The sequence below is a fragment of the Sebastes fasciatus genome, chromosome 22, assembly GCF_043250625.1.
Source record: "Sebastes fasciatus isolate fSebFas1 chromosome 22, fSebFas1.pri, whole genome shotgun sequence".
NCBI classification, from domain to species: Eukaryota; Metazoa; Chordata; class Actinopteri; order Perciformes; family Sebastidae; genus Sebastes; species Sebastes fasciatus.
In genome coordinates this window covers 11,863,157-11,993,440 of record NC_133816.1, presented here as the reverse complement: position 1 = coordinate 11,993,440, position 130,284 = coordinate 11,863,157, and the positions used below count along the sequence as shown (strand labels likewise).

At 41.5% G+C, this 130,284-nt stretch overlaps 4 protein-coding genes across 11 annotated transcripts; 2 read left to right on the top strand and 2 right to left on the bottom strand.

Annotated features, from left to right (window-relative positions):
* Nucleotides 1–1,963: 1,963 nt before the first annotated feature.
* haus3 (HAUS augmin-like complex, subunit 3) lies at nt 1,964–7,842 on the bottom strand. 3 transcript variants are annotated; one of them, XM_074624302.1, is made up of 6 exons: nt 7,683–7,842; nt 5,303–6,330; nt 4,960–5,202; nt 4,332–4,564; nt 3,540–3,825; nt 1,964–2,622 (listed from the first exon to the last, which is right to left on the bottom strand). In XM_074624302.1, the coding sequence occupies exons 2-6, from the start codon at nt 6,314–6,316 to the stop codon at nt 2,395–2,397; spliced, it is 2,004 nt and encodes a 667-aa protein (XP_074480403.1). In that variant the 5' UTR covers nt 6,317–6,330; nt 7,683–7,842; the 3' UTR covers nt 1,964–2,394. The 3 variants fall into 3 exon arrangements, with proteins under 3 accessions (XP_074480403.1, XP_074480405.1, XP_074480404.1); XM_074624304.1 differs by having other exon boundaries at nt 3,591–3,825; XM_074624303.1 differs by having other exon boundaries at nt 4,960–5,169; nt 7,683–7,841.
* Nucleotides 7,843–8,730: 888 nt separating this feature from the next.
* Nucleotides 8,731–13,843, top strand: LOC141760831 (prostaglandin reductase 1-like). Its single transcript, XM_074623923.1, has 9 exons — nt 8,731–8,849; nt 9,662–9,774; nt 9,963–10,008; nt 10,156–10,215; nt 10,703–10,870; nt 12,231–12,504; nt 12,877–12,982; nt 13,270–13,388; nt 13,531–13,843. Exons 2-9 carry the CDS (start codon nt 9,669–9,671, stop codon nt 13,639–13,641), a joined length of 990 nt encoding a protein of 329 aa, XP_074480024.1. The 5' UTR covers nt 8,731–8,849; nt 9,662–9,668; the 3' UTR covers nt 13,642–13,843.
* Nucleotides 13,844–16,687: 2,844 nt separating this feature from the next.
* Nucleotides 16,688–21,687, top strand: txnb (thioredoxin b). Its single transcript, XM_074623922.1, has 5 exons — nt 16,688–16,843; nt 19,062–19,169; nt 19,616–19,681; nt 20,876–20,941; nt 21,262–21,687. Exons 1-5 carry the CDS (start codon nt 16,820–16,822, stop codon nt 21,325–21,327), a joined length of 330 nt encoding a protein of 109 aa, XP_074480023.1. The 5' UTR covers nt 16,688–16,819; the 3' UTR covers nt 21,328–21,687.
* A 78-nt stretch (nt 21,688–21,765) lies between these two features.
* Nucleotides 21,766–129,993, bottom strand: svep1 (sushi, von Willebrand factor type A, EGF and pentraxin domain containing 1). Of its 6 annotated transcripts, XM_074623916.1 has the most exons (52): nt 129,851–129,993; nt 128,222–128,323; nt 128,096–128,135; nt 123,498–124,032; nt 96,790–97,045; nt 95,183–95,359; nt 73,286–73,444; nt 71,249–71,428; nt 68,391–68,573; nt 65,467–65,661; nt 62,057–62,175; nt 61,463–61,592; nt 59,632–59,739; nt 55,655–55,786; nt 55,002–55,193; nt 53,952–54,073; nt 53,761–53,866; nt 53,455–53,664; nt 53,069–53,302; nt 52,791–52,952; nt 52,374–52,535; nt 51,806–51,967; nt 49,627–49,715; nt 49,386–49,482; nt 49,049–49,162; nt 48,785–48,898; nt 48,459–48,660; nt 47,601–47,758; nt 47,286–47,484; nt 46,975–47,150; nt 46,701–46,825; nt 46,452–46,581; nt 46,139–46,309; nt 44,906–45,079; nt 44,675–44,794; nt 44,401–44,577; nt 41,979–42,063; nt 41,655–41,846; nt 40,347–40,514; nt 38,816–39,488; nt 35,883–38,599; nt 35,016–35,250; nt 34,505–34,660; nt 33,300–33,363; nt 32,138–32,311; nt 31,836–32,012; nt 30,198–30,380; nt 27,840–28,010; nt 25,831–25,926; nt 24,517–24,612; nt 23,560–23,653; nt 21,766–22,066 (listed from the first exon to the last, which is right to left on the bottom strand). In XM_074623916.1, the coding sequence occupies exons 4-52, from the start codon at nt 123,906–123,908 to the stop codon at nt 22,036–22,038; spliced, it is 10,758 nt and encodes a 3,585-aa protein (XP_074480017.1). In that variant the 5' UTR covers nt 123,909–124,032; nt 128,096–128,135; nt 128,222–128,323; nt 129,851–129,993; the 3' UTR covers nt 21,766–22,035. The 6 variants fall into 6 exon arrangements, with proteins under 6 accessions (XP_074480017.1, XP_074480018.1, XP_074480016.1 ...); XM_074623917.1 differs by lacking the exons at nt 128,096–128,135; nt 128,222–128,323; nt 129,851–129,993 and adding an exon at nt 124,144–125,095; XM_074623915.1 differs by lacking the exons at nt 128,096–128,135; nt 128,222–128,323; nt 129,851–129,993 and having other exon boundaries at nt 123,498–125,096.
* Between the last annotated feature and the right edge of the window lie 291 nt (nt 129,994–130,284).

The window sequence follows — 130,284 nt, the reverse complement described above, 5'->3', positions numbered from 1 at the left end:
TTTTGGTGCTTCCGTGTAGTTTGTGTTGGAGTCTTGTCTGAACAGCATAGCCACACGCGAGTGCGCATGGGACACCGACCCGGGTAATTTATACATGTAAGAAGTTATAAACAGTCGGTTTAAATTAAAAAGAAAATACCACTAATTTGTGAGGGAAATGTCTTTATTCTTTGATTTTTGGGTTGCTGGAAAAAATGTAATAAATAATTCCTGACAATGACTGATACTCTGTTCCACATACATGCTGAAAATCAAACATTTTTACAGTACTAATTTAGAAATTTTCCAAAGTAAAAGTCCCTAGAAGTGTAAGATTCTACTTTTTTCCCATGGTCTAGTGTTAAAAAAGTGAACAAAAATCGCAATATAAACTGGTAAAAAAAAGTTTGGAAACTGTTTGTCTAATCCGGATAAGGCCCGCGCAATAGAGAAAGTTGAAGCTGGTGTTCCGCAAAAACAAATTGAATCCTGGTTGAGGAATGGAATGCCATCCCACAGCAACGTGTGACCAGGTTGGTGACCAGCATGAGACCAGCAACTTATATAAATATATAAGTTGTTATGAACACTGTTATGTTCACCTGTCAAAGTCCATAACATACAGCGGTAAGATTTAATAAAACAATGGACAGCTGTGCCACACGTCATATTCACGAGGAGAGGGAGCGAGGAAAGGAATCGAGGAGACACGTTGGCATAATGAGAAAAGGACCCTATGCACTTACAAAGCACTACATTCCATAGAAAAGTATTCTAGCACATTCTAGTGGTGATTTGTTGAACTACATATTAGTCAAAATTCATCAGTGGTGAAAAGGTGACATTCATTGTAAACTTGAGTTGTTTTTGTTTTGTTTTTACTATTTTCTGAAATATTCTACCATCTCAGCCCCCTCAATTAGTCTCTAGCAGAGTAGTATTACATTTCATAACAACCTGGAAACTATTAACGATGTTCTGGGAAAATGGAATATAAATACAGCAGATACAATTTCAAGATAATCACCTTATAGAAACTATAATTATATAAAACAGCATCACCAATCATGCACTTACCTGTAAGATGTACTCTCATTTTCGCATCAGTGGGTTTTCTGTGTAGAGTTCAAGAGTAGAAGTCCTTGCATTTCATTGGCTGATCCTTTCTCATTTGGCCGATGTCTCGTTACTGCATCCTGCATCATATCTTCTGAACCCACTGTTTGCTGAGCCCCTTTCTCTGACTGTGATATAGTATGCCTCCATCTCCTCCTCCACTAATGGCCTCTTCAGTGGGGTTGGATAGAGGTAGCTTCCACTTTGCTTGGCCACTGGTTCGGGGTGTCATGGTAAAAAGTGGAAAAGGCAGACATTGGCAAAGGGAATTCTCCCCCCAGAAAACCAGTCTGACCTGTCAATTCTACATCACTTGTTTACAGTACGTGCCCACAAAAAGAAGTGGTACATTTTCTAATGCAAAGGATTTAATGCCGTAGAAACCAGGCTTGAAGATTAAAGCAAAAGCCTTCTCTATCAAGCAATACTGTCAAATTTTGAGTAGAAAATATTAATTACAAAGAGGCAAAAACTGTGAAACTTGGAAAAACGTTCTGAAAATCAATTAAGCAAATTACAAGAAACCAGTTCTGACTTTGCCTGTGATTGTGGGAGTAGTTGTGGTTGCGTCTGGCTGCATGTAGACTCTGGGCCCGCAGAACAGCACGGATCTTCTGAGCCTCCAGGGACAGAGGTCCCGAGTACAACCTGCTGCTTGACCGCTCCATCTACTCTCTGTCATAATGCCTGCTACTCTCTCTCTACCTGACGATATCTGACTCTTCAACCGTCAATGGCCTAAACAGGACAAAGGGGAGAGTTAAGTCAGCTACACACAGACCTGGTTTAAACTGGCATCTCAAAAACACATCCAACCCTCCAGAAATAGACTTCAATAATCTTGAATTAAAAAAAACTTTCACTACTAAACCTTAAAGATAACATGTTACTTTATTTATCAAGAAAAAGGAAACAAAGACATTTTTAGAACATCACAAGACAAAAAATTTAATTATTTGATTAGTTTATGTAAAAATAGTCTGAAATAAACACACTCAAATGAATCCCAATCATCACTGCTCATATACAACCAAACTGTTTTCCCAAGTTGAGTGATGTCCCAAAGATGAAGACTCAAAGGATTGAGCTCCATTTCCTGCACAAACCAAGTGAAGGTGCAGATTTTGAGTCGGTTCATACTTGTACACACTGTACCAGAGCAGGGCTTACTTAGTAAGCCTCCTCCACTGAAAGCACAGTGTTCACATCAGATATCTTCAAGCTATATAACTCCCTTAGTACAGAAACTGCACATTGAGGTTGTGCTGGCTATAAGCGCTCCTCATTCATTCTCGCAGACTACTGCTGCCCTCTCTTCGCAGCCATTTTGCCCTCCAGATCTTCCACTACTTTCTGCAGCAGCCGGGCATCCAAGTGGAAGTAGATGTACAATTCCCTCTCCCGCCTGAGGAGGGCATTGCGCTCAAGCTGAAAACGCTTGGCTTTAACCACCCCCATTATTTCTTGCATTAAGTGCTGCAAACTCTGCAGCTGAGACTCTGCTTCCACAAGCTTCACCGTCAGCTCCTGTAGAGACAAAGGAAGAGAGATGAGAAATAAACAGCAACAGTCTAAGTGAGCATACATATGAATCAATCAAACATAACTAGTTGCAAATAAGGTAATTTAATTTATCAAGATAATTTTACCATCTCAAAATAACAGACATAATGTGTCAAAAGAAAGTACAATACAACACTGTTCCTGATAATACATTTTGTGTCATCATGCAGCAAAGCAGTTCCTCCTGAGAGCAATTGATCATGCAGTGCTTTTATACCCAATGTGTGTCTTTTCATTAAAGGTGCTAAATGCAAGATTGGGAGCATTTCTATTGCCTCCACGGCCCGAACAGCTCTCAACATGGTGACGGCTGAGCCGGCGGCCTGCAGCTAACGTTGCTAACAACGGCAACAATGCTGACAGAGCCAACAGTGTTAACCTGAGGGGGAACCGGTGGGTGGGTGCTACGCTTTCGCAACCGATGGCGTTATCAGCTGTAACTGCCGTACGAGCGCAGTGTAGAGCGGCCGTGAGCTAGCCAGTGGGGCACGCTCACATGCACGAACATGCACTAAAAGGCATGTGCAGTCGGCTCGGCGATGTCAACAAAGCACAGATGATCGGATTACAACACACACAGAGGAAGAGCGACTTCATTCTCTGCTCAGGTAGACATTACTCCACTATATCTTTACATAGCAAATGGCTGTTTGCTGCTTTATTAATGCTCTGAATCCCATATAGAGAACCTTTAAGTACTTGACATTGTGATTTATGAGAAAAATGTGCAAAAGAAAAAAGGTATTGTGCTACCAGCTTCCCTCACCATTAGTGACGAGTAATTTAAAATTCAACTGACTCACATTAAGCAGAGCTTCTGAAATGCACTCTGTATGGTTGACCAAGATGACTGTGCATAAAATAAAAGGAAACAAACCCACCTGTGCATTGGGACAGAGCAGCTCCTGGTCAGTGATGGCCGTTGGACGTACCTGCGGCCCTAACACCAGCTGCTGGAGCTCTGTGTACATTGCCCTGTGGAGCACCTCACAGTCTCCATAAAGACGAGCAGCTGTGTAGTACTGCTCACGGCCAGCACCAGCTAGAGCATCTCGGGTCACCTGGAGGTTGCCTGCGAGGTCACGAGCAGCGTGGTCCAATGCTTCATATGTCCGAAAAGGCTCCGATCGACCATGGGCTGAATCGTGGTCAAGGATCTGGAGCAGCCTGAGGAAAGAGTTGCATACGACACTGATTAACATTACGAAATGAGACAGCCTGCATTTAAAGAAGGACAAAGAGTGTCATGGGCACAAAGCAGCCAATATAGCACCACATCATTGCTAATGTTTACATTCTATATACATTATAGACTGGAATTTGAATTGCTGTTGAAGTCTTGACCAATTTGTTGCTGCATTAACGAGGTTTACACCACGACTTATTATTTTAATAATAAATTACAATTCAATAAATGTATATATGTATTTGTCACTTTGTTTTCTTTTTACAAAGTTAAGAAAGCGATATTTAAGTCAAGCCTGATGTTTCTTTACACATAAAAGAATGATCCCAGTCACTTCCACACAGTGAGGCATACAGTTTATTAATTACACACTGGTATCGGATCGGTACTCGGTATTGGCTGATACCCAAAGCCCAGGTATCGCTATCGGTATCGGGACTGAAAAAGTTGGATCGGTGCATCCCTAATATAGCTGGAGTCTTCTTACCTGCTGAAGGCTGCATCCTTGCAGCTGATGATAGGGTTAGGCCTGGGGTTGATAGCCAGGTCAGGGTGTGCCAGGGACTCAATTCTGAGGGCTGCCGCTTCACCTTCCTTTACCAGTCTGCCATCAACTTCGCCCAGCTGTTTAAGACACGTCCTCCACCTCCTCAACTCCATCTCCTGACCCAGGAGCACCAGGTCAAACGACACCTTCTGGCGGAGTAGGTAGTCTCGTACCTAGGAGGAAAAATGTACATTTCATTTTACTAGGGCTGTTGATTCTCATTTCTACATTGTCTTACAATGATAAGTATGTGGTGGGTCCATGTCTTAAGCATGATTCTGACAATACATATGGCTGATGATCGACACAGGGATCAAACAATGACCTTTATTTGCGAATAATTCTGAATTTGCTAGATCTATTCAGTAAAAAAGATCACTCTTAAACAAGAGGACAAAGTTATAACATTATTATGTTTGTAAGCACCTTGTATCTCATTAAAATATTTTAGAGCAAGAAATATGTATTCTCAGTATCTTAATCAGAACAGATTGATGATGGCTAACTCGGACCCACGCGAAATACATGTTTTTACAGAAAAGTGAAATGGGTGATATCACCAACTAACCTGATCCTGTCTGGAGGTGTAGTAGTCCTGCCTGGCTAGTTGCAGAGCCAGGTCTCCCCTCACTACTGGCACATTAAGCAACCTGGCTGACTCTCTAAGGGCAGCGGGTACTGGTCCATTGAGCAGAGCCTCCAGCTCAGCCTCCACTGCCTGCAGCTCCTTCCTGGACACAACCTCACGGACATGCAGTGAGGAGGACATGGAGATGCTCTGGTAGAGTGAAGAGATAGATATGAAAGAGCGCTAGAGACAGGAAGCAAGAATAGTAATAACTGAACACACTATGAGAACTGATGCTGTTTGCAGGAGATAATAAAACACAATATACATCTGCTTGTTTTACCTTGGTATGAGAGGAATTCTCAGAGAGCCAGTCCAGTCCAGCCTTGACACTCTTTTCCTCTGCCATGGCCTGCATCAGTTGGTGCTGGGCCACAATATGAGACCACTGAAGTCTGGCCATCTCTGTCCTCCTGCGCTCCACCACTCTCTCCTCCCTCTCATTCTCTTCGTCCTCTCTATCTTCACAAGAACTGAGGTCAAGGACTTGGAAGCGCTCAGAGCAAGAAGTCTCAACAATGTCAGAGATGCCCTGGAAGAAATGCTTCTGAGTGAAGGCAGCCAGTGTTTTAGTGTTGAGTTCCTCCTGGTGCAGGTAGGGGTCCAAAGGCAGCTGAGAGAGGAGGACAGCGGGGCTTTTGGAGATAGAAGGGTTTGATAGGGCCATAGGTTCTCCTTTTCCTTTTTGCTTAACCTCTGGCTGAACAGGGAGATATGAAGCAAGCTTTCTCACCTCATCTGTTAGGTTTTGTAATAGAGCATTGGTGTCGGCATTCTCAGCTCCAATGGAAGCACTGGCCTCCTTTAGCTTACATGCAGCGCTCTCCAGCTCTGAAGTTAGTCGTAGGTCAACATCCGCACGGGAGGTGGCCACAACCTGCAACCGGTTATACCGCCGTTGCTTCAGCTCTTTCTCTTTACGCAGTGCCTGGAGCTCTGCCTCCAAGTCCTCTATGGCCACATCCCCCTCAGCTGCAAACACTGAGGATGAAGATGAAGAAGAGGGCCCTAAGATGTTAGCACTGCTCCCATCCGAAGGTCCAGTGGTTTTAAGGACCTCGCCCAAGGCTGCTTCATCCAGAAATGGCTTGCCGGACTTCCGTAGCTCCTGAAAAGCATGCACCTCCTCCGTGGTGAGAACATTACTCTGGTTGAGGGTCCGACAGACAAAGCGCAAGAAGTGAAGGTTCTCAGGGGCACAGTCAAACAGCCAGTCGAAGTCGGAGGCCTTCAGTGATGATGCACCAGGATAACCTAGACGGCCCACGGCCTCCACAAACTGGCCACTGTTTAACATGTTGGTTCAGCACTCTGTGGGGGACACAATGGGGATTGTGGAGGATTAGGTGAAGACCAATACAAAGAGAGTGAGAGTAAATATATAGCATAGCATATTCATGATCTCTTAAAACTAGGGATGCCCCGGGATGATTTGCAGAATATTTTCCTAACATGCAACATTGTGAGAGAATGAATCACAAAGCGCACAAAATAAGTACTAGTGGTAGTATGTCAGAGCACATTGTCATTCATCCTTAATAAGGTTATCATAATGTTCAGTTTTTGTCTATAAAAACAACTCAACATTACAAACGTTTTAAAGATAAACCGTAATTGTGTATGTAGTAGTTGCTGTTGAATTGTATTGTGTTTCTAATATATTGTCAACACCATTCATAACAATGAGGATAGACTATATTAGAAAACACCTCCAGTGACCAAAGTTGAATCAACACCTCTCTAAAACAGCTTCAACAAAATCTGAACATTCATCAAGGAAAGATCTATTGCAGGGTTGTTTGAATTAGACTGGATTAGTTTTAGTCCTAGTTAGACTTTTAACTAATATGATAGATAGATAAGTAGATAGATAGATAGATAGATAGATAGATAGATAGATAGATTTGTAGATATGTAGATAGATAAATAAATAGATAGATATGTAGATATGTAGGTAGATGGGTAGATAGATAGATAGGTAGATAGTAACTTTATTGATCCAGAGGGAAATTCAAGTTTCCAGCTTCACAGTTCCATAGTGCAAAACATGTTAGTAAAAAGGCAGTAAAAAAGTTAGTAGTACAAAGTACAAAAAAATATACCAGATAAAAAAATACAAGGAGATGAAGAATACTGTTAAAACTGAATATAGTTCAGGGTAACAACTGTGATATAACTAAACCCCAGTAATATTAGATGTGCATAAGCAAGCCGAAAAGGGGGCAAATATTCGCTCTTCTGTCATCTGGTGAAGGCATCGTATTTAGCACGATGCACGAGGTCAACTCTTGTGTTTAGCACAGCTCAGTAAGTCTCTCTTAAGTTTATCATGCAAACAGATCTGTCTAAGGCCTATAGAAGGAGGCTAGGACACGGGTCTTGTTTATCGGGTACAGCGCATGCGTAGTGTAACTCAAGCCGCGTTACAATTGGCTCAATTTCGACGTGCAGGCCAGATTCTACTGCGCATGCGCAATACCTAAAATAGATATGATGCGTGTCCTATCCTCCTTTAATAGGCCTTGGCTAATAGCTATAAAGCAGTTAGCTATACCATGCTAACTACCATGGCTCTTGACAGCTGTGTCAAAAGCAAATGTGTTCGTAAACTATCTTAACAACAAAAGTCAAATTTGTAACACAACTATCACTCCATTACTTACAATTTTATTGTTGAAATAACGTCTTGTTAGCATCCCGTCCTAGCCATGGTGCTAGCCTGCTACCCTCGCGCCAAACATCCAAACCGACCGACGTCAACGTGTAGTGACGAGGTGACGTGACGTCCTCCGTCATTACGTTAGAGGCTGCGTAACCAATCAAATTGAAGGATTGAAGCATGCCTTCTCTCCTCCCAAGCTTTCAACTAGTGATGTGTTGGTAGCGAACGAGCCGGTTCTTTGAGCTGGCTCTTTTAAGTGAACGATAAGATCCGGCTCCTGTCCTAGAGCCGTTTTTTTTTTTTATTATTAATTCAAGGCACAATGATAGAATGATCTTCTCCGCACCACGGGCACTCCATGACTGACTGTGCCTGAATGTTGTGTTATTGACGTCCATGCGATCAATCAGGTGATGACAGACAAGGATCATAACATCAAGCAGGGAGGGGCGGGGTGCGCGGTAAATGGACTTGCATTTATATAGCGCCTTTCTAGTCTTCGACTACTCAAAGCGCTTTTACACTACATTTCAGCATTCACACGAACATTAATACACTGATGGCAGAGGCTGCTAAGGTGCCAACTTTACCCATCAGGATTTAATCTAAATACTCATTCACACACAGATCAAGGACACATCGACATGTGACCCGGAGCAGCCGGGGATCGAACCACCGACCTTCCGATTAGGTGGACAACCTGCTCTACCCACTGAGCCACAACGATGAGGGTCCACAGGTTTACAGGTACAGAGCACTATGAAGAGGAGGAGAGAAAGAGAGAGGGGAGTGTGATGCGCGAATAGCAGACAAGATGAGGGACAGTCAGAAACGAAGCAGCATGTAAAATTACGATATTCTGGAAATTATAAGGTTTAGAATAATTATATTGAATAATTTAAGTGATATATCTGCACACATACTAATCATAGGTCAAAACAAGTAAAGCTAAATTTGGCTGAATTATAAAAGGCAGAAGTGGTAAAAAATGAAGAGCCGTTTGGGAGCCGAAAGAGCCGGCTCTTCTTGGTGAGCTGAGCCAAATGATCTGGCTCACTAAAAAGAGACGGAATTCCCATCACTACTTTCAACAACCCTCTGCTGCCCGCTCCCTGTCCTCACTCTGAGTTCACGACGTCTGCCTGTTCTTTGTGTACAACGACAGCTGGTAAGTCATACGGATAACTCTGATAGGGATGTATTCTAGTACAACATGCTCATACAGAGCTAGATTAACCTGCTAATATAGGAGAGGGGGCATCAGTAAACATAAGGGAGACTGGCAGCCCACAGCAGGGAGTTCACTTCTCACTTCTGCTGTTAACTAGTGATATCCAGTAGTTATATTTATATCATCACATCCTACACATGTACTCACTGTCTCCTTCTTTAACCGTATTAATAATGTAACCATTGTTTTCCAGAAAGAAATATAGTATAGTATAATCAGAAAATGTTAGACTTGCTTCTTCCTGTTTTTTAAATGTTTTGTTTGTGTGTGTGTACAGGCATGAATACATTCCTTTTAAATTACTGCTTTGCATAGCAAATTTTGAATGTACCTTAACAATGCACATACTGTTGTCATACAGTACTGCATTTAAGGAGAACCTTAACATTTCAGCAATAACTTCACTTTGTTCTGCTTTAATAAGAAGGAATAAGATTTGAGTTTCAAGTTTATTTGTCAGATGCATTTCACCCTGGCTCTCTCTCAGCCCTTAAAATCTATAAATAGTTGATGTAGTTTGACCCACAGTATCTCCACAAGTTAGTTTCACATATTGAGTTGTCTTTCTGAATGTTTCACCTTCATAATTCAATTGAATGAATAAGTGATTATAGCTTTCACTTCAATTCCCACATTAGTAACTGTGTAGTACATCTAACTTGTTTTTTGTACAGCACCAGGAATTAAATCGTGCTGCACCAAATTGTCACCGTCAGTCTAATTTCAAACAACTGCTCTATCTCTCACAGCTGCATCATGGTCCAAGCCAAGAAGTGGATCCTGACCAAGCACTTTGACGGCTTCCCGAAGGACAGCGACTTTGAGCTCAAGGTGGAAGAGCTCCCTGCGCCCAAAGATGGGGGTTAGATGATCTCTTTTATTCTCTTTACTTAAGCTTGAAGAGGAGTGCACACTATGTGTCCTCATATTGCCTCAAACATTAAACACGAAGCTCTTCAAATGAGTCGGTATTTCCCTTGATTGAGTCACATACCAAAGAAGAAAAACGTCGGTTCAAGTGTACACATGTTTTGATGTCTCTTGTTTCAGAGGTGCTTTTGGAAGCGGTGTTTCTCAGTGTCGACCCATACATGAGGTGAGTGGAGAGCAGGGGGGGTGTGCATCTGAGAAAAACCTTCTGAATTATTATCGTGAACTCTCTTTAATAACAAATCATTCATTAATCTGAAAATGCATATATATAATGTACGTATGTATTGTAATACACAGTTTGTCTCTCCAGGCCGTTCAGCAGGTTTCGCATGAATGAAGGCGATGTGATGATTGGAACTCAAGTGGCCAAGTAAAGAACACACACACACACACACACACACACACACACAGAGGAATACCTTTACCTTGCATGCCCTGATGTTTAAACAGAACCAGTACTGCACCTGCTATTAATTACTGAAGCCTTTGATTCAAAGCAATTTGAATGTTGCAGACAATTTGAAATGTTCTTGGCTGATTGTTCAGACGCTCAATCTGTTTCAGTGGGAATGTTTTTGACGATAAACATGCAGAATAAATTACTCTGTGACCAAACAATCTCAAAATAATCTGTTTGAAACGCACGTTGTGTGTTTTTTTTACTCTGTTGTGAACCAAAGTGCGTAACAAAAACTCCTCTGCCACATGTTTTGACATCATACAGTTGTCTAGGATACCACAACACACTTTTGTGTGTGTCTGCCATCCATATGGCTTTAGAGGACTTTTACAAGGACTGAATTTGGACCAAGTGAGACTCAACTTGATTAACAGATTCTGTTTTGTTTTTTCTGTAGGGTGATTCAAAGTAATAACCCAGCATTTCCTGTGGGAAGCCATGTTGTTAGTCCATGTGGCTGGAGAACCCACATGGTCTGTGATGGGACCGACCTCGTTCTTGTCATGCCTGACTGGCCGCAGGACGTCTCGTTGTCCCTGGCTCTGGGTGGCATCGGCATGCCAGGGTAAGACGGATGTTGGGTTGCCTCTATGGGTAGAAATTGAATGCAGAGGAGTTATATCTGACACCTCAAAGACAATTTACTGTGACTTGTTCTTCCAGCTTTTACAACAGTTTGATGGACATGAAGCCGCATTTGAGCTGAAAACATTCTGGTTCAGTAAATATTAGTTCACTAACTAAGACCACGGCAATAATGATATGGGTTTAGAATAGTTTATTGAAGATTGGAGGGCTCTGATTTTTACAGAGCCCTCAATGGTTCCTGTGTTCCAACGATATATTCGGAGGATGTGAAAACTGAGTCAAGGAGAAGTGAATGGCTCAGGTGCGCTTAAATACTTTTGTGCAGGAATGGGATGTGTTCCAGGCACGGTCTTTGTTCCTGAACTTAGCCATAAAATTTCATTTATAGATGCAAGACCGGATATACAGGAAGTCAGCTATCAGTGTAAATAGCAGTTGGATAAGAAACGCTGCTTGGTAGCCAAAAGTAGAAGGAAGGCTTGGCTACTCCTACGTGTGAACTTTTATGCAGAAAGCAAATACCTCCCTGAGTAAATGTTCGATAAGACTTCTACTGTAATCTGGAAAAAGTATTTCCATTTCCCTGCTGTTGAAGCTGCAGTGGGCAGAAATGGTGCAAATATGATTAAAAAAAATATATTTTTATAAAACGGTCACTATATCCTGACAGTAGTGCATGAGACAAGTAATCTAAAAAAAATTATGTGTCCTCTGGTGCTCCTAATGACATCTGCAAGATTTCACAGACCGGAGGAAAACAACCAATCATAACCAAGCTGGTGTCTTGCCGTCTCTGAGCAGCTGTCAATCACTCGCGACTCCGATCAAATGTTCAAACTAGGCAGCGCTGATCAAATATGAATCAATATTCTGTTACTGTAATGCCTATTTCTCACCTCGTTTGATCGGAGTTTGTGAGCGATTGACAGCTGCCTCTGTTGAATGAACAGCCAATAGGAACGCTCTCTCTGAAATGACCTGTGATTGGTCAAAAAAAGATTTTTTAAATTCTGAAAACAGAGCCATGAGAAGGTGCAGAAGTCTAGTTATCTCTCAGACTTGAATTACAATATGCTGAAAGGTTATTTTGGATTTTTTTGCCCAATGATGCCAGAAACTTTCTACCTACTGCCGCTTTAAAGGGAGCAAGCTGTTTCTCTTAGTATAGCAGAACAGCTGAGTTTTGTCTCTCTTTGAGCAAATAAACATGTCCGGCTGGCGAGCTGAAGTCATTTTATAAACACTGCTAACCTTGGTATGGAAGCAGTTACAAAGAGTTTATATTACAAAGGTCGAAGAGGCTTGTTGGATTTGAATCTTTCTCTTCCTCCTTGCAGACTGACGGCTCTGTACGGGATAGAAGAAGTGTTGGGGCTCCAGAAGGGTGAGACCCTGCTGGTGAATGCTGCAGCGGGGGCGGTGGGCTCCATGGTGGGCCAGATTGCCAAGATCAAGGGCTGTAAGGTGGTGGGTTCAGCAGGGTCGGATGCCAAGGTGGCTTTTCTCAAAGAACTGGGCTTTGACGAGGCCTTCAACTACAAGACTATTGGCTCCCTGGAGGAGGCGCTGAAGAAGGCTTCTCCAAACGGATACGACTGCTTCTTTGAAAATGTAAGCCACACTGTAAAAAAAAAAACATTTTTTTACATTTCTTTTCAAGAAATCTTACATTTGTTGTCTGTATTTCAAAATGACAGAATTTTTTTTTAAAAATGACATGTTTCATTTGTGATTTATATGTAAATGGTCTTAGATTTACAGTATTTTTTGTAATCACAGGCGTCCCTGAGTCACACACAAAAAAAACATTAGAGGTGTAGCTCCAAGCCCGTAAAGTGTCCTTGAGCACTTCCCATTTAAACTCCCCTTCTTTCTCCGTTTGGCAAATCAAGCCTTCCTGCTTACTCTGAACAGTGTGGGCTGAATGTTTAAAACCTTCATTATTGCTATTGTGGTTTAACTGACCTTTCTTCTTCTTTTTAGGTGGGAGGCCCTTTTTCAAGTGTCGCCTTGCAACAGATGAAGAACTTTGGAAGAATAGCCGTGTGCGGAGCTATTTCCACCTACAATGACACCACGCCCCAAACAGGTGTGTGAACTTTAATTTTCTACATCAATAATCCTGCTTATTTTTCTGCTTTTAACTTGATACCTGCTTGTGATGGAAACTGTAAGTTATTCACCCTTTTACAACTTCACATGTTCAGATGATTTTATTTTATTTTTTCACTAGAGGGCGACATTGTGTTGCTGAAATGTTGGAAGAGATGAATAAACAGACAAACTTTGCCTTGACAGAATTGTTTCCTTTGGACCACCATTGATTTTTCTCAAACCATCTCTCTCTCTCTCTCTCTCTCTTTCTCTCTCTCTTAGGCCCGTACCCCCAAATGACCATGATCGTCAAGCAGCTTAAGATGGAGGGCTTTATGCAGAGCAGGTGGAAGCACAAGCAGCCTGAGTCCCTCAAGAGGCTGATGGGATGGTTGGAAGAGGTTAGTGACTGAAAACTATTCATTATGATGCTGGATATAATTCAGAATTTTTGTGTGTGCATCTACAGTAAAGATTTAATCTCGATTGGTAGGGTTGCCCATGTTTCTGCTTCAGTGTAATTTATTTATTCTGCATCTGCAGGGCAAACTGCAGTGTCGGGAACACATCACAAAAGGCTTTGAAAAGATGCCAGCTGCTTTCATGGGGATGCTGCAGGGAGAAAACGTCGGCAAGGCTACTGTCGCAGTCTAATGTGGATCTTTGTAGAAGAATCAGTATTGTTAATAACGGAGGCATTGTTACAGAATTCATACACGAAGACTTTTCATATTAACGTGATGTTCATGACAAAAAAATGTGATTTATAATTTGAAACTGGACTATTCTAGGTTTTCATTCATGGTAAGATACTTTTTTGTAATGCATTTAAAGAATAAAGACAAAATAAAACAAATGGACTTACTTAGTTACTTTAAAGAATCAGGATTGTAGACACAAATGTGAGCAAACCAGTAGCACTTACTGACAATTTTTAACAAATTTTCTAGGTTTTGACCACCGTCCAAACAATTCATATTTTATTCTCTGTAACGTAATTAACCATGGGCTTCGTATTTAGTGGGAGCCTTTTGTTTTTCCAAATTTTCTATCATATATTTGTCACTTATGCGTTGGGCTTTATATAGCAGACTGTGAGTATCTATACAGTGTAAATCTGTTATTCATTTATGCATATGCTGCATTTAGGGCCTGAGGAGAACAGGGGGGGGGCGAGCTATTGAAGATGTGTGCTTTCAATCCTAATAGGAGTGGAGTCTAGATAATAGAGCAGGCACTGTTCACCTCCTGCAGCTTTTTGTTTGATCAGGAAATAGACACTCATTTGAATTTCGAGCCCCAGCTCCATGGTTACATAGGATGCTGTTAGTCCAGTAGGATAGCACAAGGTTTACCAACTTTGGTGTAGAAGTGTGGAGTTTTTTATGCCTTATACTGACCCCATAGACCAATCACAAAATTGCCCTTGTGTCATTACTTGTTGAGGGATATACTTTGGGGGCCACACCCCACCTGGTACAAATACAGTAGAGGCACTATATCGTGATTTTATCAAAGTGGACAAGATTAACTGTTAAGAAGAAATCCTTAAAATCTAGTTTCTGGAAATGTAAAACTATCAAAAAGAGTGCAGTTTTATGAATTTAGTTGGTGTAAAGGCAACATAAGTCACTTCGTCATCAGATGGTTTCCTTAATACATGTCCAAGCCATCTCCATCTTCTTCTTATCAATATTGTTTCCATGTCCAAGCACCCTGTCGTTTTGTGTAGTTCATGGTTTGTAATCTTCCTAGGCCAGAATATCCTCATGATCTTTCTGTATTGTGAAAGCTGGAAAGCTATGTCTCTTTCAGTCATTCTCCAGCACTCAGCACCTTAATAATAATAATAATCTTTATTTGTATAGAACCTTTCTAAACATAGTTTCAAAGTGCTTGCACAGATACAAATAGACAAAAATAAAAACAACAATAAAAGAACAAAACATAAAGACCAAATAATGAGAAAACTAAAACCCGTAACCAGTGGTATCAAAACAATAACTTACTACACATAAGCCAAAAGCGGATATAGAAAGAAAGATAGAACACAGTTGTTGTATAACTTTATCTTGGTGTTTCTAGTTATATGTGTCGACTTCCAGATGTTTCCATGTCTTAGAAATGCTTAGAAATGTCTATTTATATCCTATAAATTATTATTATTATTAAGCTGTGACTTATGTTAACGTAAGTTATGTTAACATAAGTCACAGAGAGAGAATGGAAATTAAAAAAAATAAAAATAATAATTTATAGAATATATATTGAAATTAAGGGAAATACTTCAATACTAGTGTAGACATCATGTTTGGAAATAGCTACGCAATTGACGTAATGACGCACGTCACGTACACAGCGTCATTACTAGTCGTTTACGGTAAACCAAGAATCTGTCAAGTCATTGTGACTTGTAATTCATGTTTAACTCATACAAAGGAAATAGGATATGCATATATATTTTCTATTTCTGTTGTTTAACCTCTTCCCTTGCCATTATTAAAATAATAATAAGATATAGATAACAAGGTTTCTCCATCATCTGTTCATCAAAACCGTCACAATCCGTTAAAAACCATCGTGTCAAAACCGGAAACAAATATGACGTCACTAACAACCTTCAAAATAAACGTCCTTATTAGAAAATAAGTTTTTATTGTACTTTATTAGTTGTAACTCACAGAAGACATTCCACAAATGTGTACCATGATCTGCAAATATATCACTATCCACAAACATGTATTTTTGAATTTATGTTGTGTAAAGTCACATTCACAAAAATAAATAAAGGGCGATTTGCAAATACGCATATCTTGTGACTTTACACAACACAAATACAAAAATATGTTTGTGGACAGTGAAATATTTGCAGATCATGGTACATATTTGTGAATTGTCTTCTGTGGATTACAACTATTATCTACAGATCTGCTGCGGTACCAATCGTACACAATTCTGTAAACAAACAGGAGGAAAGTTACAAATAACATGTGGCCCATAAATCCACAGGAAGCGATCTGCAAATTCGCAAATATCATTCCACGTGTAGAAATAGATGCACAAATGTGTAGATATCACTGTACATGTAAACCATAAAATATGTATTTACAGAGTAAGCTATGCATATTTCTTTTTTGTATGTATTTCATTGTTTTTATTGGATTGTTTTCCACTGTTTGGTTATGTTTTTCTGCATATTTTGTATACTTCTTGTTGTTGTTTAACTTTTGTTGTATTTTTAAAATTATGTTAGTTTAGATCTTTCTTCCTTTTTTGTTATAGTTTTCTTTTTTCCTGGGGTTGGGGGGAGGTCCTTTGTATAAGCCTATGGCTTCTTGACCTCTCCTGACACATTTCTTGTTCTGGATTGTGTGCATATATATATGTGCAAATAAATAAATACAAAATAAATAAATACAATTTGCAAATCGCCCTGTATTTTTGATGATGAATGTGACTTTACACAACACAAATACAAAAATACATGTTTGTGGATAGTGAAATATTTGCAGATCATACATATTTGTGGAATGATTCTGTGGGTTACAACTAATAAAGTCCAATAAAAACTTCCGTAAATAAAAACTTCCATAACAAATAGGATATTAATTGTGAAATCTGTACAAAATTAAGTTAGAACAGCATCCCTACAGCCACAGCAACGCAACAGCTTTTATTTTGTAAAGCACACTGACTTCCGGTTGTGGGTGGACTAGTTGGTTGACGCAGCAGCCGCCATATACATAAATGCGCGGCGTGTCTTCTGGAAATAGTGATTCCCAAAGTTATCCGCTCGTTGTTCACCTCTAGACACGTCCACTCAACAGCAATCATGGTTCGCGAAGTGACAAGTTTGGTAAGTAGTGTTTATTTTACCGCGTTTTATTAAAAACCCGTCCTTAGTAACACCTTAGTAACGGTTTTCTAACGGTGGATGGTTTTCTAACGGTCGATGGTCGGCCGTTGTCTCTCCCGTGACTCCATACTAGTTTATTTTCTAGCGTTTTCTAGCTTGTTTTCTGAGAGTTGGATGAATAAATCCATCTGATCATGACTTAGTAGTCAGAGTAAATCTGTAGGGCTCCGTGTCCGCTTATAACCGCGGACGTGACCGCATGAATCAGTGTGAATAACCGCCACCATGCGGGTTAGCGGTTGGTAACGGTTGGTAACGGTTTGTGGACTCATCTTGTGTACACCACGTCTTTAAGTTGCCTTGGAAACGGCTGTTAGACTGGATACCCACGGGGCGCTGACTCATGGGAACAATGCTGCATCATCTCAGCTGTGATTGTAGACTGAATAGTCTGATAGTAGAGATGCTATATAACAACTTGTGTTGAATGGAGGGGCCATCACTACACAGCAGTAGTGATGTGTAGGTCGCGAACGAGCCAGCTCAAAGAGCCGGCTCTCTTTAGTGAACGATAGGAGCTCCGACTCCCGTCTGAGAGACGTTTCCTTTTTTTTTATTAAAGGGAGTGTTTGTAACTTTTTACACGTGTAAATCTACCGGGTCGGTTTCCCATGCACGCTCGCAAATGCGCGCTCGCGTGTGGCTACGGCTCCTCCAGACCAACAGAGGTTTTCCATGTCTTGTGAAGTGACGGGGCTCCGCAGCTTGTAACGTTATCGTCTCCGACCGGGTGCCGGTGTCTCCCTCCGGCTGCGGTCGGAGACGATAACTCTTCTCGGGGCTGAAGCAGGAAAAGCCAACACTAGGATCAGCAGTGATTCATGGAGAGACCTTCGTCTGGTCAGCTAACATTACCGCCAAGCAGGTGAACTATAGAGTGATATTGTGGTTTTAGCTGACGTGTGTCGCCTCACTGTTTTGAGCGATGCTCGTTCATGTCTGTTTAGAGCGAGCAAGCGCGAGCCCGACGCTGACTGTCGTTGACTTAACGGCCACAGGTGTCGCTGTTAACAAGCGTTTCTGAAAGTTACAAACAGTCCCTTTAATTAATTCAAGGCAGAATGATAGGATGATCTTCTCCGCGCCACGGGCACTCCATGCACTGACTGTGACTGAATGTTGTGTTATTGACGTCCGTGGGACCAATCAGGTGATTGGTGCGCTCGCTGACGGTCTACAGGTACAGAGCAGGAGGGAGAGGAGGAGAGAAAGAGAGAGAGGAGTGTGGTGCGCGGAAACGAAACAGCATGTAAAATGACGGTATTCTGGAAATTATAACGTTTAGTGTTATTATATTGAATAATAAGTGATATATGTGCACACATACTAATCATAGGTCAAAACAGTTAAAGCTGAATTATAAAAGGCAGAAGTGGTAAAAATGAAGAGCCGTTTGGGAGCCGAAAGAGCCGGCTCTTCTTGGTGAGCTGAGCCAAATGATCCGGCTCACTTAAAAGAGCCTTAACTCCCATCACTACCACACAGCAGGTCATACTGGGTGTTTCAGGATGCGGTTACAAAGCATATTATAACATACAACATGTATTACCTTGAGCGCATGGGTATTGGTGATAAACAACACGTCAGTTTACATAGTTTACAACCATTATAATAGTATAGTTTTAACACATAAGCTTAGTATTGGCACCTGTCCTGGTCACTCTTTAAATGCAGCTGACTGCTAGGAAGAACAACAGAGTACTTTATACACAGAAAGAAAAAGTAGCAGTGGTACAAATATGTAGAAATATAATAACCTACAATTTAGAATGCTATAAATGAGCTGCCTTTGTTTGAAGTGTGTAAGTGTGCGTCTGAAAGTCCATACTAACATGCTATTAAGTACACTAAAATAGTATGTGAGAGAACCTTAGTATGAAACCAATAGTTTTAGTAATTGCATACCATTTCCAGTGAAATATTACAGTAATGCTTCGTCCGAAACCACAAACTATATGCACTACATATCAAATATGTGTGTACTATCGTTCAACACACATTTGTGTGAATAATAAACAGTAGTATGTGTCTATTCGGACACACTGAGCAGTGATTTATGTCGTCACTTCCGGAGAGCCTCCTTGCCTTGTTGGAGATGTGTAACCATGGTAACCCGTGCCAACCTCAAACGTTATCATCTGTTTTCATTTTTCTGTAGGCGGAGTTCCAGTCCATCCTGAAGGAGGAAGCTGGAGACAGGCTGGTGGTGGTGGACTTCACAGCCACCTGGTGTGGCCCCTGTAAAATAATTGGCCCAATATTTGACGTGAGTGGATGATTTTGGCACTCGAGTCTCGTCAAAACGAGGCTCGAGGGCAGCATCTCTTGTTGCCCTGGCAACCTTTTGTCAAGCTGTTCCAACCTCAAGTAGGAAATGGCTGAGAATGTATATTATTAAGAAGTGAAAGTCAATTGTTCGTTTCATTGCAACGTCAGCGCCATTTCGGACTGTAAGCGACAGCGACTGGATTCAGCTATTAGTTCATTTTACAACTTTTAGGACATAAATGAGGGCTATTTAAGTGTTCGTACTGGGAAGTTGATTCATCTAGAAAATGCACCTATCTTCTGATTTACAGACGTATCTATACTCTTTGGCGTAACTTAAATAAATAACAGGACAAAGATTTCAAGCAATGCGTCAATATGTTCTTTTCTTAAGATCACACGGCAGCAGACGTTATTAATGCTCTTTAATCCACTCTCTTACAGCAACAGGCAACAAAGCCTGAGAACAAAAACGTGCTGTTCCTGAAGGTGGACGTGGATGAGGCTGACGTAAGTGTGTCTTGTTTTTATTTTAATTATTATGTTTAAAGCCTGAAGCGCCAGCAGAACACCAAAATATCAACATACCATCTGTTGGGAACTGTAAAAGGAAGGTCTGGTGTTGTGTAAGAGAAGGATTAGAGTAATTGTCCTTTTCCTGGTCTTGTAACCATGTCATTAATACGCAAAAAAATGTGGACTATTCGTGAAATCCATTTCATCAGACCATGTGGAACCACAGCTGACTCATGTGACCGAAGTGCAAAGTTCGGTCACATGAAAAAAATAGTGAAGTGAGAACAAACTTTTGCTTGATAATTGTTTCAATATTTAAATCTGAGACATAAAAAAATGCAAATAGATAACCATAAACATTAACAGCATTGTTTAAAGAGGCAGAACAGCTTTTGGCAGAACGACTGGCCGACATGTTGGCTTACATGTGGTAACTCTGACACACATTGTGACACAAAGGGCTGTGTTTATATATGGAGCTGTTGGGCAAACTCCAGGTAATATCTGATCTGTGACGCTGTTAACATGGACCTTTGATACCACTTGATATTCCTGCGCACAAAAACAAAAGATACAATTCCTATTATGTGAATGAACAAAGCATTATAACCAAGTTGCTCATAATCTTATTTTAAAGGTATTCTGAAGCAGTTTAGATACTTTGAAACTAAAACCCGGCTACTTGAGCTGTTCATAGAGTTACACGGCTAACTTTACAGGTGTTTTTATTGTGTTACAGTCCTTACGGGGTTCTGGGCTTTTCAAGTCGACCTAATTTTATTGACTCAAGGGGTTTTACACAGCAAGTATTTGTTTATGGTTAAACAAATAATAGAAAAAAATATAGAGGGACATGCTCGGGTGTCATGTTCATCTTATAACTCACAATAGTTTGCCGTTTCGTATCTGGATGACTGGACAAGTCCAGCCTGGCAGCATTTCACAACTTGTTAAAAAACAACGCTATAGACATTTCTGGCTTGAGTTTGTTTTGACATCTTAAATTCCTGTATTCGCAACATGTTTACGCCCATTAAAAAAAGACCTGTTGACCTCACAGTTCCTATCGGATGCTTCACAGTTCACACATGTATCGGTCCGTTTGTGCCGATTCATCTCAATCAGGGCGTAGCAGTGTCTTTGACTCAGTCCAATCCATCTTACCGTTGTTCCTTTTGCTCTTTCCAGGATGTGAGTTCACACTGCGGGATTAACTGCATGCCCACGTTCCACTTTTACAAGAATGGAGAAAAGGTAAGCATGAAAACATACAGCAAAGATGGAAACAGTAGCTCATTTACACATCCAGCAGATACAGAGCAACATTCACTTAGGGCTGCATTCACACCAAATCAGCCGTTGCCGCGGAAACGCCAGTCCTCCCATTCATTTTAACGTGGGTAGTGCGTTTAACCTGTGGCGGTTGGGGACTGCAGGAAAAACTCGTTAAGAATTATAATGCCTTAAACTGAATGAGTTTGAATTTATTTAAAAAGTCATTTTAATAGGTATCCTCATTGTGATTTTGTATTATTAAGGTGGTCTTTAACCCTCCTGTCTGTTCTGTCTTTCAGGTGTTCGAGTTCTCCGGTGCTAACAAAGATACACTGCTTGAAAAACTGGCAGCTTTGAGAACATAAAGTCCCACCGACCAATCCACAAACCCTCATTGTATAATAACCACAGTAGCCACTGTTGCCCCCTGCACATGCCTAAGAAACTCCAGTTACATGTCGTGTACAATAACCATCAGGTCTTCTATTCCACACAGGCAATTATAATTTATTCCACTCATTATGTATTGGTGACATACTCCTAGTCCTGTAAGTTCAGTGTATGTTTTTACCGTCTTAACTGGCTGAAATTTGATTAAAACCTGATGACCACTTTTAATTCTGTTTTATATAAGAGATTGGCTTTGCTCCTGACTAACTCCTGAACTTTCTTTGTATGTTTTGTTCACTAAGGTGGATTTAATAAATGAAGATGAGTTACAGGAACTTTGTATTCTTCTATTTCACATTTGAATGCATCAAACATGACTTTTAATAGCAAAGTATCTGATAAAAAAAAGAGCATTTAATGGTATTTTATGCTTTAATAAAAATGTGAATAGTTTACACATATACATTGGACAATCACATCAATAGTTTTTACACATCGTACAAGTATATAGCAGCATATGTTTAATACTGTTGAGTCTCTATATGAAAAAATACAGCTTTATTTTACAAAATGGTTCTTGCTTTGTCTTGCAGAGAGATGAGAATGAATGGTTTACAAGTGTGTCAGTCAACTATACAAGAATTCCCTTCATAAGACGATTCACATGGAGCTGAGTGGAAGCTTTAGAAGTGATAGTATCCTGATTTCCTTTTCCTGCAAAGAGAAGGAAGAAAGAGAAACTATTCAGTCGTGTATAAAATTCATGCCGTAAACAGTAAAGCTTATCACACTAAAAACATCTTGGCAGAGCAACCACACATCACTATTTAGATGTTAATGTATAATGCTACATAATGTAATTTACTTTAATGCCTGGAATAATTCTTAGCAAGCAGGCAAGAGCTTTTCCAGCTGATAGATTTATCACTTTGTAATAGAACCGCTGACAAAGATGCTCTTGGTGGATGACTCATATGAAACCATGGGACTTTCCATAAAGCTCATTTGTTTAGCTTCTATTCAACCCACAATTTGGAGCGTGTACAAAACAAGAGCAGGGAGCAGAGTGATCATTCTGCGTGTGTGACTGCATTATGCAGGATGGAAACCTACAACAAAAATGATAAATATCCGATAAATGTTTAAATGGAGCCAGTAGAATTTAGATTTGCCAATAAATGTGTTCAACTGGCTATTTCATTCGTAAGCGTATTAGGGCCATTGTAGGTAAAAATAAATTAAAGGGAAGGGGGGAATATTCCGAGAGAAAACTAAGAATTTCCAAGATTAAAGTTGCTAATTTACGAGAAAAGAAAATTTGGCTATTCTCTGAGATTAAAGTAGTAAATCTAGGAGAAAAATCTTGGATATTGTCTGAGATTTAAGTGGTAAATTTAAAAGAAAAATGTAATATCTTCTGAGACTACAAAAGTCATTAATTTGCGAGAAAAAAACTCAGAATTTCCAAGATTAAAGTTGCTAATTTACGAGAACAAAACTTGGATATTCTCTAAGATTAAAGTGGTAAATTTACAATAGAAATACACAAATTTAGGAGAAAAAAACTTGAATATTCTCTGAGATTATAAAGTCATAAAGTTGTGAGAAAAAACTCTGAATTTCCAAGATTAAAGTTGCAAATTTACAAGAAAAAAACTACTTGGCTATTCTTTGAGATTATTCCACTGATTTATCCCTTGGCTCTGTAATTTATTCTTTGTTACCTACAATGGCCCTAATACGGCGTCGTACATTTGCACATTTGCGATTATATTACAAACATATAAATCTAAAAGTATGAACTAAATGACTCTGATGTAGTTAGTTTGTTACTTAGTCTTGTTTCAACAGTGTATTTTAAATCAGTTTGTATGATATACAGTCACAATGTCACAGTGAGACAAAATAAGTCAGATTTTTCTTATAAAACTACACAATATTATACATTATACATACATATTATAATACAGTAACAGTTACCTTGTGCTCTTTAATAAATTACATTTCTTTATATACATATCTAGCTTTATATAGCAATCTATTTATCACTGATGTGATGTTATTCTAGTATTTATCATTGTAATTACTCACTAAAATTATTACATTTACATTTTTAGAATATCATCTATTAATTTAAATATTTGAAAAACAATCTCAGTTTTCACTTTTGGAGAACTTTTGTGTTTATTTTGTTGGTGTGTAATCACCTGGAGCAGTCGTGTCCGCTCCACCCTGGACTGCAGTGACATCTGTTCGGCCTGATGCATCTGCCTCCATTCAGACAAGGTGATGAACACACAGCTATGGAGATGGCAGACAGACATTCATAAAACACAGCACGGTCATCATCACTGGGATCATGTTTTTGCTCACGAGGAAGTCAGATCAATAAGTTCTAAGAAGAAGCAAATATGTTGCTCATCTGTTGATACCGGTGTTACCGCATTCTCTCGGCAATGAGGCGACGTAGACGCCTGAAATTTTTTTTTTTGGTGGAACTACCCTTTAAAGAATTGCTCATTCATCTCCTGCACAATGTGTTTGCTTTGAGCTCTCAGAGCTGCAACACACTGTCATGACAGACAGATGGTTAAGTGCTCACTCACTCTTTCTTCTCGGTGCCATCTGTTATCATTAACACTGTCATTGATAAAAAAAAATAATTGAAATGGCATAAATTGTTAATTAGACATACTGTATTTGTAGGTACAAAAAGTAAAACACAAGAAAATGTAAATGAATAAAAATGAAACACTAAATTATAATAACACGCATAAACGTCTACACACTTCTTTTGTCTGGGTTTCTCAGGGACGGCATGTTAAAGCACGTCTAGGAGATAATCATATTTGTCCAGATGATCATTAAAAGCTTTAATAATATTGAAATGATTGGTAAAAGGAGCATTTCGTCCAAAAAAAAAATATCAAAGTTTGTATCTCCATCTTCTTGCTGAGAATGGAACTTATAAAAAAAAACTATGGCGTCACACAACCCTCGTGAGGGTGACAATGACGTAAAAGGAATCCTGTTAAGTGAGGACTTCCTCTATTTATATGCACTCTCAGTCTACGCCACTGTGCTATTAATGCTCACAGTGGGTGTGCAGCTTTACTCGCATACCTACCAGCCTTAACATGTGCAACCATCACACATGAACTCACCACTGTGACAGCGTGTGCCGGTCCACCCGGTGGGACACTCGCACTGGTAGGGTGCCACGCAACGGCCTCCATTCAGGCACGGCAGGATGCAGATAGCTGTTATCAAAGGGGAGAGAGGAGTCGTGTAAAGAGGAAATCGTTTAAGGTCACCAGTCCCCTCTCTCTCTCTTTAAAGATTGCGAGGCCAGAGAGAAGCATATTTTTATAGTGATGAAGTGATCCATCTTAAAGGTCCCATATTATAAAGAAGTGAGATTTTCATGTTTTTCTATTATAAAGCAGGCTTAAGTCCTATATAAATACTGTGAAAGTATCGAAACGCTCAATCCACAGGGAAATACACACAGCCCGTATTCAGAAACTCTGCATTTGAAACAAGCCGTCAGGATTTCTGCCCATTCGTGATGTCACAATTTTAAACGTAAACATTCTAAATGTGTCCCAGTTTATTTCCTGGTTGCAGAGTATGTGAATGGCATCATCTGACAGGAAGTACACATGGACCCAAGCTGTTGCCTAGCAACGCAATTCTGTTGCAATTCCGTCAAAATGCGCTAAAACGGAGCGTTTCAGACAGAGGGTAAATACAGGCATATTCAGGCTGACAGCATGAGGAAAATAGTTTTTTTTTTTAACATTAAAGCATGTAAACATGTTCTAGTAGAAACACAAAATACAAGTATGAACCTGAAAATGAGCATGACATGGGACCTTTAAAGGGAAAATTTGCCACCTTTTATGTGGATATTCAATCAGTGTCAATGGTAAAGGTAGTCGATTAAAGCAATGATTTCCAGTGCATGCTAACATGCTCACAATGACAATGCTAGCATGCTGATGTTTAGCAGGTATAATGTTTACCATGTTCACCATCTTAGTGTAGCGTATTAGCATGCTAACATTTGCCAATTAGCACTAAACCCAATGTAGTGCTGAGGCTGATGGAAAAATGTCATTAGTTTTGCAGGTATTGGTCATAAACAACTCATTTAAATTGACTTGATGAAAAGTCAGAGGATCACAAAAGACTTCATCCTCTGGGAACCACGAATGTAGCAAGAGACAAAATGTCTATAAACTGTCTGATGGTGCTTTGTTGAAGTACAGAGAATGAATGACAATAACTCTCTCAATGTCTCAGCTGAAAACAACCTTTCACTCCATTATCTGGGACCCTCTTTGTGCACCATTGTCTGTTCAAACCCGCTTAGCAAGCTGGTTGGATTCCTGTGTGTTGGTTGGTGAGCGTTTGGGATCATGTCACGATCGTGTAAACAGAGTTCAGTGATCGATATTTGACGGTCGAATACTTACGCTCCTCACATAGTCGGCCCATCCAGCCCTCGGGGCAGGAGCAGATGTTGGGCCGCTGACACACACCTCCGTTCTGACAGTGCAACCAACACACCGCTGAGGGAGAGGACACACACAAAGGTGTGTCAAATTAACATAAGAGGTGACACACATAAAACGTATATTGTATATGTAGAAAGACACATTTTTAACATGTAGACAAGTGTCCAAAACAGAGGAGATATTTAATCCCCTTCCAGTGAGATAAGAGGAAACAACAACTTCATGCACGAGAACAAAGGGAGCATTCACAAAGTGCAGATTAAATTCCTCAGTGCAAACTTGTCAAAAACATCAGCAGAAACCCTCCCAGGCGTGTCTGTGTTTGTACGCGTAGACAGGAAAGGTGCACACACTCAGCAGCTGTGGAGGAAAGCGTAGCCTGGATCCAGCCCTTATTTTCATATGTAAAACATGCGAGTAGCCATTTGAATTTCATGTCACATGGGATCCGCTGCGGTTTCTCTTTCTTTGAAATTTTGCAGCGAGCGAAGAAGCTCATGAATATGGAACTCTGATTTGTTATCTCTACCCGTGTTTGTAAATTGTATCGTTAGAGTGTGATGTTCATTGTTTCTAGTTTTTCTATGATGAACCCAGTTCCCTTCTACCTGCCCCACATATTTCAGTGATTTTCAACAATGACTTTGGTCAGAAGGAGAGTCCACTTCATGTTTTAACCACGAACAGGTCAGTGTCAACGGGTCACATTTGTTTCCTGTTCAAATAATAGGGTTGTGTAGTGGCAAGAATCTGGCGATACGATACATATCATGATACAGGGGCTACGAATCAATATATTGCGATACTGTAAGCAAGACGATATATTGTAATTTTAAAAAAATCTAATTTTAAGAAAACTATCATACACATTGACTGAGCTAATCTTTGCACATAAATTATGAATTAAAAATGTATAGTGTTTTTGAGAATCGATACAGTATCACAAAACATAATATCGTGATACTCGATATTTTCTTATACCCCTATTAAATTACAGCTCTTTTCTTACATCTCGGTCATCATACAGTGTTGGGTTCATGGTTTCGTATGTGGTCTGGCTTGTGTTGTTTGTGGAGCAGAATTAGAAATAAGATATATTTATTACCTTTTGTCAGCTGCAAATTATGCAGTTTGTCAACATCTCATAAGATACGGTTTTCACTATGTACATACATCTCAGAGTTTTTATTCACATATCTTGAGGTGAGAGGTCAAGAGACAGCTTTGAAAATGGCCATGCTAGTTTTTCCTCACCAAAGCATAACTTTGGAGCCGTTTTTCTAGTTTCATATGATTCCAGGATCTTTAGGAGGTTAATAATTATCGATAAACTAGTGTTTTGTATAGCTGAGAAAAGTTAAAACTAAAAATAGAAATATCGAAATATCTTGACATGATGTCACATTGTATATTTGTACCCCCAGGAATGACAAAAATACACCTATAGGCAATACAACACCCCCTGAGATGCCAAGCCCTTAAAGAACTAACTGTTTTATGACAGTTTTTTTTTCTTCCTTTAATGGGCCTGGATCCAGGCTTTAGAAAGTATTCATATTATGAGAGTGCAGAGGAGGAGGCATCAGTCGTGGTACAGCTGGAGGGAAGTGGTTCTGTGGTGAAGCTACCTTTTTAGGCTGACTTCTTGAACCACATCCTTTCCAAACCTTAACTGGTAATGAGGGAAAGGCCAAAAAAGATTTCTCTGCTACTTCACCTACGTCCACGTACTGTACACATGCAACCCAGCAGAAGTAGGCATTACAGGACAGAGAGAGCAGGCAAAGACACGTTAATAACCTCCAGAGAACATTGGATCTGTTGGGGATGAGCAGTTTGGAGAAGTATAGCAATTATATAATTAAAAAGCGGAGAAGCAGCACGGCGTCATGTTGCAAAAAAAGGGACAGTCAGAGGAAGCAGGAAGTGTCCCCTTCTGTTAAAACACAGAGGCGTGTTCTCTCTACCTCTGCATGTGGGAGGCGGCGTCCAGGTGCCGTTCTCCAGACACCTGCTCCTCCCGACGCCCTCCATGGCGTAGCCGCCAAAACACGAGTACGCCGCCACGTCCCCGAACTGGAACACCGCCCCCCGCACCACCCCATTGGCCACGTGGAGGGGGGGGCCACAGGACACCCCTGTACAACAGCCCAGATGGAACGACCCACGAGTTACTCACTACACCTTTTCTGTCTCCTCCGTCTGAATTAAGGTCATGCTTCTACTTTACTGAATGGCCTAAAGAGTTGATGAGCATATCAATCTTCTGTTTGAGCAAAGAGGAAAGTTTCAAGTCTACAGGGAGTGGACACAATAATAGAAACACCTTACAGTACGGTACAATAGCAGCTTATACTGTATATGTCAGGGGCGTTAATAAGAACTGAGGCCTCCCATCGTTTCTCTTTTCTGAGAAAGCATTCATGCTCTTCCACTTGTCGCATTACATCATTTTAAAGGTCATGAACCAGCAATTCAGGAAGCGACTTTTTAGACAACACTTAACAGGAGATTTGCTTTGCAACAATACAAACAACAACCTTAAAAATGGCTTAAAACTTCTGTTGGTGTCAGCAAGAACTGAGCAGTATGAGCTTCCAGATACGGTATGTGTGTTTGTGGGGCTTCTCTGTTGTATTGTAAGGTGTTTCTGTTATTTCGTCTACCCCTTCTGTATATGAAATTGTGCACTGCAGAGTGAGACATCGGTGTCCATTGAATGAAATCAAGCGGTGTTTTTCTGTATCCCTCATTCATGCAACAGTGTCCAAATATCAGATACTTCAGTTGTGTGGCTTGACGATCAGTGGACAACCTCTCAAGGCCATAACCTCTCAAGGACTAAAAGGATTACAGTGAACATGCACATAAGAGTATAAACGCCATGCAAATACAAACAGCGAGCCATAGCAACGTAATCACCATCCTGTTGCATATTCAGGACGACTGCACGCAAGAAAGATCACAGGGTTATGTGACAAAGGTTGCCATAGAAGCTGCAGAGGCTCCCATAATTAGTTCAGCATACAGGACACCAACACGGTGTTTGATGCAGCCACGATTGTTGTGATAAAAGCTCAGTGAGAGAAAGACAGACAGACAACAGAGAGAAATGATACTTCAGCCAACAGGCAGATTTAAGCCATGCAAGTGTTTGGCACAAGACAAGGGGAGCATGCAGAGGGGGGAAATATCACAATTTCTACTTGATTATCTCATGAATTAGGACATGATTTGCCAGTTTGAGAACATATCGACATCCTAATAAATTACATTTGATTAGATTTCTCCCCGAACACAACTAGATCTTCATGATTTTTTTTTAAGGCCAAAAGTGATATTTGAGAATTAAAAAAAAACTAATTGAAAAATCTGGAAAGGCTATATTGAACAATATCAGTTTTCTTACATTAAACATGAGCAAACATTGTTGGCAAAATGATCTGTCAAAACTGGAAGAGTTGTGACAAACATGTACTGAGACATAATAATTTATAGTTGAATAAAGTTATTAAAGATGACAGTAAAGTTTGAACAGTAAACCTCACTGCAAATCAAGTAATCAAAATAACTATAAATTATATTTAAAAAAATAATATGAATATATTTTAGTATAAATAAACTATTAATAAAAACAAACTTAAATTTAGAAAAATCAAGGAAAAATGGAATGAATAAAACTACTGTATGTACTGGAAATTATATTTACCTGTCTACCAACATATGTACCAATACTGATATATATCTGTCAATATTAGTGACCTGCTGATGGACTGGCCAGACTTTATTGGTGCCTTCAAATGGGGTCGTGTTTACCGTGTTCACGAGAAGAGTTCATATGAACGCCCCCCTCTTGTGGTATTCAGTGAATATATTGTAATTTTAGTCGTATATTTACAATATGTCTGAGGAAAATGTTGATATTCCCAACGACCTCATCTTGTTCCTCTGTCATTATGCCTTTTCTATTTTCTGCATTATGTTACACACTTGCTAGTTTGCTAAATTGTTAGATTCTGTGGTTCCTAGACGCCGACAGTAACGTTAATATTGCAGTTGCTTAGCAGCGGTGTTCTCACGACTTAACCACTCGAACGCCAAGCATATTGCGTACACGACTTCCCATGTTGTAAACACAAGCTCACGAGTTTCATTTGAAGGCTCCGTATTATTGCTGGATTGTGTGGTCACATTTTTTTTTAGGTCTGTGGTTTTAAAATGTATTTAAAACAAAAGATATACTTTATATTTGCAGTTTTACATCAGCAGTGAAGCTTCCCCAAAGAGGATATGCAGTATTTTACACCTTCAAAGAAACTACCTACTTTCACACACGGCGCTGACGAGGCTCCAGGTCCGGTCCGGCCTGCAGGTGATGGTGCCGCTGCCTTTGACCTGCTGACCTTTGGGACAGGTGACACGGACCGACCGTCCGACATGAAACTCCTGCTGGGATCCGTTCCTGCTGCTGTCCTCCCTCCAGCCTGGAGGAGCCGGGCAAGACTTCGCTGTGAGGAACACAAGTGAAGGATTATTGACACACTGTATCTGTAAGCAATACAAAAGCATTATTTCGAGGTACTTCTACTTTACTTGAGTATTTCCATTTCATGCTACTTTATACTTCTACTCTACATTTCAGAGGCAAATATTGTACTTTTAACTCCACTACTTTTTATCTGACAACATTAGTGAACTGTTTATTAATACAAAATATAAATCAACTAACCTTTGGATTGAAGAGTTTTCATATATCATATGTCATATCTTTCATAAAATATGGGATTTATACCTTACGTTTTTTGGAATCAAGAAGTGATAACCCTTTTCTTTTTGGACAAAGAAACAGATATGTATGCATTTTTGCATGTGGGAAATTGTATAAATGTATACAAGTAATTTTATCTATTTTTGTTATTATTATCATTTTGTAAACGATCATTTTTGTTGTTATCTATACCGAGGGCTCCGAATGATTCATTCTGTATAATTTGTACTTTGATGTTAATACTTTTGTAGTTTTACTTGAATACAATTTTGAATGCAGTAGTATTTTTACACTGTGGTATTACTACTTCTACTTCAGTAAAAGACCTGAGTACTTCTTCCCCCTCTGTTCAAATGTAATGTCATCCAGTGAGACACCACCGCAGACATTGAAATATACCACAGAGGGAAATTACACCATACAAGTTTCATAGAGAGAAGATTGCATTATGTGCTACAGGAGTCTCTATTTCTATGGTTAACCAATATAAGTTTGGGGCCATCAGTTCATACAAAGAAATTTATTTTATGTGCCTAAGATGTATTTGAATGCAGCATCATTTCTACGTTTGTTTTGTTTTTTTGTATATATTAACAGCAGCTGGCACCACTGCCAACATATAAATAAATCAAGACAAAGGATGTACATAATCTCCCCAGTCACTGCCGGCAAGCCATACTGAAAGCTAACTGTCACGCCAAGGACTTGCGATGAAGGAGTTAATAGTGTGTGATGAACAGTATTCAAGCTGCACTTAATAATAAAGTATTAACAGGGATATTACGTTCATTTGAAACAAAATTTCTTTTGCTGCATGTAAATATTTCTCAGATGAGAGAACTGTAAGTTTCATTTTTACACATATCCTGACGTATGACTTAAAAATAGACTGGAAAACACAAAAAATGTGTCTATTCCAGTAAACTGCTCTGACTCAAACTGCGTAGAAACTCTCTGGTAATAAGAGCTCCGACTCATTAACCATTTTGTCAGAGGCTATGTTGTGAAACGGATGAAGAAACTCTGTGTGCAAGCGTTTGCCAAATGCTCAGGAATTCGTGAAAAAGAAACCATTGCAACAGTGACTCTGTTGACAAGCTGCTAACATAACAGGAAGCCTAACTAATTGTCATATCACATCGGTTAAACTTCCCTTCCCATGTATTTTGCGTGCATGTTTCTGTGTGTTTCTCACGTTGGCAGGTGGGGAAAGTGGAGCTCCAGGTGTTGCCGCCCATACACACCACCAGAGAGTCTCCCACCAGGTTGTAGCCTTTATCACACTGGAACTCCACGGCGCGTCCCGTGTTCAGGTTGTGCTCTTGCACTTTACCGTACAACATCTGTTTCGGGCTGTCGCAGCCTTTGGCCGCTGACATGAGAGGAAACGATGGGAGGTTAAAATCATGGTTCAGAAAGAGAAAGGGTGCTCTGGTACAAAGACGCAGGTAGAAATGTCAAGAAATAAACTTTTAATTCATTGGCGATCCTCCATACCTTCACATGTAGGTGCTGGCAGGCTCCACGTGCCGTTGGCCAGACAGGTGAGAGTCTTAACGCCGACCAGCTGCAGGCCGGCATTACATACATAACTGGCATTGTGTAGGTAAGTCTCTCCTGTAGTGTGGACCTGTGCATGTTGTACTGCAGGAGGAGACCCACAGGATTGTACTGAGGGGATAAGAGACAAGCATAAATGTGTCGAAGGTGTGGTGGGATTGATGCATGTGTGTGTACAGTATAATGTAACAGGTTGCACAACATTATGATGAACTTGAGGTTACACTCTCCATACGATCTAAATTATGTCCATTTCACTTTACTTTGAGATATTTTGAAAATGTCTAATATGTTCAACTGGAATCAGGAAAGTGAACATCAAATAGGAGACACATTTGTAATAAACCAGAAACAATGACGGTGCCTTGAGTGTTTTGCCTTTTTCAAACTGCAGCACAAATGATTAAGATGCAGGATGACCGTTTTTATTTTCTAACCGGAACGCACCAGAAATTGTGTACTTGTGGGATTTCAGGTGCTGCCTTCAGACGCAACTCTATTCATAATCCACCTGTCATGCAATGCATTGTCCCTCAGCCATGAAACTTTACTAAGCATTTAAGCATTTATTTGATTAATAACTAATTGTACTATAAAAATATGAATAAATACATCTGTTTACAAATTAATTCTAATTAAATCTATGAATGAATTGGCTGAATTCAAATAGAGTTTTAAATTCCATTATTTATGAATTCATTAATGTCTTTTTAAATGATTTACTCATTCACTGTTTTATGGTGTTTCTGTAATTTCCTTTTTTAATTTGAACTATTTATTGATGGAATAATATTTCATTTGTAAATTATTTTTATAATTCTTCTTTTTATCTGGGAGATTATTCCAGGTCTGTGTTGCATGATAACAAAACGCCAGTAGGCCAGTCCCAGATGTCCTATACGGGTCCTAGGAGGTTCATATGGCACAAGCATGTCAGAGTGCAAATAGCCAATATGTGTGGGGTTGTCTTGTCTTTGTAGGTTTTATACTCTTAAGGTGTGTTCCAGCTTTATTGACGAGACATTACAACAATGGGGTTAAATATTAGGCATTCTTAAGGACATTTCCTGGTCCGTCCCTCTTGTGTAAAGAAACCTACCAACACACACTGGCTGGGTGCCACTCCATGTTCTGTCTCCCTGGCAGGTCTGGATAGAGTCTCCCTGTGACAGGAAAAACAAAGTGTAAAGATAAAAGAACCATAGATGATTTAAACAGAGCAAAGTGTAGAAATATTGATCTGTAGAAATAGCAGGAATAAGATCCATGATAAAGATTTTTTTCACATCAGACTGAAACAATACACCTTTGTTTTGTTACTAAATTGCCCGCTATTACAGTCAGCAGATTGTCCTCTGTGTGTGTGTGTGTGTGTGTGTGTTATCAGTGTTATAAAAGGCACTCGTTGTTGGCGAGTATTCAAATTGCAGAGGCTGGCATATCAGTGTCAGTTTATCAGGAATAGAGTGACTCAGCTACCTCTGTTTGCTCTGTAACTACACTCTGCTATTGATTGCTGAGGAGAAATCATGTGACTTTCTGTAATCTGATTGTCAGCCATTAGCTCAGCCTGCTGTTTAAAAGCACAGTGCAGGCGAGGAGAGGAAGTCCTCTTTAACAGGAAATAAGTGACGGACTTTTTGAAGGCACTATCCTCCACAAATCACATTTTTTAGGAGTTAGGAAAACTTGGTAAAGATCCATTCTTAGAGGGATAGTTTGGGTGTTTTGAAGTGGGGTTGTATGAGGTACTTATCCATAGTCAGTGTATTACCTACAGTACATGACGGTGGGAAAGCCCCCAGTTTGGAGAAGCAACAGGAGTTACCGGATGGAAGCAAAGTGATGTACTGCTGTGGACGGGGCCGGCAGCAAAACTAATTTTAGCCTCCAAAAAGAAAGGCCCATCTAAAAAACGCTAAAATACGCTATATTCAGAATATTTTCACCGCTTTACCTTGCCATCAGATAGCCCTTTCTGACAGGGGACTGAAGCCGTTGTATAAATCTGTGCTCTCACCAAAGCTACCAGACTCAATTGAAAAAACCTGCAATTTTACCTCGCAGATCACGGGGGTTTGGTAACTCCTGTCTGTTTCTCCAAACTGGGGGCGTGCCGACTGTCATCTACTGTAGGTAATACACTGACTATGGATAAGTACCACTTCAAAACACCCAAACTATTCCCTTTAAGGTTAAACTCGGTTTATACAGCAAAGCAAGAATGTTTTCTATTATCTCCAACTTTGAACTAGAGTTGGTTTTCTAATACAGCTGTGTTTTTGCATGTCTGATAAGCAGTACCTTCATGTCAAAGCCCGGCAGGCATGAGTACATGACAAAGTCTCCATAGTTGTAGCTGTCCCCCTCGGCGACACCGTGAAGAAGAGGAGGGGGTTTCTCACAAACCACCAGCTCGCAGGAAACTGAGGAGATGCTTGGAGCCCAGCTTCCACCCAGCTTCTCACACAATACAACAGACAGGACAGGGAAGAACTACATTATTCATGCTTTCTAATTGACCTGTTCACTGGAAAAGAGGAAGAGATGTGTGCCAAGTGGTCATAAAAACTACTTCTTTGGAACACAGTGATGATGCACAATATTTCTGACACTATAGTCTGTAACCGTCTGTAACAGCAAACTGACTCTAAATGTCTCGCCCGGGGTTTCATTGTGAAAGAAAGCCGAGTCATTTAAGAAAGCAGGTCACAACAACTTCCTTGCATGCACATAAAGTGACCGAGAGCATCTTGTTAACCATTACTCAACCAGGTAGTCACATTACTCACATTACAGGACAAATAATTGCTACCTGACACTCGGCTAGAGCTGACCCCTGCAGGCGGAGGCCAGGAGGGCAGGAGAGGGTGATGGTGCCCCCGACTGGAGTGAGTTCCTTCCCAGTGATTAGCAGGTGGGGGATGGAGAAGTTGCTGGGTAGCAGGCAGGGGGTGGGTCTGCACCGAATGCTGTGTTTGGACCAGGTGCCGTCACTCTGGCAGGAGAGAGAGGCCGTCTGTGTGGCTAAATTGTACCCTTCCTCACACCTGGAGAGCGAGAGGGAAACACATGAAAATGAAGAAAGGTAAAAGACACATTAAAGCAGTCTCAGGCCGCAACTAACGATTATTTTCATTGTTGATTAATCTTTTGATTATTTTTTTATTCAGTTTACTGTCATAGAGGAGTAAAGAAACCAGAAAATACTCACATTTAAGAAGCTGGAATCAGAGAATTTTTACTTATTTTTACTTAAGTCAGTCAAACATGTTTACTCAAATTTTTTTAAATCAATTAACAACACAAAACAATGACAAATATTGTCCAGAAACCCTCACAGGTACTGCATTTAGCATAACAAATATGCTCAAATCATAACATGGCAAACTGCAGCCCAACAGGCAACAACAGCTGTCAGTGTGTCAGTGTGCTGACTTGACTATGACTTGACCCAAACTGCATGTGATTATCATAAATAGGGCATGTCTGTAAAGAGGAGACTCGTGGGTACCCATAGAACCCATTTTCATTCACATATCTTGAGGTCAGAGGTCAAGGGACCCCTTAGAAAATGGACATGCCAGTTTTTCCTCGCCAATTTTTTTTAGCACAAGTTAAATAATAAGTTAAATTTGACAGCCCTAGTTTTAACACAATGACTAATAATTACAGCATTTACCTGTATGTGATCTGGTTCGGGAAGGTGAAGGCGTCTCCCTCCACCTGAGTGTGGGTTACAGTTGGAGGTTTTCCACAGCTCACAGGCTCACAGCTGATTCTGGGTTCCCCCCATCTGCCGTCTCTTCCACAGGAGAGGTGTGGGTACCCCTTTGGCTGGTAGCCGGGCCGACACCTGTATATAACTGTGTCTGGGAAGGTGGCACTGCCGCCCTGCAGGACAGCGTTGGGGACTGTAGGCGGGGCGACACTGCACCTCCCCCGGCCACACACAGGCACGCCGGGGCTCCACACCCCTCCCTTCTCACACACCGCCTGAGAGGGACCCAGCAGCTTGTAGCCGTCGTCACACTGGAAGTGCACTCTGTCTCCGCAGGCGCGGTCGCGACCGAGGACCACGCCGAATTTCACCACAGGGAGGGCGCAGACGCAGGGCCGACACTGAGGCACCGCTCCCACCCAGAAGCCTTGAGCGGAGCAGCGCAGGATGGGATCCCCGACTACCTCGTAGCCGTCGAAGCACACGTACTCCACCACGTCGTCATAGTTGAAGCTGGAGCCGTTCAGGAAGCCGTGGCTGATGTCCTCGGGTGGATCACAGCTTATGATGTCACAGCGAGGTGCGGGTTTGTCCCAAAGTCCATCTGTCTGGCAAATACGTGTTGGATCTCCATTAAGTGTGTATCCCTCATCACATTCATAGTTCACCTTGCTGTTGAGGCCAAACTCTGACCCGAACCCACGCCCGTTGGGTATTGGCGAGGGTTTGCCACAGCGGGCGGGTACACAGGTGGGAGACTCGTGGCTCCAGGTGCCATCAGCCTGACAAACACTGATAGATTTCCCTTGTAAAAGGAAACCGGGCTGACAGCTCAGTTCTATCTCACTATTATAGCTGTACCCCTCTGCTTTAAAAGTAATATCTCTAGTGACTTTAGGGGGACCACAAAATACTGGCTCACACCAAGGCTTCTGTCCATTCCACTTCCCATCCGCCCGGCAGGCGATAGTGTCGCTACCCTTCAGGACAAATCCAGGACTACACTCATAGTGCAACACCTCAGGATACACAAAAGCACCGCCGTGCGTTGTGCCATTAGCGACAGCACCTGGGTCGCCACAGGAGACAGGCAGACAAACTGGGGCGTCGTTAGACCACAGTCGACCTGATACGCACTGCCTCACAGACTCCCCCTCCAGGTCATACCCGTCCTCACAAGTATACTTGACCATACTCCCGAGGGAGGTATCAGTCACATTCATCCAGCCGTGCTCTGGACTGGGTGGTGTTTCACACTCTGCGGGAACACAGGACGGGGCCGTGCCATTCCAGCCTCCATCCTCCAGACACACCAACCTGGTGGGGCTCGTGATGTCGTAACCTTTGTGGCAACGGTACTCGATAAACGTCCCGTAGAGGAAGCTCAAGTCCATAGGTGAGGCTAATGTTCCAGTGTCTTTAGAAGCAGCATCAAAGCCTCCTACTCTAACATATTCCCCAAAGTCAATGTGAGGAGGCAGGCCGCAGTCCGAGGGCACGCAGACGGGAACAGAACTAGACCAGCCGAACTCCTCGCAGGTCAAATGGTCGTGGCCTACTAGCTGGAAGCCGGGAAAGCAGCTGTAGAAAATAGTGACACCGAAACTGTGATCCTGGCCCTCTACGAATCCGTTTTCAATAGGTTGGGGTGAGGTGCAGGATATCTGCACACAAGCAGGTGGCTCGATGTCCCACTCCCCGCTGGCCAGGCACTTCAGAGTCTCTGGGCCTTGAAGGCGATAACCACGGCGGCAGGAGTAGGTGGCACTGTGACCAAACTGGAGTTTTGTATAAACTACTTTACCATTGGCTATCTGTTTAGGGATTGAGCATTCAATTGGGCGGCAGGAAGGCACCCCTCCAATCCAGAGTCCCTTCTCTCCACAGAGGACGGTGGAGTTGCCCACTAGATTATATCCAGTCTTACAGCTGTACAGCGCTTTGCTGAGGTACATCAGACCCTGGACGTCAACGATACCATTAGAAACCTCCACAGGCTGAGGGCATTCAACTGGGATACACTCTGGGTAAGGACTGCTCCACTGCCCGCTGGCTAGACAGGACACGGAGCTTTCTTTTCTTAAACTAAAGCCATCCATGCAGGTGTAGCTCACCAGGGAGCCGAAAGGGAACGGAGGAGAGGACGAGGAAGGGCCGCCGAAAGACACTTCAGGTAGCGGGCCGCAAAACACCTGCTTACACACTGGAAAGGTGTCGTTCCACTCCTGGGACGGGGTGCAGCGGAGGATCCGGGCCCCCTCGAGGACGTAGCCATCCTCGCAGGATAATTCCACCGTTCCAGACTCAGAGTCCAGGCCCTTCAGCACCAGGTGGTTCTCCTCCAGCGGCGGCTCTGGACACTGCACCGGCGAGCAGCGAGGACGCCTCGACTGATCCCACCTCCCGTACTTCAGACAGGTCCAGGTGGCTTCCCCGGCCAGCTCGTAACCCTCATCACAGACGTACTGCACTTTTCGGCCAACCTGGAAATCAGACCCCCTGTAGTGTCCATGGACGATGCTGGGAGGGGAGTCACAGGTCAAAAGGACGCAGGTGGGAGGGTCGTTGTTGGTCCACTGGCGGTTGGCTTGGCAAACCCGCTCTGGACGACCAACCAGTCTGTATCCTGCGTTACAGGCGTATGTCACCTTGCTGTTGAAGGTGAATCGACCTCTGCCCTGTAGGGCAATAAACAGAGGGAGATATTATTAAACATATTTGAAAAAGGTGTGTTTTTTACAGTAAGACTTATTGGAAACACTTTATATTTTACAGGTCTGAAACGTCCCAATTATTTCTAGAAAGTTTCCTGGAAACAAAATTGTAATTTGGTAAAAAATCATAGGAAAAATAGAGACAAAGATCTGAGAGTTTAAAAGCAGTATGTGGCTAACCTGGATGATTCCATTCCTGAGGGAAGGAGGGGGGGAGCAGGACACTGGTACGCAGGTAGGCAGCGCTCCACCCCACTCTCCATTGGCCTTGCAGGTCCTCCTCTTCTCCGCTCGGATCAGGAAGCCTTTATCGCAGCTGTACGCCACCACAGCTCCAAAACTATAGTTCGTTCCGCTCACGTAGCCACGCTCGATGCTCTCAGGCTTGGAGCACCTCACCGGCACACAGCCGATATCATACGGCGAAGGCTCCCACTCTCCTCCCATAAGACACCTCAGCGTGGCTGTGGTGTTGAGCATGAAGCCCTCCTCGCACTTATAGCTCACCTCAGTGTTGCTGGCGTATTTGGGTTTGTTGACTGAATCTAAAATAGCGTGGGGTAGTTCAGGTGGACGCAGGCAGAAGTTTGCGATGCAGCGAGGGGCCTCCGTGCCGTCGGGGGGCGCCCACACACCTTGAGCGTTGCACACCATCTTAGAATTGTTGCCAGCAGTGTATCCGTCGGTGCAGTAGTAGTTAGCGGTGTCTCCAAACAGCTGGTGGCTCTCATAGGGCTCGGCGTGGTCGATGGCGGGCGGGGGGCCACAGGAGCGGGGGACGCACTGGGCAGAGCTGTCACTCCATTGGCCGCTTGGCAGACATTCTCTGGTCTTTGTGCCAATCAGAGTGTAGCTGTGGAGGAGAAAAAGAAGTTACAGCTCAACATGACCCGATATCGAATGTTAACATTTTAGTTTAGTTAGTTAGTAGGGCTGTCAATTGATTAAAATAGTTAATCGCGATTAATCGCAAATTAATCATACATTTTTTGTCTGTTCAAAATGTACCTTAAAGGGAGATTTGTCAAGTATTTAATACTCTCATCAACATGGGAGTGGACAAATATGCTTGCTTTATGCAAATGTATATATATTTATTATTGGAAATCAATTAACAACACAAAACAATGACACATATTGTCCAGAAACCCTCACAGGTACTGCATTTAGCATAAAAAATATGCTCAAATCATAACATGGCAAACTGCAGCCCAACAGGCAACAACAGCTGTCAGTGTGTCAGTGTGTTGACTTGACTCTGACTTGCCCCAAACTGCATGTGATTATCATAAAGTGGGCATGTCTGTAAAGGGGAGACTCGTGGGTACCCATAGAACCCATTTTCATTCACATATATTAAGGTCAGAGGTCAAGGAACTTCTTTGAAAATGTCCAAGCCAGTTTTTCCTTGCCAAAATTTAGAGCAAGTTTGCAGCGTTATTTAACCTCCTTCCTGACAAGTATGACATGGTTGGTACCAATGGACTCCTTAGGTTTTCTAGTTTCATATGATGCCAGTATCTTCACTCGAGCTCCACAACTGAAAAATCGTATGCTGCGTTAATGCGTTGAAGAAATTAGTGGCGCTAAAATGAATTTGCGTTATTATTATTAACACGTTATTATCGCATTAACTTTGACAGCCCTAGTTTGAACCTGTTCCAGTTTCAATTTACAAAACCACATAATAACAGAGTAGAACCATATTTACCCTTCTTTGCAGACATAGTGCACCATGTTTCCCAGTTCAAAGTTCTCTCCTACGGTCACGGCGTCTCTCAGGGCCGGAGGCTCGCTGCACAGGACGTTCACACAGCGGGGCACAGGCCAGCTCCACTCCCCTGTCGCTTCACAAACCACCTCCATGGAGCCCTGTGGTCTTCACAGCAACACACCACGTAGTTTACACACTCACACTAGTGCAATCACAGTGTCACAGAGATTTATAGAGGTTGACTTGTGAAAGAAATAATTCACAACTGATGACATGTTACAAATTCATACAGAGCATCATACAGTTCATAACGACATTGGAGATCACACTTGTTGATTGCACAATGTAATGGTTGTAGATTAATGATACCATTGGCGTTTAGATTGGTTGCCTATAAGCAAGCCCCCAGGAAGCGTGCCGGGCTATGATGCAAAAATGGCGGTACTACAACTTCATGTGATGCCTATGGGCCAAAAAATACTTTTTCCCACAGACTTACATTGGGTACTTTATGCGGAAGATGATCCTAACTTCCTTTATTACTTTCCACTTCCATCTTTACTTTATCACTTCTCTTTATACAGTCATGCCTATAAGCCTCGCTTTCACTATGAAATTCTGTCTGCCACCGAGTTGCGATGTCCTGGGAAAACGAAGGCTCGATTTATGGCAAAAAGGAAGTGCGTCAACCATCACGCAACCAAAACAGGAAGAGGACAGCACTTTTGTTTTCTGTTCCCCAGTGACCAAAGAGTATCGATGTAAGTTCTTTGCAGTTACTATCCCCAGTAGTGGAAATGGCGGACGGTGGAACAACCAAAGTACCTGTGGAAAACAAAATGCAGCGTGTCCTGTGTTGTTGGTAGTTGCTAGGCTCTGAGGAAAACGGAAAACGGAAAGCGGAAGGCGATCAGGTTGTCTTTGCGACAGCAGCGCCAACAATAATACCACTTGGGGGGGAAAGTCGAAAAGTTGTCTACTGCTACTTTAACCATATACTGTATGTCTTGATTCAGATGAGATGAGGTGTTCGATGTCTGATTCTACAAAGATAGTTGAGACATCAGGGGCTTGGTGCAGTTACTATGAATGTTATAGTCCCAATAAGTTCCTGTGCATTTGTAAATTAATTTTGTGCTATTGTATTTTATGTCAACTTCCTTCTGTTAAGCAGCCATAAACACCTGCAATAAAACAAACCAATGCAAGTGAAATTATGGAATAAACTGGCACTTATTCAGTCAACTGATCAAACATGATTAGAGGGGATACTGAACAGTGCAGCTGACAGTAATATATCCATACCTGTATCCCTCAGCGCAGGTATATGTGACAGTGGACTGGTATGTGTTTGTGTTGAGGGTGTAGTGGGCGTTCCCGATAGTTGGAGGGCCCCCGCAGGTCACTGGGTGACAGGCAGGTGGCGTCCCGCTCCACCTCTGACTAACGAGACACTGGAACTCATAAGGGATCTGAGGCAGGAAGCCATTCATACAGCTGAGGAAGGAAAACAGACACACAGGTTAACAAGAAAAAAGTTTTTTTTCCCTTGACACGTCTATAACACCTTTTGTAACATTTCCTACTGTCATCATTACAACATGGTGTTGTAGGGGATGCAAATGATACCTGAAAGTCACCTTGCTTCCATAGGTGAAGTTGCTTCCCTTCATGATGGAGTTCTCTGGCACAGGTGGCGTCGAGCAGGAGAGGGCTACGGTGCAACATCACAGAGAGACGATTAGTAACTGCTGTTTTCTTTTCATCATTTTAACATTACACTAGAACACATAAAGAGACGAAAGAGTAAACAACCTCTATGCACATTTCTGAGGAGAGACAAGATTTCAGACGCCTGTCAGTGTTACTGATAAAATGTAGATTAGAATTCGACAAAGACTTCCTCTAGGATTAATGCCACATTACATTTTACACTGACACACAGCAAAGTGTATAAATGGATAGAAGCCAAAGAGGTGACTGAGAGGCATTAGTGAATGAAGGGCAGAACTAATTAAAGGGGTACTTCAGTGATTAAATATTGCACTTCCATAAAGTTGGGAGACTCACAAGAAACAGATATTAAAAAAGAGCAGCAGAGGCAGAGACACTTTGAAAGGCTCCAAAAAGTAAAAGTAGTTTTGATAGACTGATCTGATCTGAGAAGAATCGCCTCAACAATTTAAAATTGTAATTTTCACAGATTATTAAACTGATTTTATTATTAAGATATGAAGATTGAGAAGGCTGTACTCTCTCTGCATGTTAAACCTGACCGACCACATTCGATTCAGACTTGTGCCGTGCTGATAGATCACTGTTGTGACTTTTATGTAAAAGTGACCAGGGGCTTTAGGTCTCAAGTCCAGTTGAGAAAACCTTGATGACATCATCAGGGTTACATAATGAATGCATAAAGAAATGTATAAAGAAAAGAATAAATAAATAAATAAGTTTGGGGAAATAAATAGAGGGGGGGATGCAAAGGGAAAATCATGCATTAATAAATGAATTAAAAAATATATATAACAATTACATAAATTTAATAATTTATAAATAAATTTAACAATAAATAAAAAATCACTGCAACACGAAAATGTAAAAGTTAATAAAAAATAAATAAATAAATAGAGTAGATAGATAGTGGAATTAATACAAAGGTAAATAAACGAAGAGGCAAATTAAAAAGAAATATCAATATATGTCACATTTTATCAATTAATTGACCCTCATTTATTTTTTATATTATTTTTGGTACATTTAGTGGCATATTTCTTTATTTATCGAGTCATATATTCATTTATTTATTTATGACTTTGGCAGGTTCCATCCTCCGTTCACTTGCACTCCTTAATAACAACAACAGAAGATGGAAACTTTCAAACTCACAATTATGCAACTGAATTTGTGTGTACTTGCAGAAATGTTTGCAGAAATGTTGAACCATTAGTTTCCCCTCTAATGCAACAACATCAATAATTGAACCTACGGCCTGCAACACAGAGGAAAACAATTCAACTGTTTTGATTTTGGCAGACAACATCACGCAGCTGCTTTATATATTTCAGATGACATCCTGTGAAGGGATTCACTTTCAGAATGACGATCAACAGCCAATATGGGCTGAGTAAGTCAGTTCCTCTTTCTCTATGAGGAAAAATGTGGCGTAGAGCCAAGATGGAGGTGCTGCGGCTGTCAGGCCTTTCAGCCCGCTGCACAGTGGAAGACAAAAAGACAGCTGCATATATAATCACCCCTTCACAGCGCACTGCATAATGTGTGTTTGTGAAAAGTGTAAGCGTGTACAATATGTGTTTGTGTTTCCTGAAGTGTATCAGTACTTCTGCTATCTGCATAATAATGAAAGACTGTGATTACATCTGTGTAGATTAATTTGTGTGTTACTCAGATCCTATTGGCGCTAATAGCTGGATGCTTTGATTATGAAACTCCTTTATCATATAGAATAAAGAGCAGTTTAAATTGAGCTGCTGATGCAGCTACATGCAGCTACCGGGGTGCCCGTTTATGAAACAGTGAAATACCAACAAGCCCCACACATGATACTGGTAAAAATGTATATCAAGTAGTGTATCTCACTCCAGCACATGTTAAAGGATAAGGCAATATTCTATAGTTTCTTATTGTCATCAAATCTCATGAAATGACTGACATCCCTGCCCCTGTCTGTGGCACTCAGCCCCAAGCCCAATGTGTCCACTATAAGACAAATTTAGACATAAATCTTTAAATCAGGTCACAAATATATGTATCTATATTTTTAAAAAAGGCTCAGTATTTTCCCAAAACAGCTGGGCACTGTTGTCTTTTAACAAACATTACTCAAACAGAGTACATAGTGTAATTGTTTGGGTGCAATTTTTCAGCCGTAGATTCATATATGCCTGTCAGTATTTACATATATAGTGAAGAGACATTTTTAACGGAAAAAACAGAATATGAATAGCTTGAAATGCCTGAAGGACTTAATATACTGTATAGTACAGCTGCTGCACAGTGTTGACATGACATGACCACTCAGCCCCCTCACCTCTGCAGTATGGGACCTGGTCGTCCCAGCTTCCTGTCTCCAGGCAGTTGAGGCGAGGCGAGCCGATCAGCTCGTAGCCGTTCTCGCAGCCAAAAACGACCTCGCCGCCCATCAGGAAGTTGCTGCCTTCTCTGTGACCGAATTCTGGAGATCCGGGGTTCTCACACTTCACTGGCTCTGGTGGGAAGACAAACACACACACACACATAACACATTTATATATGGACTTATGGTTCTTTACTGTCTTTAGTAGCACTTTCCTGTATCTTATTACCTGTGCAGTTTTTGCCGTCTCCACTGTACGGGTGGATACAGGTGCAGGTGTGGGAGCCATCCGTGTTCTGACAACTAGCGTGTTCATCACAGTCGGATCCCAGAGCACACTCATCCACGTCTGAACACACACACACACAGGAAAACGCACACAATCTGTCAATCTCCCAAACAGGATTTTTCTTTCTTATATATCACTGATTTAAAAAAGCAATGTTATCTGATGAAGTACCGAGACAGGCTGGTGGATTTCCTCCCCACTTGCCACTGTTGCTGCAGTGCAACTTAGTGTCTCCCAGCAGGTAAAAGCCAGCGTTACACTGATACACCACAGAGCTGCTGGCCTGGAAGTCTGTCCCCTGAAACAAGCCGTTCTCCAGAGGACGAGGAGGCCCACAGGACACTCCTGCAACACACACACACAGAGGACAAAGGAATATTATCCAGGATCTCACTCTTACAGGCTCTCTAACTACAGCTGTATTACAAAAAAAATACAGTAGAATGTTTTAATTATTTTTCAGAGATTTCCATGCTTAGGATTTTTCAAATTACTTAATTTGGGTGATTTTTTTCATCACCACAGAAATTTACTCAGAGTACTGAGAAACATATACAACCAGTCAAGACAGGTGTAAAAAATACATGGTAGGATATGACTCATTTACAATTCAAATCAGAGAGCAGTTTGTGGCCCTGTTCAGACCTGGTATTAACATGCGTCCTGGGTGATCTGATCACAAGTGGACAGCTTTAAGTACAGGTGTGAACACATTCGAGATCTGATCACTCAGACCACATTCAGAGGTGGTCTGTGCCACATATGGCCACATTCTTTTAGCAATGTGTACGCGAATGTTTCCTGTTCCACATTAAGGCTGCCTACTGAACTGACGTCCCGCTGGGATCCGCGGGGTCTCGCTACGCTCCTCGTGTGAATAGACAGGCAGACGCGAGCGCTTGTCTGCCTCACAGCATGGAAATGGCTTCTGTGCTCTACTGTATTTTGTCGGTACGACTGTATTTTATTCAAATATATCTTATCTATAGGCTACATATCTACAGACTGTCAGATTAGGCACGCAAAGTGCATTATTATCATACTGTCGGAGATGTGTCAGTGTTTTTGTTCTGGTGATCTGCACTAAGCTGACACCCGCCCGCTCTCATCCCCGGCTCTCTGAATCACCATACGCCGCTGTTTCCTGGCAAAGGTGGCGATGTCGGCGGCATGACCGGTGACAATCTATATTTTGACGTTAATAAAATGTACCCGAATTCACTAATATGTAGGATATTACCACTGACATTCATGTAATATTACGTCAAAACGTCTGCTGTATTAGCCGTGTGTTTACTACGTGTTTATTTGCATATACAGCGGGGAAGTAAGATCGGAACACATGTGGTCACTGGAGACGCATTCTAATGCCAGGTCTGAACAGGGCCTGTGTCTCTGCCTTACGTTCACAGCTGGGCAGAGGTTGGCTCCACTCTCCTTTATTTTGGCACTGTAGCACCGGCTCCCCCAGCAGGTAAAAGCCGGGATCGCAGGACAGCTGGACCTGGGCCCCGGGGCTCACCTCCACGGTGGAGGCGTGCAGGTGAGGCACTGCGTTCTCCAGCTGGGGGCAATCTGGAGAGACCAGGAATGATTATCAGTGTTGGAGAGAGAGCCTCTGTGAGACTGAAAAATCTTAATCCAAAACATCCATTTCAAAAATGTGTTTGTAGTTCATCATTCAAGGTAATATATGGTTTTGTGAAGCGTCTCTTACCAGCACAGAAAACGCTGCTGAGGTTTACTTTGACTCGGCCCACCACCCCACTGAGGAAGTCTGGCCAGGCGAGGACGTTCCCTCTGTGGGTCACATGGGAGGCTGGACAGCTGCTGGCCAGGACCTTGATCTACAGTATAGAGGAGTGGAAAACCAGTTTATGACCGTGTTGCATGTTAATTACCTGGTTTCATAGATTCAAATTTGCCTAAAGAGTATTTTTTAACAGAAACACCAAACTACATTTACCTGTAGAGGTGTGAGAACACGGTCCCAGATGTTGAGTTGGCTCATGGAGCCGACAAAGGATTCGACAGGGTTGAAGCCTTCGCCCCTCTGATCCTGGTCCTGACCTAATACCAGCGCCCCGCCACCTATAGGACACAAGTTAAAGGTCAGAGGTTAACCACAACTCACTGAGAAATTATTCCTTTCCTCTACTTGGCATTTATATAAAATAATATGAGACTGTAGATTTTTTCAGAAACAAAGACAGGTGACGAGGTCGAGGATAGCACTACACCTGGGATAGTTGTGCCGACTGACAGGCCTTTGCCTCCGTCTGAGGGCTTCCCATTGATGTAGACTCTCCAGTCACCATCCCAGCTCCTCCAGGACACCCCGATGTGGTACCATTGACCCGTGTTCACCGCAGGACAGTCAGTGATCCGCTCCTTACCATTCACATACAGCACCCACCTGTAGGGAGGGAGGACAAATGGTCAGAGAGGATTTAATACAAAAGAAAGAGAGCATTAGGAGAGGATAATAATCAAGCAGAAAGAGGGTAGCAGGATTTATGTGCATTTATAATTCTCTTAGAACATCACTGACCCGTTGTAGTCAATGAGAAGGAAAGCGTTGTCACTGCCCTCCACAGCGTAGGACACAGGTGTGCCATAATTGGTGGTGTCCGATGACCTCATCCAGAAGGTGCAGGTGATCTCTGTCAGCGCCGGCATCACTCCATCCATCATTACGTAACCATGGATACCAGACACCTCAAAGTCCAGGTTGAAGGCAGGGGACATCTCTGAAAGGACATAAAATAAAAAATAAATACAAAAATATTTCACTGTATAAAAATATACAATCTCTATATTCCTCTTCTAGAGTTGCCATGGTGATGTGTCATCTGTCCTATAGTACCTGTCTCACACCTGGTTCCGTTGAACCCAGGGAGGCAGCGGCAGGAGTAGGACCCGAGGCCATCCAGGCAGCTAGCCCCGTTCACACAGGGGTTAGGATCACACTCGTCCACGTCCACCTCACACAGGCGACCACGGTAGCCCTCCACACACTGACACCTGAGAGAGAGAAAGAAGACGCGGTACAATACCACTTACAGGTACACATCATGACGCACATCGACATACAATGTTTTCAATGGAGCTTTCCTTTGAAACGGTCATAGTTAATATACCACACTCAATGTATTGGGATTTTAATCTGCAGATAGTGTTCCAACAATTGTGGAAATAAACTCTTTTTTGAAGAGATGACAGATATGTAAAGACTTATTCTGCTGAAATGCATGTAAGTGGGGTGCTCTGTGTTGCTATTTAAAGCAGTATTAATATAGCATAATAATACAAGTACACCCTTTCAAAAACGTTTATCTCTTAAGAATATTCAGACATTTGAATGGGAATGATAAAAACATTTAAATATTCTAAATAAATAAAACATAAATTAAATTAAATTAATGAAATTAATTAATTAATTAATTAAAATAAATTAAAATTCTAAATAAAGAGCATAAAAATAAAACCACACAACCAAAACAATAAATAAAATGGACTCTCGGGCTCTGTTAACATAAATGTGCAATGTCTGCGCAATGCCCAATTGTGTGACATTCTTATGTAAACAAACAATCATGTAAACCAAACAGGCAATATCGAGGTTAGCCAAAATGATGGAGGCCATGTCCATACATTGTACAATAAGTCAATAACGTAAAGAGGACTAATATAGAGTTACAAATGCAAAGAGTATCTTTATTACCTGAAATTGTTCACCTCATCCAGACACAAGCCTCCGTTCAGACAGGGGGTGCTGTAACATTCATCTACGTTGACCTCACAGCGATCCCCTGAGAAGCCAACGGGGCAATTACAAGTGTAGCCACCCGTCAGGTCAACACACACACCTCCGTTCAGACAGGGGTTGGAGAGGCACTCGTTTATTTCCAGCTCACAACGAGATCCTGCAGCAATATGAAAAGACAAGAAGGAAACCAGCTGCATCTTCAAAGCACCAACTTAAATATTTAGCCTTTTCTACACCATGGTCAGACCTCTTTTAATATGCACCCAGTCCTTTTATCTTACCTGTGAAGCCGCCGGCACAACTGCAGGTGAACTTGTTGACCTCGTCCACACACACACCTTCATTCAGACAGGGAGAGGAGATGCACTCGTTCACCTCCGCCTCACACAGAGAGCCTGAGTCAAACGGGGGCAAATGTTAAGTCACGAAGCAGAGATAGAGGATTAGCAGAGAAGGTGAGATACATTGACATGGTGAATAGGCGCTTTATATTCCAAAGTGTTGCAGAAAACTGATTTGCACAATTGTTATGAATGGTTCCTTACCTAAAAAGCCAGGCTTGCACTGACACTGGTAGTCTCCCATACCGTCCTTACACAGGCCTCCATTCTGGCACGGAGTAGAGTCACACTCATCGATGTCAATCTCACACTTGGCACCTGAGAGAGAAATATCAGACGCTGTATCAAACGCTCGCCACAACAAAATCACAACACAACTGTGGTTGAGATGAATGTCAACACTCCAGCGAGAGTTACATCTGGGTGTTGCCCACAGAGCAATGACAGGAAATACAACATTACAAAAACCATTAATGAGCATCTCATGAAAGTTGTTGATACATTAACACCACACCAGGTGAATCTCAGACTGGGGGTTTACCTGTGAACCCGGGCATGCAGGTGCAGACGTATCCCGCCCCGACTTCCTCGCAGGTCCCCTTATTCTGACAGGGATTCAGGAAGCACTCGTGGAAAACCTGCAGGAACAGCCAATCAGATCAATCCATCACACAGACTGTAAAACCCTCAATGAAAACAGGGCTTTAAACTCTGTTCAGTTCAGTTGATGTTCTGCTCATAAATTTCAATTTAATGTGAGTTTAGACATGATAAAGACTAACCTGACTGCTTGCTTGGTAGTCCTCACTGACCTCCACCTCTGGAGCCGCCGTTACACTCTCCTCTTTAGGAAGAAAACTGGAGCCGAAACCTGACAATGCCACCCAGAGAAAATACAGGCAATGTAAGCACAGACGAGTCGGAAAAACACAGCGAGGATCTTTCCCCTCACTACCAGACTCGCAGACGGTTGTGATCTGTCTGAACAAAAGCCTGCATTCTTATTGAAAACTGGCAGCACGTCCTAACCACTGTTCATTCCCACACTTCAGGCATGCAGTGTTATTCATTTCCATTCTGCAGCGGAGCAATAAAAGTCATATTATTTCCATTTCCCTGCTGATCCCGTGCAGTAATTCCTTTTCCAATTGGATTGAGCTGTCACAACACAGATCAGACACCACACAACTGGAGCGATGGCAGCGAGTTTTGAAGCTGTAGAAAAGCTGTCACACAGAGCGGCCGACACTGAACAGGTCCATATATTTTTGCTGACTTCACTTGGCACGTCTTGTATAAATTTAACATAAGTCATTTTACATGCCAACACAACACAATGGTGTTAAAATAGAAGTCTGCTGTGGGAAAATCTGCATACAGTACATCTGCTTTATTTAAACTGGAGCTAGGAGTGAAATGGTTATTGCGTAGTTTTAGTGTTAATTACTTTAGTTTGGTTTCGTGCCTATTTTCTGTCCAGATGTCAATCCAATCCAGAATTTGTGTCTGGACTTGAAAAAGGCTGAATTTACTTATGCCAACAAGTATTTCACATTGTATATTTGAAACTACATCACATTAAATCTACTTTGTTCCAATTTTGTAAAACAACAAACATGTAAATTCCCAAGGAGGTGAATACTTTTTATAGGTATGTATTCATCATGGAAAAATTAGGAGAAAGCCAGTAGAACTGGTGATCTGCAACTTTATTTTGACACTTTACTCAGAGTTATTACGTTTCTGTTTTTATACTTCTGAATGTTTGTTTTTTTCGTTTCAATAAAGCTGCACATTAATCATTCTGAACAAGGTAGACATTTTTCATAGCTTTCATTTCAATGAGTTAAAGACTTTCCACTGAAGCTTTTTTAGGCACTGAAGCTGCAGTCATTATATCCTGATATGATTTGTTTTTTTACTTCATCTGTCTTATGCACTACTGTCAGGATTACAAAAATAACTTTTTATTATATTTGCTCAAAGTTACAAACTGCAGCTTTAGAGAATGCTTCAATACTGTTTGCAGATCTCCCATAACCACCTTAATTCAGTGATTATCGGGACAATATTCAAAAACAATCTCGGTCCCAATCAAAGTTTATGTAAGCAGACACCTAGACAGAGCCATACCAGCTCTAAGAAGTGTGCAGTACATGTAATCTAAACATAAATGTCACTGAAAGATAACGGTTTATGAACACTGTTAAACAATTTTAATGTGACAAATGAAGCTCTAGCATAAGTTCAGTCAGGAAGACTATACTTTTACATGCTTAGTCCTGTAGTTTATTTCTCATACATCCTACCATTCACTCCTCTCACAGATGCTCCCTCGTAATTTACTTGCTGTCATTGTTTGGGGCTGTCAATTGTGATATCAGCTGTTCTTATCAGCTGGTCACATCCATCCAATAGCACAGTGACACACCTACATTGTTAGCCTATCATCTTGCTGTTGTTTCCTTTTAAATAAGATTCTTTCTCTGCCTTTAGGAAATTCATGCTGATGCTACACACGTCCCTCCATCTCCTCATCACCGCCCAGTCTTTGCAGATTCATCAGCCTCCCAAGCCTACCAGTCTCAGCAGAATCAACACCACCATCACCATCAGTGTCTGGACTCCACAGACGCTCCTCGATTACAAATCTTCCTGTAGAGCCTAAGACTGTCTGTCAAGACTTTATTATCACACATCATCTGTTATAATGAACTATCTTTTCTTCATTCACTTGTCTCTCCTGATTGCACTAGACAATGGCAACCATCAGTGTGACATTAATAGTGGTCTACGACCTCATCAGCATTTCATTGTTTTTTGTCAGAAGAAACTACATGATTTCATGCTGAAAACAATTTGAATATTAAAACACAGATCTTCTAAATTCCCCCAAACCAAAAATGGAGGATTAGTGAGTGTATTTGTGTGACTTGAAAAGGATTTTTCCTGGTTACTTACTGGAGCAGTGCTGTATGGTGTTTGCCCCGGTGATGGTGGTGGTTCCATAGAAGGGACAGGAGAGGCAGTAAGAGCGGCCATGTTCAGGCTGGTAGTAATCTCTGGGACAAGGGTAACAGGGAACCAGACCGGTACGGGAGAAATGGCCTGCCGAACAGGGGACTGCAGGAGTGGAGACCAGAGAAGATCGGAGGAGAGGAGCACCGGGAACAGAAAGAAAGAAATGGAGGAATATAATGAAGCAGAATCACCCAAAAACGTTCACAAGAAGTGGCATTCGCTGGTTGAAAAGTCCAACGTCTGGGAGCTCCAAGTCTAAACTCAGGAAGTAAACATTTTAATAGTTTCCAGATCTATTATCCAACTTTAAGGGGCAATCATATTTAATTTCCATGTCAGAATTTGAATTCTGATATAATTGCACATGATTGGACACATTCTTGCTTTCAGCTGTTGTTTTTGTTACCTAGCAGCGTTTTGAGTAATTTTAAAAAGGCTTTTCAAAGTTAAAACAGGCCCGTTGATAGGACATGAAGGGAGTGCACTCCACACTGTCAGACTGTATCACCTCCACACTCCATCTGGTCCACCGCTCCTCTGGTGACAGTCGAGGTCTCGTCGGGACAGACGAGACACTCCCTGGCGCCAAAACCGTTCTGGAAGTGACCCAGCGGACATGACTCGCAGATCTCCAGCCCATTCAGAGAGTTACTACCGGGCTTACACTGCCCTGCAAACACATGCAAACCACCACATCATGAGCAATATTCAGACACAGAAGGAACATCAAAACTACATCAGGACATGTATGATAATCAAGCACTATTTGTGACTCATTTGTAATTATTTTATTCTGCTCCTGTGGTGCCAAATGAGCAGGATAGTCACCCAACACAGTGAGATTAGATCAGTAAGAGGCATTTCTTTTGCGAATACAGTTTGTCCTTCAGTAAGGCTGAGGTCTGACTGTGTGAACACATCTTACCTTTGCACTCAGCGACGCTGCGGGAGTGCAGGTATGCCGTAGAGGTTTCTTCAGGGCAGGACTTACACTCCAGCTGACCCTCCTGGTCCTGGTAGGAGCCCAGCCAGCAGCTCTCACACTCGTTATATTCCAGAGAGAAGTATGTTCCCACCGGACATTGGACTGCAACAGAACATGCAATTTGTGATATGTGTTTTAATGGTAAACATAAAACTTTTGTAGCAGTATTAGAGTTTTGGTGGTTAGATGACCTTAGGTGGGTGTACCCTCCTACTCACCGCACATCCTGCCTTTGAGCACCGAGCCCGGCCTGCAGAACAGTGAGGGCTTCCTGCTCTCCAGAGATTTGGGATCGGCTACGATCATCTCCGAGGACACGTGGAAACTGGACAGCGGCTGCTTGGCCAGCGTTCGCTTCAGCCGATTGGTCAGTTGCTCCAGGGTCCGCAGGAGTCTCTTCTGATTGGCCACCTCAATTGAGTCGTTCCTCGACAGGGGCAGAGGGATGCTTGCTGGGAGAATGGACAAAGTTTAAAAGGACTGATAACTAACAATTGATGGTATTAAATATAAAAAATACAGATATAAAACACAGATCATAACATATAGATATATTCCCAGCACTGCAAAGGTCAATAAACACATATAATTACATCTAATATACCTGTGATGTTGAAAAAGATCTGGATCTTTTGGTCTCTGGTGGGTCCAGTGATTTTTCGGTGCCTCTTGGTGCGCTGTTGGGGTTGGGGTTGCATGCTGCTGTCTTGCTGCGGCCTGGCGAGCTGCCGGCTGCCTGTGGCGAAGCCTGACTCAAAGTAGGCGTAGTCCTGGGCGCCCTGAGGACCCCAGCTGTTGCTCCAACCCCCTGGTGCTGATAGATATTAGACAGGGAGAGGGAAGAATAATGAGATGCTTCCATTAAAATAAAGGTGGTATGTTTAGTGAGGGTGTATTTTGTGCATCCTACCAATAGAAAACCCATTCTCGTAGTCGTAGTTGTACTCTAGACAGTGACCCTGTGACATCATCTCCAACTTGCAGGTGACATCACCGCTGCTACAAATGTTGGGGAGCTGTGGAGAAGAAGAAGCAACATGTATTTTGGAGTTGATTTACAGTGGATCAGTGTGTATGTGTGTGTACTGTATATATCCTCACCACGCCTCCCAGTTTGGTGTTGAACTCCCCGGTAAATAACTTCATCAGGTCCACATCGTCACAGCGAGATACTTTAAACAGCATCTCAAAGGGTTTGAGCCCGTTGTTTGCTATTCGGTTCACTGGGAAAGACAAAAAGGAGTTTTTACACATGTATGTTTTAACGTTTAACTAGCCAAAACCAAAGCAATAACAGTCTTAAAAATATGTATGCATCAAAGAATTATGTGCACATACAGGTATTAATTTACACTGCAGTAATGAGACGTACCTAGGTGCACACATTAAGCCGTGGTGCAGTGGTTCCCAACCTTTTTCCTTAAGCGACCCCTTTTTCTATCATTGAATAACCTGACGAATCCCCACTAAGTGACATATTTTATGGATAACTTCATATCATATTCAATGTATAACAATAGCAGTACAGAACAACTGATAGACTGTAAAATAAACCCAAATAGTGAGCGCAATAACTGCAAGAAGTTTGTGTAAAACAAGCAATTTGGATACATTTTGAGCAGATTATTTCTTGTGAATATTACACAGATGAGTGTTCCTGTTATTTTTAGGAACTTTTAATACAATTATCTGTCTGTATTTTGTATATTTTTTTATTTTTAACAATCATACCTACTTAATAGGCTTCTTTTTTGACAAATTCAGTGTTTTCTCCTGCCTGACGCCTGACCATTGTTCTGTTAGCTCTTTGTTTGTATTAACTGTGTACTTTTCTGATGCAGGAAGAGGCTGCTTAGCAGAGAGGGAAGGCTTGTGTCACTGTGCCCTTATCCTGTTTATATCTTTAGTAATAACCCAAACTTTAAAAATAACAATTTAGCTTCCTTCACAGACATGAATGAAATGCTGAGATAAAGGCCAACTGTGTATTTTTATTTTTTCTTACACCCATTAAAACCAGGAAGGCCTGGCGACCCCCTGTGAAGCTTTGGTGACCCCTAGTGGAGGTCGGGACTCATAGGTTGGGAATCAGTGACAGTAGATGAGTGAATACTTAAAAGATAAGTAACAGTATACGTGTGCTGTGCTTACCTGAGCAGTCGGGTCTCTTTGGAGAGTAGGGCGGCTCCCACACGCCGTTGTAGGCGCAGGTGTAGCTGTGCACTGCATCCTGAGTGAAGCTGTAGCCGTCCTTACAATGAAGGGTACAGTTAACGCCCTCCTCTTCTTCAGAGCAGAAGAACTCTCCGTTCACTGGGACGTACGGCTGGTCACAGGACGTACCTGGGCACACAGATAGTACATAATACCTCCAGGGTTTGGTCATGTTGGAGCACAATATTTGATAACACCACCATAAACACCATAAGTCGATTCCACACTGGCCCTTTAAATACATTTTTAGAGATGTCATAATTGTACAATGCCTTTAAAAAAATAAGTATAATTATATTACATGCTACCTTCTAGTCTCAGGTTTTGATTATGTAATTTGTCTTATAATATATTTGTTTACAATAATTGTATCCTCAAGGAGATGCTTGAAATAGATCCTGACCAATGAAACAAAACTAAAAGCAAAAAAACGATATACCGCAGAGGAACATATACAGTTTAAACATAGTGAATAAACATATGAATAAGGTCAAAAAGGAAAATATTTACACTAATTACACAAAAACAGTGCATTTATACAACAATAAAACCTGTTTAAAAAGCCATGATGTTGTGTGTCAGTTTTGTACCTTGCACAGTGATGGTGAGGTTGCAGGTGCGGCTGTTTCCTGCCGCATCCGTAGCTGTGTACTGGACCAGAGTCTCTCCTACTGGGAACACAGAGCCTGGAGTATGGCTACTGGTCACTGTGAGGCGACCACCTGAGGGAGACAGAAAAGTGTTGGTTATAGAGTAGATTTAAAGGTTAGGTCGGTAATGCTGAGAAACTAGCAAGAGTACACTAGATTTTAAAAGTGATTCAACCGAAAAACCAGCCCAGTGTTCCCAACTGTTTTCCAATGAAAGTAGCCAGCAGCATTAGCTACAAAAGTCCCTAAATCTAGCAAGAAAGTCGCCAACAGTCTGTCGCTTCAGGCCTTGCTCCAATGCCACTCCCCAAAAATCATCATTACGAACATTAACATTTCATAATGAACGTAAACAACCGGTTTATTACAGTCCTGCTACAGCCACAGATACCAGATTTTTTTTTTTTGTCAGAGCATTTGCTGTCGGGATGTTAGGAGAATTTCAATAAATATAACAACAAATGTATTTGAACAACACTAACGCCAACCATACCTTTAACAAATATGTCTTATGACTGTAAAACAACATCATCATAATATTACACAAACATACTTTAAAACTTACAGTATATGATGACATTTTTTATACAAAATGTTATATTATTTATAATTGATCTTTATTGGCTAGTGACACATCAGCATTACTCTTGAAGTGTTACTTGCCAATATGATTACAGTGGTCAAACCTGTTTGACCTGTTATGTCCATCATGATGATAATGGTGATGCATAGTGAAGGGGAAAAGTCTGAAGAGGTCAAAACTCCAGCAACACTAGAACAACTATATTGTAAGACCAATGTGTTTCGGCTTGTGACCTTCATCAGGGCCATGAATCATCAGCGTCAACTGAGACTACTAACCTGTGCAGATCATATACAGTACAACAGTATGACACTTTTGTTACTAGAAATTGATGTTGTCCAGCAAAAGTGTAGGCGGGCAACTATCCAAAGTAAAAAGGTTCAAGGATAGCCCTAAAATAATCAGAAATATGCAAGACCTTGAAGAGTGCACAGCTTTTAGAAAAAAAATTTTTTTAGTCAAAACTTAAGTCATCCTGCAGAGGGCAGTCTTGACCTTACTTCATTTTCCAGGACTAAATGAGTCACTATAAGTGAAAAGTTATGTTAAACAATGATATGTTGACGGGGGAATGGTGTGTCTGGGCATCACGCGGCAGCAGAAAAACCCAGCTCTTGGGATTGGAGATGGAACATTGCTATAGTCTGGTTGGTTTAAAAAAAAAAAAAAAACTCAACGTGAGGAGAGTGATGCATGAGAGGAGTGTATGAGTGTGTGGGTGTTTGCATGTGTGAAACGCTGTGGGTCGACACACAGGCTGTGAACAAAAAAAAAAAAAAAGTGGAAAGAAAAAGAGAAGGTAGGAAAACGTGCGATTGACCTTTTGTTTCACTCCAACATCATTAAGGGTAGTGCAATAGTTCGAACAGGGCTGACACACGTCTGGCTTGCTGGAGTCTGGTGTCTCCCCTTATATATAGTCTGTATGTGTGTTATACGTGTGTTTATGTGTGTGTCTACCGAGTCACTACTATATATAGCGCTGGCATCAGGGTGTGGGCCTGGAAAAACAAAACACTGACGTCGAAGCAGCGCTGGGCTGACGTCGTGCGGCCCGAAGCAGCCGCAGCAGCCTGTTATTACAGTGTGTGTGTGTATGTGTGTGTGAGACAAGTGTGTGTTTGATGGGGGTGCACCTCTGCAGACAGGTAGGGAGTGAAGTTTGAGCCCTGTGTTTGTGTATGCATCTACACACACACAAACATATATGAGCTGTGTTAGTGTTATTCATGTGTGTGTGTGTGTGTGTATGGAGCCAGAGCCAGTGAGTTATATGGGCCTGGCTGTGGGCTCGATCCCTGGAGGAGTCTGGTTTGCTGTCTGTCACCACCACGACTGTTTTGGTACAGCTAGAGCGCCAGGAGAAAGTCAGCCAGAGCTACGACATATAGTCTATTTGGCAGAGTGGCCTTGATTCACTTCTTTATAGCGGGTTGGTCTGAACTGCTGAGGTAGTGAGTGCAGCAGGGTGACCTGGGCTGAAAAGAGAGACTAAAGGGTCACAACAGCCAGTATGGACCTTCTTGTGACCTCTTGAACTGCCCTTGAACAAGAAAACTAGATAACTATGTGCTTCCAGATTTTTTTTTTTGACATAGAGCTGCAATAAAAGAATTACTAAGAGGACATCATGTTAATTTACTAACACGTGAACTGGTTCAAACCTTAGATAGATTCAGTAGGCAAATATGTCAGCAGTCAAACACTGGATAACCGTGACAATTTTAATGACTGCTATTCTATAAAGATCTCCCTGCACATGTTTGATTTGCACTCATACGATCGTGTCGACTAATCAATTAGTTGATTTAATTTGACAGATCTGTAAAATTGAGTTTCTCCACAAAGAATCACACAAAAGCACCACTTTAAATCTTGTTTTTACCAGAGATGTTCTCATAAATTTCTTGGAAATAAGTCATTCAGCATGAAAAAAGCCTAAAAAAACGACTAATTCACTAAAGAAAACGACCGATTAGTCGACTAATTGACTAGCGCAGCCCTAATTGGTACTATCTGAGTCAGGTATAAGTGGTTTACATTTACAGGGAAATGTGCAGAAGGGGAAAGTAACTAATCACCATACACAGTAAATATTACTTTAAGTGTTGAGGTACTTTACTTGTGTATTTTGATTTATTTCACTATTTATCAGAAAAAATTAGTATACCTTTTACTCCACTACATTTATCTGACTGCTGTAGTTACTTTAGAGGTGCTAAATGCCAGATTCTGTTGACTCCGCACAGCTCTCAACATGGCGCCGGCTGAGCAGGTGGCTCGTAGCTAATGGTGCTAATAACAATAAACAGTGTTATAACCTGAGGGGGGACAGGACGATGGGTGCTATGCTTCCGCAACGGCTGACGGTTGAGACGGCGTTATCAGCTGTAACCGCCGGCGGCCGTGAGCTGTCCAGGGGGGCACGCTCACATGCACGAACATACACTAAAAGCCGCGATGTCAACAAAGCACCGAGAAGCTCGGATTACAACACACACAGAGGGAGAGCGACTTCATTCTCTGCTCAGGTAGACATTACTCCTGTATATCTTTACATAGCAAATAGTTGTTTGCTGCTATATTAATGCTCTGGTTATTGTCCTAACTTCTGTATTTTCATAGAGGTGACTTTGAATGCAGGACTTTTTGTTTTAACACAATGCAGAATTACTAAAGTAGAATATGAATACTTCTGTCCAAAACCTCCACTGGTTGTGAACAGGGAACTAAATGAATATTTTGCCTGTGGGTGTCATACTGGAGTGTCAACTTTGTTAAGAAGATGATTAATACCCAGATCTATTGTGTATTGCAGTCAAACTGATTAAGAGAAACAAATTTGACAAGTAATTAAAAAAAGTTTAACTCCCGTGTGAGTCAATTGCTGCATGTGCTCACTTAATTATACAAATTACTGTGTGAAAAACGGATGGAAAGAGTGCAAACTCTAACAAAAGAGGAAAAACACCTGCTTCTCTCTGCTGCCTCCGTCTGTTTTTAACATTAATGACGTTAACAGACGCTGTAACAACTTCATCTGTCCACAAGTCCTATTCTCTCTCTATCGCACTTTTAAACACAGACACACAAATGAGGCATTCATGCACACAATTACAATCCATTCTCTCACCATTGGCACATATGTCCAGTGTCTCTCAACATTAATCACACACACACATATGAAGCCCACTCCTGATCCCCTTTTTCCAGTAACCCAACGGAAAAGATCCTGTTTAACCATCATCAGTGGAGGAAGAGGGTGGAGCCGAGTGGAACAGAGGAGCAAAAGAATAAACCATCTCCGGAGCTGCCGTCTGAGAACCAGACATACCTGAGTTGTCGGAAAACTGCGGCACCTCCCAAACGGCCGCCGTCTCCGTGTCTGTGGCCTGGACCGTGGGCGGCGACCTGCACCTGTCAATCACTGGGGGCTCCGTATCTAGAGGGGGATATAAGGTTGTGTGATGACCAGATGGAGAACACACAATAAAAACAGTACATTTGTGAACATAAAACGTATCGATATCAGTCATTTAACAATTCACAAACACACATTTTCGATGCAGCAGTATGGAGTGTCAGAGGGCAGTCGTTAAACACATGTCTCTAATAAAAAACCACAACGTTCCACCACCATACTAACATATGGAAATGTTCACGGCTACCATGCTTGAGGTTTTTCCCCCTGACTGCTGTGATTATCGAGCGGTTGACACGGGACACCCCTGTTTTTTTTTTTGGCACCTGCTGGGATCGGAAGGACTCCCTCACTGGTGAGCATGTCAATTAAAATCACAGTTTTACACGGAATAACAGAAATAAGCTGCAGCACAGAGGCAGGCGGATGGAGAGGCCACTGGTTTGAAACCTCACAGAGGTATTCTACTCAGTATTTCACATCGCTGTCACCTTCGGCTGATGATTACTCTAATCCTCTGAAATGCATGCATGAAGCCAATGACTTTTAAAGACTGAACACTTGTTGCCTATTGTCATCGATTTGTGATATGTAAAAACTGTGATGCTTGTGGAATTGTGTCTTTTTTAACCTGTTTTGATGTGGACCACCAGGTAGATATTGTTGTTAAACGAATTTACACACGTGATGAACAAACGTCACGAAAATGCGAAATACACGCCAGGGAATATTATATGTCTAGGGCTTTTATTGTGAAAGGTAAGAACGGAAGGAGTGGATCTGGTCTGTGCTGCCTTTGTCAAGGTTGAAAATTGTAACGCCTCATTTCCACATAGCTCTGTGTACGCAAATCAACCGTAAGTTCATTAATTCCTAGGAGAACTTACGTGATCTCCGATGTGTTTGCGAAACTCCTCCTTCTGTTTTTTTTTCCGGTCTGTAATTTGCCTAGAGTACTTCGAAGAAATTGAACTTTTGGGGCAGATTACTGTGTGCCACAGGAAGTCAGCATAACATGCGATGGTATTTCCATCCGTAAAAGATGCATTTCCTTGCGTTGAACACTAGGGGTCGTAATCTGTATACTATACGGATTTACGGACACAAAACTGTGTGGAAACGTTATAAAGTTTGCCGTCTTGGTTTTGACTATTGAGCCTCAATGTTGTTGTTTCCTAAATATAGGCGCAACTCAACCCGTTTCGCACAACGTGATTGGTTGAGGCCTTTAGTCGCAGTGCGAAAGCTCAGAAAAAATCGCCTTTTTGCCACGTATTATTCGTGTTCTGTGTGAAAGTGTTAATGACAATCAGCAGTTTGAAAAAAATAAATTGAGGTGTTAATTAATCATACAAAAAAGAAAACACCCCAGGGTGTAAAGGCCTTCAGAGTAGTACAAGATCAACAATCTACATGCGGCTTGTATTTAGACGCTTAATGTAGAATTTGTCAGCACTGCCATGGACAAATAAATGTTACATCAGTCATCTGAAACATATTGTATACAAAGCAGCTCAGCTGTTTGTACTTGAGCCAGCAGAAGACAAAACAATAGAAAGAAAGCCAGAGAGCAGACGTCACTGTTATTAGGGAGACGCCTCGCCTCAGTCAGACGAGATGTCTTGACGTCTTTTTTTGTGAGTTTAGCGTCTTTCAAGTTATTCTGATGGTATAAATTGTTGCCATAGGCCACATGCAGCATACATTGTCTGCACTGATGCAGTCTCCGGAGGGATGAACTCACCGATGACAGTGACTGTGAAGGAGCAGTTGGCCTGGTTCCCCGAGCGATCGGTCCCAATGTAGGTGATGGTTTCCTTTCCAATGGGCAACAGCTGGGGTGGAGTGTACACTGGCTTCACCTGCACCACCACCTGGAGGAGGGAGAGACGGTACAAATATATAAAGAACTGACTCACATATAGTGCGGCATGTCACATGGCATGTATGTTAGATAGATCATCTCGGCTTGTGATCTATTAAAATGAAGTAGTATGTGTTTATGATCCCTCGTCACGCCCTATGATCTTTGTTTGGACACAAATGTGAGTTTTCCTTCATATATTGTTTAATTTGAAGGATTTTTAAGGACACAAAGCAGTAAAGTATCTAGTATTTCAAAAGAAAAAATGCAGAAATTATAGGAAAATAAACATAACTTTGTTCAACACAAATGTTTTTGTCCTCCCCCCACCACTTTAATTATCGCATGACCCATCAGATTTATCCTTTGGGATGCCACTAACCGCAACTTGGGATCCACTGACCTAAATCCTTGAGACACTTTGGTGACCGAAAAGTTTTAACTGGCTAAAATGAAATCAACCAAGTATCCAACCTCTTCTTTAGAGTTGTCGGTGGCAGTTGGGATGTTCCAGCTAACGTTGGCGGTGCCGCGCCGCTCATCCGTCTCTGCAACAATGTTCACGGGGCACTGGATCCCTGGTGGTTCAGCATCTGAAGAGACACGGAGAGAATGACAGCTACGTTTTAGAGGAAGGGGAGAATCGGACGAGGGACTGGACACGGCAAATGCTTTATCTGATTCCAGCTAATTAAATTACATACAGTAACACCCCATCACATCCTGTATACACTGACCTCAGCCTGCTCCTTGTTATCTCTGAGGAAGTAGACGTGTGATGTCATCTGACCTCTTTAATCACAAGATGTCACACACTCATTATTGGTCTTTACTGAATCAAAGAGAGAGTGCACCGCTGTCGTTGTTCCAACTAGACCAAACCCCGCTGACGTTACATTCATACTGTATGTGGTTCTAACTGTCCCTTAACTCTCGTCATCCGTTAGCTCAACATCAGGACACAACGGTAAAGAGCAGAGGTTAATAGAGACGTGTGACACATGCTTTATGTCATTGTTTAAACAGTTGGGCTCATGGAAAAGGAAGCTCCATCTTGGATACATTACATCTTCTCATCTTTAGTAATCAGTGAAACAGAATATTCAAACTTGTCATTGGTAAATCCAACGACAAGACGCCTCTGGAGCTTAACCGCATCAGTCCCAGCAAAGTGCCATTAAGTTGCTGTTTATGATGCTTGTACTTAAATGTAATCACTATAATCAACATATTAAAAGCTCTCTTGCTAATGAGCAAAATGAGGATGCTTGGCTGTAACTGTGTGTTTTAATGGAAATGTGAGCAACAAGTATGCTTCAAAATTTGATCCCACTCTTATGGTACATGTCCACAGGATCCGTCTTTTCCACGCTTCCCATTCATTGTCTATGTAAGGAGCCGTGCAATGCATTCTGGTAGCGTGGCGGCATGGTTCGGGAGACGGGGCGTCACGTCGGCCGCTCCTCATTTGCATAAAGTTGAGGTCTAGGCTACTCAGGGGCGTCCGGATTCAGCAACTGCATGGCTTATTTCTCGCATAAAATGTTTTCAGAAACACATTTTGATGAATCATTTTTGTAATATAAGAGAAAAAAAGTTTCCAAACTCTATAAGTGTTGACCCTTGACCCCTAAGAAGTCAGGAAGGTTACTGACATGGTTTGACTGAGTAAAACTTACTTTGAGTACATGTTTGGTGTGTTTTAGCCTGTATTATTGATCTGTTTATGAGGCTGTTGTAATCCCATACTGTAGTTGCTGTCAGTTTTACCCAAACACCACAGATTTCAATCATTAGTTGGATTACTGTTCTGCTTTTGGAGCAGAATTTTCTAGGCGAACCTAAATTCTACATATAATCCATCATACATCTTGAATGCAATTATTCACATCAAACATCCCTGAATATGCTTAATTATTATTTATTGGTTTGTATATTTTATCATTTTTTTATTTAAACATTTTTAATCCTAATTATCATTTTTATTTTATATATTTTTTTATTTATTTTCTTTTTAATTTTTCTATTTTATTTCATTACTATTATTACCATTTTTTCTCTTCCATTTGTTTTTGAATAATTTGTTTTTCAATTTACAGTTTCTATCTGTTATTATATGTACAAATTATTTTATTTATTATGGTTTAGGTTGTTGTAGTCACTTTTCTTAAGGAAACAATAAAAAGCATGATTCAAACATCCCTGATAATTCATTTTGAAAGGCAGATAACTGAAAAAAGTAACACGTTTTTGACCTGGGACTGAAGCGTTGAAATGAAAACAAACCTCATGCCAAATGTTGATCTATTTACAACTGAACTTACTGCCAGATAGAGTAAACAGCAACGGGACAGCTGTAGCATTGAGATTTGAGAAACATGTCCACCTATTTGTCTAGTGGCAACCCACCAGCCACCATGACCCTTGGATGAAATCTTCCTTTTTCTCATGCAGCATGTTGTAATAATAATGTGAAGCCAGCACAGTTCAGTTCAACTCAGTTCAAGCCTGCAGTAAATGAGTAAAGCCTCCAAGAGCTGATTCTCCCATCGATCGACAGCAGTCGTGCCTGTTGCGTTATGTAAGTGAGTTGCTCATCTGGACCTGATGACCCATCGACTTAGGCATCCATCTCTGCTAAACACTAACACACTCGGCTCCAATCGGCTCCATTCATCTCCATAACAAGGGAGGAATATTTCACTTTGGGTGTCATCAACATGAAGCGAGAGGCGAAAGAAGCCAGAAGCTACAAAGAGCACTTTCAACTCTGTAATAACTATTTCTTTCTTGATCTCCTCAAAGTGTATTGCAGCAGCACTCCATCTTTCTTCTATCTCATCTATATTTCCTTTTTAATATCTCCCTTTCGCTCCACTTCCTTCAGCCCATTTGTGCCTAAGGGGATCAGAAAAACTCATCTTCTCTCCACCACCCCATTATACAACACCTACAGATGACTCATCCTCCCCTATCACCTCCCTATACGCCCTGCCTCTCCATTCGTTTTCATCTTTATGGCACCTCTTCCTCGCCTTAACGACAGCAGGTCCTTCATTAGGAAACTTTCACCGTGAGGAAATGAGAGGACATCGGAGGGGAGGCAGGCCGAGCTGCTCTGCACCACCTGTTTCACCTGCAAGGCATCTGGAGGGCTGCAGTCTATTATAATGATCTCCAGCCCAGTCGGAGCGGAGGGGAGAGACATGAGAGCTCGGACATGGTATGGTTTGAGTTAGTGACCCGAGGCCTGCTTCAAAACTGGGTTAGCGCCATTCTCACCATTCACAAAGTGGAGAATGGAGAATGGAAAAATATCTCCCTCCAAGTTTCCTGCTGTTTTCTTTTTATATCTTCCTCTTTCTCCACGTAGTCTGTGTCTTTTGTTTTCGCTCTTTTAACAACCCCTCTCTTTCTGCCTTGCAAATAAGTGTCATTCATTCTAACCTTGTAAAATGAACTGTATTAGTATTAATATCAGTATTAGTATCAATTAGTATCAGTTAACTATAATGAACTCACAAACCACCAAAGGAAAGAAACCTGGCTGGCAGGTAGAGCCAAATAAGGCCATAACTACTAGGGATGCAAAACCGAACTGTGGGCTTGCTGAACCGTTGCACCACTATTAAAAACAGGCCTGCTAATTATTTGATGAGTTGCCAGAGACATAGAAGAGGCAATTATCTGAACATAGGCCTACTTAACCATTAAGTAGCCTGCCTTATTTCATGTATAATATCTGTGTTTTGGCTTCATAAATAATTTATCTGACCTCCATCTACCCAAGTCTTGACCTTTGACCTCAACATATTTCACATCCTTGTTGTGACCCTAAAACCAATTTACAGCACTTATACATACACACACACACAGTACGTTACCTGTACAGACGGCTTTATGGACATTAGCGGTCCAGTTCCCAGAGCTCATGCACACAGCCTTCCTGTTCCCCTGGAGACTGTAACCTTGACGACAGGTGAGCAGGCAAGCGGAGCCCGGCAACACCGCCCTCCTCCCGCAGGCAGGGGGCGACAGCACGATGTTCTTCAGGGTCACGATGGGGGGACAACGCACCTCTGGGGAGAAGGAGTGGGAGAAACCAAGAGATGAATCGGATATCTGATGTAGTTTGTTTTGTTCCTGGTAAAAATATCTGTACATTTGACATCTCATGACTCTTTTTGTTTATTGTTCACTATCAAAAGTAGTTGAAGTTTTCAGAGCTGCATCGAGCTGAACAGAACATGCAAATAAACCTCTTCCAGGATCATGAGCGTGTTTCCTGTGTTTTTACCCGAATGTGATAAAATCTTGCTTTCAGCTGGCTCCACTATAAATGCCAACAATAAAGCTATTCTCAGAGGCTGTCTATCAGAAACTGGCACAAAAGCAACAAACATTTGGTCGGAAATCAACCTAAGAAAGCACAAACCACAGGACTCTACATACACTGGAGGCTTTTTATGCATGTTTGGGATGCAGGCCAGTGTGGCTTTCACTTGATGATGGATAAATCTCATTCTCTAACTCCTGTTTCACTGGCTTTAGCTGCAGGAGCTATAAAAGGGAAAACTCCCTGAGAGGGAGATTCAACATGGGAGATTTCAATCAGAGGAGAAATTATCTCTGCATCCTCTCAAGGCCACTGAGGCGATCGTGTTTCACCACAGTGCAAACAAACACTAAAACAAACCACTCAGCTGCAACGGCAGCCCGCAGAGCCCTCGTAGCTGTGTTAAAGAGGTAACGACAGTCTGCGACGGCCAAACAAACAAGCTGTAACTCAGTCTGAGCAGAAAGAGATGGTAGTTATCGATAAACGGAGAGAGTTTCCCGGAAGCAGACGGGTTTTTAAATAGAGCAGCTAACTGGTTGGTTGGAAGTGAGTCAGTGCGGGCCGGAGCAGTGGGGCCGGAGGTTTGTGGCTAAACACTCTCACACTGTCCCTTTTTTGTGTGTTGGTGTGCCTGACCCGGGTGCTCTCTGTGGCGGGCATGAGTGTGTGCGACTATTTTAACTTAACTATCAGTTCTGAAGTGTGTGGGTAATCTTGTGTGCGTGTGTGTATACGCGGTGACTGTAGGTTTTGCTATGTGAAAGCAGATGTATCTTTCTCCGGATGATGTCGTGTGGCACTGTGCAAATACACACCATGTGTTTAACCACTGTGCCTGTGTGAGTGTGTGTTCTCATGTGTGTTTACATGTGTGTGTGTGTAAAACCACATGTTTTTACATAGAAATACCCATGATAAATGATCTATCTGTTTTTTCAGGTGGACAGGAATCACTAAGTGAAAGCTAAACAGATAATATGAGCTTACAGTTAAATACAGTCGGCTAGAGAGTGAACACAGGGCTGCATGATTTATCATAGATAATAATGCAAATTGATTAACCAAATAAAATAAATCTAATTTAACTCTACAGATGAAGGAACCGCAAGACTTTGGATGAAGATATGACAAATGAAAACAAATAAACTAGTGGTTGAGATAGATGAACCCCCTCGGAGAGGACATAAGCAAAGTGAATTAAACTGGGACTGAACTGTGACCCAGTGTCTCCTAGAAGATTCAGGATGTTTGTACAGTACATATATATTTAAAAAAACCTGGTATAACTTTGCCATTAGAGAATTTATAACAACAAACAATAAACTGTGATTGCAAAATGATTGATAGCACAAAACAGATTATGTCTCACTCTTTACTATACAAACAAATAAGACAGCTATGCCTCAACGAAGATGCAATTTTGCTTTGTTTCCTCTTCAGCTTTCTAAGGCCCTGTTGAGACCTGGCACTAACATGCGTCCTGAATGATCGGATCACAAGTCGACTGAAAGATCGGATCTCAATGCGTCCTCAATGCATCATGAGTGCGTTCCCACCTGTACTATCCGATCACTGAGGATGTATGATAATACCAGGTCTGAACAGGGCCTAAGTGCAGTCATCATAACAGGCTGCAGTGCAGAGGTGGGGGACTCGAGTCACATGACAAATGAGACATTTGCTTGACTAACATTGATAAAAAGACTGGACTTTGACTTGATATTTATGACAGATGACTCGAAAAGGACTTGACTTATTATTTATTAAATATTTGCATTTTGCTAGATATTGACAAGTTACGTTTTGTTTTTGAAACATGATTGGGTGATTTCTAGCGCAATGTGCGCAAACCTGGCAACCTACGAGGAGGCGGCAGACCAGCAGAGGCCAACGCACGAGCCAGCTATCATGGATGGGGCTAGTCCAAAAATAATGTAGAATTGTGAGGGTACACAATTCAATGAATATGAATTGAATGCATGTGATATGAACAAATATATATATAATATATATATAATAAATATATAATATATATAAATATTTATGCCACACTCTTAATGTTTTTGAAATAAATGTATATTAGAAAATCATTCATTTTATATTTGGGGCGGTCATCATTTACTTCTAGACGGGTTAAATTGGGGTAGATCATCAGATTTTCATATGACTCAACTTGACTTGCTTGATCCTCGACACAGTGACTTGGGACTTGCTTGAGACTTGAAGGTTAAGACTTGAGACTTGCACATGTGTGACTTACTCCCACCTCTGCTGCAGTGCCTTCTTAATGTTTTCTTTTATTCTTGCAATGAATCATGGGGCCTCCTGTGTTTCAAATGCAGCTAAAGCTTTCTGAGTGTCGTTTACGTTGGCAGATGGTGGAGAGAGTGAAAGCACCTCATGACAACATGAACCAGATGTAACACACAGGTTGTGATATATAGAGGTTTAGAGGTGATGAAGGCTTACCCACACACCGAGGTTGGGGTCCACTCCACTGGGAGTTGGCCTGGCAGGTGAGTTTGGCATCTCCCTCCAGCCGGTGGCCTCGCTCGCAGCCCGCCTGACACTCTGCCCTGCGGGAGGAGGCGACGCCATCGCTGCACCTCAGGAAGCCGTGCTGCGGCCGAGAGAGGGTCGGGCAGGAGCGGACTGCGGGTTGAAGAGAAGAAACGTGAGAATCCCAATCCCGCAAAACAGATAAACAAATGTGTATATTGCTTTATTTCACTGGATCCATGTCATTTTCTTTTAACCTCCTTTTGTTTATTAGTCTTTTGAAAACAAGAGAAAGAAAACCTCTTTCTTTAAAAAATTAAAAGCTTAGAAAAACAGGGAGTTTTAAAGTGACAGGGGAGACTAACTGATCCAAAAGCAGCAGACAGGGATGAAAAACATTTTCAAATAACATTTACGGTTTATTTTGGCCAATTTAGAGGCCTAAAAAATGTCACAATCAAAAAAATCTTTTGACAATGAAATCGGCAATATCCCCATCTATGTGCTTCGTCAAGATGACTAAAACAAATATAATCTAGTTCTGTATATTTTCATGCTAAATGTGAGGTGTAGCTTATAAACACAGGTTCAGTATATAAATCACAGGAGGAGGAGAAAGCAATAAATCAACAGCAGGAAAGTACAGCACTATTATCATCATCGTCTACAACTTGGGACCTATCATTTAACCCCGAAACGTGAAAGTCCCTATGAAATAAAAGTGAAAAATCCTCTGCCTGTTGTGAGTTATGCTGAGGTCTAGAGAAGGGTGTGTAGCGTGTTATTTCTCATCACCACCCATAGACAGACAGGCGGGTTCAGAGGAGACCCCCTCCCTCAGGGCTTAACTAGCTGGGAGGTCCCACAGTATGTGGCGAAGACTAGACTTAGTGTAACACATACAAGCAGACATATGCACACACACTCAGAAAATATATATACCCAAAGCCACTTCTATAAATCTCCAACACACACCCTTGAATATTCAGTGTCTTGGTATTTCTGTGAGTCACACTGTTGCCGTCTTTCTTTTACAACTGGCATTTTCCTCATTAATCTCTTGACCTCTCAAACTCCCTCTTCCTTTCTTTCCTTTCTTGAACTCGCACACACTCTTGCTTCCTTCTGTCTTTCCTATCCTTACATCCTTTCAGTCTCTCTCTCTCTCTCCAACTGAATCCTCCCTACCTTTCTTCCTCTCAACATCTGGCCTGGCAGAGAGCAGTAGTCTCCCAGTAAATGTTGATTCCTTGTTCAGTCTAAACACATATGATCTCAATACACGGCTTTACACGCCGCCACACACAGACTCCCTCTCACTCTAGCCTGTAGGAGACTCGCAACGAGTCAGTACAGCAGATCAACTCATATCCTTCGTCTCGATATGTCGATTTAATGCTATATATACAGTATGTTTATGAAGGTTCGCAGACATCAGAAGGAAGGCGGCGGGCTCTGTGGGCTTTGATGAACGTCCTGTAGCTTAATGAGGAATCATATGAGACGTATGTGTGTGTGGAGGAACCTGCTGGGATCAATCAGAAAAGCTCATGTTTGTGTGTAATCACTGTATAGTCAGGAGCATTATATTGTAAGATACTGTACTGTGTTAAGACAATACAGAAGTCTGCAATATTGTAAAAGCAGATGCAATATGTCACTTGAGTAATTTATACATTTTGGAGATATTTGGCTATAACTGGAGCTGGGACACAGGATAGCATTCTGTTACCTTGCATTTAGACGGCAAGCAATAAACCAGAATGAGATGTTTTCACAGCAACATAAAAAAGATAATAGAGAGGGAATTATGACCCGTTTAACTTCCTAACAAAAAACAGTATGCAAACAGTAATAAAGGAGTGTATGTTGAAGTACATGGGATTTATTGTTTTACTTTTGTTTTTTACCGTGGTATCAAAGTGGTATCGAGAATCGTGGAATTTCACTGGTATCGACTACTAAATTACTGGTATTGTGACATCACCAGTGTAGGCCTATGGGAACTGAAAAAATGCTTAAAAAGGTATTATTGTGACATCAAAAGGTGCGGTGAAATATTTTGTGTGCACTTAAATTATGTTAATAATTAATGAAAAAGTTAGGTGCACCAGTGCCACCAATATAAAAAGTTTTCTGTGTAGTGTTTTCTGGTAGTTCAATAAATAAATAGTCTATATGAAATAGCCACATGGTAAAGCCTAATTTTGTACACTCCTATGTGAATCCAATACTTCACAAATCAAAAAATACTGAGTATTTTCTCATTTAATTAACAACTTTAGTGCAAAATGAACATAACTGTTTCAAGTGAAATTATAGGGAAAATGAATAAATATTTCCAGCTATACTCTGGCTATGTTTACATGCATGCCTACAAATACAGTACAGAGTAGTCAGATTAAGACAATAGTTTGATTTAACTGACTTTGATCAGATTTGCGGAGAAATGTGAGATAGTATGTGCTTATTATCAATTTAGACAATGCACTGTAACTATCACAATATCTCGATATTTCATCACGATACGATCGTATTGAAAAACGATAAATTATCATATTGAATATCGTCCAGCCCTAAATTAATTATCTGAGAAATAAGTGGCAGATTGATCAATAATGTAAATAATCATCAGAGACCTAAATGGCAACACATTAAAGGCAGTGTGAATGCATGTTTCTGTTGAATTGGTATCCTCCCAGTTTTTACATTAGAGAGACAACATAGGTTCAATGAAAAGACACCATACGTGGATAAAAGAAACCAGAAATCTAAGAACACCTCCATCTCTATTTTCTCATCATGCATGAGGCCTGCTTCCTCCTCACCTCTGCAGCTGGCAGGTGTCCCTGACCAGACGCCGTCGGCCTGGCACAGTCTGATGCTGGTTCCCTGGAGATCAAAATCTGGCTCGCATCGCACACCGCAGGCCGCATCGAAGTGGTTGTTACATACGTTTTGGACGAAGAAGCCATTTTCTGGAGGAGTCAGTGGTGGACAGTATACCACTAGGAGAAGAGGAGAGGAGAGAAACAGTTAGTGAAATCCTGACTTTCATATTGTAGTTAACACAAAAAGACATTCAAAAACAAACACAATGTAACACGCAGAGAGAAAACCTGCGGACACAGTGGAAAGTTAATGTTCCTGATTTAAAGCATAAGAAAGTGTGAAAACAAAAGAAATGACAGGTTGTCAAACATCACCTCCCCAATCTACACTGAGGGAGGAAGAGAAAGCACAACGCAGTCCATGAAAACTGATGATTAATGAACATCGCTGTGTTCAGATGAACTGCTGTGTGGAAATCACTGGCTCATTCTTCAAGGAAAGGGAGGGCCACGGGAATTACTGGAAGCAGATTCATAATACACAGTATACGCTCTGATACTAACCTCATACTTCTGTGGAATACTGTGTTTCTGTTCCAGTTGATTTATCTTCATGTACCGCTACATTTCCACTATTCTTATCGGCCACAAGTTCTCCCATATTTCTACTTTATGAAACCCGTAAATATTTTTTCCCCGTCATTACAAACTCATAAGGCCTGAAATCCCAGTACTCACTATTGCAACTGGATGACTACAAGCCTTGACTGGATGACTTGTTGGGTGAGATGAAGAGCTAAAGTATGCACTTGGAAGGACTTTTAGATATTATTCATTGGTACATTGTCTAAGTTATACGTAATAAGTCACTGTAGGGAAATTGATCATCTGCACCAAGGCAACGCGTACATCTTTTTGGAGGAAACCTATTACAGGGACTGTTAAATCTTGTCTTAGAATAGACATCTTTATTGTCCATTCGCATGGAACATTGTCTATGGCTTCACAAACATACATACACTTAAAGAACTTCACAGACATACATACACGTAAACGCTTCCTTTGCCATGAGATAGAATACATGAGATAAAGAAAAACAAAAAAACAAAGTAAGTAATAGCCTAAGTGTATTTTCAGTTGGTGATATTCCCTTGGCATTTAGCTATTAAGGATTATTATTGCTCATACTAACTGGTCAGTTTTTGTCTTGGGAATGCCTTGCAGGACATTTAAAGAGGACCTATTATACTGTTGTGCATATAAAGGGTCTGCAAAGTTACAAAGCCCAAAGTCCAGAAGAACTACCTGAAACGCCTTGCTTGAAGTCCCGCCTTTTTCTTCCGTAACGTGGTGATGTCACCAAGTAACGCATTTGCATAATACCCGCACAGCGGTTAATTTGGCACACCCTCAAACAAACACCACTTTTATGATTTTTTTAAGTGTAAATGCAATTACCAGAAGTAAAAAGCTAACGTTAGGCTTTAAACGAACTACACCACGATCATGAGCGCGAGAATACACAATGAGGCTGTAAAGGAGTACGAGTCGGCGTGATGACGTTTAGTAGTCTCATTTAGCAACCGCCTTTTTTAAGACACATAAAGGCTTCAAAATTCACGAGTGGGGTATTTAGCGATATATTTTACGTCGTAGAACAAAACGTTAAAATCTCTAAAGCTTGTTTTAACGACAGACCTTATTTCAGGCATCTAACGAAAAACCCATTCAAAAATATCATTGACTTCCAGACGAGGGAACTGGAAGTGCTAAAATGCTAACACATTTACGGGTTTTAGGACTCATTCCTGTAGCACTGTATAGGTCCTCTGTAATGTTTAAAAAAATAACAAATGGAAAAGCTCTTATGAACATGATGCAGGTTGAATCACTAATCTGTTTTTATTAAACTCATTATATAAGGTGTCAAACGTTATTTTCTGCAAAAGCGCACACCAGCATCCAGGATTGAGACCCATCAGGCTAAATCATATATATAGCTGATAGTGCAGTTAACAGATGAGTTCCTCTTACCCTGGCAGGTCATGCCTATTGGCTGATAACCCGGCTTGCAGACGCAGTCACTGAGGGAGGTGCTGCCTGGCTGGGAGGTGTGCTGCGAGTCGGGGCATGACAGGCAGGTGCTCAGACCTCCCGGTGTTCCCTCTGGTTTATAGGTGCCGGGTGGACACGCTGGAGGAAAAAGAGGAGAGCAGATAGAAGTTAGAAACTATAAGTGACGCAAAGAAAAAGACACGGCTGGATGGAAAGATCAGATGATGGACATGTTTGAAAGAAAATTAAGCTGAAATGAAAAACTGCCTCGCTACTGCTGAAAAAGCTTCGTGACTGAAACTGAAAAACAGCTTCACAGATTTATGGGGAGACTTTGATCACATTCATGTCTGGACATGTAGTGGTGGAAAATATGGCAAAAATGACAAAATGATCTCACTGGGTAGGTAAAAAAGACAAGTTCTGTTCAGCATCTTAATTATTCCAAGAAGGGAAAACTATTTGACTATTTCACAAAGAAATGCGACAATCAAAGAAAAGTTTATGAGCATCTAAAAGCAGTTACGGTTCGCGTGTAAGCACACATGGGCTACATTAGGAAAACCCTTTTGATCACCTGCACGTGCACACACTCACAGACATAATAGAGTATGTTTCCTATTAGCATCACCTGAGTCCGATCAGAGGACATGCTGTAAAGATGAAGCAGCGGGGGTCATAAGAAGGTCCTCCAACATTCTTTCATTCACCATCAATCAACTTCGTCTCAGTGCATCACTTGCGTTGCAGAGGAGTGAAAATGAATGACTAAATCCATCACATGGTCTTATCGGGGTTTAAAGGTTACTTTCACATGGGATTGTTCATAAATTACAGATTAACTGATTAAACCTGTAATATATTCAGTGACGCAATGTGCGTTTAATTCTGAAATCCAGTGATCTCATTCGTCTCTGATGTTTTTAGATTAACTACTTTGAATTAGCTCCAAAATTCAGATTATGATTATTTTGAATTATGTTATTACCACGGACAACAGCCCTTATCAGCCATTACAAGGGTAGTTTCACAGAAGCAATTTGCTGTGCTGGTAATTCCCATAATTCACTGCGATTACTGGTGCATTTTGCGGGGAAAAGGCTTTATCAGTTGCTCCCCAAAGTCAAAGCAATTTTCTCCTGTGCTGTTTTTGTATCCAAACCACTTTAAAAGGAAGCAGCACAAACACATTATAACCATTACATCTTCGATGACTGCAGGCGTTATTTACATGATTCACACCAACTGTTTTCCCATCACATCCATAGTCACACAGTTCAGAAAACCCTTTCATGAGCTACTACAAAATGACTTGGTTAATTAAGGCTTGTAGCATCAATTAATCGTTTGGTCCATTGGATGTCAGAAGGTAATTAGGGATGCCAGATGTGGTTTCCTGGAACCAAGGGTTGCTTTGCTGGTGTGTTGTTCGGTATTATCGGTAGTCTGGAGTCTCAGTTTATCATAGAAGTCTGAGAAGACTAACAAGTGTTGATATATGAAATCATCTGGCATCTTTTAAAAATACTTGATTTGGTTTTCAGTCAATCGATTGGTTGACTACTTGTCTCAGTTCTAATTTTATGTGCATCATAAACCGGGTTTCCACCAAGAAATTCCTGGTAATTTTAGTCCCGGGATTAGTTTTCAAGGAACTAAAAGGTTCCTTCAACCCACTGATGTCTGCGTTTTAAAGCGGTTTAAAGACCTGAGGAGATTAGAAAAAACGAGTCCGCTGACGTATGAAAAAGCAACATGACATGGGACAAGGGCTGCTGGTAGTCGCAGCGGTAAACACACTCTGCAGCCTGCAGTTCAGTGTGTCCGCCTGTTTCATCTAAAAAAAAAGATTGTTCTCACTGCGATGACGATTTTTACTGCTGTTTATATTTACTGATGCTTGTTGGATGTAATGAATGAAATGCAGAGGAGGAAAACTAAACTAAGAGCGTCCGTCTCCACAGTAAATCACCTGTTGAGTGTTTGATGGTTATTTTTTTACTTTAGAACGTAACCGCTGTGAAACGATCAGAAAATCTCACTTTTTCGCTGACGGTTATCCCTGCAAACTCCACCCGGAAAGTTCCTGCAGTACTGTACTACCACCCAACCAGGGTCTTTTTGGGGGGGGAAATGTCCCGTAAAATGTCCGTGGAACTTAACTTAGACCCTTGTCCCTGCGGTCAAAACGTGATGAGTTCCTCAAAAGGTTCCTACATCAGGGGGAAAGTTCCTGCAGTCGAAAAAGGGCTATAACTGACTAATGCTGTACCACTGTGCTACCATTTTATTTTGTACTCTGTTGTTAGTGCAACGTGCGGTTGTGGTTTTGATATTGATGCTGTCATGTTTTGTTATTTTTTATATGTGGAAAAAAAACTAATAAAGTACTATAACAAAAACCAACTACTGTTTGTAAATTGGTGTTAAGTGTCCATATCCAAGTTCATACACATTTGAGAACCACCAAAGTGTGAAGTAATCACTGACGTTTTAGCTCTATAAAGAGCCGAAGTAAAACCAGAACTTCCGGGTTCGGTTCCAAACTTCATTCAAAATCTCATTAACATTTGTTACTACCCTAATAACTAAAAATACAGCTTTGGAACAGAAACTCAACAATGTTGCCTCATATGTTTGTATAAGGAGGGTAGTTTATTGAAAAACTTCTGTTTTTTAGTGGCCTTGAAAAGAACAGTGTGTGACATTTTAGGGGATCTATTAGCAGAAATGGAATATAATATTCATAACTATGATTTCATTAGTGTATAATCACCTGAAACTAAGAAACATTGTGTTTTCGTTAGCTTAGAATGAGCCCTTTATATCTACATAGGGAGCAGGTCCTCTTAACGGAGTCCAACATGTTTCTACAGTAGCCCAGAACAGACAAACCAAACACTGTCTCTAGAAAGCGTTTGCATTTTTACGTCACCTGAAGGCCACCGTAGTTCTCGGACACGCTTGTTAAAATGCAGTAACGTGAGTTGCAGAGGGCAAAACCGTGGTACCGCCAGCCGCGGTCTGACTTCCTTTGCTCCTAAAGTAGTGTTATTATGGTAAGGATTACCTCTGAGTGACGCAAACGGCGTTACCACGGTTTTCTTAACGGCTCACGTTACCGCAGTCTTGGAAAGGGAGGAGTGAGCGGAAGGGGAATTCAGTTGGTTGCAATCTGCAACCACACCACTAGATGCTGCCAAACCCTACACACGGTACCTTTAATGAACACCATTTCCCATAAGCCCACAGACCTTCACGGGTTAAATGTCACGGCTCGAGTCGAGGGGTCGTTACTAGTTCAGGAAATGCTATAAAAGAGAGCGTTAGTGAGATTAGGAATATGGACAAAACCAAGATACAATGACGTACCTGTGCTGCCGCTTTTGTATTGTTTAGCGTTTGAGTGTTAAAATAATTTTCATTTCTAATCGCAGTTGCTGTAGTGGACGCTGATTTGTCTTAGAATATGTAAAGTAAACACAATAACACACTTTTCATAGAGAACAATGAAAGAAATGCTGAATGACAGATTGAGTAACAGAAGCTAGTAGAACAGAGGCTAGACAGGACATGACATCAGGACATCGGCTCTCTATCTACTGTATAATTTGACTAGTTTTCTGGTCCACCTTTCATACAGATGCACATATGACATGGCTTTACTGAACGTGCCTGTTTGAGCCGTTCATATGAGACTGCTGTCACGGGTTAATAGCCCGGTGTATGACTTCAGACACATTACTGCTAAACCAGAGAATTAGACAGAATTATATCACATATGTATCAAATAAAGTTAATTTGTTAACAGATTACAGTTGGGTGTTGCACTGTTACGTCATTCTCTGTTCAAGCAAATCCAAATGTTGTTTGCATTAATTTGAAAAACAATCCGACAGTATTGACTACAGCAGTTTCCAAATCAAATTTAATTTGGTGCTGTGCTCTTTAAATGAGAAAATCATAAACTTTCTCAACCCACACCCACACACATCATTTAAACACTTATAATACATTTGAAAAAAACTTGTATCCACATGGGATATCTTCAGAAACCCCCTTTTAGTGTGAGCAGCAAGACTAGTTATGAGCTTTATTTCAATACAGAAAAATTATATCACGTTATATTGCTGTCTTTGTTGGCATCAGTTCAGAGGTCTCTGGTTTATAACATTAAGCTTAAGTAAACTGGTTGGATTACAAGCCGTCATGTACGGTAGGTGCAACAGAGAATCCATAGTACTAATATTCTTCACAACTCATTTACTCGCCGCTAAGCCAGAGGCCTCAGGCCAGGTGTGAATTTCCACTGCTGAGCCAGCCTGGCCTCTCACCACACTCCCCCCTCCCTGCACCCAGCAGCAGGTCAGCCAGGAGATGTTGACCAACTGTAAAGCAGGCACTGGCTGCTGGCACTGAAATGCACCCAATAACCCACATCAAACACACACAGAGAAAAAACATGTGTTATACCTGTTCTGGTGCAGACAGTGTGTGTGTGTGTCAGTCTGCAGTTTTCATTTGATAACAAAAGCAGCCGATGCGACTTCTCCATCCTGTGTTTTAAACTCAGAGGAGGCATCTTACATAAGACGGGCCGACAGCTAAAAGTGTCCCCTCTGTTCAAGTCCTCAGGAATCTGTTTTACAGCTTAATTTGAGGTTTACAGGAAGCCTAGTTATTTTTAATGTGAATAATAATTCACCCGGAGCGCAACGATGGAAAATACTGTATCGAAAAAAATATTAAATTTCAGTTCCTGGCAGGTAGAAATGTACACAGACAGATGCATGGTCACACAAACACACACACCCACACACAGTTTAGAAAGACCAGACATGGCTTCTGGCTATGGGAATCAGGACGAAGGAAGGAGGGAAGAAGGGAGGGATGGACAGGAAGGGATAAATGATGAAAGACCGAGCAGCCATGAATTGAAAATAAAAAGGAAAAGCTGGAAGGTGAATGTGGAGAAACCTGTGGGAATTTCTTTTAAAATGTATCATTGCTCCATGACTTGAGCCAAAAGTCAGACCCCAAACTGAAACTAATTGTGTTTGGACGCGGCGCTGGTCTGAATTACGCGGCAGCCAGTCGTTTCATTTTGGGTCCGTCTAGTTACTGCCTATGGCTGCGGAGTTAACTCTGCTCCACTGTACCCTTCATTTAGAGAGGAAGTGGACCGTCAGCGGGCCAGATGACCATAAAACAGAAAGAGCCTGCTGTGTCTGGACTGGTTGTAACCATATGGAGGGACAGCAGCTGGTCAAAGAGGACTACTGTATGCAGTAATGATCTTAGGAAAGGAAAGAGCGAGCCTCTGCGATCAGAAGCTATTTATTTAAAGTTAAAGCAATATTTGAGCAATCCCAATGACTAATAATGAAGTTAAATGATGTATCATAACATCACCAGCTTTCAAACTTTCCGATTCTTATAACATCCTTTTGGGAATGAAGTTTTTTTAATAGTTTCTTTAAAAATACCCCATACCCACAATGCAACTTGACCGTTGACAGTTGGGTCGGAAATTCAGATGTGTTATGCTTGTAACGGCTAATGTAGTGACATCACTTGAGGCAATTTATCAGATCTCCCTCTGGAGCCACGAAACACTTTCTACAACTTTTTTCACACACGTATACGTCGAGACCTGTTAACAGATTTTGATGCGTAAAATCTGTGAAGTTCCCCTTTAAGATACTAACTCTTACACAGAAACCTCACCTTTAAATTCAAAGACTTACACTAATGTAAGAGTTAACTATCTTCTTAGCTGTCACTGACATTTAAAACGAAAAACAGAAGAATACATCCTCTTAGGATTAAGTATGGAGTCGAAAAGACAACGACAAAACCAAGCACAGGCCAGTTCATCTGTTAAAGTCCAGTCTGCTAATATGAAGTGAGTTAGTCATTTAAACTGGCAGACACGTCTGGCCCGCGAGCCAAAGTTACTATCACACGAGAATCTCTCGAGTCTCTGGGGGAAGGCTGTGTTCGATTAGCCAGGCCTAAAAACAGACCGGGACGGAAACGATGAAAGGAGATCCAGAGGGAGAGCAGAACATCTGCCTCCGCAGCCACAATGACAAACAGAGAGAGAGGTTTTCATCTTAGAGGGACATATTCTGCTCAGTCCAACAAAATCCACAAACACACATGCCAATCCATACATTAGTCATAAACACACGGCTTCCCACATGTTATCTTGAACATAAACCACCTATTTCTTATAACGGGGGAGTTAAACATATATTTACACTTAAAACAATCTAAAACCTCAAAAAAGTCAGTGTCGTTCACGAATAAGCCTCGGCATCAGATCTTGTTTACTTCTTCTTTGATCAGATAGTAGATTGAAATTATAATTTTGCCAGACTATTTCATGTAAGCAAAGTTCTTGTATGGCTGCTTGTATTTAGAAAAAATGTAACGTCCAAATTTATTTGTTTTGTTAAATAAAGAAGAAAAGTTATTATTTTGGTACTATTAGTCCATAAACATAGGTATCGTATTAAATTTTAAAATGATAACCAGCCCTATTCACACGGTATTTTCATCACCAGTTGGATTGGAGAGGTCATTAATGGTTAAAAACAGGAGTCACTCTGTCAAATTAAAAGAAAAATGTTTTTTTTCTTTGTCTTATCTTATTTTGACATACAGAATATCTGTATTGAGAACAAAATCTGAAACCACTGAAATGTTATCCAGCTAAAAATGCCAACAAAGTTGCCCTATGTGATGATACTGACTAGCATCTGATCAAAGAATAACTTAACAAGCCTGAGCATATGACCAGGCATGCTAACTAGCGATAATGACCTCTGTTTTGGCGTCGCAGCCATGTCAGAATTAGGGGTGGGGGAAATCGATACGGCATAGTATCTCGATATTTTGCGTGGAACTACTGTATCGATACATATTATTATTATATAAACTAACCTCTTAACAATCTGACGGACACTATTCTGTCTTTCAGAGGTTGTAGCGGGCTCAGTCTTAAATCTAGAGTGAATATACTGGTATTATATGAAACTAGAAAAACCTAAGGAATCCATTGGTACCAACCATGTCATGTTAGCAAAATAACGCACCTTTAGGGAACATAACTGTCGCTGACACAGTGAGTAGCTAACATTATGGGCGTTAAGTGCAAATCAGACAGTAAAAGTAACAAATATTTCTGTGGTCCTATAATGTTTGTGATGCCGTGACCCAAGTCTGTCATCTTCAAAGCCAAACGATGGAGACCGAGGAAGTCCAGCCTGGCCTGGCCACTTGTGGTCGACGGCCTTCTCACACAAGAATTGTTGTTAAGTTTAAATTCCAGAGTATTTCACTGAGAAAACAATGTTCACATGCGAGGAAACTTTCCACTCCGAACTGAGACTTCCAATGTGCACTTGAGGTGCATAAATAGACAATGGAAATGGACAATTAAAATGTATAGTCTAGCCCACAAAAAACGACATACATTCACGCAAAGGCCTGTCAGAGACATGAAGAAACTGCTCAGTTTTAATGTTTAATTTCAGGTAAACACAGTCTGTATATACATTAATTCTGAGCCAGCAGACTATATGCACTCCCCTACCGCCCCCCCATTCATTGCACTTATGGTTGCCTCAGTGACAAGCCACCATAACAAGAAAGCACTAGCATCTGTCTACCATTCATTCATATTGCTCCACATGGCTCTAAGTTTCAGGACTCATGACCTCAAGTAGAAGAGTGAAGATGAATATGTGAGGTCCTGCTGTACCTGTACATCAACAAGCACCAATATGAAGACAAAATGAGTGCCAAACATAATGTACTGTTTTACTACAGTAAATAGCATGACACTGGAACCCTTCCAGCTCTAATAAAACGACTATTTCAGCTATTCATTATGAAGCAGGAAGCTTTCAGCAGCAGGTTTCAGACTCAAAATCCACTGAGGGAAACCACACAGCTGTCACCTGGTTTAGTTTCTGCTCCACTTGCGGATACATTTTGCCGTCATAGAATCAAAGAGTGAAACCAGGATGTGTCTGTGTTTGCAGCGATAAGGATCACAAGAATTTTCCAACCTCGCTACATGGGTCACCTATAGCAAAAAAAAAAGTTTGGGAATCTCATCTCAGGATGCTCTAAATCACATCGACGGAGTCTTATTGAAGTCTGGTCTGCTCTCCAGCTGGATTGCGGAGTGAAAAAGGGGGATGTGGGGGTGAGATGTGGCTGCTGCACAGCTGTCCACCTACACAACCTCCATCTGGGGGGGAAACGAACCTCCACAGGCTTCCTGATCACAAGAATGTGAAACTTCTGCGATGTGATGCAAGGCAGTCTTTGGAGAGGAAGCTGAGGAAGTTCAGTGGCTGTTCCATCGCTGTTTGCCTGCTTATTATTCAATCCGATTCCCAAGGGAGAATGACTTCACCGCAATTGCTAGATACCTCTTATGGATTCCCAAGGACGGGGAGACTGTCCTGCTCGCTTATTACAGACTCCGGGAACACTGGGATTCAACGGGAGAGCGAGGCGAACCGCTAAACAACTGTACAAACACAGGTTGGTCCCCAGTCTGGTGTGCATGATTACAGATGTGAAATGTGATAAAAGACTGCGGTATGATCTCAGTACACTCGGGACAACGTAGCACAACACTCAGAATGTGAACATGTTTAAAGAAAAAGGCCTGTTTTCATTTCCTTTGCGATTGTTACATCACCAAATTCCAAGGATGAAGGATGTGCTATCGGACGTACATGCACACATACAGTACATGCATGTGCAAACAACACTCCACCACATGCACACACATGCTCATATGTACACTAATCCGCTACACACACACACCGCCGTTCCCACAGTAGCCTCAGAGTTGGTGTTTCCTTGTGGGATTGTGAGTTCAGGGATGGTTTCTGCTAAACAGATTCCCTGACAGGCCCATCCAGTGTGTGCTTGTGTCTTTCTGTGTTTCTCTATATATATCTGCTTGTGTGTTGTGTGCACATAAAGAGCATGCTAATCTAAATGAGAGTCACAAACGGACTGAAAACAATTGTTATTTCTTCCCCTGTCGTCCTGCCAACTCTCCACACCCAAACATCATCTCACACCGTCGCAAACTTGGTCACGCAGGGACGCTGGAAATGTTGCTTTTCCTGCAGTCCTACTGTTTAACTGCAATGGAAATAATATATATACATATATGTATATATATATTGTTAAATAAATATTTCTTATACCGTCTCATATGAACCTCCGCGGAGTGAATGTGCATCGGTAGATCCTCGCCTGTCTCCTGCATTATTATAAGCTACAGTAACCTGGTTGTGTCATCCAAACACTGCCTCACTCACTCTTCATCTCCTCAGTTCTCGGGCTTTAGCTCTGTGTTGTTGACTGTGTAGTTGCTGTGGCTGCAGTATGTTAATGTTCAAGTTTGCTTTTCTAAAATCAGGGTTTTCCCTGCCATTGCATGGCACAAACAATGTGGAGGGCATCCGGACGAGCCGACGCGCTGCACGGGGGAGGGGGGTGAGAACGAGCGCGCTGTAATTTATGAATACAATGGTCACGTCGTGCAAAAGCAGTACATAATATTGATGAGCGATGTTACGCACTGATAAAACGGTGTTCAGTTTTCTGAATCTGCTCTTTTGATTTACAGAATAAGTCAAAAACCTTCAAATTTTCTTGAGGGAGGACCCCCAAACTCCCCACTCCCCATACCTCAACGGCTGCACAGCACCTCTAAAAACTCAGGCGGAACCTGTATTCAGTGTTGTTAATAACTACAAAATATATATGATCCGGAACATTCAAATTAAAGCAAAAAACATGAAAGCAGCATTTAGTATGACGTCATTATATAGACTGACTTTCTCTCAGCATCCCCAACTCTCACAGACTTCCGGCGTCTCTGTGGTCACGGACAGAATATTTCTACTGAAACACAACGATTTCTAGTGTTGAGGAAGCCGTTGTGTCACAACAGGAGCTGATCGGTGGGTCAGAGAGCGAGAGAAAAAAAAAGAGCTGACAGACAGATGCTTCTCTTCCAGAAAGCTGGCAGCGGCTGACTTCCTCCATTCTGACCTTTGACGTAGCGTGCGTCCCTCTTCATCACCTCCCACCAACTGGAGAGATTTCAGTCAACAGCTCTCACACATACAGAGAATGGGAAGATCAGAAAGTGAAAGGAAGTAGGAGGGAGCTGAAAGAGCACTGAAGAGGGTCGGTGAAAATATCCAGAGACGGATGGGGGTCACAGTGAGGGACAAACATGTTGGATTAGAAGAAGGGCAAAGGCCTTGAAAAAGACGGTGGAGAAAAGCACTTAAGATGCTAATGGAGAAAGTCGTTCCACCTTAAATTCCCATGGGCACATTTGTCAGTTTAAATTATGTGTGAGAGAGAAGCACAAAGAAGTTAAAATATTTTAAGTGCAAAAAGTCAAAGCAGAGAAGTTTGGTTTTTTTTTTGTCTCCACATAATGTGCACTTTGTCAGTACTGGGATGTTGGTGGCACACAAGATCATGAATTTAGCATTCTTGGCTACAGTGTGAGTTAACAAGGCATTCATTACTGATTAAATTGCAAAATCTTGCAAAAGCTCTTGCAAGACTCGCTGCCCAGTGACCTAGCCTAACCATAACTATCTTGCGAGAGTTTCGCAATTTGTGTGTCACCTCCTAGACACAACCACTAACAATATACCTCTAATATAACAATGAATATTTGCCCCAACCTTTTGAAAGTGCAGTCTTGTCTTATTAGTAGTAGAAGAAATCAGAGTAACTGTAGTATCCCACAATCATGTGAGCAAAACTGGTAAAATAACAAGTAATAAATGACAAAAAAATCCACAAAATTAAAAAAAACTGGCATGTTTTTGTTTTTAGAAATACATCATGTGATCTAATCTTAATTATTTTTGATGTTGTTTGATTATTTTAGGTCATGACTTCTTTTTAAGATACAGTAAGTACATCAATCCAGCAGAATCCACATGTTTCACAAAGAATAATGAAGTGTTTTTTTATAAAATAAAAATAATAGTTTAAACAAAGACTTTCACGAATATAAATGAAAACGGCTCACGGAAATTTGTTTCAGAAAAAAAGATCTTTTACCGTTAAATTGGTTGGTCCATCAAAAAATAATGCTATTTGTAGTAGTAGTGGTGCCTGAAAATTAACAACCATTTGATAATTGATAAATTGTTTAAGACATTTATAAAAACATAAAAACATCAAATATTTCCTGAGTTTTTTTTAAATGTGAGGACTTAAAAATCAAATATCTTTTGGTTTTGAAGTATTTGAAGACATCACATTGGGCTCTGGGCAAATTCTGACATTAAATGATGAATGTATTACTTAAACAGCTACAGCTATAAACAGTCAGGAATACATGACTGTCGCTATATCAGTGCTGAGAGTTTGTGTTTGTGTCTCCACCGTGCCGCTGGTCAGTCCTCAGGCTAAGACTCAGATCAGAACAGATTTAACAAGAGGTGTTTCTGCTCCGCTTAACACCGCTCTGTAAATGGCTAATTTACGTGTGGCGCACCTGGTGACACGGTACAGTAGCTGGAGAGAAACATGAAGAGCAGAGGGGGGAAGCTGTGGGGCTAGCCGTGGAAGGCACGAGGACAATAAAGGAGAAATTGACGGAGCGATGGCAAGAAAGATGGACGGAAGAGGAGTGTTAATGACACAGTGAGGTGCTGCTTCGCATCACTGCCTGTTTCACGGCTCCTTGTTCCTCATGCTCTCCTGCAGAGGAGGTTCCTATTAGGCCCAGTTTATAGCCTCTGTGCCTCCTCGCTCCTTCATCTCTGTCTCTTTTTTTAACACAAGTCGTGTGTGCTTTACAACATCCTTGACCTACAAACACGGCAGCAGTAGTCATCAATTAAGGCTTTTTACAGACCTATATGTGTCGTTTAATGAGGGGAGGGAGGGTGGAACGGGGCTGAAACATGTGGCGCTGAGGGAGGGACTAATATGGATTTCGACACTGCCTGTACAAAGACTGATGTATACAATCTGCTCTAAAGCAACAACTTTAAAACACCGAATGACATGAAAGACTGTCGGCACATCACCTGAGGGCAGCTCACACACACTGGGCTCTTTTAAAACTCCTTTCTATGCATTTTTGGTGAGCTGCCAAATTTTCTTTCGAATACTGAACCTCCTGTTGTTTTATTTCTCCACCCGTTTCATGTTTTATTTCACTTGTTTAAGGATTACTTGGGTTTATTGGAACATGGGTTGTATTCTCATAGCTTTTACCATCACTTTTATCTGTTATAATAACTCACAAAGTAATAGGTGCGATCTGGGAACACAGCATCATGTCTAACGGGGCAAGAAACACGTGTTCAGGGGTTCGGTCAGGTTGTGGCGGCAGTAGCTCAGTCCGTAGGGACTTGTCTTGGTACTGGCTACGGAGTGTGGACTGGTAGCTGGAGAGGTGCCAGTTTGCTTCCTGGGCACTGCCAAGGTGCCCTTGAGCAAGGATTCATTCCCCAAACTGCTCCTAATATACTAGGATGGGTTGAATGCAGTAGCTAAATTTCACTGTGTTGTGCTGTGAACAATGTGTGACAATAAAAATTGATTTATATTAAATAAGCAAGCAGTTTAACCTGATTATCTACCACTTTATTTGGAGGTGAAACCATAGACTGTATATACGAAGAGGACATAGTCACTGTGACGTCACCCATTGGTTTGTGGACTGCCGTTTTGAAGCCTCGAATTTGGCATTTTGGTCGTCACCATCTTGTTTTTTTGCAACCAGAAGTGACACAAGAGGATGGAGCTAAGTACAGCTGAATAAGACTTTTTTAGGCGACCACAATGTTACAATTAACTTTCATGAAGTGAAAACACGTTGTGAAAGGGTTAAAATTCTAAGACGAAAACACGGACAACTCCCAGACCAGACAACGCCGTGGTAGCGACCTGTCAGTCACAAGGTAGCCACGCCCTAAAGCATCCCCTGCTTTATGGTCTATCTGACTCTAAATGGGACCATAATTTACTAAATGAACATCATGCTGTATTGAAGAAGACTTGAAACTAACAATTTAGACCATAAACTCATGTTTACAATGTTTACTGAGGTAATAAATCAAGTGAGAAGTAGGCTCATCTTCTCATAGACTTCTATACAATCAGACTTTCTTTTTACAACCAGAGGAGTCGCCCCCTGCTGGTTATAAGAAAGAATGCAAGTTTAAGGCACTTCAGCATTGGCTTCACTTTTCAGACCCTGGAGGTTGCCCTCTGGGTGAAACAAAATGAGCTCACCGAAAATGTCAGTAATAATCCCTCACCTCAAAACTATCCGTTATTCAACATCACATTTATTGCTGTCATGAATGAGTTTGGGGGGAGAGTTTGTTTCTTTTACATCACAGTGCCATAACGCTGAGAAGCTGCAGCTGGTCCTCTTAAGGTGTTAGGCTTTCACAGGTGGGTTTATGCAGGATATACAGTGCACTTTATAAATAGTTTGAACCTAATTTATATGCCCCTTTCATTCCTCTGTAATCACATTTTGATGTTTTATTTGTCTGTCTTTCATTAACTTCCATACATATCATATCAGAATGACAGGCTGTAAATCACTTTGCAGTTATGTTCCATATAAATAATCTTTATTACTGAGCTTATTAGCGGTAGTATCCCCCCTCCCTCCCTCTCTGTCTCTCTCCGTCTGGCACAGAGCCAGTCTGATCTTTGCCCAGTCATTGAAAGCTCTCCATCCATCCACCACAAAAGATGCATGGCTCTGGGGTAAGGGATCGCCCTCCCTCCCTCTCTATTTCCACTCACTGCTCAACAAAGAAAAAACAACTTCCATCTAATCAGTTTAAGTAACTAATGGGGGTTTAGGAGTCGGGGTTGTGGTGGTACTTGACCCCCCGAAAACGCTCCCCCTCCTCTTGTCCTCAGGAAATCCCAGGCATTTGCCCCCTGCTCATAACTGGACCAGAACTGGGCCAGAATACATGTTGAGCAACTGAAGCTTTTATTTTCACCACAAAACTATTGAGAAACAAGGACTTGGACGGGCGCAGGCATACTGTACAGAAGCAGACAGTCTGCTGTGGTTATGGATGCTGTGGGGATTAGGATTTGTGCAGTTGGAGGAAATAGAGAGTCTTTATACGCATGTTTATGTAACATGTTGGATGAGTCGGCCAAATCCTCAACTCCTCTGGTAGAAATATATTTACTTTTGAAAACATTGAAGTGCAAATTACAACGGCTGAGCAAACAGAAGGCCAGTGTCAAATATTAGGCTGCTTTCATCCGTCTACTGGCAGCGGCGCTAATGACATTTTGGTAAATGACAAGGTATCTAGAAAACCACTGGCTGAAGTCCATGACATCTGCTGTAAATATTCATAGTCCCCAGATGTTATATCTTAATGTGTTTGACCTCCTGAGCCCCCTCCTGTGCCATCATCAGGCCACATCGCTTCCACAACAGATCAAAATTGAATGGGAAGTTTTCCATGACATTTGCGGAGCATAACTTCTTCAATAAACCCTTTTATTGACTCCTTTGGCCTTCCATCCTGCAGCACCATCAGGAGAATCGTTATCTCTTGAGCGTCAGTGCTGGTAAGAATAGCAAAACCATCATTACATTGGGCAAGAACATTTTCGTATTCTTTTCTTAACTTTCTCTTACTTTTTTTTCGAAACTGCGGGCTCATACGAGTGTGTCACGTCAGATTCAACGCTCCTGACTTCAGATAACTCTGTAAATGACCCACGTAAACATGATGAATGCCGCCTGAACGTAAATAAGCGTAAATGTGATAAACCCTTTTATTGACTCCTTAGGCCTTTCATTCTACTAAAATGTGTTTTTAAAAAGCCTAGTGATGTATTTATCAACTCCGGGACACTCGGGGTCAGACCTGAAGACTGGCTGGAGCATACAAAGACTGGACAAATCACACTTAATGGTTTCCAACAACATACACGCACTGATTTTTAGTCTTGGCAGCCAAAAAGGTGCACATATTGAACGACAGAGACAACACACTTGGCAATAGGTAAGCTATGACTACAGTTGCATCACAAGGCAACCACTGAAATCCTATGAGAACATGAATTTCTGTCCGTGTCAAAACAGAAATTGCCATTCATCAGAAAGAGTTTTACAATTTACACCATTTCAAATAATCTTACTGAGAACAACAAGCAACAGTCGAACAGATTCGACCCAACTTGGTGAAATCAAATTCTCGGTATGCCCAAATCAATCAACCTTTAATCCATATGGCCAAAGAAGAGAAGCACATAAACAAAGATAGATTAAAAGACACAGTTAAAGAGAAGACTATTTCACTGTGCTACTGTATTGTACAGGCTGAAACTGTTAATCCACTGCTGTGTTTACAAAGGGATACAAGTCTAAATAATAAGAGCAGCTAGATTTACTTTCATTGAGAATAGTTTTGTAAATGTTTCTTAACACAGATCTAAATCCAGTGTGCAACAAAAAGCATTTTAATGTAGTGTATGTAACTGTATCCATGATTGAAAGGCTCTCTGTTGTGATCTATTATGGCTACAGTGTGTAGTATCTGTACTCTCTCAGGTGATATAAACAGCCCTGGTTCTGCACCATTGCCAGGCATCTGGTATGTGTCAGATCCTTGAATGTGGTATGTTTTAATGGGTCAGAGGTGTGTGCACGCAAAGCCCGCCACAAACATGTGGCCGTGCGTAAGTGTTGATCCCTTCGCAGTGTATACTTGTGTGTAAGCGTGACAGTGCAGAGCGAGATGAGCTGTTGAGGATTGGTGATAACCACCAAAAAAACATTTACACTTGAGACCTCTGCAAGGGGGGGATGAGGCCAGAGAGAAGAAGATAATGATTGCAACATTTCTCCTATTTCAACACTTTTCATAGTCTACAACATTCAACGAATTCCACCTCTCTTGTTGTCATTTTAATTCCTCCGATTAGTTTATGTCCACCTCGAAGCTTCCTCTCCCGGGATCTCTCGGTCAGTCACATCGAGGCCACAAATATTTACAGTACAGACGCAGTGAACGCCTCCTCACAACAAGGAAACAGACCGTCCATCCACACAGAGAGACGGATGTGTTGTATGTTCAGGGTCGAGCTGAAGCTCACTGCTGCCACGCGTCTCCTCGTGGGATCAAGAGGCTTATATCGACTACATTTTTTAAACATTGAGCAATTCTTCCTGTATCAACACTGAGGAGGGTGTGTTTTGTTATAGTCAACAGCTCATATCTCGGGTAAGTCAAAGACATCCATCAATAAACAAAATATTGTTATTCAGTGGAAGAGAATCTACTCAGACTCAAATGTAAGGGTCTTCACTATTACTGGCATACAGAGAAATAAAAGAGTGATGACAAGCTGTCATAAATTGACTTTAATCCAGTTTTAAGCCACATTTTTACGATCTTGGTTGTTTAAAGTATATATTTTAACCGTATGAAGGATTTTAGTCATCTGACGCCTGGATCTTAAGTTATCAGAGAAACAAGCCTCAGCTTTCATAGATATTGCTTGGCAGCTCGCCGCAGGCCGCACTTCACCACTGGAGAAAGATGACTGCAATGACGACAATGGTGGTGAAGACAACAACTCCCATGATACCGTGCTATTTCACGACGTCACCAAACTCCGTCTTTTGTTTTTGTTTTGCTTGAGACACCCCTAGCGACAGAAAAAAACATTTTGTGCATTTAAGCAGCAAAGAAAAAGGTAGAACACAGAGAGATGAAATACAGAAAGGTAGAGTATGAAACAGACGCACAGGCACATGTAAAAGGCCAGTTATACAGTATATACGGTATGATCTGGACATCAGAGGGATAGCATCTTCACGCTTTAACCCACAAAAAACATCCTATATCACTAAATCTGCCTGTAAATACTTTCTCTTTTTTTATTCACTTATTTATTTGATTTATTATTATTATTTTTTCTCTTTGTATTATTATTATTTATTATTATTATTTTATTATATATATATATATATATATATATTTATTTAAATTTTGAATGCTGATGTTTTCTCTTGTGTACTAATTGTGTTTGTTTCTAAGCTCAATTACTTAAATGGTTTATAAACTATTGTATACTACAGTTGTACTACAGTTGTACAAACTGTAAATTACATATATGAAAACAACCTTGAAAAAAAAGGGAAAAATAAAGTATATATAAAAAAAAGGAAATACTTTCTCTTAATCCTTTTCCTGTCATCTCACCTGCCTTGCTTTATCTTTATTTCTTCTTTTCTTTGTTTCCTTCTGCTCTCTCTCACTCCTTCATCCCCAGCAGAGCCGTCCTGATCAGAACAAAGCCAGTGCTGCTGACACCACATTAACACAGTCCAGACCTGCTGTCGTTCTCTCAGGCTACAGAAGAGGCTGATAAGCCAGAATGTGTGACAGGAGGAAAACATGTTGCCCTCCTGCACCCCCACTTCTCTCACTCCATTTATCCACTTCCCCATTCCTCTGGTGATCCTCCGTGATGCAGATAATGTGAGCTTGAGACTGGAATTTGAATAGAGGCAACAATGTCCTGTTTGGCCTCGTAAACCAAACTGTGCAGGAACCGGGTTCATCGTGCGTTTCTATCGGCTGGGATTCCAGTCGTGTTTTGTGGAAGAGGCTGTTTCACTTGGCTGTCGACAGATTCATAAACAACACTGCTGTGTGCGCACTGTAGGGATTTGGATAGTGTTTCCAACAGAGCCCTTCAGCCAATGATAATAATAATCCACTGAAAGGCCTAAGGTTCGGCCATATTATTTTCAGATGTGTCAAAGACTGTTAAATGTGAGAAAACAAAGTCCAAAAAGAATAAAACCTCTCCAAACTTTCAGTCTAGACAACAAGACCACCTGAAGCCACACAGCGACCATCAAGCTTATGCAAGACAGAGCAACTCGCCTGTCTGCCACTCAAGAGCCCTGGCATTGCTGACGCAGACGGTGTACCCATAATTCACCAAACACCTTCGGTGCAGCCAAGCCCATTGAGGTTAAAGCAACAGAATATTAAGAGAGAGACGCTGGATTTTTTTTTTTTCTGAAAACAGCAGGAGTTTGTTGAGTTTGCTTGTATGTTTCTTGGTTACGTACCGCTCTCACCACAAATCTAATTGGTTTTGGAGCCACTACGGCTTCAAAAGAGCCTCGTTAGTTATTAGAGAATAAAACCTTCAATAAACGTAGTGTTCGAAAACATATACGAGGGTGTTTCGCACCACTTAACAAACCAAAACTGAGCTGAACGAGGCTAACAGGGCCTTAGCCTGCCAACGTTCTCGTAACTCCATTGACATATATTCCAGTCAGCTCTATAGGATGACGACTCATAGACAATCAAGTGTCCACCGCAAAATATCCATCTCCTCTCCCATGAGACATTGTTATATGAGTGAGAGACAAACAGAGGAAGTAGTCCTCAGTTGCGGTCGCAGCGCCTCGCTGTGTCCTTCCTTCCTCGAGCCGGCTGAACCAACTCTGCAGTCTGCTCTCTGCTATTAATTAAACCATTAAAACAGATTAATAAGCAGAGTGGGGCTCCAGTCTCGACAACATCTGATGAGAATTAGAGAGGCGTGCTTTTTGGCATGATGACCCCGATGCCCTTTCCTCTGGCTCTTGCTTTGAAAATCCTCCTCCGCTCTGCCACTTTCTCTTCTCTCTACAACTTTTAAACTCTGATCTGAATTATTTAACTCGTCTGTCGCTCAAATGGCTTTTTCCCCTCCTTCTCTGCCTGTTATCTAATTCTGGATTGAAAACATGTGTAAGAGAGAGAAAGACCTAGAGGGCAAATATAAGCAGGATTATGGCCCATTGTTTCCTATTATGAGAGTAGATTGCTATCCAGATTTCTGCTTTCCTCTACAAATTGCCTTCGTTCTCTCCCACCTGCCTCCCCTGCACGAAGGCTGAGCTGTCTAAATGAATGAGGTTTAACACAACACCAGCCAGTGCATCTGCTAGTCGTTCTGCTCTCCAACAATCACACAGACTGCTATGTTTCTCCGTGACTTTGGTGATTACATATTCAGTAAAAATAATGTATCAACCCTTAACCTCAGTTTAAACGACGGGGACCACCTGCATCAAATTGCAACATTACGCTGGAGATTTAACAGACCGGAGAACGGACATTTAGAAGACAAATTAACGCGCCATTACACAGGCTGCTGGCAAGTGTTTTAATTTGACTGTCTGAGGTGTTGGATTGATTTTAAACAATACACTCAAGCAAAACAAATCAGTTCTACAGAATTAAAGGCTGAATTTGAGGGTTTCCCCTTACAAAGAAGAGCCGCTGCCTCACCACTTCCACTCAATTGTCAAGCGAATTTTAAGCAAACTTTTTAAATGTCGCCCGTTTCAATTTAACTGGTTTGGAGCAAATAAACTCGGCTACAGCGTAGTTTGGTCAGATGTTGGCGCTGTAGGCTACACGTGGCTGTAATCTACCAGTAAACAGAGTAGAAGAAGTAGAGGTTGCGAAACTGGAAACAAAACAAGCTGGTTTGGCCATCTACGAGAGAAACATGGAGAGAGGTCTTCAGGAATTTGTTTCAATTGGGCAAGTTTTAGTTGCTCTTTCGTGTCAGCTGGTACTGGTCATGTTTCATGCTGTCCGGAGATGAAGACAAGCATTCGCTGAAATAGAAATATCCGAGAAGAAGCCGAGAGCAGAAACAGCTGATCAGTTATATAACTTAAATGTTTGCGTTTCCATAATCACATTTAGCGTTTTTTTTCCGACAAAGACAAAAAGCACTTCGCAATTGAGGAAGTTTTATCGAACTTTACAACCAACTGATGGAGAGAAAACAAGAAATGTAGAAAAATAAAGAATTTAATACATCGTAGAGCTTATGAAAACATGTACATATTTTGAAACTCTAAAGGAGATTAGGAGGAGACTCAAATGAAGATAATAAAAGGTAAATGTTTGGCTTTAAGAGAATGAAAAGACTGAGAGAGAAAGCGCTCCTATATCCCATATTTTCACTCTCCATTGAAGTCTGTTTATGGTTTTCTTGACGAGTCTATAATTTTAAATGTACATTGGTACATTCTACATTACTATAATTTGAATTTACAGTTTATGGATCTGTATAATTTTCTGAACCCAGGAAATAATTCCATATGTGTGTACGCCACATTAATATATGCATGGACATGCTTGCCTTTGCACCCAAGATTAATTGCTTATGGTTACACACACACACACACACACACACACACACACACACACACACACACACACACACACACACACACACACACACACGTACACGAGTGCAACTTCCACAGAAGATCTTATCTGAAATGACGTTCGTGTGCAACCTTAAAATAATAAGTCCTAGAGCCCTAACATTATAAATAACCAGTAGTAAGGAACAACAGGGTCAAAGCCAGAGCACTCTGGCAACAGATGAAACAGATTTTTTTAGTTCCTCAAATGGATATGTATGAAACAGAAGTGAGAGGCGAAGCAATAAGCGCCACAGAAAAAAAAGACAGTTTGTTTTAAAATGACAGCGGGGTTTTCGGTGCATTTAAAGAAGAAAGAAATATATGTATGAGATGTGATTGAAAAGAGGAAATAGAAGGTTGAGAGCGAGAACGCACAAAGACGTCACTGTCTCATTCCAGCCTCTGTGGCACATTACAGGGTTTGTTGATAGGGATCTGCCCTGTGGACAGCTTACACTGCGCTAAGTGGACAGTCTGCTTATTTAACTTTCACCCATAGTGAGCTCGTTGTGATTTGGAGGAGACGCTGACAGGTAAAGGAGGCCAGGACAAGAGGAAGAGAAACTATAAGGAACTCGAAATGTCTATGAGTAAAAACAATGTTGGTCAGGCTGTGGAAAGTGGAATGAAACAAACTAGAATTACCGCCTCGTGGTTGTATGCCTCCGCCAACCAGTCAAGTTGCAGTTTGTGATCAGACATTTGTGAAATTGTCATAATTGGCATATGAAATCTTGAGTTTGTGATGTCTTAGTGACCTTTGATTACCAAAATGTAATGAGTTCCTCCTTGAGTCCAAGTGGATGTCTGTGTCAAATTTGAAGAAATTCCCTCCAGGTATTTTTGATATATCGCATTAACGAAAATGGGATGGACGGACAACCCAAAAACATAATGGCTCCAGCCACGACTGTCGCCGGCTCTGTGGCATAAAAACAGCAAAGCTAAACATGCTACAGACACAGCCTTTTTACTGGGTTGGTTGTCTGCTTTTTCAAGCTCTGTCGTAGCTTTGCGAAGCTGACGGCCGCTGCTCAGTCTAAATACTTCTTAAAGTTGCATGTAGACTGTCAAGAGTGTTATGACTTTTGCTGTTGACGAGGAGGACAGGAGTAGCAACTCACTTTGGTGCTTCCACATAAAAAGTTGTGAATGATAATTTTCAGTAAGATCTTATCGTGTCATTCCCTAAACACACACACACACAAAATACACACTAGCTGCTCAGGTTACCAGCATTTTAAGCTGATTTATCACCTACTTGTTCCACCAGACATGTCTATGGGTAAACTTAGACTCAAACGTGTTATTTGGTATCAGTGTTTGACACAAAATATCTGATAATATTGTACGAGCCATTTACAGGAATAATCTCCCTTCTTAAATGTTGGCAAACTCACACGAGTCCTTCCAGATAGTTTTCAAACCATTATATCGCTGCTCTCTACCGATAAGAGACAAATTGAGGATAGAACTGTTAAGATGGTGACTGTAGAGAGAAAACAAGGTGGTGTGAGGGTTTATATCTGTCATACATCCGTCTGTCCTACCTGTGCACTCGTGCTGCAGACCCTTGCCGTAGTATCCCTTCTCACAGATGCAGTCGTACTGTCCGGTGTGCGTGCCGCACTTACAGCTGGCCATCAGGTCGCAGCAATCCCTGCCCGCTTCGCACAGCGAGGAGCAAAGTGACAGGTCTTCCTGGATGTAGCTGCCTGAGGGGAGGTCTGAGGGTGGAAAACAGACACAGAGAAGCGCAGGTTGCAGTAGGATCAGATTTCAGCACCTGGCAAATCAGACTATTTATCTAAAGTGTTCAATTGTTACAGTAAAAGTGGCACAATTTCACCCACTTGCAAAGTGCATGAATGAGGGACAGCAGTCTTAAAGGGTAAAAAAAACATCTAACCATCATTAGTGTGTATTATTACAGTAAAATGTCAGATTCTATCATGGCTGAATTAAACACATTTCCAGACATCTGACACCCTTTACTCAAGAAATAATGGAAATTGTGAACACCACCACAAAAATGCATTGATAAAAATCTACAGTGCCTGCAAGTCACACATGTACAACTGACTAAAAGCAAACGCTATATCCTTTCCCCCAGTATAAAGAGTATAAATCAGAGCTAAAGAATGCCAAAGAATTGGATTTAGGACTGTAACTAGGAGTTTAGACTGAGGCCAAAACTGGCTTTGAAGCTGGACTACGAGGAAACTTAAATTTAATTTCTAGAAGTCAACCTGCTCCTTTTTATTTCCCTCTTATTACGAGAGCAGGAAGGAAGGAAGCAGAGAGGGCAATAGAAGAAGAGGAGAGACATGTGGTGTAATTTCTGCGATTTGATCCATGACCAGTGAGAGCGGCTCAACATGTGGCTCCATGTTTGAAAAGCTGAGTGTGTGCTTTGAGGCGTTGGGCAGACTTCAAGACAGACAGAGTGGAGGCCGAGCTGATAGCACGATGTGTGTTGGCTTTCATTCTCACGGCCTTATCCTTGCGCCGTCTCACTGATCTCTACTACTACACCTACTGTCTGGGATTTTTGACGCTGTGTGTGTGAGAGTGCACATATACAGTCTGCAAGTGCATGTGCAGGATTTATCGCTCTCTACACACTCAACTGTGATATGTATGGTGATATTTTAGAGATTTTTAAAGCCATGACTGAATCCCTCTTTTCACCCAATTGTGGGAAGTCCCCCACAAGTGTGGGAAAAGGGCCTCACTCAGTCCAATCTGTATGGAAGTGAAGCCTAATGGCTGTTGGCACTACATAACAGAAGAAACCATGTGAAATGTATGTTGTCAGATTCCATTTGAAATATTGCCTGCTTCCTTTTAAGTAAACATTGAATTTTAGGGTAAAATCCTTCACTTAAGAAATATTGCTAAAGGTCAAATGGTGATGATGGAAGCACTGAGGCTTCAAAGAGACAAAGAGTAGCTGCGGTTTCAACTTCAATTGACCAAAACACAGGGTTGGATGTAACTCTCTCTTGTGCAGCTAAAATGGGTGAGATCTAATAAATCTGTACGGCTGTGAAGTGAGATGACAGATGTTTCTTTGAATTGAAGTAACACCTCCAGATGACTTTGAAAGATAAAAAAAAAAGAAAAGAAGAAATTCCTCCTCATCTGTCCTTCATACCTTCATGCAGTGCATGACGAGCCAGGGCCTCAAACTCGGCGAAGTTGTGCACCAGGTAGCAGTGCTGGTCCTTGGGGTGCGAGGCCATGTCGTGGAGCTCCCTGATGTTACCCTGCCAGATGCCCAAAGTGAAGATCTCAACATTACGTTCCCTCAGAGCTGCCGCCACCGGCCGAGGGTCCCCGCCATTGGAGTAGCCATCAGTGATCAGGAAAATGACCTTGGTGGCGTTAGCACGGGAGTGACGGAGGATTTGCTGTAAGAGAAGAAAACAAAAACGATTTATAAATAAAAAATCTAAAATTGAAATCTGATTTATACCCCTTATGCAAGATTGTGTCCTAGTTAGTGTAGTCATGCTGTTACTGTTCAAAGGTGACCATACAAAAACACACATCCTGTTGCTCTGCCTGGCAGCACGCTACCAACAGAGCTCCAGCTTTAGTGACATGACTAAACTGAATAACGAAGAACGTCACACACAACCACTAAAAACAGCCCTCAATTCTAGGGTTCCTCAAAACCCTACATCAGCAAGACAGGCAACGATGAGGAGGAGGGACAGAGAAGAAGGAGAGAGCTCTACAATTGTAATTATTTCTCCTACAGACTACGCAGCTGCTTGCCAGTGGTCTGAAACCACCAGAGAACACTGGGCAGCGCAGACCGGGCTGCTGTGTCCGCCCCAGACACCGGCTACAGTTCCCAAACTAACTTTAGCCACCGTTTACAATCCACCACATACAATTAGACAGGACATTAAAGTCAGAAACATATCTTTATTTTCTCTAGAGTAAAGAAAAAAATAACAGGACCATCTGCTGGCTTTGCTGTGGAGGCCAAGCTGACAATATCTAGGTTCGTTGTAAGGGTGTTTCTAATGAGGTTAAAAGGTTGTGTGGCAACGTAACCTCATACAACGGTTCGTATGATATCTTGTGAAAAGTTATTCCTCATTTTTCGAGTGTTTTCCTATTAATGTCCAGCGTCAATTTCCACTCCAGTATTTTTTTAAATAAACTTCCGTCTTCACAGGAAACAACTTGTTTAGGTTTAAGCAACAAAACTACTTAGTTAGGTTTATGAAAAGATCGACTTGGTTAGGTTTAGGCAACAAAACTACTTAGTTAGGTTTAGGAAAAGACCGACTTGGTTAGGTTTAGGCAACAAAACTACTTAGTTAGGTTAAGGAAAAGATTGACTTGGTTAGGTTTAGGCAACAAACTAATTAGTTAAGTTTAGGAAAAGATTGACTTCGTTAGGTTTAGGCAACAAACTACTTAGTTAGGTTCAGGAAAAAGTCAACTTGGTTAGGTTTAGGCAACAAAACTACTTAGTTAGGTTAAGGAAAAGATTGACTTGGTTAGGTTTAGGCAACAAACTACTTAGTTAGGTTCAGGAAAAAGTCAACTTGGTTAGGTTTAGGCAACAAAACTACTTAGTTAGGTTTAGGAAAAGATTGACTTGGATTAGGTGATAAAACTACTTAGGTTTTGGAAAAGATTTGTGGCTAAGTTATGTCGTACCAGAAGTGGCGTAACTTAAGTACGGAAGTTACATGACAAATAAATCAACGTTGAATTCTGGTTTCACACGGGGTACAAACAGCGGTCTCCTGGGAGAAAGTCAGGTGTTTTTTGACCCACCCCGACCTCCTCCTTAGGTGGTGTTTGTTACTCTTTATACTTCTAGGTACTAAATTACATGGATATATACAAATTAGAGTGCATTTACTTTTCATAAGTTTAGCTACGAACGATGTATGACAACAGCCTGTATGTGGATAAAACCCAGTGAACAATGGATGAAGAGAAAAAGAAGTTGGTAGAGAGAAAATAAAAGAAATTGAAGAGGAGCCAAGATGAAGTCAGTAGGACAGATATCCGCTTACTTACTGAAAGCTAAAAAGGTCCTGAGGATATCATAAAGAATTAGAGAATGACAGGGAAACAAAGGATGTGTGTTAGGAGGAGGTGGATGACTTTTCGGTCTTCTGAGTCCAAACAGGACGTAATAGCTAGCCCGCACATGACAGACTATAAAATACGAGAGGTGAAGCGAGGGGAGACACGCAACAAGGGTGTGACCAGGGAGGGAAACGGAGCAGGAGAGAAAGCTCTGGTCTTTATTGTCTAATTGGCTAAACTTCAAGCGGCTCTGGCAGGAGCGGCGTAATTACAGAGCCCGTGAAGCGAGGGAGTAAAAGGAGGATGGAGAGAGAATAGAGCCTGGTTTCTCTGATCCTCAAAGCTCCAGGCTGCCTGCCGCACTGGTTCCCAGAGCCCGGGGAGGTTCGCTACGGCTGCTCCCAGCTGTCAGTGCACCCCATCAGGCTGCCGCATTAACAAGAGGAGGCCCTCCCTGGTCCTCCGTGGCTCCTGCCAGCTGTCAGCACAGTGATATTTGTGCCTATGTGTTAAAATGTAAGGTCCTGTCATGCCAGAACAGAATAACAGTGAACAAATTGATGCTGGTATACCTAGCTGTCTCCACTTTATGTGTTAATATAGTATGTGTGAATGTTTCAGGGTGTTTTTAGGTATTTTATTAGGCGTCTGCTCAAAGTGCTTTGGGCCATGGTGGTTTCTGCCTTAGCCATGAGTCAGTGGCTGCTGTTAGCGACTGCGGAGATGCCACCAAACGGAGCATACGCATGCATACCCACTAATAATACCCTCCCGATTCGCTTCTGCATACTTTAGGTCAGAGTATTAACATAAAGGCAACCACAGGAGCCAGCGTGTGGGAAGGGGCTGCCCTTAAGTGTAGCTCTCTGCATGCACCTTATTGTTCAAGGCATAAAGCAGCACATACAGTAATGATGAAAACATGGCATTTAACAAACGGCAGCTAATGGTGACAGCAGGAACGCTAAACACATTCTGTTTGTGTGTCTGTGTACAAAATGCAAACAAGAAGTGAAGAAAATAAGCTCCTGACTGATTGATTATAGAATCATTACAAATATGATCTCAATTACACCTGTTTTCGCTCATGAAAATGTATTTTCTCTGATCATTACGACGTAAGAATAAAACAGTCATTCTGTAATTTAACAGAGGGATAAAGAAAGAGATTAAATAAAAAGTGGAATTACAGCTTCAAAGGTTAACAGACATGTTTGAGACGAAGCCAACATGCTGTAAAAATAATGGCAAGGCAAGTTACTTATTATCTCATATAAATTCTTAAAATGTTACTAAACCAAGTAAAAAGCTGCATAAAACAATAGGTGAGTCTTTTTGATTATAGTCTTAACTATGTCATCGCTAAAAATAACTTGCACGAGCAGCAGTATTATTATTACTCCTGAAAACTCTTGAACTCAACATGAAAGACGTTGATTTGCACTATTCTGATCTGACGTTAAAACACGAGATTATCGAAATAATTAGGAGGAGTCAAAGGCAGTGAACAGAAATGAAAAGAAGTGTCACACTACTTATTTAGGCTAATCATCTCATTCTGTTCATGCATCTTTACCAGCTGTATGTAAGCTTGAGGCCTCTCTACACTGTACATCCCTTGCATTTCTTCAATTACGCAATTGGCAGACGCTTCAATGCCGGCGAAGGCCCAAAGAAGAGATAATAAGCCGGCAGCAATGGGACAGTTTAAGTGTGCCTGGATCGGAGTTGTTGATATCTGTCAAAGCAGCGGTGATAGAGCAGGGACCAACGGGCCTGGAGGGATTAGTGGTAAGAGCTGCGAATCTATCTCCGATCCAAAACGCCTCGAACATTGGCAAGAAGCAACAGAGAGAGAGGGAGGGGAAGAGATGAGCGCTCTATGTGTGAAACTGACTGTCAAAGATTGACTTTCAAAGTACAAATACTCAACTTTTGTAAGATAGATATTTTTGTACATTGCTCTTTGGGAATAACAAAGGCGAGAAATGATAAAGAATCCAATATGAAATCTGTAACATTCAGAGCTCAACAAATCTGATTATTTTACCAACTTGGACTAAGATATAAAAGTGAACAGGCTATCAAAACCCAGACATATGCTTGATACCCTTCTCATACTCATCTTCCAATCCACTGATGAACCACCAAAATAAATAAATAAAATAAAACCATCAGTCCACTGATGAAAAACTGGACTCTCCATCTCCAAACAGATGCTTGTATGATTAGAACTTCAAAAGCAGGCACCTCGTTGCATTTGGCAGAAGAGACTAGGAAACATTTCCACACCTTGAGGGGCTAACGATGGTGCCAAGGTACCCCAGCTGTTAATCAAAGGCTTATATATGCATGGCAGCTATGCTGAATGCTAAATGAGGACCCCCACCCCCCTCCATCTCTACCGCACTGCTGGCCTCCCATCAACCCCTCCTGTGACTTTGATCAGAGTCCGAACCCACCTGGCTCCGAGCAAAGCTGGTTAATGATTTCTTTCTCCATTTGCAACAGCGGGTACCTCATTGAATAAAGCAGTAAAAAAAAGGATTGAAAGACATACAAAGTCTACATTTAGAAGGATATGAGTCAAATGTGCACTTTTTTAAAGTTTAGTTAATCTAAACACACATTAAGTACTGTGCACTTGCAATACTTTATCTTGCACTTTTTGCAGTGGGACCTATAGATGTAGGAGCGGGAGACCCAAAGATCGATGACATTAACGAGCTATTCAGTTGCCTTATGCCTAGTTCACGTCACACTATAAGACTTTCAAAGTCGTCAGATCGCAGCACTGTTCGCACTACACAACTTGTTGTCTTGTAATCGGTAGTCTTTAAGTCTTTGTGGTTTTCACACTACATGACTGACCGGCGGCAGGGGGTCACACACTACAAGATCTTTCACCTGGAAAGAATCCTCGATGAGGTCTCCAAACTACGTTTTGTCACAAAAACATGCACAATAAATGCAAGGTAAATGACATGATACCATACACAAGACTCATTTCTGATGTTGTCGTTGCCACATATGAACTATTTATTCCTCTAGGTGCAACAACAACTCTGCGTTGCAAATGCAACATATATACTAAAGTTCCTATTGTTATAGGCGACCCCTCCTGTGACAATTTCACTAGGCATAAGGCGCACAGCATGTATATGAAGATGAAGTAATGAGAACACCTTACAGTATTACGCAATGCAATTCAACAACACAAAACGTCGGCCTTAACAATAAACACTGACAGCCAGACTCAATAAAAGTGGAATACAAAATCTTTTACACTGATAATACCCGATTTCTTGTAGGGTGATTGTATTTGATTGTGCAGGTGTTGCAGTAACTGTGTCCTGCACAAAATAAGAGTCAGATATGTTTGTTATACCAATCATTAACAGTATGACCACGACTTATCTCTAATACCAGGCAGTCAAACCGAACCCAAGCACATCGCTGCTCTCCCACCCACACAGATCATTCAGTGGTTGAACTGATCGGGGATCAGATAAAAGCTACAACAGCTGGGTGTTCCTTCTGTGTGATCATATGTGTAAAAATTGCTGCTTTTTCCTGTCGCTTTTATGAGACTTGATAAGATCTAACATCGTGCTTTTGGGATGGCACATGGGATTTGTGTGTCATTGTACTTTACTTCTTTTGAAGAACATACCACAGCTTGAAAGACAAGTCTGTCCGTTATTCTCTTAGATGGCTTTTCACTTCCTTGAGATCCACCTTCCAAAAACAAAAACTTTATTTGCAGGCATTCCAAAGCGGATAAAAAAAAGAAAAAACGCAACCCAACTGCATCCGTTCGGAAAGCTGTCTCCCCATCGCTCGGAAGTGAGAGCGCTTGTTTTGACAGGCTATCTGCTCCTCTTGGCTTGGGTGGTAAAAATAACAACAACAACTCTGCAGGGGCCCCAAAAGAACAACATGCACACACGTACACACAATCGCAGACACTAGACTCAACTTTGGCATTATTAAGCAACATCTCAGGGACACATACTTTGGATATTTGAGATAAACTAGGTCACTTGCAACGATCATGTTTCCTGTTCAAAACTGTGATATGCCACAATCTTGTCTCACAAACACGTTGTTTTTGTTCCTGCATGCTTCTGAGGCTTCTGATTTAAAAATATCTTCACTTTAAACTGTGGTTGGATCTCATTTGTTTTAACTTTCCCTGCTCTTGTTTTGCTCAGTGGGAAGCCACGACACTGACACACTAAGGGTAAGGAGGAAGTTGGTTTTCCACAAGGGCCACCCAGGATGCTGAGGGCCATACAGGTGGCTTTGCATGTGTTTGCTTATATACTGCAAATCATGTTCACTTAACAGTTCCTAAAGTAAAGTTCTTCGATTGATTTCCTACCTCTCAGCCTGACAGTTACTGTTTTTAACAGTGTGGTATTTAAATCAACTTGTACAGACTTGAAATTTGCTTCAGAAACAGCAGACAGTCCATCTCATAAAGGTCAGGTTTTCAGCTTTTTCTGGCAAAGTATCATTGCCTGCTTACACAAGTCTAAAACACCCACAATTTAGCATTGGCTGCCAAAAAGCACTGCCCTTAGAGGTAATGCTGAAAAATCAAACCTGTAGTTTCTTGTGTTAAAATGGTAGATGTTTTAAGCTCCCTGCTACTCTGGCACACATGTTCTGGCTATGTCCTAGATTATATAACTACTGGTAATCTATTTTCAAATCTCTATCAGAAAGTTTTTAGGCAGGTGATCGAACCTGATCCTTTGATTGCAATATTCAGTGTCCCAGGAGAGGATAGTCCTCTTAGAGGAGCTAAATATAAGATTGTGACCTTTGTATTGTTAGCGCGCAGGCCAGTTCTCCTAAACTGGAAAAACCCACAACCTCTCAGTTAGATTTTATGGTTGAGAGATGTCATACAGCACTTTAAAACTAGAGAAACTCAGGTTTATACTTCGTGGCTCTGCAGACAAATTTGAGAATATGTGGCATCCCTTCCTGGACTACACTGAATCCAAGCCTTAGATCTCCTCGTATGTAAATTGCAGACCTACAGTCATTGTCATTATTTTGGACATACTGCATCAATAAAATGTCATGTTGAAATCATAAGCAACTTCTATTTTATTTTATTTTACTCCTGTCCATTATCAACATTGCAGAGCTGAGCTGGAAATAGAGTGGAACTGACACTGCAACAGATACTTGCAAGTGTTGCTTCCAAGTTATGATGAATAAAAACTCTAGTGTAGGATGTGTGAGCATGTACTATAATACTGTATATAAAACATCAATGTATAAGTCTTCCCGCAATGCCATCTGCACATCAATCAACCCCACATGGTGTCCCATCCCAGAGACGTTTTGTATCTGTACTTAAGGAGGAGTAGACACAAAAAACAGCACAATATTTTAAGAGAGGATCATTCATCAATCATTGTGCTTAAAGTGGAGGTTCTCAAAACCACAGAAGATGTTTTTTGGATAATTGTTAACCTGTCTGGCAAAATTTTAGGGATGGAAAACTTTTCCTAGAACAGGAGACCCATTACAGGAAAATGCTCCCAATTTGGCAACCACTGACTCACTTACCACTACCTAATGATTTAAAAGTCCTCACTAAAGTCTGCCTGTGTAATGTGGATTTCTAAGCAGGCCCAAGCTGAGCCCAGTTTGACTGAGAAGTGCAATGGCATCCAGAGTTGTTGGAGAAGAGAGTGCGAACAGTCAGTTAATTGCCAGGCGCGGTAGGCTGGACGGCTGTGTGTGTTAGCTTGACGGTTTCTGTCACAACACCATTCATCAAACTCAACAACTCAACCAGGAACGATGGGAAGAGAGAGAAGCTAATTCCACAATGTGATGCCAAGGGGAAAGGCTATCTTGGCTGGCAAATGAGAAACTCATTCAATTATCCCCCCCACTGGTCTCTGTGTTGTGCTGGCGGAACGAAGCGGTGAGAGAAACATTTAAGGCACTGACCGTGTTCCAATCGGACACGGCATTCTGGGTAATTGGACGAGGAAAGCTGGTTTGATTGAGTGGGAGGAAGAATAACAAGAGCAGTTACGGTCCGAGTGCCAGCTGGACGACGGCGGGGTCAGACTGACTTGGCAATCTGCTTCATGTCATGTATCTTGGGTTATTTATATTCATTATATTTCGTTTTCTATGTTCACAGCATGTGTTTGACATTTTCAATATTTAAATGGTATGTTTTGCTTCACTCAGCATATACAGTATCAGCATAGTATATCTGCTTGTCTTGTTTTATGGAGGTCATATATTGCATATCTGACCTCATCTGTTTTGTTTTGACATTTTGAATGTACAGTTGCATGGTTTGCACAATATGTCACATATCACTGAGTGCATGGCATGGTTACTGGCTAATTTCATCATGATATGCTTTCGTGCTGCCTTCATGGTTTTAATCAGATGAAAACCAGCGTACTTAATATGTTACACATGTATTAGGTTCAATAAACTATACTACTGCAGTTGCCTAACACAGCAGATTCTTATCTTATCTTATTCTTATTATATATAGTTTTTAAAGGATAAGAGAGCCGGGGCATATGCATTTCATTGCATTTGAATGTACAACTGTACATATACGTATTTGGACAATAAACTTGAACTTCAGCTGCAGCTTTTTGTCCATGTTTTTTAAGAAAATATCCACCCTCAGATGTTATTTAATTCATTTTTTTAAAGATTATTTTTAGGGCTTTTATTGCCTTTATTAGAGCAGCTGGAGAATGGCAAAAGGGGGGAGAGAGGGAATGAGGACTGCCAAGGACGCTCTACCGGGTGAGCTAGAGGTCGCCCCAGATGTTATTTAATTCTTATGCATCATCAATCTGCAATTTCCAGGAATTACGCTACATTTCCACCAGATCCGGCGTGGACGCTAGGGGACACGCTGTCATCTGGTCGTTTCAAGCGTAGATGTACCCTCTCGTGGAATGATTGGTTCCTGGTCCTCTGCTCGCCGTTTCAAACAGGAAACAACATGGCGGCCTGCTCATGAACAATTCGCCAAAATCTATTTCTAAAAACATTTAATGCGAGAAATAGACTATGCTACTGCTGAATCTTGTTTCATTTTAGAACTAGATCACCTAGTTTGACAGCTTGGTCCAAGTTCAGTTGAACTCAGTTGAAAAATCGGGCTCAGTTGAAAAATCTCAACTTTATGCAACTCTCTGAAACACTCCCATCATGCACTGGGCGACTGCTTCCCCTGCTTTCTATAGGAAATGAATAGAAAGTGCTGAGATGCCCTCCGGGATCTGGTGGAAATGGGCCGTTTTTTCTGTAATTTAGTGATGTGATTCATTTTTCTGGTGTATGTATTTCTTCTTCAGTTATCTGGGATGCTTTTGAGCAGCAGCAATTAGGTGGTGAGAGTGATATCATAGTGCAAGTTTTCTTCTTTGAATTTGCCTCTCTGCCTCTCTTCTGACAGATTGATCCCCAAATCTGATACTTAGCGTTGATATTTTAGACAGCTGGAAATTTTGTTGCCACTAAATTGTATCGTGGCGGTGTTGGAAATGATCTACATGTGACATCAAAATCCGTTTTCAACATGAATTACGTTTTAAGAGTGGAAGAAATCCCACACGAGTTATGTAATATTTGTGACATTCATGAGATCATTACCTCACTACCCGAGCACAGAGCAGCCGCAGCAGCATCTCTAAGGCCGAGCTTTGATTTTGACATAAACAAAGGCAACAGTGTGGTGAAACGAGATGCTTTTCTTGACTCCAGACTGGCGTGTTGAAAGTGCTTATACGTAGGGAATGATTTGGGGACTGTCGCTGGCTTAAAGCATCCATGAAAATGTATCCCATCTTGTCCAGACTTAGCTGAGACCACACTATGGAGACAGACGCAGCATTTTCCTTTGTTATGTTGACTGTTGTTGCTGTAGCTGCATTTCTTCCTCAGATTCCTCTCTTTCTGTCCTCCCCTTCTTTCTTCTCCTGAGGGGTTTATTTGTCTTGGCACCAGCTGTAGGTGGAGATTTCCTCTAATAGAGCGGGGAATTGGACAGACGTCAGTGTTTGTACTACATATTAATGGGGAGGTTTAAATTTATCGACTTGGCCCTTGTTGGTAGGGCTCGTTGATAAGTTATATCAGACCGCACAACATCAAGAGGGAGTACAAGCTGGGAGGTGATTTGATGAGGACACATTTTGGGATCGTATAGACTTGGCCCAAGTTGCCATGGATTTCTACAAAAGCTTTAAACCTCACGATAAATCACGGGCAATGTGGAACATACGATGATGTTACACATCCATGAAAACTAAAATACCAATACAAATATGCTGTTGCTGGGAAACACCTGCATTTAGTGTTTGGATACCCTGACTTGAAACAGATTATATTTGTATGCCTTTGTGTTGGGTGATCCGTATCAGCTCCTGGGGGACTGGTTTCTTGCCAACACACAGCATTTCAAACATGAACTAATTAAAGTTGAGGCGAGGGCATATTTTGTTTCTATATTTGGGTATCTACCTGGAACAGTGTTTCTTACTGAGGCTGGAAACTAAAATGTTGCACAATCAGACCTGGAGAATGTGAAATAATGACTTAAAAAGCCCATAAACAAAGACAACAGGAAGTAGGCATATTTGTGGGTTCACATACATGCACCAATTAGCTACTTATAGTCATTCAAACAAACAGAGACGTACAGACAGTCAGACAAACACGTACACACTCACTCACCAAAGAAAACAACCCAATGGAATCTGGCACTCTCAAACTCTAACCTCAACATAGCAAGTGGTTTACTAATAGACCTACACGCCTTAGCCCATAAAAACATGTTATTTAGTTTGCCACTACTGGCTCTTTGAAATAGTTTTGGTCTCTTCAGGTGCCAATGTATGACGCTTTTGGTAAATCCTAATCTCAAGATGCCAAAGTAAATCCTTATGCTTAAAGATTTTGTGTGATTTATGTCTCTAATCACCAAGCTGTGGACTTAATCCTGTTTTGTGAGCACGGAGCAGAAATTCAGAGGTATGTGACTGATTTGTAACAACAAGAGGAAAAGTTCAAGAGCACTTTCCTTAATTGAAATTGCATGTTCGTTGTTCAATATTAGAGGCCAACTGATACATCGGCATGGCAGATGTTATAAACCCATTTTAGCTGATGATTATTGCAGCACAGAAAAGCTAAAGATTGTATTATCAATACATAGTTTGTCCACCAGAGAGCATTGACAAGTTTATTATCTCCGCCAGGTGTAAACCTTTAGGGGGATAATGCGCGTATCTGTATGTCTGTCTGTCCTAAACAAATCTCGCATACTACTGGACCTCCATAGAAACGTTTTGTCTCATTTTGAACCGGAGCATCTGCAGATTAATTCCATAAGAAAGTTAGGCACGATACGAGATGAATAAATCCCTGTTGTTGTTTTCTTTGCCTCTATCTTGAATGTAAGGGAGCTGGGAGGGACGATTGTGTGAGAGTCAACTCTCTCTTGTTTGGGAGGGGAGAGGGAGATACACCGGGCGGAGATCTGCACTCTACTGTGTGCACTTTTCTAGTTTTTCAACTATAAAATGTCCTGCTAAGTATATGTATTGTCTCAATTATTTAAAACCAATTTAAAGGATCCTCATCAAAATGTTAATGTAAAGATTGAAAGTTCAATCTTGATCTTGGAAACATCAGTTGAAAAAACTATTTCACCAAAAGGTTCATTTAGTAATTTTTCTGCAGCTTTCAATAGTATCACATGATATTTCTTTTGAATTATTGTTTGTCAACTATGCAAAGACTATAAAGTGCTCATAAAAAAAATTTGACCATCAAAATCTCCATAAGAACTGAGCAAATTCCATCAACTGGGGATGATAGTGCGACCCGTTCAAAAGCTCTAGAACTGCTACTAAATTGACTTCGTGGTGAGACTGTTTTTGTCGACTACTGCTAAAAAATCAACTTGGTTAACATGGACAAGACCTCCTTAAAGTGCTCAGAAAAATGTGACATCTACCATAACACCTGGGTATCTCCATCTCCTATGTAAGAACATGTCAACTCTCAAATATCAATATCGCAATCGCCCTCAAAAATCCAGTATCAGTCAGGCTCTATTAAATACACAGAAAAAGTTTCACTTCAAAAATATGTGCCAGACAACCTACTTTTAAAAGAACCATGGTTTCCACAGCATGGTGGCCTTGTGGAAACAGTTTTTCCAGTTAGATCAGGAAACCACGGTTTTCTAATGATATTCATCGTTAATAAAGCATTTAAATGCAGCCCACGAGAGCTGCTGACAAGCAATGCCGGTCATTGCTGACGCCTCTCTGACCTTTGACCCTGCCGACAGAGTATTATTCTTCAAAGCCTCCTCGCCACACCTTTCTGAATCGCACATTTCCCTCTGTACCTCTCCATCTCAACACCCCACCCCCCACGCCTTTCATTTATCGCTTTCACACACACACATCGCTGCATAAGCCTGGTGTCAGCAGCACCTATCAATCGCTGAAAGTATTTTAAGTAAGCGGGAATCTGTGTATAGGTGTGTGCGTGTTTATGTGTGAATGCACGCTCAGCGGAAAGAACAGAGTGCGAGGCTAAGAGAGGGAGCATGGTGTGTAGGAAAGTGTGTGTTCACAAGCATGTGTGTGTAGGTGTGTGACCAAAGAGTGTAAAGCTGTAGATACTTTGTTTTTTGCATCCAACAGTGAAGCTAAATTTAAGCAATTTTCCTGTAATGTTGCATAAACTGCTAATTAGATGCATTTCCATCATTTAAACATGCTATGCAAAGTGTGAAAGTGACGTTGACGGGATAAAAAAAAGTCAACCATTACATTTTAAAAGCTAATAGAATTCAACTTTATCTACAGAGTAGGATTGCGTTGTCTGTGCATGGATGGGTGTATGTATGAGAGAGTGAGTGTCTGTGTGTGATTCATGTTTGCCCAACGGGGACTGAAGTGGTGAAATCCGCCCTTATGAGTTAGCAGCAGCTCCTGGAGACTCCCCACTTCGTGGATTTGATTTTTATGACAGGACTTGCAGTCCTCCTCTCTGCAGTCATTAAAGTAAAAACCTCATCTCAGGGGAACAATTAACTGCAAGGGTAACGCGCAAAAAATTACACAGTGACGGATGCGTAGGGCCGATGCGGAAAGGTCTGAAATTACATTTGTGTCCGTCAAGGGGATTTACTGACATCTGTGTTTTACAGAGCCGGGAAGTGTAAAGATTGCCCTCTCCAGTCTCCTTTGCTAAGCTCATTCCAATTTCTCATTTCTCGAAAATGAGTGAAAAAAGGTGCAGAGGATAATTGTGACTTAAGTGCTGCAAGTAGCAAGAGACTAATTTCTTTAGGGCCTGGGTTGAAAGACGAAGTGGTGCGTGGTATTTTCTCCTCGGACTCCTGATGCATGTACCAGGGGAACATTGGAGAACAAGAATGAGAAATACCTCTAGGAGAAAAACGAAAGAAGAATCATTTATGCGAAACATGTGAAACATTGGCTATTCCCATTTCCTCCTCTCTCATTTTCACACATTCATTAGAAGCATAAATCCCATTTTCTCACATACAGTCAAGACACTAAAAGATGCCCTAGAGTGATATCCACAACCGCAGAGCCACAGTCATTTCCACTGAGCATTTGGCTGAGTGATTGTCCCAGCGACGGGTTGGTGGGTGTGTTTTCCATCTCCAAGCATACAAATAAACAGTTGTTTCTCTGGTTTAGATATACAGTACATACACAAAAATCAAGAGTGTTTTATTCTTTGCATGCATGTGCACACACACCTGTAAACTACTGATAAATCAATCTGATATACTCGGTTGGTAATAAAATAGCCACTTGTGACCAAACCATATTAAATACTGTTTCTTAGTGTTATTGTCTTAAAATTAGGGATGCTAATTTAGATTTTCTTTTCTAACCGTTAACCGATTATTAACCGTTAACCGACAAGATTTGTGCGTTGAATGCAACGGTGCTGTGGTTTTAGTGCCTAACAAGCCGCCCAGCTGCAGCGATAAGCGGATGCACAAACAGGTTAAATCCATCATTTATCACCAGCTGCAGTGTATGCGCACAACAGACAACTGAGTCCCCAGTTCACCCGTCCGCCAGAGTTAGCAGCCACGATGCTGCGTGTATCGTCGTGGACACATGCAGCCACTTTCCCAGCAAGTTTCCACCGCATCAATTAGTTTAGCTGCAAGGTTGTCAGCTGTGTGTCTGCCTGGCGTTCTCTGTTAGCCCGGCGTAATGTTAGCGAGTGTCCGACAGACCATGTGTGTGACAGTGAGTATAGTTATCAGTAACGTTGTAGCTGTGACCATAGCAGCTCAGTGTGTGTACAGTTTATTTGTCGTTGAATAAATGCTACAACTCCTCAATACCCAAGCCAAGCTCCTGTGTCTTGCTTGTCAGCCACCTGCTGATTAGTGAAGGGGTTAGCCCTGGCGTTGGTAACAACAACGGCTCAGACTCTCTTAAGATGGGCTGTTAAGGTGAACCAGCTATTCTCCTTTAAGTGACAAGCCGCTCCTCTGAGGTTTGCTCAGCTTTTAATTGTAATTTTTTATATTTTTTTAAACCGATAGCATTAACTGGTCAAAATTCTTAATGTTGGTTAACTGCTAAACAGTTAATTGTTAACATCCCTACTTAAAATGATGAGTTTCATATTCTGTTTACTGATTAAGAGGGCACTCCATTTAATATTTGTCACTGTCTATTGACGGGGGGGTACTGAATTAAAGTTGCCGTGGCATATTGTGAAGGGAGGATAGGGCCTCCAAAACGTCCTAGAGTAATATTAAGGCACTGCTTACACAAGATTGATCTAATCATTTGTGGGGAATACAGAAACGAAAATGGTATTGGATACGTGCTTGGACAAAGCCCTGACTGAATCTATCAAGAGAAACAAAGTGGGATCAGTCCACGAATAAATTCGCATAAACTTGCTTGAGCTTGCATTACACACACACACACACACACACACACACACACCCTCCCTGTTGTTTCCACTGTCCTCAATCACCTCATTTTTATTCTCTAATTCTTTCTCTAACTGGAGTCGCTGGTTTTGGCCGGAGCAAAGCCCAGTTATTTGACCGCAACAGCTTTAGCCCAAGGCCAAGTGGGACACACTCCACAACTAAACACCCAAACCAGCCCATACTGACTGTATACACTGACGTTTACTGAAAAACGTTGGAGCATTCCCCCGAGGCAGGAAAATTAGGCGTGAGGGAGAAGTGGAGACAAACTGCAAACAGAAAGAAGTGAGACAGACGGACAGATCACCTGGTGCTGAGGAAAACTGAGACAGTGAAAAGCAGAGAGTGTGATTCAAACTGCAGTCGAAAAGACAACAACGACAAACTCAGCAGCTAATGCAGAAGCCAAATACTTTATCAGCAATAACTGCTGTAATTTACAACCTTTCAGGAAAGTCTAGAATAACTGAACAAAAACTGATTTGACTGTAGACAGACAGCAACACTTTTCAAGCTGTCCAGATTTTCTAGAAACACACAGACGACACACATAATGCACACATGCACCCCTTCCAACAGATCCAGATCCTCTCCATCCATTTAAAATCCATTCAAATCCACCGACGGCTGCCAGCTGGAAGATTAAATTGGTAAAAATGATTTGGTATTGTGTGAAACCTAATCGGACCAGCTTGTTTTCGGAATGTTAAACAGATCGACATCAGGACTTTTCTTGGCAATGAGATGGATGTGTAACCTGAACTTGGGTTTTCCTAAATTTGTGTTGGACTCATTGTGGTTCCTGAAGGGGTAAGACTGCTGATCTCCTAAAATAAGATCTAAAGAAGGATGGGAAGGATAAAGTTGAAGGATATAGCCTGGTCTTACACTGCCAAGTCTATGGCTGCTGCAGTGAATACAGATGGGACCAGGATGCTTGGAGAGTTGTCGGAGGAAAGTAGTGACCTTGGATTGGGCTGCGAAAAAGTCTCGCCCTGTCAAACTGAAGGGTTTTGCTCCAAATGAGGTATCCAGCGTTTGGAAAATCTATTAGAGCAAAAAGATTGAAACAAACTGTGGTGCTATTCTACAGATTGCACATTGCTTGGCTGAAGCTCTTGGTTGACAAAATAGCTCATAAACTGACAGATAATAAGACAAGATAAACTGCATTTTCAAGAATGTTTTGATTACTTCCATAATAGATTAGGTTAGGATGCGTCTAACTGGAAAGATAAGACTGCAGCATTCCTAGCGTCTGGGACTACTTCAAAGAGAGCTTTGTAAGCATCAAGTTTTCTGACAGGTTGCACATATTTGGCCACGCTCATCCTCTTGTGGGTTTTTCTGCAGTATAGTGAGCTGCAGATGCACCCGCTGAACTCAGCTGACCTCTCAGAGTGCATATCTCTGCCCTACCTGGCTGTCTGTCAACACTTCTCCACAGATATGTGACAGACAGTCAGGGAATTCAAAGGGTCCTAAGCTATCAATACATGGTGACAGCTGCTGGAGAACAGAGGTATCAGTTGAAGCACATCTTTTGACCATGTCCTCATAAATACAAATATTCCAGATAGTCTTATCAAAACAAATTTGAAAGGATAGTTCGGGTGTTTTGAAGCGGGGTTGTATGAGGTACTTATCCATAGATGACAGTCGGCACAACCCCAGTTTGGAGAAGCAAACAGGAGTTACCGCACGGAAGCAATGCGATGTACTGCTGTGGACGGAGCTGGCAGCAAAACGTATTTTAGCCACCTAAAAGAAATGTCCACCTAAAAAAAATCGACATCAGCTTAAGTGTACACTATATTTAGAATATTTTCACCACTTTACCTTGCCGTGAGACTGCCCGTCCTCAACAGGGAACTGAAGACGTTGTATCCATCTATGCTCTAGCCAAAGCCACCAGACTCTGTAAAACTGTAATTTTACCTTGCAGAACACGGAGGTTGCTGGTCTAACGTTGCCTCGATCGGTTAGATTGTTTGTGCTATTGTGTGACTTTGGTGAATCCGAACTTAAGTAACACAATAACACAAACAACGGCTGATGAACAACGGTACTACGGACGATAACAGCTTCAGTTCCCTGAATATATAGACTGTATAGCTGTCTCCCAGCAAGGTAAACCGACAAAAATATTCTTAATATAGTGTACACTTAAACTGATTTTTTTTAGGTGGACCTTTTTTTAGGTGTCTAAAATAAGTTTTCCTGCCGTCCACAGCAGTACATTGCTTTGCTTCCGTGCAGTAACTACTGTCTGATTCTCCAAACTGGGGGCGTGTCGACCGTCATCTTCTATAGGTAATACACTGACTATGGATAAGTACCTCATACAACCCCACTTCAAAACACCTGAACTATCCCTTTAAATAACCTGATGAAAAACATGTATATTCAGGAAGTATTCATGCTTTGCACATTCATTGAAATTATAACATGGTCAAGTTTGATTACTGTCTCCTACTGCTTTTCATCTGAGGTCAGTTACATCAGGCCAGCTTGCGCAATGTTACGTAGCGTTAGTGTGAGATAATGAATGAAGAGGCCTCGGGGTGCTTCTAGACGTACAGAGGTCGGAAAGTAGGCCCCTGTTTCTGGAAAATATTCGGTATCCATTTCAGAGAGGAGGGCAGGGGTGAGCAGAGTGTGACGAGAGAAGGAACAGGAGTGCACGGGCCACCGTTAAGTATTGTCTCTACAATTAGACACAGTAAGATAGAGCGCAGCTTAACCCTGAAGGGGTTGAAGTCATGGATAGTTAGTTATGCACACATTTGTCTTTAAACCAGCAATAATTGATTGAATCATTTACACAGTTAAAGAGCAACAATATCATTCATTTGGAGTTTTGTTTCTGGTGAATTGGCAAATGTAAGTCCAACATTCACTCTCTTGTAGTTCTGTTTTTGTTCTCTACCAACTCCTGAGGGATATATCAGGGTCTTTAGCTGCTAAATGCTCCTCTACAGTATGTTCACCAGATAGACAGCAACTGTGTGTCCGTGGTTTGGTACTGGGCAGGTGGTGATCAGGGTTTTTTAGAGCTTGTTTGAAACTATAGAATTTACAATCATAAAAGACAAACAAAAGCAGCAAATGTGCACATTTAATTAAAATGTTTAGCGCGAGTAGCCAATCTGAGCAAAAAAAATAAAAAATACACTTCAAAGCCCGCTCCTCCAAACAGAAGTATTAATAATGACAAAACAGCTCTGTCAAAGCATTTTGTGAAAATGTGCCTCAGTGAAGCATATTTGAGGTTGATGGACAAAGTTTATGAAAGAAGAGAATGGAGAATATTTCTGTCAGGATGATTCAGTATGAAGAGGCCCAGAACCCCGAGACTAAAGCATTTCTACCTCCCAAAACAGACACACACACACACACACATACACACACACTAAAGCACACACAGTCATGTTGAGTCTATGGTCTCGATCACCATGACAGTGTCTGAATAACTTTCCAACTACACCCTGAGCACACGCGCCAGCCAGGTAACTCAGTAAAGTGTGTGTAAGGAGTGATGCACTATCTCAAAATTAGATCATTTTGAGAAAAAAAAAAAGGTCACTCATATTACAATATGATTTCAGGATATAAGAGTAAAGCATGTCATGTTATTAAGTTATATTAAGATATCTACTTACAACAAAATTACATTTGAAATATATCATCATCTACATTTTTGAGAAACTGACTCACCTCCTTTCCAAAACCAATACCCTATGTAATGGTCTGATCCTTTATACATTCAGTCATTATAAAACTAAACATTTAAGAAATACAAGAACCAAATGTTGGTTGTGTGAGCCAGAAAGTGGAAGAGAAGAAACAACTGCAAACCTCAATTTTAGCTGTGTTTGATCGAGCTCAGTGGTTTCCAACATGGGGGTCAGGATTCCTCAAATGAGTCGCGATGAGTCGCGATAAATTGTTTTATCCCTTCAGGCTTCTAATATTATTAAAATTAAACATTTGGAGAAGGAAAAAAAATCACTCGTAATAGGTTCATACACACATGTACTTAGCTCCACCCTCTCGTGTCACTTCTGGTTGCAAATAACCAAGATGACGATGGGCAAAATGTCAAACTTATGGTTTCAAAACGGCAGTCCACAAACGAATGGGTGACGTCACGGTGACTATGTCCACTTCTTATATACCGTGTATGTACACACCATATTAAACTTATGACAAGTTTAAAGGTTAAACTTGCTATTTATATCCATTTCTACGCCACATTAACCCTAGTTGGAGAAGCTCAACATACCCTGCTATTGAGAAATGGAGGTTTGTGAATGCCACTGCTGTGTAACTTCAATAAATAAAACACCATGTTTATGCAAACTACAACACTAAAGTGACATCATCTGTGCTGTAGTTTGCACCTGCTTAAAGTTACAAGTTTCAGCTTTAGAAGCAGAACTGGAATAATTACTAGTACTGCTACTCCCACCACTTATCTTGTTTCGAGACAAAAAGCAGTGTGCATCATTTTAAAGCCTCCTTTTACTGTCCTGATTAATCATTCCTCAGATATATGAGGTGCTATAAACAGTAATGGTAGTGACCCAGATACCACTGCAGATTCAGAAATGTTAAATGTGTGGTCTGGTGTCTGTGGACGCTCCTGTCTGGCCTCTGTCTTATCAGGGCTTCTCTGACTAGTTGGTGAGTCTGCTCCATCCTTCTGTCTCATCCGACCCCGCCAGAGACCCTCTGACACCAAGGAGGAGGAGGAGGCAGAGTTCGAAGAAGCAGACGGACTGAGGGGGAGGAAATGATTAAGAGTGAGATGGCGGGAAGTGGCAGTTGCACGGACAGGAAACAGAGACTTTTCTTATCATCTTATCATGGCTTAGACCAGCCTCGGGTACCGGATCAAAGAGATGCACCTTGCTTTCATTTGTGGGCACTTGTTTGCATCGGCTCCTTCACTATAATGTAGTCGTCTTCCCTTTTTCTTTAGCACAAAAGTTGTAAACTTGCTATTATTTTAGGGCGGTTTGAAGGGGTGAAAAAGTAGCTTTCTACAGTGTCACTTCCCACTCTCTTATACTGACAGTTTAGCTTGAATTTGCTCTAAGAATTCACTGGCTTGTTCAAATTTCCCCTGTGACTCAGCCAAAAAAATAAAAAATGCTCCAGTGAGCAAATATATTTTCTAGAAATGAAAAGTCCCCTGAAAATCACCCGTCGTAGACAAAACTTTCCAGCATTCAGTTGATGGATGGTGTTCATTTCCCACCTTAATTTACTACACTCTACATCTAATTATCAGTTATTCAGAAACTCAGGCCCTCAAACATTAACATTAAGTGTAAATGTGTGTGCACTAGACAGGCCAAGACTGTATAGGATCTCTACAGTATGTCTCCACGGGCCAAATATAAGCAACTTACAAAAGCCTCATTTAATCTAATAGACAATGTTTTGAAAAACAATACCGCATATTTTGGCTGTAATGCATCAAAGCTGACGTTCCCCTGCCTGACACTCTGCTGGGGAGGTCTGCGGCTTTGGAGGAAAGAGTGATGGAATGGCATGAAAATGGGAGAAATGGAAGAAACGGCGTTGACCCACTGGAATGAGACGGGGGCCTCACAAACCCAGCTCTCGATATTTGTTTCGCTTATTGTGGTCTGGCAAAGCTCAAAAGAGAAAGGCATCATCTCAAGTAGAGCTGCATGAAGTGTAATTGACAAGTGTTCTCCTTCTCTGACACATCAACTTGGACTGTTTGTGCATTTTACTGGACAAATGTGGGCTTTGTTTCAAGTTTTCTAACTGGAAAAACATGGCGGATACTTGAAAAGCTGCCAAATTTCTCCTCAACTATCCAGCAAAATGTGTTTCTGAATAATACGAGGTGATAACTAAAACTTGCAGTCACAGTAGACTTTATTTCACATCTACAGTGACTATTTAAATTAAAGTACTTGTTTACAAGGTTTGGAAGTCGGACACTTTTTGAATTCAAAAGGAAAACTAAACAGCTCCGTCAGATCGGGCCGGCTTCCAACTGTTTGATCCAACTGAGATTTAACTTGGATTTACAACTCTAGAGCTCCGTGTTGAGGACACAAGCACAATGTCTATAAATGCAAAATACATTCATTCTCATGCACGCACTCCAGTTTACAGTCTATAACATGACCTCTCTGAATTATATGATGACAACCATGTAAAGACATGCAGCTGGTCCATAAACTCAATGTGTGTGTGTGTGTGTGTGAATTTGTGTGTGAATAATGAGTGAGTTGGGCACATTAGGGGTCATTGGAGGAATCAGAGGAAAATAACCCACCTGCTATTCCAACTTAGATTTCAGTCTAAGAAACACACTGGCTGGCTGAGCAGAAAGCTTCTTTTATAAAGTGGCTAACGCCTGTAAACTGCTCTAAAATCTGTTTTGAAGTTCAGGCAGAGCCTAACAGTCAGGTAAAACCATTACTGTGAATAACCACCAGAAAGAGCCACATTCTTCCAATCAATTCTTTGACCCAGAGGCATTTTCCCCTCTTTCTTCTACTTTTTTCCTCTCATTCTTCCATCTTTCTCCCACTCCTCTTCACACGCTGCCCATCTGTCTGTGTCTTATGCAACTGCGAAGGCCGACTGACACAGTGAAGCCGCCAAGACCAGTTTAATGCTTGTGTATCTTTGCCAAAGCCGGGCCTGCCTGCAGAGAGCAAGAGGGTTTTTTTTATCTGGCAACACATGGCAACCCAGAGGCGAATCTTCATCATCAAGAAGAAGACAAACGATGAGACAGAAAAAAACAAGTGACGACGGGGATTTCTAACTGGCTATTACAGATACAGTCTTTTCTCTCCCTGTGTTTTTTATGGCTGACACTCGTATCCAAAGCAAGCTATGATAAACGCAACAATGGAAAAAGTCATAATTCCTGGATCAACAAGATTACCAGAATAGAATAAAATGAAAGGCTTTGAGCCATATTCCCTTGAAGCTATTTGGTCATGTACAAGGCAAATGCATGGAAAATAAATTAAACAAGAGCTAAAAAGAGCAGGAAAAATGGATTGACTTTTTCAGGGCAATTATAGTAAGTAGAGAGGAAAGGAATATGATTCAGTTTGGAGGAGGCGATGTTGACTACTTCTGTCTCAGGTACAGTACAGTAGTTATTTCTCAGAGGTTTGAAAACATTTACTGAAAGTAATCAATCAGCTCCTTTGTGCGGCGGTCATGAAAGCGCTGGAAAAATACAGTGAGTGATGTCATCGGCTACCAGGTTATCATGTCAGACGCGAGGTTGAGGAGAGACAGATCCTGAAGTGAAACTGCTGCACTCTTAATAAACTCATAGTGCATGACATTTAACCTCATCGACATTATTTTAAACACGTGGACACAGAATGATGTGCTGTTTATATCAGTAACGTAAAGAGAGAGAGAAGCAGTGGTGTAGGGTATACATGGAGGTATACCTATCTATCAGCCAAAAAGCCATTAGAATATATAGGAGAATATAGCCACTTCCTTCTCAGTAACCTACTACCCATCTACCTAGTGGTACACCCACCTCATCAACGACCACTACACCACTAGAGAGAAGGGCTCAATACGTTTTGAATGCTGAATTTGTATCCGCACCTTATTTGCCCTCAGTATACTCCAAACAAATTGCTTGACAGATCGTCTAACAGTGTCTGAAACTCCCTTTACAATTGAAATCTAGGGGATTCGTACTTGCCAACCCTCCCGATTTTCCCAAGAGACTCACGTTTTTCATTGCCCTCTCCCGGTTTCCTCCCAGGGTCATATTTCTCTTGTTTTTCTCCAGATTTTCACACCTTTTTTCTTTTCCGTTATCTCAACCCGTTTCTGGTACTGTACAGCTTGTATAAGCCCTACTGTTTCCACTCGGACTACAATAGAGCTACACCAAATATCGTTTCCCTGCGGAAGAGAGCTGCTCGCAACCATAGATATATATATCGACACAACGCGGTTTGAACTGAGCTCGCCGCACATCACACCATGCTGCGCCCAAGATGGGCTTTGCTCGACGTAGCGAAAAGCCGTCATGGCCCACTCTTTTCTGGAGATCATTTACCAGGACTTTTCCAGGATATTTTCAATGATGATCTAACTGGAATGACAGACAGGGATCACGCCACACACTAATATATTCCTCTCAGCGGAAGACTGATTTAAAATACACAGAAGTAAAATGCCAGCACATGGTACTTTCTCTGGATGAAGGGAAAGCTGAAACACGAAGAGAGAGAGGACGGCCCCGCAGGTCTAGTGTATTAATTTCTCCACCATTGTTGTTGTTCACTTGTAGCCTACATGTAGGATGTGACAGTTGCGGTATTTGTCCCACCCCTCCTCCATTGTGATTGGACGGCTGGGTCAAAAGTGACACTGATGAGCGCAGTGTTTTACCCAAAGTTGAACATTTGAACTCACGAAGACCAGAACACCAAACATGCAGCGCTCAGCACTGAATATCTCATCATGCTGCTGCCGTGGCGCTTCCGTTGCAAAGAATAAAAAAAAAAAAAAATGTGAACATAGCGGTTGTGGCGGTTGCTTGCCATGTGGTTGGCTTGTCAATAGCACAGTATTCCAATATTGTGGTTATTGCAACTGCCCTAGGAGAAGGTTGAGGTCATTTTCCAGGATATTTTATGTTTTCTCTGACTGGAAAATTGATCACCTGTTTTCCAGGTTTTTGTCATTGTTCTATTACATTTCAAGCACAAACCCGAGTGTGTAACCATGAATGCCTTCATGGAGAGATTGGCAGAAATTTCTTAATTAATTGCATCTCTCAATACTTTCTGTGAATTCTTACGACGCCTTAGAGTGTGTGGCCAATTAGAGGGGCTATTAACACTTTTACGTTTAGATGTGGTCGGACGACACATTGTACAACAAATGTAGAGAGTTGGAGAATGACTTAACAGCCTATATTACCTCATTTTACTCACTATACAGATATAAACACTTACTCGTTCAGTATATTCTCAAGTATCTGTTTACACATTTACTGTATGTATTAGTTTAATGCTAAATCTAATATTTGCTAAGGGGAAAAAACAGAAACTCCTAAATCAGAATAGACTTTGGAAGCTACATACATTGATGCTATAAACCTACTGTATGATGTATTAGGTGAAAAGAGAGACAGCAGACAGACAGACAGCAGAGACAGAGTGAGACAGAGATGAAGAGCGCTGGAGGAGAGCCCTGTCTTTACATGCACGGCTGGTGGAAAAATGTCTCTCTTAATGGATCCCAGCTTTCTACAGCACTTAGAACAGCCAAGACCAGCCAAGGGAATAAAATATGGCATTATTATTATTATACTGCAATTATCAATTATCCCCTCTCCCTTACGTTCTCTCTTTCTTCCTAACACAGATGCACACGTTTACACACATCACATAGACTTTCTCTTAAAGCCTCAGATGGACAAACACATGGAGGCATGCGTACGGGCAAAAGCACAAAAATCACTAACTACATGCACTCACACACACGCCGCAAAATTCCCAATTCGACATACTAGCACACTGAGACAGTCGCCCTACAGTTCAGTCGGTGCACGATGACAGGCGGATATGCGCTTTGTAGATTAGTGTTAGCAGACCCATCCTTTATGCGGCTAATGGAAAGAGACGACAAACGCTCCCTTTTTTCCCTTTCCAGTCAGACGGACGATAAAATAACGCAGAGATCAGGCGATAAATCACAGACAGGCCTGGGTTGTTTTTTTTTTAACATCACTTCCTCGATCATGTGAAGACACAGTAAACGTCAGACTGAATCCATCAGGTGTGGGGTGGTTTCTGGAGCACCGGTTGATCTGCTGCTTCTCGGTCTGTATCTGCTAGGCTCATCTATCTTTCCAAAAAATTCTCAACTCTGTGTAGGCTGCACGTAGCTCTCCCATTACTCATACATCGCTCAAGTTGGCCTACGGACTCTCACCATGCAGATGCCGTACTGGAAAGAAATACAGCAGTGTTTGTTGGCTATGATGAAATTGGATCTTTTATTTTAATCAGACTTTGAATCAATAACAATGTTTGGAAGCCAACTTAAGAGCCCGTCAGCAGTACGCCCAGCCATCTTTGGCTGATTTAGACTACTACATCACTTGATAAATCACCCAAAACATTCTGAGTGTTTGTGAATAACGATAAAGGCACTAAAGTTCCCCCAGAAAGCCTTTTCTTGGTATTGTTGTGGTCTTTAGCAGCTGGGATGCAGCCAGCAGTCTCCTTATCAGCACTTAACTAAGGAGGGCTAGCTGAAAACCTGTCCTGAGGGCCAAGCTTTCACCGCTAAGCTGGAAGATACGGTCCAAGGCTATTAGCTTTGAGCAGGGATGGAGTGAAGGGTAAACCTGTCACAACTCACTTTACCTACATCTTTGTCTGTAAAACTAGGCTGACGTGATGTTTTACTATCTACAGTGCATTCATGGAAAGTTAGTGCTGTAGCATCAAAGTGATACAGGCTTTAAGGTGATCCTTTTCTGAATATATTATTGATATATAAATATATAAAACTGATTCTGATTCTGGTAGTAGTCTTCGTCGTACTGCAACAACCTATTTATTCTACACCACATCACTGCACAACAACAAGCTTAGCTATTTGGACATCCATCAGCTGTTTCATCTCATGATTGTACCAGTGTCAAAGAGGTTTTCTGACTTCAGTGCACACAGTCATAACATCTATTATGTATTTTTGTCACCAAGCCATGATGTTGTCCTTCCATCTGTGTGGATGCAACAACTATCAGTAGACTGCAGGCTGCAGTATTTCTAAGTTTGCAGACCCCGAAAGCACCTGAATCTTTTCCTGCGTGTATTTCAAGATAATGCTCACAAAGCTCCAAACTGGAGGCAGATCTGAGGGAAGAGCCGAGGTGTGTGTGTTTATACAGGACCAGCCCCTATACCACCAACACAGCTTTTACAGCTGGGCTGTTTGGACTTGACTGATGAACTGTGCCATATGTCCTCAGTGTGTGTGTGTGTGTGTGTGTGTGTGTGTTTGAGTGTGCACACGCGGCTGGGTGTCAGGCAGCTCCAATCAACAAACCATAAACAAGCTAACATTTTGACCCCTTGTAATCCCCGCATAACCCCCAAATACCCGCCTCTACAAGAAAAAGTATTTGACCAAACCTTATCAGTAATATTGAAGCAATTCATATTCACCGAGAAAGCTTTATCTAAGCCACACTGCCCACGATTCACAAAAATTCTTAACTTGACTTCCACTCTTCCAAACCTATTGCTTCATTGTTACATGCATGCAGTTCATTTTTGTGTATGCATGGTTTGCTACATGCATGCATCTGCGTGTGTGTCTGCGCATGCTCACTCTTAATGGTATTTGTTTTATCACTGGAAACTCCTGACCAATTAGCCAACGAGTGGCTTCCCCCTCACTATATGCTGGTGTGTAATTTAGAGGAAGCAGGAGCAGCAACAGCAAGCGCACGCAGGGCCTCATTAACATCAACCTTACTAAGCCACAATCACTCCCTGCACACACAGCAGGATGCAGACGAACTGACACACATATAGCAAAGGCTTATGAAACACAACCTCAGGTTCATTATTAAGATGCAAAGAAAACAATAAAGTCAGCAAATTCAAGAAAATATAACTTCTGCACACATATGCAGGCACATTTAGGCAAACAGATTGACACAAGTGCCATTAATGTTCACTTTATCTTTAGGTCTGACTCACCGCTGCCCTCTGGAAGGCTCCTTTGGTGTAGGTGCCCCCTCCTCTGTAATTGATAGCTGGGATCTCCTGGTTGAACAGGGAGCACTTGTGCTGGTGGGACTTGGGCGCTGAGATGTGGTCCACTCTCGTCACTACATGGGTCTTGGATGAGAAGGTGACCAACGCCACCCGCGTGTCCTCCGGTGCGACGGGAAAGTCGGACAGCATCTTGCGTACGAACCTCAGCTCACTCAGGAAGTTGTTGGCCCCCACGCTGGACGACTCGTCCACCAGGAAGACCAGGTCCAAGCAGGAGCTTTTCTCTCGCAGCTCACGGACGTTTCGCTTGAACGCCTGGCCGAGGCGCTCCACTTTGCTCTCTGCGCTCTCTGACAGGTTGCCGGCTGACGAGGAGGAGGTTAGGGGTGGCATCTGCCTGGACCGGCGGGACTGCAGCTGGGGTTGGGACTGTTGGGCTGCCGGCCAGGCTGTGGTCCATACATCCAGGATGCACAACACCAAAAGGCAAGAAGTCCATGATGGTGTTAAAGAGTACCTTTGAGAAAACATAGTGACAGTCAGCACAACACCTGCAATGAAGAAGGACTTTGTAGAAAGAAAAACCTCTTCTCAAGAGGAATTCAGTGAATTTAAATGTGTCCTATGCCTGCGTCAGCATCCAGGAATATAGCAGACAGCAACAGTTCAGTGCAGAGTTCCTCAAAAGCATTGCTGAATGATGATGAGGTTTCTTCTCCTTTCATTCAAAATGTGCCTCTCCGTCCATCTGCTTCTTTCTCTCTCCAGTGGAAGAAAACTCCGGTCCCGTCTGGAAAAATGTTTAAGCTTGCTTGCAAGGTATCTGCCTGCCTGTCTACAAAAATAAATCTGTATATCTGGCTTTCTCCTTGCTTTTTGTACAGTAAATGTATTGTTTAAAAGCTTCTTAAGAGTCTGTGTGAATCTATATGTCCTTCTTCCTGCCTCTTCTGTCTGTAAGTCAATCTTTTAGTCTGTGCATCAGATCCCAAAAAAAAACCAAGCCTCTTCAGTCCCGGTGTGCTGCCCCTCAGGCTCCTGTTTTCCTATGTGACGCTCCTGCCTGCACCGTCAGCCAAGCTCTGAATGCTTGCTCCCCTCTTCTCCCCAAATCATTTAAAAAAACACACGGAGGAGGAGGAGGACGGAGGAAAAAAGTTGAGAGACAGAGAGAGGCTGAGGGGGAAAAAGGGGGCAGTCCAGTCGTGGCCGTGAAGTCATTTTTTTCCCCTTCATCTCTCCTCCTCCTTTTCTCTCACCTCCCCCTCTCTCCCTATCTCTTGTGTCTCTCACCCTCCGCCTACTCCCCCCCTTTCTCTCTCTCTCTCTCCTCCTGACAGTGGAGTGAGGTTCGATGTCAGTGCAGCGCCTTGCCTGTCAACTTGTCAACATTCCCCAAAAAACACAGCAACAGACGCTGTGATCAACTCCATATGTCCACACCGTGCACATAAGGTAACATCGCAATGAGATCAAACAAAGTAAGAATGAAAGGTGGGATGAAGGGAGGAGAGGTCAAAAAGATTTGAGATTTAAGAAGTAACATCACACAGACGCAGAATTTGGCAGGAGGAAGGTCTGAAATCTCGATCTGTCCTTCAGAGTTAGGAAGTAGTTAAGTCTGCTCTGGATACGTGCTGCTTTGTCAAATCATCACTCTTTTAGCAGCTATCATTTCCTCTCCCTCCTCCCCTCTCGCTCTCTTTTTGTATCTTGCTCAAGAAATAAAAAGGGAGGAACTGCCCTTCTCAGTCTTTAAATTTGTCTACTGTATTTCTTCCTGCACCACAGGGATTCACACACACTCTTTCACTGCGCTGTTTTTCTACATCTCTTCGATCTCACACAGTCTCTCTCTCTTTCTCCTTCTCGCTCTGCTGTTGTGTTTTCCTTCAGTGATTTTATCTGTAACCAAAACAAAGGCAGCCGGTGTTACAGAGGCACACTGCGCCTATTAAACCAAAGGCCTGAGATTTACAGCAAAGGAGCTGCAGAGGCTCATGAAAAAGAAAGAGTCTGAACATATATAGAGAGATAGAAACAGGAAAAAGAACAGAAATATAAAGAAGTGAAGGAGATCAAGACAGGGACAAAAGTAGAAAATGACATACACCACATGGTCAAAAGTATGTGGACATCTAAATGTTATTGTAGAACATCTCTTTCCACAACCATGAGGATTGATCTGCTGCTATAAAAGCCTCCATCGTTCAGAGTAAGGCTTTTCACAACACTTTGGAACCTGGCTGAAGGGATATGCTCCCGTTCAGCCACATGAGCATTAGTGACGTCGGGCACTGAGCCTGAGGTAGAGCACGCAGTCAGCGTTCACGTCCATCCCAAAGGTGTTGGATGAGGCTGAGGTTAGGGTTCTGTGCAGGCCAGTCATGTTCCTCCACGCTAAACTCAGAAAAACATTTCTTTATGGTAGAGCTGCAACGATTAAACGATTAGTTGATGACTATTGAATTAATCGCCAATTATTTTGGTAATCGAATAATTAAAGGTTTAAATTCCAGCTTCTTAAAAGGGGATATTTTCTGGTTTCTTTACTCCTCTATGACAGTAAACTGAATATCTTTGAGTTGTGGGCTTTGGGAAGCACTGATCAACATTCTTTTCCCATTTTCTAACTAATCGATTAATCGAGAAAATAATCGTCAGATTAACTGACGATGAAAATAATCATTAGTTGCAGCCCTACTTTATAGAAGTTGCTTCGTGCATGGGGGCAATGTAATGTTGACAGAGGAAGGTTGCCTCGAAGTTTGAAGCATACTATTGTCTAAATGTTCACTGTTTACTATAGCAGAAACATTTCCCTTCATCAGAACTAGGGCTGCAACCAACGTTATTTTCTCAATAAATTGTTTGGTCTATGAAATGTCAGAAAGTAGTGAAAATGTCCTTCAAAATATCCCAAAGTGATGTCTTCAAATGTTTTGTTTTGTCCAAGAAACAGTCCAAAACCTGGAGAAAATTAATTTGCAATCACATAAGAGAGGAAAAAGTTAGCAGCTGGATCCAATGAATATTTGGCATTTTTGTCTGAAAATGACTTGATGAGATTAATTATCTGATGATCGACTAATTGTCAGATCATAAGAGGTCCATCCCAAACAACAAAAAGCAGTCAGAGACCCAAACTATACAAAGGTATGTGGGCAGGGCTGTCTACATACTTTTGGCCTTATAGTGTTTAGAAAGAGAGAAACAAAACAAACAGGTAAGGAAAGAGCAATAAGAAAGAGAAAGTGAAGAAATAAAGAAGTGAAGACCAAGGGGAGGTAACAGAAACAATAAAAAAGCAGAAAGTTGAGGGTGTGTGTGTATGTGTTTCCACCAGAGCAGTCCAGTGCAGTCAGTCTTATACTATTAGCCACACAGCTCAGGCACACAGAGTGTTTATTAGCCTGTATAAGCCAGGCTTTCTCTGTCTCTCTCATTTAACAGCACTGGAAACTTCTGCACCAAAGAGGTGGGAATAGAAAGTAGCGTCATACTGACACAAACACAGAAATATAGAGACTAAAACACACACTGACCAAGACCTACACACAGATACCGATAGAGACATAAAAAAAAAAAACACACTCTCTTGCTCTCACACATGCTGAAAGGGGGATGAGCACAGCTGTGACTTCCTGCTTTTTGGCACTGGAGACCCCTCACCAGACTTCCATGGGGGTCCCAAGGGAGACAGGGGGGTGGTGGATGGAGAGGGGGCTTGTGAGTGTGTGTTGATAGGGGGTTGTGTGTTGGTCACACTGAATATTCAAGCAAAATCTGTGTGGGAGTGTGGCCTGTATGTACTGTACAAGGCTTCTGCGGAGATATCTGCACATTTTGAATACAGGTTAATTTACTTTTATGACGTTTTTACAGATAAAATACAATTCCAATGACAAAAAAAGAGGTTTCTTATCTTTCCGTCAACGCTTCAGTCAGAAAACATAAACACTTTCTTCTTTAAATGTGCAGCTAGGCATTACAAGACGTGCAGCTACCTATTTAGCAGGGTATAAACCATTTAAAATCCAAATAAAGCAGTGGAAATTGTCATTGCTGAGAGAACATTAAACAAAATATAAAAAAGACAGAACAAATAAGCAGATGTGCTCATTCAGTCTGCCGCAGAACAAATTTAATGTCTGCCTTTCTTAAATTCCAGACAATTTAAGGCCCTTTTTTTAGACCTGGACTTTCAAAAACAAAAATTAAGACATTTTTTTAAGGATCTGTGGGAAGCATGTCAACACAGGATGAAGGATGTGTGCGGAGTTCCACATGCAATGTTTGCAAATGTCCACACAAACACACACCGAGCAAAGAAATATTGGACAGAACATAAAAAGAAATGGAAGATTAAAAGTGCAAGTCACACAATCTGAGAATAGTGTTTCCTGTGGTTTGCACTCTGAGGATGCTGATGCTGTCACACTCACTCACAAACAAAAATACTATCTGGCCTCTGGCAAAGTGGCTAAAATGCTTGATCCACTTCATAGTCTATCAAGATTGAAATATGTCACACATGAATAGGAGGTCAGACACTGAATCTCAACTGTTAAGACACTTACTTTTGCTTTCTTCCACACTCTTCTTCTCTTTCTTCTTCCTCTGTAAAAGCAAAAAGACTCAGAGGTCAAGGATTGTACGATATATCAAATGAGAGCTTCTTTATTCCCTCTTATATACACACTCACCTGTTCTCCCAGCTGTCTTTAATCACCTGACAGCAGGCTGGAGCGACAGATACAGTAGCTACAGGTGACAGCACATTCCTCATATTTCTTGGCATTTCTGGCCTAAAGGATGAAGCACATATCTCAGCAAGTGAACCTTTCCAAAACATTCCTTCACAGCTCAGTTTGATTTAAAATCAGGTTAAACATTTTTCCTGTGTGAGCTCAGAGAAAAAAAACTGCTTTGAACTGGATACACACATTAGGCTCTCTGCATCAAGTGGATTTAAAGTAAATGTGGACTTTTAGATCAGGATTATGTTGAGTTTATTGATGTGTGTTTGTTTGAGGGTTGTACAGCAATATATCCTCTCCTTTTATGATTTGTGATTAGTGCTGAAACAATAAGTAAATTAATTTATTCGAGTCAATCAACAGAAAATTAACCAACAACAATATTACTGTTTAGGACATTTATCAGGTACACCAAACATTCTCTGTTTCCAGCTTCTCAATTGTGAGGATTTGCTTATTTTCTCTGTTACATATCATGGTAAATGTACTTTATTTAGGTTTGGGGCTGCTGATCAGACAAAACAAGACATTAGATGATGTCACCTGGGGTTTCCGGGAGACTGTGATCACAATTTTATGACATTTAATAAATCAAAAATAAACAGAAATTGATCAATAAAGATTGAGATTGCTTTTTTTGTATTGACTTATCCTCAGTTTTTTGTGTTATCTTGTGTCTGTGGAGCTTCTTCTTATGTATTATATGGAAGTTTTTATTGGACTTTATTAGTTGTAACCCACAGAAGACATTCCACAAATGTGTACCATGATGGTACATATTTGTGAATTGTCTTATGTGGATACAACTATTATCTACAGATCTGCTGCGGTACCAATCGGACACAATTCTGTAAACAAACAGGAGGAAAGTTACAAATGTCACGTGGCCCATAAATCCACAGGAAGCGATCTACAAATGCGAAAAAATAGATGCACAAATGCATATATATATATCACTTTACATGTAAACCTTAAAATACGTATTTACAAAGTTATGCGTATTTGCAAATCGCCCTGCATTTTTGTGGATGTGACTTTACACAACACAAATACAAAAATACATGTTTGTGGATAGTGAAATATTTGCAGATCATAGTACACATTTGTGGAATGTCTTCTGTGGGTTACAACTAATAAAGTCCAATAAAAACTTCCTTAGATTTGGATCATGGGAACTACACCTGTGAACTTCATTTCCCATGAGCACTTGCAAGAAGAGGCACAGGTGAGCCCTATTCGAAGTTAATTATAAGCTCTGAAGTTTGTTTGTCAAACTTTAACGACGTTGAAGACATTATAACACACCTGTAGTCCTATGGTTTTGTTCCCAGTAGGCTATGCTTCACATTTAGTTATTAATGCCCCTGCTTTGCTTGGAAACAGCCAACTAAATTAGTAAAGTTTTAATTAGCTTGATAATTAGCCTAGCAGCTCCAGGCTAACGTAAACTCTTAAAAAAGCCTGTTTTGACTGCCGGTGTACTAAAATGAGCTACGAATTGAGAAGCCTCACCCTTTTGGTAATGTTATCCATGTCTCTTAATAGTATAAACACTAAATTAAAAGCTCAATTTACCTCTTTAACTCTTTAAGAAGAGCCTCTTTTCTCCAGACAGCCCAGACGTGGTTGCTAGGTTACGTCACACTGCCCTCTGCAGGCGGCTGTACGTCATTACGTCACAAATGTGTAGGAGGATGCTATGACGCGCTGCAGCCGCTAGATGACGCACTATTATAAGTCTGTGAGAGGGGCTGACATAAAGAGGATGTTTAACCATTAAAGGAAAAAGTAATCATTCAATGTAATTAACACATCCATACCATTGTGGATTAATACTCACTTACAAACTGACCCATATTAGATAGATAGATAGATAGATAGATAGATAGATAGATAGATAGATAGATAGATAGATAGATAGTAACTTTATTGATCCCGAGGGAAGTTCAAGTTTCCAGCATCACAGTTCCATAGTGCAAAACATGTTAGTAAAAAGGCAGTAAAAAAGT

What these genes read in the sequence shown, in the direction of transcription:
- haus3 (XM_074624302.1), bottom strand. Translation starts at nt 6,316, where the DNA reads ATGTTAAACAGTGGCCAGTTTGTGGAGGCCGTGGGCCGTCTAGGTTAT. An exon ending in AGAATTCCTCTCATACCAAG is followed by an intron (nt 5,203 to 5,302) that starts GTAAAACAAGCA and finishes TCCTGTCTCTAG; the next exon opens with CGCTCTTTCATATCTATCTC. An exon ending in AAGGATGCAGCCTTCAGCAG is followed by an intron (nt 3,826 to 4,331) that starts GTAAGAAGACTC and finishes CTCTTTCCTCAG; the next exon opens with GCTGCTCCAGATCCTTGACC.
- LOC141760831 (XM_074623923.1), top strand. Translation starts at nt 9,669, where the DNA reads ATGGTCCAAGCCAAGAAGTGGATCCTGACCAAGCACTTTGACGGCTTC. An exon ending in CCCTGCGCCCAAAGATGGGG is followed by an intron (nt 9,775 to 9,962) that starts GTTAGATGATCT and finishes CTCTTGTTTCAG; the next exon opens with AGGTGCTTTTGGAAGCGGTG. An exon ending in GGTGGCATCGGCATGCCAGG is followed by an intron (nt 10,871 to 12,230) that starts GTAAGACGGATG and finishes TCCTCCTTGCAG; the next exon opens with ACTGACGGCTCTGTACGGGA.
- txnb (XM_074623922.1), top strand. Translation starts at nt 16,820, where the DNA reads ATGGTTCGCGAAGTGACAAGTTTG. An exon ending in TAATTGGCCCAATATTTGAC is followed by an intron (nt 19,170 to 19,615) that starts GTGAGTGGATGA and finishes ACTCTCTTACAG; the next exon opens with CAACAGGCAACAAAGCCTGA. An exon ending in TGGACGTGGATGAGGCTGAC is followed by an intron (nt 19,682 to 20,875) that starts GTAAGTGTGTCT and finishes TGCTCTTTCCAG; the next exon opens with GATGTGAGTTCACACTGCGG.
- svep1 (XM_074623915.1), bottom strand. Translation starts at nt 124,046, where the DNA reads ATGTTTTCTCAAAGGTACTCTTTAACACCATCATGGACTTCTTGCCTT. An exon ending in CCTCACCATCACTGTGCAAG is followed by an intron (nt 55,194 to 55,654) that starts GTACAAAACTGA and finishes CTGTGTGCCCAG; the next exon opens with GTACGTCCTGTGACCAGCCG. An exon ending in CTTCTCATTGACTACAACGG is followed by an intron (nt 47,151 to 47,285) that starts GTCAGTGATGTT and finishes CCCTCCCTACAG; the next exon opens with GTGGGTGCTGTATGTGAATG.